Below are 117708 nucleotides of genomic sequence, written 5' to 3' on the forward strand. Positions count from 1 at the left end.
TGCGTCCCTCTGCCCCGAGCGAGCGGCGGCAGCTCCCCGGCGGGAGGAGGACACCCGTGTCCACCGTCGGCGTTAGTCCCACATCAAGATATGCTTAAAGCATCTCCAAGAGCCGTGTCCTGCGCTGGCGGCCGCGGTTCGGCTTCTGGGGCTCAGGGGTTCGTCAGCGCGGCGTCGGCGCCTCTCTTGCCCAGAAGCTGTTTTCGAGACTGGTTAAAAACAAAACCCCCCAAAACCCACCCCAAAAAACCCTGACTTCTGTTACTTCTTCCATTCAACCTCTTTCTGTGCCAGAACTGAAGCTTTCGCGCGAGGTTTGAGGATTGCCTCCCGCAAACCGGGGCGGTTCCGTTTGTAAAAGCGAGCGGAGCGACGGAGGCTCCCAAACATCGGGAATCGGGGAGGTGTGATCCTCGCCGCGGCGCTGAGCGCGCGGTTGTAAATTCGCAGTTTCTGCCTTTTCCTCCCGTATTTGCGCGCGAGCGATACAGCAGCTGGCGGGTGCGGTGCCAAGCAGAAACGGGGGGAAGAGTTTTTAGAAGCAGCGCCCGGTACGGCAGCGGGAGGGTCGGTCAGGTGTGAAACTGTATTTTAGTATAGGTTTGGGTTTTGGGGGTTTTTTTGAGGGGAAAAAAAAAAAAAAAGCTTTTCTCGTGGGACGGTCGCCTCCATCGTTAGCCGCTGCTGGTGGCTGCCTCCTTCCTTCCGCCCCTCGTCGAGGCCCGCGCTCCGCAGGTATGCCAGCGTGTCGGGGCACGGCAGCCACACGGGGTGAAGTACTTCAGCGATGAACTCAGTCATCCTTTCTGGACAGCACAATAAAAAAAAACAAAAAACAAACAAACAAAAAACAAACCAACCACCCCAAACCCCGGTGAATCACCCTGAAATCTTTTGTCGGCAGTTCTGCGAAACACCTCCGGGTCCGGCGGGGCACCGAGGCTGCTCCCTCCCGAAATCCCCACGCGGGGCCGGCGGCTCGGGAGCCCTTCCTCCTCTCTGCTCCCCGTTCCTGTGGATTTCGGCAACACCCTGTGGCTTTTACGTCTTTAGGAACGTCTCAAGGGGGAGAGTAATTCGTTAATAACCCTTTTTAGCTCTGTTTTGCGCCTGCGTTATTTAAGCCCCACACAGCCAGAAGGGCGTTACGCCTTGAGTTCCCGTGTTTGTTCGTTAAAAATAAAAAAACGAGGGGAGAGGAGCAGTTAAAACTCAATTAACGCACTGAATTAACGCACTGAGTGTGGAGCTGTGATGGACTAATTCTGTCGGATTGAAATCCGGACTGATGTAGGAGCTCGTCCGCCCGGAGGAGCGGGATGCTCTCACTGCGCGCGAGTTGGGGTGGAAGTTGAGTTTTTGGTAAGTTTTACCCGGGCTCTGCGGGAAAGGGCTTTGCCGTGGTGCCGGAGGCGGTTATTCCTACAGATCTCCCCGGAGAGCCGTCGCTGTGAGCGCTCCCTTTGGGTGACGCCGGCCGTGGGTGTTTAAATCACGGTAATCAGCCGCCCCAGTCGCTCTCCCTGCGACCGGTGGAGGGTGACTTCTTGCAGAGGCGCCGGGAGCTGATTTTTTTTTTAGGGCAGAAGGAGCGCCCGTAGCGCTGCGGCCGGCGGGAACGCCCGGGGTGTGCGCCGAGCCGTTCCTGCCCTATAAACTCTGAAGAAACGACGACGGGCAGCGGTAAATCCGCACCTCTCCGCCTGACCCGATCCGGTCGTAAATCGCTTCGATAAGCTTTGATGGCAGGTGAAGGTTTAGAGTACTGGCTGGGATCTTCGCCTCTGACCACGAGGCGATCCCGCTGGCTGTTCTTCCTGGTTTTGTTTTTTTTTTTTTTTCCCCAGGATGATCCATGAAGCAGCCGGCGATGCCCCGGTGGGGAGGTGGGAACTCATCCCGGGCTCGTGGTTTTGCTGCCCGACCCCCGTCGCTCTCCTGCCTCCGCCAGTCCTTCCAGTGCCTCGTAGGGGCGAGGCTTAATTAAGCTTTTTATAGCGTTTTACAAGCATTAGCTAAGTCAGTGTTGTGACGTCCCTATGGGGTAGGTGGTTTGTCGCTTAGCCGAGTAAAGCCCTTTCTTCGGAGAATGGCATCGGGAGGGAGGTGCTTCTGCCATGAGGTTCCCGGAGTTGAGGACAACCCCAGCCCGACGTTCCTAAAAACGTGTGGTTCTTCCAGCGGCTTGAGGCTGCCGACGCTATCCCCTGCCTGCGTGACGCCTCCGGCGCAGACAGGAGCCCATGTCATGAAGAGGTGGCCCTAAAACTGAGCGGCTTTTGGGGAGGGCGGAGGTCGGAGCTGTGCTGAAGGTGCTGCTGGTGGCCCTGTCTGGAGCTCGCGTTTAAAATGTGCGCGTGCCCGAAGGAAAAGGAGAAGAAAACGGGGTGAACGGAGCTTCTGCGTGAGCCGCGCTGAGTTTTTCCCCCAATTTCTTATCTTTATGGTGCTCGGCGAGAGATTGCGGGTGTCTGAAAGGGGCACGGGTCCGAAACACTGATTTTTTTTATGGTAACATGGCAAATTGTGGGGGAACCACGTAATGCCGAGAGATGAAAGGTGCCGGTGTTGGCCTGGAACGGAGGGATGGGATTTTTTTTTTTAACCAGGAGGCACCAGAAGCGAGCGGGACGTGTCCCTGGTGTGTCACCCGCATAGCTGAGCGCTTGCGTCACGGCCGAAGTGGCGTTGGGCTCGGAGCATTCCCGACAGCCGAGGACGTTGTGGTTCCTCAACCGAGGAGTCACGCACGGTTCAAAGGGAATATTGACACCGTCGTCGGCTCTGGGGATTTCTCCGTACGGACCCGGTGGAACTCTGCTGCCGCCGACACTGGGAGAAGGTGTGTTTTGTCTTGAGTTTTCCTCTTCGGACTCTTCCACCTTCCCAAGCTGCGGGTGCAACGCATGTTCCTTCCACCGCCTTTTGCTTTGGTTTGGTGTTTATTCCACTGAGGGTTTTGCCGTTTTTTTTTTCACCCGAACGCGCTGAAGCGCCGGGAGAGGCGCGTGCTCTGGCAGCACCCGGCCATCAGCAGAAGGACCACAACTCTTACGGTTTCAAAAATATTTGGTCAAAAGCGGTGGGGATGAGTGTCTGCCGTGAACTTAGCGCACTGCGGTCTCTAGTGGAGGGGCTTCTCCGGGTGGGCTGCGATTCCCAAGGGCGTTTTGGCGGTTCTGGGTGCTTCCCTCCCGTAGCCAGGCAGCGCACGGGGAAGCGTTCTAATTAAAGTCACTGCAAATTAAGGCAGTTTGGTTTTGGCACCTCGCTAGCGGGACGAGGGAGATTTGGACGCCATTCTTCCTGTGTGAGGGCGATGGGGCTCAGAATTCGGCGGTTACTGTGTGCTCAACCTTAACCAGCAAAACCTTCGGCTGTGCGGAGTGTTACCTTTGAGGGGTTTTTTCCCCCCGCGGAATGGCTTAAAATGTAAATATTCAGAAAGCGGCATCTCCTTGGTCAGTACCGATTACGAAGTATTTATCGGATACCATAAACGAGTGGACTGTCTGCTAATGGACAAACCCCGTGACGTGGGGTGCGGTCGATGGCTTTCTTCAGTATTTCAGCTTTATAACAACGCTGTGTCATAAAAATCCCATAAACCACTTTGTTAAACAGGCAAATCCATCCCAAAAATCTAAAATACGGATTGCATTGGGGATGCTCCCACCAATATTTTCAGGCAACTTGCTTTCTTAGTCCTGTGGCCCTTTTTATTGCCCGTTCCGATTAAATATCGCAGCAAAACTGGTACCCGGAGGGGTTTGTTGGGCGAAGGTCACGCCGCGGCGACGCTGGCCACCGCCGGGCTTTGGAGAGGAGAGGCCGGATTGTTCGGGGAGGTTAAATCAGGGCTACTCACCGTTTAATTTGCTTAATTCCGGCTGGTGCGTCCTGCAAAGCACTGTCGGTATTGCGGAGATCGTAGAAACAACATTTTTTTTTTTTTAGCCTTAAACGCATTTTTTTTTAGCGTCTTTCTAGTTGCAGCGTAAGGGGAAGGCTGATTTTCGGATTATATGCAGCGTCGGGAGCGGGTGCGGTAGCACCGTACCTGCCTCTGTGTGTGTGTGTATATATTTATTTCTCTTCACGGGGGTGTCTGGGTGCGCTCGCCGCCCGTAGCCCCGCTTGGATGTGGGCGATGTATTTTTGCGGCCGCGGATCGCTCTGGGCTCCGATTCCCCTCCTCTCGCGGAGGGATGGAAGAGGAGAGCGCGTTTCCCCTCGCGCGGGAAAGAAAGTAATAAACGAGAACTCAGCCCCGAGGGAGAGGAGGCTCCGTCGCGTGAACCCCGGCGATAAACCCCGTCCCGCCCCGCGCCGTGTCGCCTCGTGTCCTGGGACCCGGAGTTTCCCATCTGTGTTTTGCCTCACATTTTTCAGCGCGCGGGAGTTCGCTCGGTAGCCGCAAATGCCACCACTTAGCGGGTGTGGGCTGCGCGGCTGCTCTTTTCCTCCCCCAAAAAGCCGCGCTTTGCTGCGTACGCTCATTTTTTTATTATTATTATATTTAAAAAAAAAAAAAATGCTGAACCCCCCAGAAGGAAGTTATCTTTTACTGCGGTGAGTTTGTAATTTAGAAACTGTTTGCTGTTCCTATAGCCGGCGGTTAGAGGACACAAACGTCTAATTCGGGATGCTCCCTGCATCGGTGCTGGGGCAAGAGCGAGAATCGCCTGCCAAATTTTCCCCGTCGTCGCAATACCCTTCGTTTTAGGATTGCCTTCAGCCACCCATAGCCCCGAGATTACTCCGGCGATAAAAGAATATTAAGTAGTTTTTTTCTGTGTTCGTGTGGAGTTAATAAGTGTGTGATTAGCGAGTGTGGAAGATAATAAGAAGGGTATTTAACCACCAAAGCCAGGAAATTCCAGATTAAAGCGTGGATGTTCCACTGGGTTTGGGAGTTGTGTCCCGTTGTTTTGCCCATCTTTAGGAATAATCCTGGAAACAGACGGTTTGAAGGCTCCGGGGAGTTTCGCCCATCTTTAGGAATAACCCTGAAAAGAGATTTTTTTTTTTTTTTTTTTTTTTTTTTTTTAAAGCACCAGAAAACCAAACAGGTTTGTTCCTCTTCCACCTAACGCTGAAATGTCCTCTCAAACCCACCACCTCCCTCAATCAGCCTTACGAATTTTTTCTCCCTCTTCTTCACGTGCCGAATTTTCTGTCTCGGGATGAATCTCCTTCCAGCAGTTTCTCTTCCTCGACAGCAGGATTTTTATCATAACCCTTTCACTGCAAAAAAAAACAAAACAACAAAAAAAAAAAAAACCAAAAACAACAACAAAAAAAAACCACCCCAAAACCAAAAAATCCCCAAACCCGCAGAGCTTTTTGCCGGGTGGGAGCTCCGGCGGCGGCTGTGCGCTGCTGCTCTCCCTTTCTGCCTCCAGGAATGCAGAAAATCAGGATTTTGGAATGCGGAGCGAGAGCACGCACCTTTCGGAATCTTAGGACCTGGGGGGTGGGGGGGGCAGTTCAGATTTCGGTAATTCACCTCCGGCCGGGCTGGTTTTGCTCCTTCTGGGAAGGAGACCTGAACTGGTGCATGGATTTTTTTTTTTATTATTATTTTTTTTTCCCCCCTGCAAGAAGAGGAATTGGCTGTTATATATGGGGTTTTTTTGTTTGTTTTCACTTAGAAAGTGGCTTTTTGTTTTGTTTTGCTGAGGCGACGTCTCCTAATTATGGCATTTTGACCTGGTTTTTATTTCCCGGGTGCGCCGGCGGGGTGCTCGGAGGAGGGCAGGGATGCCGAGCTTTCTGCGAATACATAGGAGAAACTTCCTGCTTTCGTGCCGCTACCAAATAAACTCATTTATTCTCCGCGATTTTGGAAAGAAAAGCTCCGCCACCTTTGAAATAAAAATTTGCCGAGCCCTTGGCGTGCCCGTCGTTAGCGGAGTCGTCACAGCCCGTTCCCGCGCGGGGAGAAAGCGGCAAAATTGGTGTTTTATTTTATTTTTCTCCCGATTATCAATTAATTAAACACAAACACAATTAATTTTAGAGGGGGGGGGGAGGTGTTTTTCCCCCACTCGGCACCTGCCATCGGATAGTTCCCGGCCGGCTGGGAGGCAGCCTGGCCCAGGTTAATTATTTTATCCCCAGTAACGCGAGCCGCCCGCGCTGCTCTTCTCTCCTTCCTAGATTGATGCCGAGGTGCTGATCCGCGCGCCGCCGACCCCAACAGCCGGGAGGCATCCGGGACCGCCACCGCCTCGGCTATGGACATCGTCCTCTCCGATTTCGTTCGCTCAACGGGGGCAGAGCCGGGACTGGCCAGAGACCTGCTGGAAGGTGAGTCAAATTAGGGGAAAAAAGCAGGGAAAAAGGCATGTGGTGGCTGTTGGTGGGGGGGGAGGGGGGGAAAGGGGTTGGAAGAGGGGTGCGGAGCTGCCGGCCAGAGCCCGGGGCTGGTGGTTGGCACACGCGATGCCGGAGATACCTTAAAATGGTGCCCTGGGCGGTGCGGCCGGCGGAATTCCGCCTCGGTTTCTTGTTACGTGGCCGGCAGAGAATGAATTTCCAACGGCGGCAAGGAGATCGCGTCAACCGGCAGCGCCGTGTCCGTGTCCTTCGCCCTTTCCCTTCGCGTCCCGTGTTGGCCACGAGCAGCAAAACCTCGAGGATTTATTATTTTTGTTTCCTTTCTAGCAGCGATGCCTTCAAAAGGGCTGAAGGGGCAGCGCTAGGGAAGGCTGCCGGCGGCCTCGAAGCAGTATAGGGGTAATTATATAGGCAAAACGCTGCTGTTACTGCTCCGTCTCGTTCCGCTTGTGCCGGCGGTTTGATTACGCCGATAGGAACGGCTGTTCTCTCGGTGCCGGTGGCCTCCAAGCAGAGCGTCCGCGCCGAGCCCTGTCTATCCCCGGTTCCGACCGAACAGTGTCCCTCGCTTTAAGGGGACGGAGGTGCTTAGGGTGCTCGGGAGCGGAACTCGAGCATCGCCTGCATTCGGTTTGCTTTTAATGGGACAGGCCAGCCCCCCGGAGCACGCCACGCCGCGCCAGCGCTCCACCTCGGGGGGTTTTTAAGTGTATATGTTCACCCTCAAATACGGCGTAATATTGGCTTTGGCAAAAGTTCCCTAAGGTGGAGAAGTTGCCCCCCGGCCATGGCGATTAGCCGAAGGCTGCGGGTAATACTTTTTATTACTCTCTATTTTTATATATGTATATTGTATATATTTTAGTATTTTTTATTACCCTCTATTTTATTACTCTCTATTTTTTTATTACCCTCTACTCGCAGCCGCGGGACGGGGCAGAGGAGAGAGGAGAGCAGGTCTTCATTTTGGGGCCGGGAACTTGTCGCCTTTGGGCTAACGCCGCAAAAGGGCGGTGAGTAAATACTGTCCTGTGCCGCAACACTGGAGGACGGAGCCATCGCGTGAGAAGCGGGGCGGTTTGTGCGTAATTAACCAATCTGTAATTAGAATGGAAGACCATACCGGCTGTGTTTCTTCCTTTTTCTCCCATAATACAGGTCGGTTTTTGCAGCCGCTTCAACCCGGCACCGGCCGATGCTCCTACAGCATCCCCGTGCCGGCTCCCGCCTGCTGCCGCTCCGGATGCTCTGGCAGCGACAAATTCAAAGCCCAAAAATTATTGCTATAATCTGTGTCTTTAGGCAATTTCCTCCACCTCCTCAGCGCTCGCGGCAGCGATTCGTAGCCTTTCCCCTCCCCCCTTCAAAACTCCCGTTTCGCTGTGTTCGAGGCTCCCGCCCTTAATTTCGGCAGCCGAGCGTCGTCTCGGCGGAAGTCTGGCGAGTTGTGGGTTTTGCGGTGTGTTTATGTTCCGGTTTCTGGGTTTGGGTTGCTTTGTTTCGCGGCAGGATTTCTAACGTCGTCTTGCGGAGGAAATACTCAGGCTCGCGATAGAAAAAGGCTTCAGGCAGATACTCCGTCGAACCCTCCGTCTCCCGCCCGGCGCACGGGTTGATTTATTTTGACACCGATGGTTTTAGCTCATTTCCGTGACGTGCCGCTGAGTCGCTGCTGTCTCTCCTGCAGCCTCGGTGGAGTTGACAACTCCCGGGGTGGAAACGAGGGAAAACACAGAGATTTTTCTATTTTTTTTGGGTGGGTACGAGTGAAAGCAGTCGGGTAAAAATAGATGTATAAAGCGAATTACTCAGACCATAGAATTGTTGAGGTTGGAAGGGACCTGTAAGATCATCAGGTCCAACCAGATGTGAAGTTTGAGGGCGATACGAGCGATTTAAGTCACTCTTTCTCGCTGCGCTTTCGAGTTTCGTGCGCGTGTCAAGCGAAGTCGCTGCCCGGTGGCAGTGGCAGGTCCTCTGGGTGATGGTCTTCTCCATCATTCTTCTCCGCGGCGCCCTCGGACGCCCCTCGCCTCGCCAGCGAAGGATTGTGGCATACCGGTGCACGCAAAACTAACGACCCGGGGCAGGAGATGTGTTAATTAGGAAAATTATTTAGGTCCTGCTCTTTGAAACGGTTCCGTGTCCTGGCAAGGAGGAGCTCGCTGAGTCCGTCACACCCGCCCTGGTTTGCTGCTCGCCGGTCACTGGGAGCTCTGAACACAGACATTTCTGGGTCCGTTCAGCTGCCATCGTTTCGTGTAGAGTTGCCAAAATTTAGGATGGTTTTTTTTTCCTCCAAAGTTTAGCTTTTTTTGCAGTTTCTGAAGCGGCTGCCGGGGAAGCTGGCTGGCAACGGCAGTGGGTCGGCGGCGCGGGGGTCTCCTGACCTCTTGAAGCAAATCGCAAATGTAATTTTAATCTGATGGGTCACTCTCATTCTTTGACACTGATTCGTTATTTCATTAAAGAAAAAAGGAAAAAACAAACAAAACCCCCCCCCCCAAAAAAAACAACCCACCCCCTCGACTCAAAAGGTAAACCTCAGAATAACTTTCCCTTTGGAGTCGGTGGTTAAACGCTGCAAATTACATCTCTTGAAAGAATGTCAGTGCTTGAGAAGCGTATTTCCTTTAGGGCATCAGACGTAACGACTTCTTTTGTTGTCCGTGAGCTGTCACAGAGGCCAATTGGCGGTTTATATATCTTTCCTGTAGCGGAGTTACTATATATAAGTTGGCTTGCTTTCTACAGAGGCGGCTAACGTGCTAATTTAAGAGCCTGGATTAACAGTGTTCATAAAAAAAAGAAAAATAATCACAGTTTTCCCAAATGTAAGCCGTATGGTTGGCTTGTATTTTATTTTTTTTGCTATATATTTTTGCCTTGGGAAGACAGTGGCTCCTAAAAGGTCGATTTATTGCGCACTGAAAGACTTCAGCCTATTGAGAGAGAGAGAGAGAGACATATAACGTCCTTGCGGCTTGCTGGGTAGTGTTAAAAGGAAGTGGAACCGCTTTAAGGATTCACTCCACGAGGTTCAAGCTGTTTTGCCGAGTAGTTTTTTGGGCCAGCAATGCCATGAGCTTGCCGAGAAGTTCTGGGCACCTCCTCTCCCGGCGGGCACCTCCCTCGCACCGTTATTTTGGGCGGCCGTTGCACCAACCGCACGCAGAGGTTTAAAGAGCCGTATGACGACGGAACAGCTTTGGAATTTGGGGCGATTTCGCTCGAGCGTCGTCCCACGATGGGGGTGGGGGTAGGGAGAGGCCGGTGACTCGCTCAGCAGAGCGGCGGCCTCTGCGGTGGGATGGGATTATCTTCACGCAGTTGGGGAGTTATAAAACGAAGCGCTCGGTGTGACCTGGAGCGACGGGCCGCGGAGTTTGTGTGGACACTGGTGGACGTGGCGCAGCCCGACATCCCCCTCCCGTTCCCGAGGGCAAAAGTGTGTTTATTTTATTTCAGCTCTGCGCTCAGTGGGGGCTGTCGTGACCATGCCCTTCCTCATCCTGCAGCCAAGAGCCTTGTTCTGGCAAAATTATGTCTTGGACTAGATCTGAGGAAGAAATATTTCATTCTGAGGGCGCTGAGCCCCTGGCGCAGGGTGCCCCGAGAAGCTGTGGCTGCCCCATCCCTGGAGGGGTTCAAGGCCGGGTTGGACGGGGCTGGGGGCAACCTGGGCTGGGGGGAGGTGGCCCTGCCCGGGGCAGGGGGTTGGACTCGATGGCCTTTGAAGGTCCCTTCAACCCAAACCGTTCTGTGATTGTATGGAAATTTGAGGTCTTTAGACCATCGTTTAGGTTTTGCAGTTGTCCATCATCCAAGAGCAGTGGCTCCCTCTAAGCTCTGGCTGCGTCTCCGCACGCACAAACCACACATATAACCTGTGGCAGTAGAGCCAACGTTTTCTGGGCGCTCTCTGGAGATGCTTCCATCTCCTCCAGAGTTGCAAATCCCGGCCAGATGCGCAGCGACCGGCCGGAGGAGTGGTGCTGCGCCCTGCTTTCCCCCTTGTTTCTGCTAGACGGCCTTCGTGCTTCGTGATAAACTCCATAATTATTATTTTCTAGCGTGGATCTTTTAGGAACCGACTTGATTTCTCTCCCGTCTGATGGTGACCTCTACCGCTGCCTTCCCCTCCAGGCAAGAACTGGGATCTGAGCGCAGCCCTGAGTGACTTTGAACAGCTCAGGCAGGTGCACGCCGGCAACCTGCCCCACTCCTTCAACGAGGGACGCGGCTATAAACCCCCCGAAAAAGAGGCGCCTCGTCCCGGGCGACCGCCGCTCCAGCGGCAGGATGACATCGTGCAAGGTCAGTGTCACCGAAACGATGGGAATCAATTCAGTCTTCCTGCGGGTGCCTCTGGGTCTGGGGCACACGTCCCGTGAGGAGCGGCTGAGGGCCCTGGGGGGGTTCAGCCTGGAGAAGAGGAGGCTGAGGGGAGACCTTCTCGCTCTCTACAGCGCCCTGACAGGAGGGGGCAGCGAGGGGGGGTCGGTGTCTTCTCCCAAGGAACAGGCGATGGGACAAGAGGAAACGGCCTCGAGTTGCGCCAGGGGAGGTTTAGGATGGATATTAGGAGACATTTCTTCCCTGAAAGGGTTGTCCAGCACTGGCACAGGCTGCCCGGGGACGTGGTGCAGTCGCCATCCCTGGAGGGGTTTAAAAGACGGAGAGATGTGGTGCTGAGGGACGGGGGTTAGTGGTGGCTTTGGCGGCGTTAGGCTGATGGTTGGACTCCATCATCTTAACGGTCCCTTCCAACCAAAACAATTCTGTGATTCAATGAAAAACTTGCACGCTGGAGCGATCCAGCCGCTCGCAACCCCAAAAATACCACTGAAGGCAGCGGTGCGGTAATTGCTCTGCAAGCTTTGCTGCTTCTGCGCTGTTCAGGAGGGGGGTTGTCTTTTTATTTTATTTTATTTTTTTCCTCCTCTTTTTCTCAGAAAAACGCCTGTCGCGAGGCATTTCCCACGCCAGCTCCACCATCGTCTCCCTGGCCCGCTCCCACGTCTCCAGCAACGGCAGCAGCGAACATCTGCTGGAGATGCCCATCTGCACCTTCCAGCTGCCCGACCTCACCGTCTACACCGAGGACTTCCGCAGCTTCATTGAGCGAGACCTCATCGAGCAGTCCATGCTGGTGGCGCTGGAACAGGCTGGTGAGTGCCTTTTTTGGGGCGTTCAACGCTAATTTTTTCATGCTAATCCGGCGGTTTTTTGCAGCGGGAGCGAGCCCGGGGTGGCGGCGAAGCGAGCCCGTTGCGCGGGCGCGTACCTGATGGGTGTTATTTCGTCACTTTTTTTATCGCGTGGGGCAAGAGTTGAGTAAGACGCTGCTTCGCTTCGCCTGCGGACACCCAGTGTAAATAAATCATGGGTGTCGTCATCTCTCATGCGGCTGAAACGCTCAAAACACTCAAAAAAAAGTTGCGTTTTCTCACTCCCCTCTGCCCCGCACCATCCGTCCCGAGAGAGGAGGGGGGGGGAGAAATTCCTGCATAACACAAACAGTAGCTCATCGCCTCTGACGGATATTAGAAGGGATTACAAACGTTTTAGGTGGATGATGCGTTTTACGTGCGGCTCCGACACAGGGAAAAACTGGTCTGCCGGCTTTCCGTTTGCCGGCGGAGGAACCGCCTCGGCAGCGCGGATGGGGGTTTGTTTCCCGACGTGCTTTTTTTTTTTTTTTTTTTTTTTTTCCTCCCGAGTAGTTTCTGGGTGTTGTGTAAATAAGATTTAGCTGGTGAACGAACGGGACCTCCACGCTGGCGGGGAAAACCTCATGCGTGGAAGGACAGCTTCCGTGGGGCCAGGGGGGAGGGCAGGAGGACACCCGGTGAGATTTCGGGAGCTTTTCCACCTCTCCTGTTCCCGTCACTGACGCACACACCTAGAAAACTATTCCTGCAGACAGAACGGATATTCCTAACGTCAAATTTTCAGCCCTCTCCGGCTCAGGTGTCGCCGTAATGAATATTCTCGCGGGTTGGAAATGAGCACTCGATCCCAGCGATCTCGTTACGGCGGCGGCGGCGCCGTTGGGCGGCAGTGAAGCTGTCGCCTCTGATGCAAACAAAAGCTACGGATGGTCACGGCAGCGGCGTCGGGGGGTGGTGGGGAGCGGTGCTGCGGCGCGGGGCGAGGGAACTGGACGTGGCTGCGCTTTTTCAAACCCCTGTGCCGGGGCTGTTTCCTGGCAGGCTGAAGCGACGTCAGCGTTAATTAATTGATTTTTAGCCGGTGCCTTTCGAAGGCTGAAGCGCGCCTGCGTTGTGCACGTGGGTTTGTTATAAAGGGGTGTTTATCTTTATTAAAGAGCACGTAGAAAATATTCCAAGCTTAATTCGAAGTAGGGGTTGGAGCCCGGCGCTGCCATCCACGGCACCTCCCGTTATTAATTTAGTACGCGCTGTCCTCGGGGGATTAAGCAAATATTTTATAGACCAATAAACATTCAGATGCTCTTCTCCTTCTATCCAGAGGTCCCTTTACACCACCGCAGCACAGTAAGCGCACTTTAAAGCGGCTATAAATTGTAATGACATCCTCTCGGAAAGCTTTTAGCGCGCTCGGAGTTGGACGAAAAGGTTTTGGTGGAGCTGAAAATGTGGCACTTGCCACAACCTTAGCGTTCTTTGTCACGGACCCCAATGGATTAAGCTTTGCCCTATATTTTGAAGGCGCAGAGGGCTTTTTTGTGTCGCACGCGTGAAGGAGCAGTCGGCGGTGCCTCGCCCGGGGCTGTTAAAAATCCCAAAAATAATAATCAGGAAGAACTGAAAGAAACCCCTGGGTTTGATGGCTTTGCCTTGGCTCCGAGGTCCGGCTTTCTCCCCGGGGTGGGGGACACGGTGCCAAGCCTTCCCGTGTCCCCCAGGCCAGAAACCTCCCGCTTCGCGCTTCACACTGCTATTTAATAAACACCCGTGGGCAGACTGTTAAAAACTGCTGAGCTGAGAGATGAGCGCGCTCGCTCTGCTGGTGGGAACGGCGTCGGAGGAACGGCAAACGAGTTCCTCGTTCTTGGGGCGTAAATGTCCCGCGTCTCGGAGCGGGGCGATCAAAGAGCTGGGTGCCGGGGCGATGCCTCACCCGGGTGTTGAGAAGCGTTTCAGCCCGGGTTTTGCCCGTGCGTGAGCAGCGGCGCGTGTGTGCGCGTCCCCCGCTCTGTCTTACCTCCCTGGCATCCAAATTGCGAGTATTTTTGCCTGTAAGTCATCAGTTCCCTCAGCAGGAGGGGCAAGGTCACGTCTGGGTCCACCTTCCTCCAAAAGGCAGGTGAAACCTTCTCGGAAGTTGCTCCACCGGACGCCGGTGGCAGCATAGGATCACTGCCGCGATGCCTTCGGCCCCTCCGCTGTCATCCTCAGTTCTCGTCAGAGATGAGCTCCTGATTAGATAAGGAGGCGACAACTGAATTATCTCATTTTAGGGAGACGAAATACGCTTGCTGCGGCATCGATGCCACTTTTTTCTGGCTGCTCGCCTTTTTTTGGTGTCTCTCTCTTTAGCCCACTTCTCGGGGGTGATCCTGCTCCTTCACTGCCACCGGTGATGCAGCAGAGGGGGGAAAAACCCCCGTGGTCTGCAGTCACTGGGGAAAGGGACCTGGGAGTCCTGGTGGCCAACAGGATGCCCGTGAGCCAGCGATGTGCCCTGGTGGCCAAGAAGGCCAATGGGGGGCATCAAGAAGAACATGGCCAGCAGGTGGAGGGAGGTCATCCTCCCCCTCTGCTCTGCCCTGGTGAGGCCACATCTGGAGTACTGTGTCCAGTTCTGGGCTCCCCGGGTCAAGAAGGTGCGGGCGGCAGAGCGCTGGCACAGCTGCCCAGAGAGGTGGGGGAGTCTTCCCCTCTGGAGCCATTCCAAACCCGCCTGGACGTGTCCTGTGCCACTGCTGGAGGTGCCCCTGCTCTGGTGGGGGGTGGGACTGGGGAAGCTCCAGAGGGCCCTTCCAACCCTGACCAGTCTGGGATTCTGTGATCTGTCACGTCAGCCCAAGGAGCGCGAGGGCCGAGTCACCCCCAGGAACATTCCCTTCCTCACGCAGAGTGGACGATGGCCTTGTAATCACAGTGGTGCTGGATTCCCCGGTAGCCTTAGGGAGGCCGTTTGGTTTTTCAATGAGTCAGTCCTCATCTCCGGGCTGGGAGGAGCGCCGTCTTTGTTCCCTCCTATTGCTCTGACCTATTTAGATGGTTCCTGTTAGAAGAAATGATGATGGGATTTTACCAACCGTACACAGGTTGTGTGCAGGTTCCTGATCTCTGCTGGGACAAAAAGATGTTCTGGAGCAAAACCAGCTGCGGGGCAGGACTGGACCCCATGAGAGTCACGGTGCTGGATGCAGAAGAAGCCTCTTGATGGTCTTCAGACGTGTGGAAGAGCTGTCTCCAACTGTGCCGCTCAAGCAGCAGTTGGAAGAATCATAGAATGGTTTAGGTTGGAAAGGACCTTGAAGATCATCAAGTTCCAACCCCCCCTGCCCTGGGCAGGGACACCTCCCACCAGCCCAGGTTGCCCAAGCCCCGTCCAGCCTGGCCTTGAACACCTCCAGGGATGGGGCCTCAACAGCCTCTCTGGGCAGCCTGTGCCAGTGCCGCACCACCCTCAGAGGGAAAAACTTCTTCCAAATGTTCAATCTGAACCTGCCCTCTTCCAGTTTAAAGCTGTTCCCCCTCATCCTATCGCTACATGTCCCAGTAAAAAGTCCTTCCCCAGCTCTCCTGTAGGCCCCCTTTAGGGACTGGAAGGCCGCAATGAGATCTCCCCAGAGCCTTCTCTTCTCCAGGCTGAACAGCCCCAACTCTTTCAGCCTCTCCTCATAGGAGAGGTGCTCCAGCCCTTGGATCATCCTCGTGGCTCTCCTCTGGGCACGTTCCACCAGGTCCGTGTCCTTCTTATGTTGGGGACTCCCGAGCTGGAGGCAGCACTGCAGGTGGGGTCTCACGAGAGTGGAGTAGAGGGGCACAATCCCCCCCTCGCCCTGCTGGCCACACTTCTGATGCAGCCCAGGGTACGGTCGGCCTTCTGGGCTGTGATCACGAGTTGCCGGCTCATGCTGAGCTTCTCGTCAATCAGCACCCCCAGGGCCTTCTCCTCAGGGCTGCTCTCCATACACTCTCCGCACAGCCTGGAGTTGTGCTTGGGGTTGCCCCGACCCAGATGTAGGACCTTGCCCTTGGCCTTGTTGGACTGCATGAGGTTGGCTTGGGCCCACCTCTGCAGCCTGTCCAGGTCCCTCTGGATGGCATCCCTCCCCTCCAGCGTGTCTGCCTCGCCAAACAGCTTGGTATCATCGGCAAACTTGCTGAGGGTGCACTCGACCCCACTGTCCGTGTCGCTGACAAAGATGTTGAACAGTACAGGCCCCAGTACTGACCCCTCGTGCTCTTGAACGTGGTTTTCTTCCTCGTGGAGCTCTCAGGGTTTGCTCCTAATAACTGCGGGCGGAGAAATATGTTGTTTTAAATACTTCTGAGGGGCCCCTTTGGCCTTTCCGCCGCCTTGATAGGAGCAAAACATGTGGAGAAGGGTTTGGGGAATGTGGTTTCTTTGGAGATGGCTTCTCTTGCGCAACTGGCAGCGGGTACAAATGGCTTCTGCCCGCCTCCCCGGGGCCCAGCGCCACACGGCGGGACCGCCCCGCGCAAATAGAGAATACCTCCCCGAGGTGTGTCCCCCTCCGAATCGGACCCGCCTGGGCTGGAGGAGAGCTCGCCCAACCTCCGAAGCACCGACCGGAGACGCCCGCACCCCTGACCCTCACCCCGGCCCTCAAAAAGAGCAGCCAATTCTTCAAGAAATGGATAAAAGTAGTAATAATAATTAAAAAGGCAGCTCGGTACTTTTTTTTTTCTCCACAGTAGCGCCGGATTTGGGTTAGCTTTTGCGAGCCGCTCGCTTCGCTCCGCTGGCCCTGTGCCACTTGGCGCCGGTTTGTGCCGTGGCCGTGCCAGGAGCTGTATCGAGTGGACATAGGCGGCTTTTCCGAGCGCAGCTATTGTCCCCCAGGCTGTCGACTAAACGCTTTTCAACTCCCGACGACGATGACGGGTTCCTTTCCCCAACGCCGAGAAAAAAAAAAAATAAAAAATTACCAGCCCGGCGTTGCACTTCACGCTGCGTTTTTGCATTTTCCCGGTGTTTATCGGTGTTTAAAAACAAGTTTTATGTATTTTGCTCTCATACGGCCGTTGTCACCGTGGTCGGGCAAACAATTTTAAGGAATGCTGTGTTCGGGAGCGGGGGGGGGTCGCTGGCAGGGACGGCGCTCGGGAGAAGGGAGAAGTTCGTTAAAAATGCTGGGAGAGGGCTGGGTGGTTTGGTTTTTTTCTGCAAGAGCAATTTAAAGGCAACTCCTTGGAAGCCTGAACAGCGTCTGCCGGCCGAAACCACCGCCGGTGGCACGGGATCCGCTGCGGAAAAGCTACCGGGGAAAAAATCCCGGCCAAGGGAGGCAGCGCCTGTTTGTAGGGCACAGCGGAGCGAGAGGCAGACCGGGCTGTGAGTTCAAAGTCCTTAATTCAGCCCAACTCCGTTTCCTTGATAAATGTTTCACCTCCAGTTGCGCTCTGCCTGACTGTGGCGCATACGTTAATTTTTTCCCCGGCTTCTATTTTTAGATGCTCTTGACTTGAATTACTACAAGTGCCTTATATTACCGAAAAGCTGCTATTTTTAAACGGCGTAAAGCGCTGTCAGTTTGTGTTTGCGTTGGTAAAGCTGCTGGGAGCAGCAAAAGCTCCCGAGTATTGTCCCGAAACCGCGGGAGCCGGGGGGGGGGGGAACAACCAAGGGGAGACGGTTTAAATAGGAGCGATCTGGTTACAAGAAGAAAAGCGATTGTGAAGTGGAAAAGTTGTTGGGCACCGTTTGCGACGGGCACTCGAGGAGGTGTTTTCAGCCTGCTGGGCTTGAAACAAGGGTTGGAAATAATGAGGGTTGGAAACAGGGGTTAGAAATAGGGGTTTGAATAATACGGGTTTGAAATAATATGGGTTTGAAATACGGGTTAGAAATAGGAGTTAGAAATAAGGGTTAGAAATAAGGGTTTGAAATACAGGTGAGAAATACGGGTTCAACCCCCTCTATGGGTTTTGAAGTAGGGTGGGGGGAGAAAGGACAGGAGGAGAACGCTGCTCTGGGTTAAAGTCTTGGCTTGCCTGGCTCCTCTTTCTAAGTCATTCTAATTTCTGTGCCCTTAAGTTCATCCTGGCTGTTTCCCTCCATCCCCCTGAAGGTTTGCAACTGCAGCCTCCCCTTTTTGTTGCTTTTTTTACCGTTTTGCCCCCTTTATTCTTCCAGCCGCGGGCCGGCTCCATAACTGCTCCTCTCTTTGGGTTGTCCCCCGGCAAATTAAGCAGGTTTCCGTCCTCGGTGGGGGTTTTTACGGGGAGGAACGCCCCAGTCCTACACTGCATATACGGGGCCCCCTTGTTCACGCTCTCAAAATATTCCCGCAGGTCGTCTGAACTGGTGGGCGAACGTGGATCCCAGTTGCCAGCGGCTGCTTCCCCTGGCCACCACCGGCGATGGCAACTGCCTGCTCCACGCCGCCTCCCTGGGTAAGGGGCTCGACTTAAATCACCGCGGGCGAAATAAGAACGAACCGCTCCACTTCAGACCCCGCGACCGCCCTTCGGGAACCGTTTCCCATCCCTTCCCGCGGGGAAACCGCCGTGCCGCCGCTCATCCCGGCCGTGGCGGCAGTAGGTGTGCCAGCAGTCGCCGCGCTCGGGCTCCGCGGGAGAGGAAGGGGTTGAAGGAAACGGGCTGCCGGCAGCTCCTGCGCTTCTCAAGTACCTCTCCCCTTCCATGTGGCACGTTTCCCCCGTATTTCTGAAGGAAACCTGAAATAACGGAGCCGCCCCTTCCCTCCTTTTGCACGTTGAGGTTTTCTGGGGTCCGCGTTTGATTTCATCTCGTCGAGTGTGACCGTAGTAAATTTTCGGAGGTTTCCAGACTTCTAAATCGGCGGAGTTGTGCGTTTCCTTCATGTTAGTGTTTCAGACACCAGTGAAACCACAGTCTCGTTTAACCCGGCTTCGTTTTCCCATCGGCTGTTGATGCAAAGGAGCCGCGGGATGTTTGCGAACAAATATTTTGCTGCATCCGTGAGATGCTTTAGAGTCAAAAGCGGCGGCAGAGGCTCTGTTTAGCCGCACGAAAACTCACTGCAGGTGGAAAACGCCGGCTTTGAACCGGGAATTTTATCGTTTAGCGTGAGAAACTGGTGTTTCTCTGCCTCTCTTCCCCGATTTACCCACTTCCCCCGGCTCGTGGCAGGCGGCGGGACCTCAGCAGACGGACAGGGCGATACCAGCAGCTGCTAATCCTCTCCTGCTGTTTCTTTCCCCGTGCAGGGATGTGGGGCTTCCACGATCGGGATCTCATGCTTCGCAAATCCCTTTACACCTTGATGGATAAAGGCGTGGAGAGGGAAGCGCTGAAGCGGCGGTGGCGGTGGCAGCAGACGCAGCAGAACAAGGAGGTAGGAACCGGGGCGAACCGCGGTCCTCTCGAGCCGACGGATGAATCGCGATAAAACATCCCCTGCGAGTAGGAGATGCTCCCTGTCAGGATAAAGTCCGCCTTGAATTTTGGGCAACTCCCCGGTTTGTGATAGTCGGCTGTCCCACCGCGAGGCGTCTCCTTCCATCTAAACTGTGGGAAAATTCTCTTTATTACGAGGTAGGGAAAGTCTTTATTAGGACCGTGTTATGCCCAATATTGATGGAAATAGGGAAAGGGATGGGATTTGCGATCCCGCGGGATGCGATGGCGGTGCTGGGCTTTCAGGAGAAAAGCCACCGCTGTGGCTCTTCAAAGCTGTGACACGGGGCTCCCCCAAAAGCAGGGAGACGACCTGGTCGAGGTGGAACGTTCCCAGCTGGTGCGAGACAGCCCCTCTCCGTCGAGGTGTTTTTGCCCGGGGGGTAAACTTTTGTTTCCACCTGACACTGAAGGATGTTGTTTACTCTCCAACTTCCTTTTTATTTTTGGAAGGGCACAAAGATTCCTATCTTAAGAGTCTGGAAAAAAAAAATGTATTTCCCTGTTTGAAGCGGAGTAGTTAATAAATAATCGGAGTTTTATTGCTATTAAAAGCAGCCTTTTATGCATGCCTTTAAACCGCCCGCTCCAGAATCAGCCGCCAGCAACGTACCGTGACTGGCAGGTCTTAAAAGGACTCGAAAATGCTCCGGGTATGGGATGCGGTGGCGTCACTCGCCAGTCGCAGTCCCCGGCGCAAGCCGAAGGGTCTGGGCGGTAGATGTGGGACGTGGGCGGTGCGGCACTCTGGGGATTGCAGGTGCCGCTGGAAGGGGAGGACTATGAGCTCCTCCTTCGCCAACGAGCTCGGGAAGCAGCAGCCCAGGGGGATGGATGCTGCTCTGAATTTCACAACCCGCTCTGGCTGCAATATTCTCCTCCCGCGCTTTGCTCCGCAAGCTTTAGATGGGCGAGGAGAGAATTACGTCTTGACGACATAACCAGGAGCGGAGAAACTTAATTAATGCCTTAGAGAACAAAGCGGAGAGCTGAGTGCGCCATCGGTTGCTTCTGGTGCACGGCTTGAAGGTTTTCTTGGCAGCTTTGAGGACTTAGGATGGGGTGTTTGGATGCCGGAGCTCCGGTTACGGAGACGAGGGAAGGAGGAGGAGGGTGAGGCTGCCCACCCTTCCCGTTGCATTCCTCAGCGGATCACCTTAAGTGCAGCGGACCTGAGCTCAGCTTGGAGCATGGTCTTGTGTTTTAAGGTATTTCTCCCCTTCCTTGGGATGAATACGGCTTCTGATCATAGAATGGTTCAGGTTGGAAGGGACCTTGAAGCTCGTCCAGTGCCCCCCCCTGCCCTGGGCAGGGCCACCTCCCCCCAGCCCAGGGTGCTCCCAGCCCCGTCCAACCCGGCCTTGAACCCCTCCAGGGATGGGGCAGCCACAGCTCCTCGGGGCACCCTGCGCCAGGGGCTCACCGCCCCCACAGCCAACAATTTCTTCCCAATATCTCATCTCACTCTCCCCTCTCTCAGTGTCAAACCGCTCCCCCTCGTCCCACGGCTGCCCTCCCTGACCCAGAGTCCCTCCCCAGCTCTCCCGGAGCCGGAAGGATTTAGCGCAATAGTAAAGGTTTCCTCACGTTCTGTGGGCTGAAATGTTGACTTCCCCCCTCCCCTTTTGGGAAAAGGCAAACTTCCATTTCCGGCAGATTGTCTCCCCCGCCGGCTTGAGGGCACAGGGTTGGAAACGTGAATCTGTTTTGCATGCTGCGGTGATCATTTTTGCATAAATCCGTAGAGAGGTGGCGGCTGCGCGTCTAAAACTGTGCTGCGGAGATTGGAAAATATTTACTTTGAAGTATTTGGGGGGGTTTGTTTGCTGTTTTGCAGTCCGGTCTCGTTTACACGGAAGAGGAGTGGCAGAAGGAGTGGAACGAGCTGATCAAGCTGGCGTCCAGCGAGCCGCGCGTGCACTACGGCACCAACGGCGGCGGCTGCGGAGGGTACGTGGAGGGGCACCGCGTTAAAAAATAACGCTTCGGGATGTAAAACGCAGCGAATATCTTCCTTCGGTACACAGCCCGGGATAAGTCCCGAGGGCAGGTGGAGGGACAAGGCCGGGGACAGCCGCCTCCGTCCGGCCTGTAGGGTGGTGAGGGGGAGGGTGAAGGTCCGTAAAGCGTCACGGGAAATGATTGAAATGCCGCCCCACCGCTTTCTGTGGGGTAACGCACACGCTGAACAGAAAGGTAATCGTGTCTCGTGTTGCGTCGTGTTGATGGCTGTAGAATGAGAGTAATAAAGAAAAGCTGAGTGCTCCCCCCCGGCAGTGCTGCCTCCAGCTCGGGGGGTCCCGACGGAGGAGAGACACGGAGCTGTTGGAGCGGGGCCAGAGGGGGCCCCGGAGATGCTGGGAGGGCTGGAGCCCCTCTGCTGGGAGGACAGGCTGGGAGAGGTGGGGGGGTCAGCCTGGAGAAGAGAAGGCTCCGGGGAGACCTGAGAGCCCCTTCCAGTGCCTAAAGGGGCTCCAGGAGAGCTGGGGGGGGACTCTGGGTCAGGGAGGGGAGCCGTGGGACGAGGGGGAGCAGTTTGACACCAAGAGAAGGGAGAGTGAGATGAGATATTGGGAAGGAATTGTTGGCTGTGGGGGCGGTGAGCCCCTGGCGCAGGGTGCCCCGAGAAGCTGTGGCTGCCCCATCCCTGGAGGGGTTCAAGGCCGGGTTGGACGGGGCTGGGAGCACCCTGGGCTGGGGGGAGGGGGCCCTGCACATGGCAGCGGGGTTGGAACTGGGGGGGCTTTGAAGGTCCCTTCCAATCCAAAGCATTCCATGATTCCCTGATTTCTGCCGTGCACAAGGTGCGTTTCAAGGGCACGTTATCGCCGCAGCCATCCCAAACAAACACTCTTTGGAGGCTCTGGAGATAAGAGACTCCCAGAAGCACCACGCAGCGGTGTGGTATTTCCTGGAGATGAGCCTCGTCGTAGAGTAGGACAATTTTGGGGATCTACTTCTAAAATCTCAAATCAGAGCTGAGATAAAACTTAATGCTGTTAACATGATCCTCCTCCACGTCGCTGCCTATAAAGACCTCATCCTGCTTTGAAAAGCAACTCCAGGGGTGAAAACTCCTTCCTTTCTTACTTCCCCAAGGGTTGAAAGCTCCGAAGAGCCGGTGTACGAGAGCCTGGAGGAGTTCCACGTTTTTGTCCTGGCCCACGTGTTGAAGAGACCCATAGTGGTGGTGGCAGACACGATGCTGCGCGACTCGGGGGGAGAAGGTGAGAACCGCACTCTCTTTGACAAGCCGTGACGCGTTGCGCCGGCTCGCGCCATCCCTTTCCTCTCCGCCGCACGTTTTCACGGGGTCTTTTTGCTCCGGTGACACCAGATCTCGACCGGGAGAGCCGAGCGCGGGGTGCGCGGAGCTGCCGCAGGGCGCCGGGGGCGATTCCCTCGAAGGGCGCGTGATGCACTGCGCTCAGCGTCGCGGTTTGATCTTTTGCTGTTTTTAAGAGCGTCCGCGTGATGGGGTTTTTTTCTGCCTCTTTTGCCCCCGCACGTGTGTGTAGAGATGGGAAATTCCCTTCCCCGCGTGTCGTATTTTCCACTAGCAGCCTTAATTTCCTGTCAGAAAAGATTAATCAATTACCGCCATTCTGTGTGCAGATTTTAAGTCGTCTTGCGGAGGAGTGAAGAAGGGTGTTGTGGGTTTTTTAATAGAAAATACAGGTTTATTTTGCAACTCTGTTCCTCCTGATATAAAATAGATGTCTATTTTGGGCTGTGGTTTTTTCTTTAGCGTCCCTCGAGCTGACGGATAATTGCAGGTGAAACCTTGAATGGAGCAAACAGCTCGGTCTGGAGCAGTTTCAGTACAAACAACTCTTAACTCTTTAACCTCTTACGAAAACTAACCGTCCTGATGTCTTTCCAGCCTTTGCCCCTATTCCCTTCGGAGGGATCTATCTTCCCCTGGAAGTCCCAGCCAACAAGTGCCATCGTTCTCCGTTGGTACTGGCCTACGACCAAGCCCATTTTTCTGCCCTGGTGTCCATGGAGCAGAAGGAACCCACAAAAGATCAAGGTAGGTGAGAAACAAGATTTATGGCAATACAGCGTTGAGAGCAGCCCCGAGGAGAGGGACTTGGGGGTGTTGGGGGGTGAGAAGCTCACCATGGGCACAGGAGAGACATGGAGCTGGTGGAGCGGGGCCAGAAGAGACCCCGGAGATGCTGGGAGGGCTGGAGCCCCTCTGCTGGGAGGACAGGCTGGGAGAGGTGGGGGGGTCAGCCTGGAGAAGAGAAGGCTGCGGGGAGACCTCAGAGCCCCTTCCAGTGCCTAAAGGGGCTCCAGGAGAGCTGGGGGGGGACTCTGGGTCAGGGAGGGGAGCCGTGGGACGAGGGGGAACGGTTTGACACTGAGAGAGGGGAGGTTGAGATGAGATATTGGGAAGAAATTGTTGGCTGTGGGGGCGGTGAGCCCCTGGCGCAGGGTGCCCCGAGAAGCTGTGGCTGCCCCATCCCTGGGGGTGTTCAAGGCCGGGTTGGACGGGGCTGGGAGCAACCTGGGCTGGGGGGAGGGGTCCCTGCCCCGGGCAGGGGGTAGGACTGGATGGCCTTCGAAGGTCCCTTCCAACCCAACCCATTCTCTGATGATTTAACAGTTAAAAGTGGGTTTTCTTCTGCCTCCTGCAGCTGTGATCCCCCTGACGGACTCCGAGCACAAGCTGCTGCCCGTGCACTTTGCCGTGGATCCCGGGAAGGAATGGCAGTGGGGGAAAGACGACAGTGACAACGTCAAGCTGGCCAGGTTGGTCACCCGCAGACCGGAGCCGTCGCAGCTGGAGGGTTGGTGGCTCTGTCCCCAGTTGTCTTGTGTCCGGGTGAAGGTTCTGCTCGGGGTGTCAATCTCTTTGGTGGGGATGGAGCAGCTTTTTCTCTTCTGATGCTCTGATTTCGGTAGGTTTTGGGTAGAGTTGTGACAGCTCCTCAGCTTCATTCCCACGAGGTAACGAGACGATTGCTCCAGATCTGAGAGCTCCGGGTCAGGCGCAGCTCAGAAATGAGAAGCGGCGGAGGGTGAGCTGTCATAGCCCGGCAAAAAAAAAAAAAAAAAAAGTATTCAAAGTATTCAAATCCAGCGCAGGTTTTACCCATACAGTATCGCATTTTGAGGGGTTTGGAGCCAGCGGAAAAGACTCCGTTCCCTGCGGGTTTTTTTTTAGTGGAAAGAATTCATTATTCTTGTTTTTTTGACAAGTGGAAATTTTTGAGAAAACATCTTTGCTCTTTTCTGAAGTTGTTTTTGTAGAGAGGAGAATCATTCTGAAACCTGCTCTGTTTGGATCTCCGACATCTGCTTTTTTTTGGTTCTTTGTGTCCGAGTAAGATCCTTCGTGGAGTTAGTTTTATCGCGTGGCAAGCTTGGGCTCCGGCATTCGGGAATCTTCTTATTTGTTCCGTTGGGGGTTTGATCGGAAGGTTTGTGAGGCCGCAGAAACGTTACCCTTTGTGTTGCCGCTGTCGCGATGCGATTTTACCCGTTGTGGTAAAATGTGCGTTTTCCTCATTTCAAGAGGACGGGCGAATAACTGTAAATACGGAGGAGGGAACCTCAGTTGCTAACGTGAAACTTGACTCCAACCTTTGGGGTTTTTTCCCTCCTTGTCTTAAATTTTAGCGTGACGCTGTCGCTGGAAGCCAAGCTGCACTTGCTGCACAGCTACATGAACGTGAAGTGGATCACGTTGCCTTGCGACATGCAGGTAAAGGGACGAGGGGTATTTTCTTCCCTCCTTAATTATTTAAACCTCCCTTCTGCGGGGCGGCGGACGCGCCGGCGCCGGCCGGCGTTGCTCTCCTTCGCGGCCGGTGCTCGGCGCCCCCCGAAATCGCAGCCGATACTGCTCTGAGCAGAGAAACGCCTTTGGGGGGAGGGTTTGGCTGTGCATTTTTTTTTTTAATTTTTTTTTTTCCCCCTGGAGCTTTTCATGACTGTTTTGGGGGCAAACTGGAGGCGCAGCCCCGGTGCACCCCGCGGGGCACGGGGCCGGCTGGCAGCGAAAGCGGTGCCGTTTGCGCCAAGACAAACAGGAGCTCGCGGTTTATATGCCTGGAGACACACGGGTTCGACCGTCCTTTTCCCGGCACCTTTCCTTGGCAGCAAAACTCCCGTCCGCTTTCCAAATCCAAATCTCCGGGGCGGTGCGTGGCCGGACGGCGCTTCGGGATTTTCCCCCCCAGCCCCCACCCCCTCTCCTTTTAAGGAGAAAACTCCCCAAATTTAAATACAGGAACGGGTTTGGTCTGTCTGCAGCTGTGGAGGTGTCACCTCTGTGGTGCAGCTCCAACGGTGACGTTTTCGGCTGTCGCCTCCGTAAGGGAGTGCGCACTCTGAGACGCTTCGCTCGGAAATACCCTCCCCCCGGCGCCGGCTCAGCGTCGCCCGCGGATGGACCCGTTGGCGCGAAGGGACGGCGGACGCCCTGGCGGCGGGGCAAGGGGCGCCAGCCGTGCCCACCACGCGTCTGGGTGACCAGAGAGGGGGATTTGGTGGCCCCCTCCGCCCCAGCAGCACCTCCTTCTCCCTCTCTAGCTTTGCCCCCGAAACCTTCGGCGGGTTAAGACGTTTCGGGCTGTGCGGGACGGCTGCCGGGGACGTGTCGGAGCGCGTTTGAGTGCTGTCGCCGCGATTCTCCCAGCAAGTCGCCGCCTCGGTTTTGCCCTCAGCCTCAAAAATCCTCCCCGAGGAAGGTGCCGGGCTTTATATATGTGGTTTTTTTCCTCCCTTAGGCGCCTTTGGCCCAGCCGGAATCCCCCACAGCCTCGGCGGGCGACGATGCTCGCTCAGCCGCGGAGTCGGGAGAGTCGGACAAGGAGTCGGTCTGCAGCAGTTCGGCGAGCAACGGCGGCGGCAGGGGTTGCAGGGACAAAGAGAAACCAAAGAAAGACCGAGAAAAGGATAAGGAGAAAGAGAAAAAACGGGCGGACTCGGTCGCCAACAAGCTGGGCAGCTTCGGCAAGACGCTGGGCAGTAAGCTAAAAAAGAACATGGGCGGTTTGATGCACGGCAAAACTCTCAAGGGAGGCGTGAGCAACGGGCAGGGGGACACCTTGGAGAAGAAGAAGAAGGGATCCCTGAAGGCGAGGAAGGGCAGCAAAGAGGAATCTTCCCAAGGAGACCTGTCGGCTCCCGGGGAGAAAACCTGCCCGGGTAAAGCAGCCCCCGAAAAACCCTCGGACCCCTCCAAATACAGCAACGACGTCAGGCTGAGCCTGAGCATCCTGCGGGCTGCCATGCAGGGAGAGCGCAAGTTCATCTTCGCCGGCCACCTCAAAACCAGCAACCGGCACCAGTACCAGGAGGAGATGATCCAGCGGTACCTTCTGGACGCCGAGGAACGCTTTATGGCTGAGCAGAGACAAAAAGAGGCGGAGAAGAAGGCGCTGGGGAGCGCCGCCCCCGCCAAAAAGCCGGAGCCGGACGCCCACAAGGGCGAGGAGGTGATGCTCAGCCCCGCGTACCCCCAACCTCCCCCCGCCTACACCATCCAGGCGCCGGATTTGGCCGTAAGCGCTAAAATAGCAGCTTTTCCCTCCGGTTATTCGGGCGTTTTCACCTTTCCCAGACCCTCCGCAGTGAACAGCCTGGAAGGGTCGCATCCCCCCGGCTGTCAAGACGGCCGGCGGCAGGTAGCCGGGGGCTCCTGCGGCAACCTTCCCCCCTACGCCACCTTACCCCGGCACTGCGCTCAGGCGCGGGCGAATCCCTACCAACCCAGTCCTTCCCACCTGGGGAGATTCTCCCCCACGGACACGGAGGTCCATCCCGCGTACCCGTCGTCGTCGTCGTCGGAATGCGACGGCTCCGCCTGCCTCCCCCCGCACGGCAACGGCTACCGGGAGCACCTCCAGCAGGACGGCTCGCAGAAAGCAACGCCGGCGGCCGAGAAAAACAAAAGCCGCGTTCTTTATAACGTCCAGCAGACCAAATGCAAGCAGCCGAACTGCGGTTTTTACGGACATCCGGAAACGGGGAATTTCTGCTCCTGCTGTTACAGAGAGGAGATGAAACGCAAAGAGCGGGAGGCGTTAGTGCACAGGTTCTGAGCGCTCCGCCCCGGCGCCGATTTTTGGGACCCACGAAAGATGGGGAAATGCAATAATATATATATATTATTTCCTTTTTTTTTTTTTTTTGGTTTTTTTTTTGTTTGTTTGTTTTTTTGTTTTTTTGTAACACCTCCCCCCCCCTCCCTTCCCGCCACGCTCCTCTCCCCTCCCCGCCTGCGGAAGGAGGGATTTGCCGTTGGATTCGGATTTGGCCGAGAGAAAAATGGGCTTTGGCCGGTGCGGCGGAGGCCACGCGGGAGGGAGAGAGGTCGGGGGGAGAGAAAAACCAGCGGAGGGTGTGCTGTGCTTGGAGCACCGGGAATCGGGGGGGGGGCGGGGAGGGGAGAGGGGGGGTCTTCAAAAACCATTTGATAAACCAAAGCTTTGGGGAGACGGCGAGCGGGGAGCAGCACCCGCCGGGTGGACTCCGACGTCACTGCCCCGAATTGAGCGCACGCGCCCCGCAAATCTCGGCGCGAATGGCGCGAACCTTTTAATTGAGAGAAAAAACCTTTTAATTGAGCGATTTCCTTTTTTTTTTAAAAAAAAAAAACAACAAACCCACTTGTTTTTATTTGCTGTTTCTCGTCGCTGGTACTGAGCGGACCTCGGTTGGAATCGGCTGTCGTCGGTCGGTTTGGGGGGGGGTTTTTTGGGGGGTCGGACTCACCCGAGGGCGGCCCTGAGCATCTCTCACAGGCTCCGCCCTTCTCACAGGCTCCGCTTTTTGGTTTTAAAACGCTGTTTTTAAACTCTTTTCCCGGGGAGGCGGAGGGGGGTGCGATCGCGGCGCTTGAGTGGGTTTGAGTTTTTTGGGGTTGTTCCCCCTCCCCCGCAGAAGTGCGCAAAACCGTTCCGTCAGTGGTGTGGGCGACCCGATTTAGTAAGAATTAAGAGGAAAAAAAAGCCCAAAGTGTGTCCACCCGACTCTTCCCACTCGAGCTCCTGCCGTACTACCTCTGTCCTGCCCAATCCCATCCACTCGGCGCCGTTTCGCGGAGCCGCGTTAACCCCCCTGAGGAATATTCAAAGATATTTTTGATAAGAGGGCTAAAGAGGGAAAAATTAAGAAGGAAAACAAAAAAAAACCCAACCCAAAAAAAAAGAAAACCCAAACAACGAACCCCGTAACTCACTGCCGCACTCGGTGCGATCCGCTGCGTTCCCTTCTCATCCCGTCCCGCTCCCGGCGGCGGCGGAGGGACCGTCCGCTCCCCGGCGCCTCTCGCAGGGTGGCTTTGACTTCAGCACTGCGATCTTTGCACAGATTTTATTTGATTTGATTATTTTATTCGTTTCTTTTTTGTTTTGTAACTGCAGCTCCCAAACCGGACTCGTAGCGCAAAAACTTCAGCGTTCCACCACCTGCAAATAAAACGTGAATTATTCCGATAATTCAAAGCTTTACAACATTCCCTCTTTTTTTTTTTTTTTTAAGTATTATTATTATTTTGTTCCTTTTTTTTTTTTTTTCCAAAAGGCATCAAACTATGCAATCCCTCCTCGCGCCGCCCTTCCCCGGGGGGGAGAAGGGAGGGCAGAACCGCGCGGAGGAGGCGAAAGTGTACTTAACGCCGGAGAATCACCCAAAGCCTTATTCTCCCGGACCCCCCGCGGTTTGGTTCGAGTGTTCCAGTTTGACCAATTTTAATATATATATACCCAAAACCCCACAAATGAAGGCCTTTTCCGGAGGCGGCGGCGGCGTGCAGCGCGGTGCCGACCGTGTGGGTCGAAGCCACCGAAGCCGCTCCGTTGGGGGGTTCGACGTATCCCGGTGATGGTTAACGCCGATTTCGGTTGTTCTCTTTGGTTTTATCCACTGGGGCGGGCGGAGATGGGGCATTTTGGTGGCCCAGGGAGGGGTTTCAGTGGCCCACAGGGGGGGTTCGGTGGCCGCGCTCGCCGGCGGCTCCCGTGCGCATCCCCTTCTCCCACAACCGATGCCGGTGAGCGGATCCATCCCTACGGATTGGGGGTGGGCTTGGGGGGCCAAATACCTGTGTTCTTGCCCCAAATATTAAGCGACCTCTCATGTTTCACCCCAAATATTAAGTTTAAAACCCCCAAAAGCGACTCCTGACCGCGCGGGGGTTATATCCCGGGTTTCTGCCATTTATTTTCCCCATTTATTTTCCCAGTAGGAAAATTTTCCCATTTATTTTCCCGTTTCCCATTTATTTTCCCGGGAGGAGAGCGGCGGTTTTGTTTCCGTTCGGGGGGTGTCCCCCCAACCGGGAGCGCTCGGGACGCTCCGGACCCCCCCCCAGGGCAAAGGCGGTGGGTACAGGAGGTGGGAAAGAAGGCAAAAAGCGAGTTTTGGGGGAAATTTCTCCCCATTTTGGTTAACCCCCCCCTGCTGGAGGTGGTGGGGTGGGCAGTGCCGCCCGGTGCCGATTTTCAGACCCACTCACTGGTGGGGGATCCCCACCCCACCCCCCACTCAACGGGCACCAAAGCGCCGGTGTTAAAACAGGAGCGGTTTTGGGGAGTTTTGCGTCAATCTTGTAAACGTGACGGAGTTGTGCGGAATATCGTCGTACGGAGAGGGGGAATAAACCCGTCTGTGCGTCCCCGTGGGGAAAATCCTCTCCAGTCCCGTTCGCGGAGGGGCTCTCGCTCCTCCTCCTCCCCAGGGTGGGGGGTTTTGGGGGGAAAAAGCAAATTGGGATGGGTGTTTTGTGTTCTTCCCGATGAATTTTGCCTCTCTGGGTGGTCCCCGCCGAAAGCCGGGGGATTCGGGGGGGGGGGATGCGACGCCGTCCCTGTCCCCATCCGCCTGGAAGGGAGAGGAGAAACCAACCCCGGGGTGGGGATAATGGAGAAAAAAGGGCAAAACTCACCCAAAAAGCTGTTCCCCACGTCTCGGGGGGGGACGGGGGGGACGGAATTATTTTTCTTCTTTTTTTTCCCCCCCTATTAAATACAAATTATATTTATTGAGAGATATTATCCCCCATCCACCCCTTCCTCTTCCCACACCAAACCCGGGTGCTCTTTTCGGGGTGTGGGACCGGATATTTTTCTTGCACCTCTTTTTGTACAGCAGAGGGGGATTTGGGGGGGGGGGGGGAGGGGGGGAGCGAGTGCAGCTCATACTTTCCTGCAGGTAAAAAAAAACCAACCCAAACTTGGCCCCGGGAGGGTTTTTCTTAAAATAAGTGCACTTAGCGGTGTGGTTGGAGCAGCGGCGGTGCCGTGGGGCTCCGGGTTATCCTCGTGGGTGCGCGAAACCCCTTTTCCCAAATATTTTATTTTACCCAACGAACATTTCCCCGCGGGGACGTGTGTTCCAGGGGGGGGAGGGGGGGGGGGGAGGCTGCCGGGACCCTTTGGTTATCGCCGATCCTCCCGAGAAGTGACCCGAATTAATTAATTAATTCTGCGATTTGTTTATTGGCAAAAGACTTCTTTTTTTTTTTTTTAATTATTATTATTTTATTTTGAGTTAAATGTTACGTTGGTGGTTATTTTTTATTTCCACTCCTCGGCTGTAGCGAGCACTAGATGGCGCGTGGCGATCGGGCTGTACACCGCGTCCTTCGTTAATGCTACCGTAGATTTCACTGACAATAAACAACGTTCAACTAATTAAGCGCCGGGCAGCGCCTGTGCCTCCTTCCTCCGCCCCCCCCCCCCCTCGGCCCCAAATCCCCCCACTTTGCGGCTGTTCTTCATTCCCCTTCCCCCCCCGGCGCAGCACACCGTCCCCTTTCCATCCTTTTTCCTGAGCGTTGGGGGAAGATTTCCATCTCTTTAGGTACCGAATTCACATTTTTATTAAAAAAAAAAAAAAAAAAAGCGGCCGCTCCATCACCGTTTTTGCCCATTCTGGCTGATTTTTGGAGGGAACTGTTTCCCCCGCTGCGTTAGAACGCAAAAAAATCAGCGCCGCTTGAGACGGTTTAATATTTGAGCAGCGCAGCACGAAGGTGCCATCCGGCCGCGGCGCGGGCGCGGGGGCTTTTTTTATTGGATACTGAGCTTAAAACGGGCTCAGAAAGAGGAAAATTGGCCCTGATGACGTTCGGTGGCGGCAGCTACGGCCCCATCGCGCCAACGCCGGCGCTGCCAACGGGGACGGGCGGCCGCGGCCTTCCCCCCACCCCCCGCTGCGTTTTGGGGGGGGTTTGGGGGAGCGATCGCGGGGAGGTGGGAACCCCCTTTTTGGGCGGCCACGAGCGTTTTCCCACGGGATTTCTTTACTTTGGGGGTTTTTACGGCAGCTCCCGGGGTTTTTCCTCCCTCCCCAGTGCCGGCGCGCGGCCGCGGCGGTGCCCAGTGCCACGTCGGTGCCGTATCTCCCACCACGGCCAATTTTCCTCCGGCTTTCGGGGACGGCCCCGGCTGACCCCGAGCGGCGTTGGGATGAAGCCCTGCAGGAAATTCCGCTTCTCTGCCAAGTGCCGGAGCCAAAGACCTGACCGAGTTCCCGCCGGGATGCTCCGCCGGGTGATTTTTCTGCCACGGGAGGAAAATTGGGGTGCACGAGCTACCGCTCTCCCCACCCCCACCCCCACCCACCCCCCAAAACCCTAAAAATCTGTGGGCAAATACACCTCAAATAAGATTTTTCGCTGGAGCTCGGCCGACGGTGCTGCCTTTCCCGCGGGTTTATCCCACTTCGTGCCGGCACCAGCGTCTCGGCTGAGCCAAAGGGATTTGGGGTTTTGGGGTCCCCATGGCAGTGGGAGGGGGGGACAAATATGACCCCCAGGGCCACTGTCCCCCTGCAGCGGGGTCGGGGTTGGTGGGTGCCGCGGTGGGGATGGGGCGGTGGGAGCTCGGCGGGTTTGGGGCGGTTTTTGCGGGGTTGGGGGGCGAAGGCGGCGCCGTGGGGCTGAGTCACGGAGCAGTGGGATCCTCCCGGCAGAGTCCCGGCCCGGGAGAGGCCGTGGGGCCCCGGGGGGGGGGGGGGGGGGGGGACGGGAACGGGATGGGGGTTTGGGGGTCCCCCCTGCCCTGCTCAGGGGGTCTCGGCTGGCGCAGCATCCCTGGGGGGCTGTACGGACCCCCTCCGGCGCCCCACATCCCTTATGGGGTGTCGGGGGGCTGTGTCCCCCCCCCCTCCAGCACCCCACGTCCCTTTTGGGGGGGGACGCACTGCCCGACCTCCCCCATCCCACCGCGGGGCCCCCGGGGCTCCCCCCACTTTCGGGGGGGTTTGGAGGACCCGGGGGGGGGGGGCGGGATGGGGAGGGGGATGCCGGGGCGGGGGGGCGGGATGGGGACCGGGGGGGGGGGGGGGAATTTGGGGACGGGACGGGGGGCGGAATGGCGGAGGAGGGGGAGGGGGGGGGAATTTGGGGACAGGGGGGTGGGATGGCGGTGCGGGGGGAGCGGGAGGGGCGGATTTGGGGACCGGGGAGGGGGGGGGGGGCGGGATGGCGGTGCGGGGGGGCGGGATGGAGCCGGGGCGGGCGGTGGCGCTCGGTGTTCCCGGGCCGCCCCGTTCGTTCCGTTCCGTTCCGTTCCGTTCCGTTCCGTCCCGCCGCGGTCCCGCCCGAGCAAAGTCCCTCCGCCATGAGCGCCGCGGGCGGGCGGCGGCCGCGCTTCCCCGCGCTCCCCGGTACGGCCGGAGGGGGGGGGGGGGGTCGGGGGAGGGGGGGGAGGGAGGGTCGGGGCACCCACGGACCCCCCCCGGGACTCAGCGCCCCGTCCCCGCAGGGGAGATGGTGCTGGAGGAGGCGGAGGGCGCCCGACGGCGCTGCGGAGGCGGCGGCGGTGGTGGTGGTGGTGACATCGACGGCGACAGCGACAGCGGCGGCTCTGTCCCCGGGACGCTGCTCTGCACCAACCGCCGCGTCGCCTTTCTGCCCGCGCAGGTGGGACCCGACCCCGACCCCCCCCGCACCGGGACACCCCCCGGCCCCCACGGCCGCCCCAGCCTGACCTCGTCCCGGTCCCGTCCCGACCCCGTCCCGGTCCCATCCCAGTTGCACCTGACCCCCATCCCAGCCGTATCCCACCCCCCATCCCACTGCATCCCGACCCCCACCCCAGCCCCGTCCTAACCAGTGGCAGCCCCGTCCCAGTCCCATCCCAACCCCATCCTGACCCCCACCCCAGCCCCGTACTAACCAGTGGCATCCCCACCCCATCCCAGTCCCATCCCAGCTCCATCCCGACCCCCATCCCAGCTGTATCCCAACCCCATCCCACCCCAAACCTATCCCCATCCCGGCCCCATCCCAACTGTACCCTGACCCCATCCCAACCTCATCCTGACCCCATCCCGGCCCCATCCCAACCCCCATCCTGGCCGCATCCTAACCGGTGGCATCCCCACCCCATCCCAGTCCCATCCCACCACATCCCGACCCCCATCCCAGCCCCATCCTAACCAGTCCCATCCCAACTGCACCCGGACCCCATCCCCACCCCAGCCTGACCCCATCCCAGCCACATCCTGGCCCCATCCCAGTGGCATCCCAACCACATCCTGGCTGCACCCCAACTTTCATCCCACTGCATCCACACCCCATCCCGGCCCCATCCTTGACCCATCCCAGTGGCATCCCAGCTCCATCCCGGCCTCGTTCCAGCTCCATCCCAACCACATCCTGGCCCCAATCCTGGTTACATCTACACCCCATCCCAGCCCCATCCCAAGCCCCATCCCAGTGGTGTCCCAGCTCCATCCCGGCCCCATCCCAAACCCCATCCCGGCCCCATCCCAAACCCCATCCCGGCCCCATCCCAGCCCCACACTCGCTCATCAGCCGCAGACCCTCTGACGTCCACCCAGGGAACTCCTCGCTGCGGGACGCGGTGGGGGACGAGGGGCCCAGCCGGGCAGAGGCAGTGGGGTGCCAGATCCTGCCCCACTGCCCGCACCGGGGGTGGACACACACACACACACACACACACACCCCCTCCCACCCCGGGACAACTTCCAGCTCTCCCCCGTCTCCCGCAGGCCCCCGGCTCCCGCGCCTTCCTCCCCAGCGAGTACGACGTGGCGCTGCCGTGCATCCGCAAGCTGGTGGCAGGTAAAGGCGGCAGCCCCCACCCGCCACCCGTGTGATGAGCCGGGCAGGTCTCAGCCGGTGCTGATGGCTGTCCCCATGTCCTCCCCGTGTGTGTGTGTGTGTGTGTGTGTGTGTGTGTCCCACCTCGCCCACCGCAGCCAGCAGCTTCGCCAAACCCAAAGTGCTGACGGCCGCCTCCACCCTCAAATTCATCCCCGAGGAATTGGCCGTTTTCTGCCGGGATTTCCGCCTGCTCCGCTTCTGCTTCCAGGAGAACGGGTTGGCGCTGCAGGCGTTCCGGGTGAGCCAGGGTTGGGGGGCGCTGGTGGTTATGGGTTGGTTTGGTTTTTTTTGGACTTTGGGGGTGCTGCGTGGCTTTCTGGGGGGGGTTTGGGGGGGCCTCACGGCTGGTCCTGGCTCCTCTCCGCAGGTGGCCAACGCCATCGCTCAGGCACGGGAGGCGGCCACGTGGCTGGGGGACACCGGGGGGGGACACGGTGGGTCCTACTCCGCTGAAGTCCACCTGGAGGAGGATGAGGAGGATGAAGAGGAGGAGGAGGAGGAAGGCTCGGCTGCCACGCTGCTCTTCGAGAGCCTGCGCGACTGGGAGAAGGAGCTGCAGCGCCTGGGCGCCGCGGGCTGGAGGGTGAGCGCCGTCAACGAGCGCTTCGATATGGCCCCCAGGTACGGCCCCGGGTGGGCGTCGGGGTCCACTGACCCCCAGCACCACACACTGGGGGGTCTCAGCAGGAACCGCCCCCACCCCAAAGGCACCGGTGATGGGGTTGGGCGGGAAAATCCTCCCGTCTGCCCACGGTTTGGGGAAAAAAAACCCCGTGAGCCACTCGAAATGGCACCCTGGGATTTGGGGGGTGCTGGGGGGAGGGGGGGGGATCAGCCCCATGCACTGCCCCATCTCTCCCCACAGCCTCCCCCGGTACCTGTGGGTGCCCAGCGGGGTCCTGGACCACGACCTCAAACGCACTTTCGCCCACTTCGAGGAGCGCCGAGTGCCCGTGAGTGCCCCGGGGGGGGTGAGGGGGAGGGGAAGGGGATATGGGGGTGACATGGTGGGGGTGGGTGTCACCCCCTCTGTCCCGCAGCGCCTGTGCTGGCACCATCGGGGCGGCGGAGACCTCCTGCGAGCCGCCGGCTTCCACGCAGCCTCCGAGCCGGGCAGCGAGGATGTGAGGTGAGTCACACCGGGGGGTCTCGGGGGGGAGAAAAACGGGGGTCTGGGGGTGCTGCCCCAACCCAGCCCTGCTTGGGGGTCCCTCTGTCCCCCCCACAGGTGCCTGGAGGCTCTGCTGGTGGGGGGCCGGGGGCCCTGCGTGGTGGCCGACGCGGCCGAGCTGCCCACCCTCGCTGACATCCAGCTCGCCCACCTCAAGCTGCGGGCGCTCTGCCTGCCCGGTGAGCGGGGACGGCGATGGGGGGGACGGGGGGGGGGGGAATGGGGACTGCCCCCCCCAGCCATGGCGGGACTCCTTCTCCTCCGCTGACTCCCCCCGTCCTTCGCCCCAGGCGCGGCGGCGGAGGAGAAGTGGCTCTCGGCCCTGGAGGGGACGCGGTGGTTGGACCACGTCCGGTGAGCGGGTGGTGGGGAGGAAGGGGGCGGGAGGGCTTTTTTTGGGGTGCAGAGTGGTGGGGGAGGGGGGGACGAACGGCCCTTACCCTAAAACCACCCCCACTATGGGGGATGACCCCCCCCACCATGGCTTGACCGGGCGATGGCGTTGCAGCGGGTGCGTGGTCACCCCACCGCTGCCGCCGTGAGCATCCCGGGGTGGGCTGGGGGTGGTATTTTGGGGTGTCCTGACCCCCCCCACCCCACCCCCCCCTCTTTTTTTTGTGTGTGTGTGTGTGTGTGTCCCCAGCGCCTGCTTGAGAAAAGCCGCCGTGGTGGCGTCGCTGCTGGTGGGGAGACGCTGCTCCGTCCTCCTGCAAGGTAGGCCGGGGGGGCCGGGGGGAGCGAGGAGAGGGGGGAGGCACCATGGGGACGCCCCATCACGGCGCTGTGTGTGTGTGTGTGTCCCCGTGTCCCCCGGCGGCCCAGAGACGTCGGACCGCGACCTGAACTGCCTGCTGGCCTCGCTGGTGCAGCTCCTGGGGGACCCCCACGCTCGCACCCTCCCCGGTTTCCAGAGCCTGGTGCAGCGGGAGTGGGTGGCAGCCGGACACCCCTTCCCCCACCGACTGGGGCTCCTCCGTCGCGACAGCCCCCGGGAAGAGGTGAGGGCCACCCCGCCTCCCCCGTCACCCCGTCCCCGTCCTCGGCGGGGTGACACCTCTGCGTGTGTGTGTGTCCCCCCCACCCCAGGCCCCCGTTTTCCTGCTCTTCCTGGACTGTACGTGGCAACTGGTGCGGCAGTTCCCGGCGGCTTTCGGCTTCACCGAGGCTTACCTCCTGGCCCTCCACGACAGCAGCTTCGCCCCTTACTTCAGCACCTTCCTCTTCAGCTGCCAGCGGCAGCGGGGCCGTGACACCCCGGTGAGCTCGTGGGGACGACGGCACTCCTGCTCCCTTGCCAGATTTGGGGCCGGAGGTGCAGCCTCCCCCCCCCGTGCAGCACCGTGCCTCAGTTTCCCCATCCCCGTGCCAAATGGGGGGTTGACCCCTCTCTCTTTCCCCCCACCTAAAACCACCCCGTTTCGCTCGCTCTCCTCCCCGCAGCACCGGCGGCGCAGCCAGACCTACACGCCGGTGAATGGGTGGCGGGACCCCCCGGCGGGGGGGCGGCAGCAGCGGCGGGGGGGCGGCGGGGGCAGCGCTGCCGGGGGGCTGCCCTCCGTCTGGGACTGGGGGTTGCGCTACAGCCGGCAGCAGCGGGCCCGCTTCCGCAACCCGGCGGGCGCTGCCGGCACCGCCGGCGCCATGGGACCCCCCGACACCGCCGACCCCCGGACCCCCGGCGGGGTGAGTCGGGGGTTGGCTTCAGTGGGAGCGTGGGGGGGGGGAGGTGGGGGTCTGCATGAGACACCCCCCCCAAACACACACTCTCCCGATGAATTTGGGGCACTCTGCCTGTTAAATCCCTTCCCGCTGCTGCGTGCCCCCCAAAAATATACCCCACTGGCTTTCCCCCCACCACATTTTTCCCTAATCCCTGTTTTTTTTTTTCCCTAATCCCTGTTTTTTTCCCCTAATCCCTGGTTTTTCCCCCCATGTCCCAGCCCGCCGACGCCTGGCCGGGACCAGGAGCCGGGAACGTGTTTGTGCTGACCAAGGGGACGTTGTCACCCCAACCCTTCCCCTGGAGGAGCGGCCGCCCCCCCCCCCGCCTGTCCCGCTGGGCCCCCTCCCTGGAGAGCCTGGGCGAGCGGGGGGGCAATCCGGGGGGCAGCCGGCCCCCCGTGCCCCCCCCGGGGCTGCTGCTGCCCTGCGCCGCGGGACCCTCCGTCCGGCTCTGGCGACGCTGCTACCTGCGGGGTCTGCCCGAGGCGCAGGTAACGCCGGCAGCGGGGCCGGGGGGGTCTCCCTGGTGGGGTCTGTGCGGTGGAGTTGGGGAAACTGAGGCACGACTGGCGCCCGGGTGGGCACAGACCGGGGGCTTCCTGGTTCAGAGGGGGTTTCTTCTTCCCCGGCCGTGTCCTGCTGTTTCGGGACATGGGTTGAGGCTGGTGGGGGGGTCCGTGCGTGGCCGTCCTGACCCTGTGTGTGTCTGTCCTACCTGTGCCCACCCATCCAAACTGATGTCCATCTATCCCGACCCTGTGTCCATCCATCCAACCCCATGTCCACCCATCCTGACCCTGTGTCCATCCGTCCAACCCCATGTCCGTCCATCCTGACCCCATGTCTGTCCATCCGACCCCATGTCCGTCCATCCTGACCCTGTGTCCACCCATCCAACCCCATGTCCGTTCATCCCATCCCCATGTCTACTTATCCAACCCTATGTCCATCCATCCAACCCCATGTCCACCCATCCCGACCCCGTCCACGTGCCCCCCCGACCCCGTGTGCCTCCCCCTGGCCCAACACCACGTCTCCCCGCAGCGCGGGCGCTTCGCCCCGTCTCCGGCCGGCCTCGCCGAGGAGCTGACGCTGCTGCAGGACCGGCTCAGCGCCTGGCAGGCGCAGGGACCCTGCGCCGAGGCGGCCGCCGGCAGCCCCCTCGCTCCCTCGCGGTGAGGGACGCCACCGTGGGGGGACACGGCTGCTGGGGCAACACCCCCGGGGCTCCCTCTGGCTGCGCGGGTTTTGGGGGACCCCCCCAAACCGCTCTGCGCCTTCTGCTGTTGCCTTGAAGTGGTTGCCCGCTGCCTCCCTCCCGGCGAGGGGCTTTTTGGGGCCAGGTCCCTGCCGGTGCCGGGGCTGGGGGAGGCCGAGCCCCGACGGTGCCCCCAACTCGCACGGGGCACAGCAGTTTCCCGTTTTTTGGTGGTTTTTTTTTTTTTTCATTAAATTCTTGCTACCTCCACAGAGGCTTCGAGGAGCTCGGGGCTGGGGGCAGCCACATCCAGCCCGGGTGAGCAGGATGCGGCCCCAGCGCGGGGCATTATTGGGGGGGGGTTTAACCCCGCAGGCTGGGGGGGATCCCCCGGCTCCATTGGGATTTAGGTGCCACGGCCATGACGGTGCTGCGGGTCCCCGAGGAGTGTGGGGACGGCCGGATCGTGGCCCCCGCAGCGCCCTGAGCCCATGTCCCGCTCCCATCCCCTCCGCCACAGGACGGCGTGAGGGACCCACTCCGGCACCCCGAAATCCCTCGGAAGGGAACGGGGACGCTGGGAGAGGCAGGCGGGGTGCTGTGCCCCCCTCCCCCGGGGGGGTCCCACCAGAGCTGTATTTCAGAGCCCATTAAAGCGCAGTTTTGCCAACGGCGGCGCGTGGCTGCGATGGGGGAAATGGGGAGGGGGGCGCGGGATGGGGGATCCCCGGCACGGGAGGCTGAGGGGGGGCCTGCGGCCACGGGGGTGCCCAGCACAGCGCTGGGACCTCCTGGCACTGGGATCCTGCCATACTGGGATCCTGCCATACTGGGATTGCCCCTGCACTGGGATCTCCTGGGACTGGGATCCCTCAGCAATAGGATCCCCCACCACTGGGATCCCCTCCCCAGCACTGGGATGCTCCTGGACTGGGATTCCTGGCACTGGGAACCCTCAGCACGGGGTTTTCCCACCACTGGGATCCCCCCCCATACTGGGATCCTTCCATACTGGGATCCCCCAGCACTGGGATCATTCCCTACTGGGATCTCCTGGCACTGGGATGCTCCCCACTGGCCCCCAGCACGGGGATCTCCCCATACTGGGATCTCCCCCCCGGCAGTGGGGTCCCGCTCCTGGCCGCCAGGGTGATTCGCCGCCTGTCACGGCAGGGGATATCGCGACAAAAGGAGGGCGGGGACAGCGGCGGCGGCGGCACCGGCCCGGTTATACACACTCCCCCTTCCGCCCGCATTCAAGATGGCCGCCGCGCCTTCCCGGCGCTCTACCGTCACTTCCGCCCTCCCAGCGTGAGGGGGCGGGACTCGCGCCTGCGTTTGGCGTCACGGCGGCGCGGCGTTGCGTGACGGCGGCGCCAGCGCGGGCGGGAGCGGGCGGCGGGGCAAGATGGCGGCCGGGCCCATCTCCGAGCGGAACCAGGGTGGGCGGCGGGGCCGGGCCGGGACCCGCCGCGGGGGGCTGCGGGGCGGCCTGGGGGGCGAGCGGGGCCGGGGGGGTATGGGGGAGCTCTGCGGGGGGGAACCCTGATCTCTCTGGGGACGGGGGGGGCTCTGGGGGGAGCGTGGGTTCCCTGGAGATATGGGGGGCTCTGAGGGGGGACTCTGGGCTCCCTGGGGACGTGGGGGGCTCTGGGGGGCGGCATGGGCTCTTCTGGGGATGGAGGGGGGCTCTGGGGGGGTGTCTGGGCTCCCTGCGGCCGTCGGGGGGCTTTGAGGGGGGACTCTGGGCTCCCTGGGGACATGGCGGGGGCTCGGGGGGGACCATGAGCTCACTGGAGAAGTGGGGGTCTTGGGGTCTCTGGGGACATGGGGGTCCCTGGGGACCTCTACGGGTGGATCTTGGGCTCCATGGGGACGTGGGGGCCGCTGGGGGGACCCTGAGCTCCCTTGGGACATGGTGGGATTGGGATCTCTGGGTAGGGGCTCCAGGGGATCTCTGTGGGTGGACCCTGGGCTCCTTGGGGGCGTGAGGGGGCTCTGGAGGGGGACTTTGAGCTCCTTGGGGACATGGGAGCCTCCGGGGGGAACCCCATGGGGACCCCCCTCCCTTGGGACATGGTGGGGTTGGGGTCTCTGGGGACATAGGGGCTCTAGGGCTCCCTGGGGACCTCCACGGGTGGACCCTGGACACCCAGATGCCGTGGCAGAGCTCTTTGGGGGGGTCCCAGGGGTTTGGAGGGGAGCATGGGCTCCCTGGAGACATGGGGTGCTCTGGGGAGGGGCAGGGTGACCCGGAGGCTAAGGGGGCTGTGGAGAGGACCTGGGCTCCTCAGAAATGCGGGGGGGAAATCAGCTGGGGGGTCTTGGCCTCGCTGGGCACAAGGGGGGGGCAGTAGGCTTCCTGGGCACTCAGGAGCTGGAATGGAGGGGGTCTGGTCACCCTAGAGAAAAGAGGGGGAGCACAGGCGCCTCCCTGGTTGAGGGTGTAATTAGGGGGGGATGTGGTTAAAAGTTTAAAGGGGACTCTCTGCCTTGGACTGGAGTGATTTCAGCATCAAACCCTCGAGTTCTCGCACAGCCGAGACTTCCAGCTTCCCGGGCTCGCAGCTCTAACCCAGCTTTTCATTTTCCCTCTGCTCAAGATGCGACGGTGTACGTCGGGGGGTTGGATGAGAAGGTCAGCGAGCCGCTGCTGTGGGAGCTCTTTCTCCAGGCGGGACCGGTGGTCAATACCCACATGCCCAAGGATCGAGTCACGGGCCAGCACCAAGGTGGGATATTTACTGCTCTCTCTCAAAAGCTGCGCACCGAATAAAATGTTTTAGCTGGGATCAGAGAGTGATTACTGCAGGAAGAGAGGGGAGGGGTGGATGATCCCTGGGGGCATCGTCTTCCTTGCCCTAAGGGGAGCCTTGGGGTTGCTGGTTTTAAATCAGGCGGGGTTGGATGAGCTGTGGGAGGTCGGGGCTCTGCCCTTTCCTAAAGCTCCGTCTGGGGACTTGTTGCAGGCTATGGGTTTGTGGAGTTCCTCAGCGAGGAGGACGCGGATTACGCCATTAAGATAATGAACATGATCAAGTTGTATGGGAAGCCTATTCGAGTGAACAAAGCCTCGGCCCACAACAAAAACCTGGACGTGGGTGCCAACATCTTCATCGGCAACCTGGACCCCGAAATCGATGAGAAGCTGTTGTATGACACCTTCAGCGCCTTTGGGGTGATCCTGCAGACGCCCAAGATCATGCGCGACCCCGACACGGGCAACTCGAAGGGTTACGCCTTCATCAACTTCGCCAGCTTCGATGCCTCGGACGCTGCCATCGAGGCCATGAATGGACAGTACCTCTGCAACAGGCCCATCACCGTTTCCTACGCCTTCAAAAAAGATTCCAAAGGCGAGCGGCACGGCTCGGCCGCCGAGCGTCTCCTGGCAGCCCAGAACCCGCTCTCGCAGGCGGATCGGCCCCATCAGCTGTTTGCCGACGCTCCTCCTCCTCCCTCTGTCCCCACTCCTGTTGTCACCTCCCTGGGACCTGGCGTCACCCCTCCAGGTGGGTAAATGACGCTGGCACCCACCTCTGTGCCCCGTTGGTTGACAGGAGGCTGTTGTGCCGGTCCTGGGGGGAAATGTGTTCTGCCGTGCCTTGTGCGGAGCTGCTCCTTGTCGCCTGGGGAGGCTCGGGGCAGTGGCACTGCGCCACGTGGGTGCTCTTTGGTGACAGTCGGCACAAAACCCGCTGCGGAGCTGGCAGGACCTTAGGAATTCCTCTTCCCTCCCCGTGGCAGCTCAGCTTACGCTGTCCCAGGGCTGAGCGGAAGCATCCTGCTTCTGTCTGCTGTTTTTTTTTTTTTTATGGTTCCTGTGGCTCTTTGTCTTTTCACCTCCTTCCTGATTGCCTGGGAGGGTTGTTTGGTTTTTTTTTTTTGCTTTTGGTTTGTTTTTTTTTTATACTTAGTCGGATTCTCGCCGTCTCTCTTCCCAGGCCTCCCGCCTCCGGGATCATTCCCCCCACCGGTGCCACCCCCCGGAGCGATGCCTCCCGGTATGCCTCCTGCCATGCCACCCCCACCCATGCCGCCGGGCGCGGGTGCCCCCGGCCCCCCCTCCGGAGCTGCGCCCACCGGGGGACACCCGCCTCACCCACACCCCTTCCCTCCCGGCGGGATGCATCATCCAGGTAAGCATCGGAGGGGTATTGGGCTCAGGAAACGTCGCTTGTCTTCCTCTTCTGGGGGTGGGCTTGGGTAAGTCGCCCCCTCCTTTTTCTTCCCTGAGGTTCTCCTTCTGTAAAACGGGGAGAAAACTGTTGCTGTCCTCTGTAAGGGACTGAACGCAGCATCTTTCCCCGAGACGTTGCTCTCTGCGGCACAGGGCGGCCCCGTGAAGAACAGGGAGGGACTGTGTAGAAGCGAGTACATCACGTTGGCGGCGCTGTGCCTGGTTTCTGGGTTTCTCTCCTGGGTGTTCTAAAACATGTTAAAAAAACAGCCTGGAGCGGGGCCCAGCGGGATTTACAATGCACTTTGGTAATTTACCAAGTAGTGCCCTCCTGGGAGGCATCCAGTCGGGTCGAGACATTAGTTTCCTCGATCTGTGAAGGTGCGGGACACGGGAAGGCAGGGTCTGTCGCAGCGCGGGCTTTTAAGGTCTCGGGTGCTGTTCTGGCTGGGAGGATGTTAACGAGACTCCAAGCCGTCGTCATTTTTCTCTAAATTAATACGTTAAGTGTGAACCTTCTTAGCACAGTCTGCGGCTCTGCCAGGCAGGAGCTAATTCAAGACGCGAGAACAAAATGTTTCTTTGATTCCCTTCCATTTTTAGCTCTGTAGTACTGGGGAATGAGCAGCGTAGACATCTAGACTCTGGTTTCAAATGCAAAAATTAAGTGAAATTTGCGATTTAATTCTAATATTTTTTTTTTGTTGTTTAATCCTGCCTGCTCTAAAACGACCCCTGCACCGAGACACTGGCTGATTAGGGTGCTTTGTGTGATCGTGGCTCTGGCCGTGTGAGTGACCAGATGGCTGCTGCTTGTGCCCGATTACAAGCTGGCTTTTCGGGCTTTAGAGCAGCCAATTATGCACGGCAAAGGAAAGCCTGACCGAGCGCTTCCGCACCGCGTGCCCTGTGGAGCCGCGCCACGCTCTGAGGTTTCTGAGGAGGAGTAAAGAATCCTTGTGTGTGGTTGTTTGGGTTTTTAAAGAGATAAAATAAGAGAATAATAGAAAAGTAGATGCAGAGGGACACCCAGGGTGCTCCTGCTCAGAGCAGGGCGAGCGTCAAAGCCAGGTTTGCTCAGGGAGCTTGTCCAAAATCTCCAAGGGGGGTGATTTCTCTCTCAGCCCCTCTCCCAGGGCTCTGCGCTCGCTGTCACACCTTTCTCCCACACACGCTTACGTCCAAGCAGCGTTTCCTATGTCGCGTCCTGTTCCTGTTGCCTCTTGTTGGAGAGCTTTGCACTTTTGCCTCTTTAACCCGCCTTTTGGTAGCAGAACTCCCTTTGCAGACCTGATGTTGTAACCGCACAACTGGATTTAGCGCCCCTCTGGGCTTGTGGGTGCCCAGAGCTGCCGTGCCCAACGGTTGCCCTCGCCACCAACGTCCTTTGACTCGTTATTCCCCCAGGAATGCCTCCCATGCAAGTGCACCACGGGCCGCCAGGGATGGGGCAGCATCACCCAGGACCACCGGGCTCCGGAGGGCAGCCTCCCCCACGGCCCCCGCCTGGCATGCCGCACCCTGGACCGCCCCCCATGGGTATGCCACCCCGAGGACCTCATTTCGGGTCGCCCATGGGTAAGTGGGTGCCTGCAAGAGGCGGTATGTGTTCTTTTCTATCGATCGTAACGCGCTCTTCGTCGAGCTCGGCGCTAGCTTCGGCCCCGCGCCCTCCCTCGTTCCCAGCTTCACGGGGACGGGAAGGAGGCGATGCCGCGGCCTCCCTGTGGAAGCGGTGTCGCGCAGGAAGACCTGGCAGGTGCGAGCTGCTCAGCCAGGGCCTCCCGGGGCTTTCCTCGTGTTCGTCATGACGTGGGCGGCTCCACATTCTCCTGTGATTTCCCTCCGTGTCTCGCATTGGGATAGCGACTGGGCTTTGCCAGCCCGGAGGGTTCCCGAGAGCCGTCATGTCCACCAGCCGTGGTTGGGGGGATCATAGGGGAGCTGTTCTCCAGTATGTGATGGTAGAGGGGCGCCAAGGGAGAGCGTTGCCCCAAACCGTGGGCTCCCGCTAGAGCTCGCACCCAAGGGTGGGGTTTTGGGGGGTGGATATCGGCTTTTTCCACTTCTCCCCGCAGAGTTTAACGTCTGTGCTCTGTCCCCACAGGTCACCCGGGCCCTATGCCGCACCACGGGATGCGCGGCCCTCCTCCGCTGATGCCTCCTCACGGCTACAACGGTCCCCCTCGCCCTCCGCCGTATGGCTACCAGAGAGTCCCCCTGCCCCCCCGGCCTGCGCAGAGGCCCCCCGGGGTGCCGCCGCGTGGCCCCTTGAGGGGCCCCCTGCCCTAAATGCGGTACTGGTAAACCCCCCTCCCTGCTGGGGCTCCTTCTCTCTCTGTCCTCAAACCTTCATTTCTCCTCGGACTAACGGACCCGCACCCAAGAGGGGCAGTTGGCTCCAGCCCTGTCGCAGCTCCCCCCTCTTTCTCTCCCTCTCTCCATCTTTTTCCCCATTTCTTTTTATAGTGTTCATTTTGGTTACTTTTCCCCTCCTCCTTCCCTTTATCTCAACCTTGAAGATTTTTCAAGGTACTTTTACCAGGGGTTTGTGTTTTTTTTTTTTCTATGTAAAACAGTGATGGCCCATTTACAAATAAAGCATTTTAAGAACCGGGGGTTGTCCCTCTGAAATCGGGACAGTTCTCTGCCTGTTTGTGATCGAGACGCTGATCGCCTGCTGACTCCTCTCGCCTCGCGCGCCTCCATGGGGAACGCCCGCGATGGAATTCATCGGCCCGCGAAAGCTCTCGGCCTCTGCTGGTAACGGACCCCGTGTATTGTGTCTCGGTGAGGTGCTGAATTTGGGTTGATACGCCCGGTCTCTTGCTTTATCCGGGTTGCTTGTGGATGGCTGACAGGCTCCGTGTAATCCCGTACGCCTGCGGTGAAGAAAATACACGGTCGAGCCTTAAAGCCTGTCGCATCCATGGACGCTGTTGTCCCAGAGAGCACGAGTGAACTGGCAGCGTGTTTGGAGGAGCAATTTGGCAGTGAAACTTGCTCTCCCGAGTCCCTCCCTGGTCCCTCTCCACGTCTTTAGGTTTTTTTAGAAATGCGTTTCGGTTTGATGTTGCTCGCAGCCACAGGAAGCCCTTATCGCTGTGGTTCTGGGGATATTGTCAACCGGGGGGGGAGCAGTAAAATTGAAGCGAAGCGGTCCGGTTGGGGGAAGAGGCAGAGCAGATCTGGGCCGCTTTGTGGGGCTGAGTCGCCAGAACCGTCCTGCCCCTCCTAAGGAATTCGGCGTCTTCACGCCGCCGGGACCGATAATTGGGGAAAGTGTAAAAGCGGAGTCTGTGGATGGAAAGTTTCACGCCTTCCCCGGCAGTTGGGAAGGTGTGAGGAGGGAGGGGGTTTGCCTCTCCGCACAGCTCCTGACGGGAAGGCGGAGGAGCCTGCGATTGGAGACGGGGAGAGAGGTGTTGGCTTTATACGTATGAGGCTTTAAATCCGGGTGATTTAAAGACAAAAAAATGAAAGTGCTTCCAGATATTTGGCCGCCTGGAGTTGTTTTGTGGCTTTATGCGAGAAGCAGGGGATGTGAACGGGGGACTCGTGGTTTTTGGCTGTCGCGACTCCTCTTGGAAGGCTGCTGCGGCTCTTCGGTGCTCCGCAGAGAAGCAGCCGTGCGCACAGCCTCGATTTTACTCTTTGCTGGTTTATTTCTGTTCTATTTTAACGTCCTAGGGCTAAAACTGACCTTTACCTCCCATCTCTGTTCACCCTCGCGGGCCAGAGAGAAAGAGCAGTGCCGTGCTTCCCCTTCCGCCAGCACGAGGTTGTTTGGTGAGTGAGATCCGGAGGAATCCAGAGCCGGATTGCGGATGGTTGGGGAAACGGCACAGCTGATCCACTGAGCTTTATTTCTCCTCTGCTTATGTTGCCTTTGGCACGTGAGCGGCCACTGAAGGATCGGTGAGACGCACTGGAAGAGCTCTGCGCTTGCTTTGGCTGTTCTGTGATTATACTTTGTCAGAGGCGGGAACGAAATTAACGTCTGGGCTGTCCTTAGCTTTTACCACTGATGGAGATTGTCGTGCTGCCCCTTGAACAGACGTCCCTGCTCCAATCCAGCCTTCAGTTCAGGACCGTCGGAGGCAATTTGGGGCTTGCTGTGTTGTGAAGAGTTTCCAGGACCGCTCCTGGAAGGTCAAAGTGGTTTTGGGAGGGCTTATCCTGACCGGGCAGAGCACCCGGTGCCCCCACTGAAATGGGGAGTGGATGTGCTCAGCCGGTATTTAACCCCCGCTGCTGAGCCGTGGGGAACGCTCCCCAGTTTATATAGGGAACGCCGAATTCCAGAGGAGGGGATGTAACTTGCGCAGGGCCCCCCGGCAGAGCTGGAGGCACCGGGGTGCTCAGCGAACCTCGGCGAGTTCCTTAACCCCCGCTGCGGGCCTTGGCTGTCTCTGCCCCGGGCAGAGCGCTCCGCAGCCCGGCGCAATCGCGCGAGTTCAGCCTCCCTCCGAGGAACGCGCCTTGCGATTACCGCTGGGTCGTGTCCAGCCTGACCCCGTTCCCGCTGCTCGGACGGTAAAACCATGGGAAGAGCCGGCCGCAACCACGGTTGCCTGGCCGCGGGCAGACGGGGAAGCGGGACGCGGGTCTCTCCGTGCCGGCGGTGGCTGATGAGCTGAAGTCACAGCACGATTTGGCGCCGGTTCCTCCGCCTGCGCTGGGGGGAGAATGAGAAGTGGCTTCACAGCTGCTGCTTGGAGGAGCGGAGCTGAAGCGGGAGGAGAAAACAGGGCTCAGGTGGAAATTAGCAGTAAATCGTTGGTGGTTAAGAGGCCAGAAGCTGCGAGGAGCTCTGCTGGCTGCTCCGGAGCCGACGGCAGCTGGGCTGTAGGTGTTTTTCTTGAGAGACGCCTGGCGAGCGCGTTTTAAAACATACCTAATGTTTGTGCTGATCTTCCCGTGCATGGGGTTGCAGTTTGCCTTTCGCTGCTGCGGTGGGAGCGTTTGCCTCCGCCTGGATGCAGTTCAAGGCGATAACGCTCTCGCTTTTCATTAGGTGCGGACGAGGTAGAGGTTTAAACGATGAGTAGAGGGGAAGGACTTCCCGCAGCGGAGGAAAGCGCCTCTGAAGCTGAGCAAACCTTAAAGCAGCGGCAGCGCTGTGGGGTTTTAATTGGTGATGGACGGGGAGAGGGCTGCGCGGGGCTCTGGTTTCGGGGGCACCGAGCGGGTGCTTAAACCGTCCCGGTCTTAGTGCTGGAGAGCAGATGATGGAAGATTTTGCTGCCAAGGTTTTGACCGAAGTCAAACAGTCCCCTGGAAAAAAAAAAAAAAAAAAATTCCGCGATAGCTACGGCAACTAAAAGCGTTCCTGGAGAGGAAAAAATCATGCCAAGGCAGAGGGAAATGGCCGTCCATCGATGGGGCTAAACGCGTGCCAGAAGCGAGACGTCTCAGCCTCGTGGCGCTCGCTGCGCCGGAGAGGTGCGTGGCCACCACGTCCCGGCGCGTTGGGTTAAGCCACCGATGAAGGTGCAGATCCACAAACCCCTTCTCCCACCTCGGAGCCTGCGAGCGATCCTGGAGCTGGCGGTGAGCCGCGGGAGTGGGAACGCGCCGCCGCCGCCTCCGTCATCCCAACGCCTTAATCTGCACCGAGGCCGCGCTCAGCACCATCTTCATCCGCATCCCTCATCCCACTGCTCTCCGGATGCTGTTCTCCAAAGGCAAAATGCTCCCGTCACCGCAGGAGCTGCAGCCCCGGGACAGCCGTAGCCCGGAATTCGGTGCCGTTTGCCGTAAAGCTTTGGATTTAATTTCACGGCAGCCTTAACCTGTCGGGTTCCGACTTCCGAAAGCCTCTGCGAGATGTGTGTGCGGGGAGGAAACAGCTATTTTCATAGCAAAAAAGTAAATAGATGCCTCCTCTTCTCCCTCCAGTGGGAGGGTGGGGAATAGCTGTGGTCCGGACCGGTTGGGGAGGGAGCGACAAGAGCAGTAACTCCCTCCCCATCCTTTGCAGTCAAATTTGGGGAGGGAGAGCCCAGTTTGGACTACTGGAATGGGCAGGTTTTGGTACGGGAGGGGCGGGATGCGTGTTTGTGGGGACGGAGGTTATCTGCAGCTTGCGACGGTCAGAGATGCTTCGAGATCTCCGGAGCCCCAGGAGACTGCGTGTAGCCGGCGAGCCCCGGGGTGGCTTTGCTCCGCTCTTCGCTCAGGGAAAGCGCCGGGACCCACCCGGGGCAGCCGATCTCCCTGCCACGGACGGGCCCCCCCGCTTTTGTCCCATTCCCCCAGTTTTTTGCTCTGTCCCCCCCAGTTTTGCCTCATCCCCCCCCCCTGTTTTATCCCGTTCCCCCCAGTTTTGTCCTGTTCCCCCCTGGTTTCGCCCCGTCCCCCCCTTGTTTTGTCCTGTCCCCCCCCCCGCCCCCGGTTTTTACGCCCTGACAAATGTGCTGCGATCCGAAGCCCTCAGGACAGGAAAAAGCCATTCCTCTGTCGCGGCAGCGCCGCGTTTCGCTCCGCTGACACGCGTTAAAGCCTTCGGGCTGAGCGCGAGCACCGCGTGCTCGGACGGGCGGAGGCGGAAGGGGAGAGGGGACGCGGAGATGCGCCAGTGACAGTGTGGCACATGAGTCACAGCTTGACGGCGCTCGGTGGCCTCGAGGGAGACAGCGCTCACCAGTCCGGCCCAGGCCAATAATGGGACTGGGCGCAGGGGCTCGTTGGAGCCCAATTAGCCCCGCGGCACGGATGCGACGCTGGCGCAGTCCCTGGTGGCCCTGGGTGCAGCCACCCGCGCAGCGGGGACACGGACCCCCTCAGCCTCCTGCAGATGGCTTAGAGACCCCAGTGCTCTGCCACCTCCCCCCTTTTGGGGTTATTTCCAATTATTTCTCAGCTCCCACCTTCCTACGTCCTTCCCGGTGTTGGGTACCACTGGCGTGGACTGGTCCTCATCCCAGTTTGCCCAGTCTGAGCTGAGGTCCTGCTGGGCGGGCTCTTAAAGCGTCACTCCAGGCGCTCGTTCCTGCTTTTGCTGTGCTCGTTTCGGCCTCGAGCACACTCTCCTCCTCCTCCTCCTCCTCCTCGTTAAAGGATGCTCTCGTGCTGGGGGTCCGGATCGTGCCCGAGCTGCTGCGAGCCCGGCACGGCCGTGGCGCGGGAAACCTGGCTCTGCCCACGGACCGCGTGGCTTTTGGGGCTGACACCCGGGAAGCTGAGACCGGCTCAACTCATTGCATGTGGGATGCAGGGGGAAGGGGGGCTCAGGGGAAGGTCCTGCTTGGACAGGGGACACCTCACCCCGCCTCCGGCCAGAGCAGCGCGGGTACCGAGGGTGCTCTGTGCCCGGTGTCCCCCGGGAGGGGCAAATTGCGGTCGGTTTGGGTCCCTTCCCCCCCCCCCCAGACATCGCTTTGCCGCCCTGCGATAACTGCGTTCCTCTTTGCATTCCCCCCCTCCAAAAAAAGAAGAAGGAAAAAAAAAAAAAAAAAAAAATGTCGGTGGCGTTGGTGCCCTGTCGCAGCGGAGGGACCGGGTCTGGCAGCCCCGGGCCGGGAGGAACAACGGTTTGATGTAAAGAAATCAAAATTCAGCCCCGAGGAGGCCGTGACTCAGATTTGCCGCGCTGCCTGCGGCTGCGGTGGGCGGCGGGGAGGAGAGGTTGCCGTAAGAGGCTCATGAGCAGCGCCGGCGTCGCCTTCACGAACCCACCGGGGAGGGAAACCGAGGCGGTGGTGGCGGCGGTGGGGTCAGCACCTTGTACAAGCCCCCCCCACCCCCCCCATCATTAGCCACCACCATCGCCTCCGCAGTCACCGGAGCATCTTCCATCCGGCAGCTCCGGCGCGGGAACCCCTCTCCCGCGGGAGCTCCCCGCGAGCGTGGGCAGCCCGGGGGAGGCATCGCCTGCCGTTAATAAGCCAAAGCGAAGGACGAGCCCCCCATCCTCCCGCTGCGGGGGGTGCGTGTGTGTGTGTCCCCCCCTTTTCGCCAGCCCCTTGTTTGCCGTAGCACAGCCCCCCCCGCCCCCCCCGCCACCTCCCTTCCCTGGGCTGTGGCAATGGACTCTCCCAGCGCTCCGTGTGCGCGGCGAAGGCTGCGGCGTTAACGCCGGCTCTGGTACCCCGTGAGCTCTTCTCTCGCCGTATCCCTGCCCGGAGCATCCTTCTGCCACCCGGCGCGGGAGGCAAGTCGCCGAAAGGAGGGCCAGAGCAGAGCGAGAGGGCTGAAACAGGTAAGGAGATGGAATAAATGCCTTTTAAAAGGCAGATTCCCCCCCACCTCCTCCTCCTCATCACCCCGCTGGTTTTAATGAGCATCCTCGGAGCCGCCGGCTGATGGATTGGGGGTTCGGCTTCTCCTTTCCACTTGGTGTGGCCATTTTGTCCTGGAAAAGCTCGCCTCCAGCCTCGCTCCGTGTTTTTCCCTGCGCGTTTAACAGCCTCTTGTCATCCCTCCCCGTCGTCGTCGTCGGTGGTCGTAGGGCCGGGGGTCCCTCTGCCCGGTGGGGGTTTGGGGTTTTGTCGCAGGGACGGCCGTTTCTCCCGGTGGTACCGGCAGGATTTGGGGGGGGGGGGGAGGTGGTGGTGGGGGGGGGGGGTTGCTGAAGGATGACCTTGGGCACAGGCGATTTAAAACTCTTCTCCCCCCCCCCCCCCCCTTGTCGCCATGTTCTTGCCATAATGCAAAAAGGATGGGGGCTGCGGGGGGGGGGACGGACGCGACATGACACGACACGGGCCCAGAGGAGCCCTAATGTGGGATATCCCCCCCCCCCCCCCAACGGTGGGGCGGGTGGGGGTGTGCAGGTCGGAGGCAGGGCAGGAGGAGACGGGTCCAGCGGGCGATAACCTTGGCCGGGGCCGGCGGTGACGCTTCGGGCTCGCGCCAGGATGGGGCCGGTGGGGCAATTTTTGCAACCAGAAGAGCGTTTTTGGGGACACCCCCCCAACCCCCCCTCAAAGTCCAGCTCCTGCGCATAGGGAACCCCTGTGGGATTTCTGCCTTCCTGCTGAACTCAAACCCCTCATCCCAAAAGCAGCCGTGGCTCAGGCGCAGCGTCCGCTCGGGCCGCTCGCGGCATCCGTGTGTCGTCCCCCCCCCCCGGCTCGGCCGGAGCAGCTTCCCCATCCCCGAGCCGCACTGTGACCTTGCTCCCCGGCCTGTCCTCATCCCCAGCGGGGATACGGCCTTTTTCCGCTCCCTTCTTCCTTTCGCCCGGTCTCCTATAACATCACGGTCCGTATAACGGCGTCCCGCGGCGCGGCCGCCGTGGGGGGCACCGTGGGGAGCCCCCAGCCCGGCTGGAGCCAAATGACCTTGGCCGGGAATCGGTTCCGTCCAGCACCCATGGGTGCCGACGGCTTTTAATCCCAGGAGGGGGGGTCCGGGGGAGGGTCCCCGGGATGGGGACAGGGCGGGGGGGCGATGGCAGTGGGGGTATTGGTGATTTTATGCTGCTTATCAGCACCCACTGGGCTTCATTCAGAAATTTGGGGGGGGGGGGGGGCAGGCCGTGCCGTGCCGTGCCGTGCTGCAGCACCGCCACCGCGTTGTCCCCATGTCCCTGCTGGGCTCCCGGGGGGGGGGGCATTGCCCACAGCCCCGGCTATTTGGGAAGGGCTAATTTTAGCGTCCCCCATCGTGGCGTGGCTCGGGGACGGCTGCGTCCCTCTCCCTGCGGCTCAACTCCCGCCTCGCCGTCCGCGCCTGCCCGCGGCCAGACGTAAAAATAGCCCTTTTTTTGGGGGGGTGGGGGTGTCACACCGTCGGCCAAATCCCTTCTGGAAGGCTCTGCCCCGACACAGCACACGTGGTCCCCCGGCGCCCGCTCTGCCACCGCAGCCGGTGACGCCGCCAACGCGTCACCCGGTCACCGTTGGCCAAGCCGGGACCCCTCTGAGGGACCCTCCCACCCCCCCACCCCAAACTGCCTCCTTGAGACCCCCCCCTCCACCACCCCCCCGACCCACAGCACCCACACGCAGCACTGGGGGAGCCTGGGGGGGTTTGGCGGACCGCTGTGTCCTCGGGGTGGTCCCTTCGCTGTCCCCCCATCCCACTTCCCGAGAAAATTTGGGGGGGGAGGGGGCTGTTCCAGGCCTGCTGCTGGCCCAGGTTTTGGTGGTGACTTGCAATCCTGGGTGGGTGGACTGGGGAGCAGCGGGGTCCCCCCCCCGGTGTCCCATGTCCTCTGTCCCCTTGGTGTCCCCCCTTACGGGGGATGGACGCGGGAAGGCCCGATCCGGATTGGACCCCAGCATTGGGGTGCTGTGATTTGTGTGTGTGTGTTCCCTCCCCCAGGGATGAGCAGGGGGTGTCCCCCGTCCCATGCCGTCGCCGGGTCCCCCCCCCACCGTGGGGTCCCCCCGTGTCCTGCTGGGGTCACCTGCGCCACCCCAGTGGGGTCCCCATCACTGTGTCCCCCCTCTGCCCAGCGCTGCGCTGGGGTTGGGGTGGGGGGGAGAGATGCATCTGCGTGGCCACACCCCCTGAAGCTCATTGGCTGAGCGCCTGGGCCACGCCTCCGTGGCCCCATTGATGCCGGTGGGGTGGCCACGCCCCCCGACGCTCATTGGTCCTTGGCCCGGCCGCACCTTCCCGGCCCCATTGAGGGGATGGCGCGGCCCTTTCCTTCAATGGGGCGGGGGGTGGGGGGGGGCATCAGTGGGGACGAGGGGGGCTCCATGGCCGGGGGGGCCCTGTGCGGCCCTGGGGGGGGATGGAGGGGCTGTGGGACCCTCCTGCTCCCTGTGGGGCTCCGTCACTTCTGGGGTCCCCACCGTGGGTCCAAGTTGGGGGACAGAGGTGGGTCCCCCCTCGGGGACAGCGGGGTCCCGGGGTGGGCAGGTGGGGTTGGGCGGCTTTGCAATGGGGTGCCCCAAATCCTCCTGTTTCCATCTGAAATGGAGGGGGGGGAGGGGGCTCAGAGCGGCGCAGAGCCTGGGGTGAGGTGGGACATGGCCATTCCCACCCTAAACCAGTCCCTCTTCCTGTCTGGGGCTCTTCAGGTCCGGGCCGGCGTCTGGGGTGTCCGTCCCCTTCCCGCCGGTGCCACGCGGATGGGTAGCGCCGTCCCCCGTCTCCCCACATCCCACCGCTCTGCCCGGGCGTGAGGGCGCAGCCCCCGACGCAGAGACCCCCCCCTCCCTCTCTCCGTGCCGGTGGCCCGGCCGAGCCCACCGCCGCCATGGACGAGAGCTTCCGAGACCGGACGGCGTTCATCCGGGGCGCCAAGGACATCGCCAAGGAGGTGAAGAAACACGCGGCCAAGAAGGTGAGCAAGGGCATGGACCGCATGCAGGACGAGTACACCAAGCGCTCCTACTCCCGCTTCGAGGAAGAGGAGGATGACGAAGACTACCCGCCCCAGGACGGCTACTACCGGGGGGGCGAGGGGGCCAACGAAGAGGAGGGGGCTTCCAGCGACGCCACCGAGGGGCACGACGAGGAGGACGAGATCTACGAGGGCGAGTACCAGGGCATCCCCCGGCACGACTCGATGAAAAGCGGGGAGCGGCTGGGGGGCGAGGCGGCCGTCGGCGCCTTCGATGACAGCGAGGGACAGCGGCGGAAGGACAAGGAGGAGCTGGCGCAGCAGTACGAGCTCATCCTGCAGGAGTGCGGCCACGGCCGCTTCCAGTGGACCCTCTACTTCGTCCTGGGACTGGCCCTCATGGCCGACGGCGTGGAGGTCTTCGTGGTGGGCTTCGTCCTGCCCAGCGCCGAGAAGGACATGTGCCTCTCCGACTCCAACAAGGGCATGCTGGGTGAGGAGGGGGTGGGGGGACGCGGGGGGGCGCTGGGAGACGGGGGAGGAGGGGAGACATGGGGGGGACAGGAGCAGGTAGAGGGACACGGAGGGACACGGGATTTGGGGGACGTGAGCAGATGGGGAGATGGAGGGACACAGAGGAACATGAGATTTGGGGCACAGGAGCAGATGGGGAGATGGAGGGACACGGAGGGGATGGGGGACATGAGCAGGTAGAGGGACATGGAGGGACACGGGATTTGGGGGGACGGGGGGGACATGGAGCAGCACCGGAAGATGAGGGATGTATGGGGGGACATGAGCAGATGGGGCTATGGAGGGACACAGAGGGTATGGGGGGACGCAGGAGGGACAGAGGGACAAGGGGAGACGTGGGGAGAGAGAAGCGGTTGGGGACGTGGGAGAACATGAGCAGACAGAGGGACGTTGGGGGACGTGGGGGGCCCGGGGGGCTGTGGGGACGTGGAGGGACAGGAGGGGACACGGGGGAGCGTGGGGACACGTGGGGGTCAGAGAGGCACAGGGGGAGGTGGGACCACAGGGAGTGTGGGGTAGATATAAGAAGATATGGGGGGCCGTGAGGATATGGGGGGGGATGGAGCTGCGGAGTGGGATGTGGGGGGCCAGGAGGAGGGACACGGTCCCCCCCAGCCCCGCAGCCCCCCGCCTTATCTCCCCGCTGCAGCTGGGCCCGGGGGGTGGTGGGGGGCCAAGGCAGAGCCCCCCATCCCTCCTGTCGGGGGGTGCTGATAACGCTGCCAGCGGGTTCTGGGGGGGGCTGCGTTGGCCGCGCTGCGGCGCGCTCCCCCCTTCCCTGCGGTGCCCGCTGCAGCCTGAGCCCCCCCCCCGGCCCCTCCGCTGCCCTCCCCCCTCGCTGAGACCTGGCAAACTCAGGGCAGGAGTGTGGGGGGGGGGGATGCAGAGTGGGGGGGACATCTCAGCCCCCCCATCCCGTGGTCCCTGAGCAGGACAGGGGGGACAACCCAGGTGTCCCAATTCAACCCAGGTGCCCCCCCCCCAATTCATACATGGGGTGTCCCCCCCCCATCCCTGCGAGGGGACGCGGGTGTCCTTACCGCGCTCAGCTCGGGGCAGTGGGGGGGTCACCATCACCCCATCACCCCCACCCCAACCCACTGCCCCCATCGCCGTCACCCTCCAGCGGGTGACTCGGGGTGTCCCCGTCCCCCCCCCGGGACTGATGGCACCCTGTGTGTGTGTGTCCCCCCCCCTCCTCAGGGCTCATCGTGTACCTGGGCATGATGGTGGGCGCCTTCCTGTGGGGCGGGCTGGCCGACCGCCTGGGCCGAAGGCAGTGCCTCCTCATCTCCCTCTCCGTCAACAGCGTCTTCGCCTTCTTCTCCTCCTTCGTCCAAGGCTACGGCACCTTCCTCTTCTGCCGCCTCCTCTCGGGCGTGGGGTAAGGGGGGGTCACACACACACACGGCACCGCCGGGGGGTGGGGGGTGGGGGGGTCGAGCAGCCAAACCCCCCCAAAACTGGGGGCGGCGGTGGGGACGGTGACGCCGTTGTGCGGTGACGCCACCGTTCTGCCCCTCCGCCCCCCCCCCAGCATCGGCGGCTCCATCCCCATCGTCTTCTCCTACTTCTCGGAGTTCCTGGCGCAGGAGAAGCGGGGGGAGCACCTGAGTTGGCTCTGCATGTTCTGGATGATCGGGGGCATCTACGCCTCCGCCATGGCGTGGGCCATCATCCCCCACTACGGTAAGAGCCCCCCCCGGTGCCGGATGAGGCGGTGAGTTTGGTGGGTCTCAGCGTCACCGCCGGGTCCCGTCCCCTCTCCGTAGGTTGGAGCTTCCAGATGGGCTCCGCGTACCAGTTCCACAGCTGGAGGGTCTTCGTCCTGGTCTGCGCCTTCCCCTCGGTCTTCGCCATCGGGGCGCTCACCACCATGCCCGAGAGCCCCCGCTTCTTCCTGGAGGTGAGCGGAGCTGGGGGGGGGCGGGGATGGGGGGGCTGTATCCTGCTGGGGGGGTGCGAGCAGGGAGCCTGGGGGGGCGCTGGGGAGGGACCCTGAGCTGGTGGCAGAGATGGGGGACCCGGGCAGGGACCCCCAGGTGGGTGGTGGGACGTCCGTGGGGAGTCCGAGTGGGTGGTGGAGAAGGGGGGACCCAGGCATGGACCCCCAAACTGGGTGGCAGGACCCAGGCAGGGACCCCAAGTGGGTGATGGAGATGGAGAGACCCAAATGGGGACCACCAAGTGGTTGGTGGAGATGGGGGGAACTGGGCAGGGACCCCCAGGTGGGCAGTGGGACCCCAGCAGTGACCCTGAGTGGGTGATGGAGAAGGGGGGACCCACACAGGGACCCCCAAATTGGGTGGCAGGACCCAGTGGGACACCCAATTGGGCGGTGGAGATGGGGGAGACCCAACTGGGACCCCCCAAGTGGGTGGTGGGACCCTGAGGAGTTGATGAAGATGTGGGGGGGGACACCCAGGCAGCGGGTGGCGGGCGGTGGGCCGGGGGCAGGATTGGTGCCGGGGCGAGCCCGGGCTCTGGCGTTGCAGAACGGCAAACACGACGAGGCCTGGATGGTGCTGAAGCAGGTCCACGACACCAACATGAGGGCCAAGGGCCACCCCGAGAGGGTCTTCTCGGTAAGGTGTCCCCCACCCCACCCTGCCCCAGGGCTCCGGGTGCCCAGCAGCCCCGGGGGGAGCACTCCTGGAGGAGCGAATTCCCCCCTCCGGGAAAAGCACTGCGGGGAGGGGGTCAGCCCGGCTTTAGCGGGTGGGGAAACTGAGGCACGAGGTGGGGACGGGTCTCGCCTGGGAGCCGTGGCGGAGCTTGGGCTTCCCGGCGTCCCCAAATTGTCCCCTCCGCCCCCCCCATGCTCCGCAGGTCACCCACATCAAGACCATCAAGCGGGAGGACGAACTCATCGAGATCCAGTCGGACACCGGCACGTGGTACCGGCGTTGGCTCGTGCGATTCCTCAACCTCTCGCAGCAGGTGAGGTCGGACCCCGCTCCGGGGGGGACCCGCTCCCCGCCGTGTCCCCTCGTCACCCCTCGTGTCCCGTGTCCCCCCCCGTAGGTCTGGAGTAACTTCCAGCAGTGCTTCGCGCCCGAATACCGCCGGGTGACGCTGATGATGATGGCCGTGTGGTTCACCATGTCCTTCAGGTGGGACCATGACGGGGACAGCCCGGGGGTGCCGTCACCCCACGGCGTGGCCAGAGCCGGGCAGATCCCCGGGGGGGAGAGGGATGGGACTGGCAGCACTGGGAGGGGACTGGGATGGGACTGGCAGGACTGGGATGGGGATGGGATGGGATGGGATGGGGATGGGGATGGGGATGGGATGGGATGGGGATGGGGATGGGGATGGGGATGGGATGGGATGGGATGGGATGGGGATGGGATGGGATGGGATGGGGTGGGGATGGGGATGGGATGGGATGGGATGGGGATGGGATGGGATGGGATGGGATGGGATGGGATGGGATGGGATGGGATGGGATGGGGTGGGGATGGGGATGGGATGGGATGGGATGGGATGGGATGGGATGGGATGGGATGGGATGGAATGGGATGGGATGGGATGGGATGGGCAGCACTGAGAGGGGACTGGGGTGGGACTGGCAGCACTGGGATGGGACGGGCAGCACCGGGATGGGATGGGATGGGATGGGATGGGCGTCACGGTGCCCGCGCTCAGCCCCGCTGTCCCCGCAGTTACTACGGGCTGACGGTGTGGTTCCCGGACATGATCAAGCACCTGCAGAACATCGAGTACGCCTCCCGCACCAAACTCTTCACCCGCGAGAAGGTGCGGCACTTCACCTTCAACTTCACCCTGGAGAACCAGATCCACCAGGGCGGCGAGTACTTCAACGACAAGTGCGTGCCGGGGGGTGGCGCTGAGGCCGGGCCCACTCAGCGCACGAGCGGATGGTGATGACCTGAGCTCTCCCCCCGGCCCCCCGCCCCACCCCACCCCCCCCAGGTTCATCGGCCTGAAGATGAAGTCGGTGACGTTCGAGGACTCCCTCTTCGAGGAGTGCTACTTCGAGGACATCACCTCCAGCAACACCTTCTTCAAGAACTGCACCTTCATCTCCACCGTCTTCTACAACACGGGTCAGGCCGGTCCCCAAAGTTGCGAGGGGGACACAGAGGAGGGGGGAAGGTGGGGTTGACCCCACCAAATGTCTTCTCCGTCCCGACAGATCTCTTTGAGTACAAGTTCATCAACAGCCGGGTGGTCAACAGCACCTTCCTGCACAACAAGGAGGGCTGCCAGCTGGACTTCAGCGACGACAACAACGCCTACATGATCTACTTCGTCAGCTTCTTGGGCACTTTGGCCGTCCTCCCCGGCAACATCGTCTCCGCTCTCCTCATGGACAAGATCGGCCGCCTCCGGATGCTGGGTGGGCATCGCCCAAGAGATCTGTTACGCTGAGGCTGGGGAGACACCAACCCAGCTTGCCCAGAGGAGACGTTGGTTGCCCCACTGGAGGTGGTCAAGACCACGTTGGATGTGGCTTGGAGCAACCTGGGCTGGTGGGAGGCCTCGGTGGCCTTCAACGGTCCCTTCCAACCCAAACCGCTCTCTGCCTCAGTTTCCCCTCCCCGACGCGGCGGGGGTGGGGGACGCCGGTCCCTGCTCCCCCCGGCCCTGACGTGTCCCCTCCTGTCCCACCGCAGCCGGCTCCAGCGTGATGTCCTGCGTCAGCTGCTTCTTCCTCTCCTTCGGCAACAGCGAGTCGGCCATGATCGCGCTGCTCTGCCTCTTCGGCGGCGTCAGCATCGCCTCCTGGAACGCCCTCGACGTGCTCACCGTGGAGCTCTACCCCTCCGACAAGAGGTGCGGGGGGCGCCGGGTGCTGGTGGGGTGGGGTGAGGTTCGGGGTGCCAGGTCTGAGGGTTTGGGTGCTGGGTCTGATGTTCTGGGTGCTGGGTGTGATGTTCTGGCTACCAGATGTGAGGGTTTGGGTGCCAAATGTGAGGATTTGGGTGCCAGGTGTGAGGTTCTGGGTGCCAGCTGGGAGGTTCTGGCTACCAGATGTGAGGTTCTGGGTGCCAGGTCTGATGTTCGGGGTGCTGGGCATGATGTTCTGGGTACCAGATGTGATGTTTTGGGTGCTGGGGGTGAGGTTTTGGGTACCAGCTGTGAGGTTTTGGGTGCTGGGTGCCAGATCTGGGGTGCCAGGTGCTGGGTACAGGGATTTTGGGGTGCTGGGTACAAGGTTTTGGGGTGCCAGGTGCCATGCGTGGGGTGCCGGGGAGAAGATTTTTGGGGCGCTGGGTGCCGGGTACCATGCGTGGGGTGGCAGGTACAGAGTTTTTTGGGGTGCCAGTGGTGGGGTGCTGGGTAGAAGGTTTTGGGGTGCTGGGTGCCGGGTGACATGCATGGGGTGGTGGGTACAAGATTTTTGGGGGTGCTGTGTGCCAGTTGTGGGGCACTGGGTACAAGGTTTTTGGGGTGCCGGGTGCAAGGCATGGGGTGCTGGGTGCCAGATTTGGGGGTGCTGGGTACAAGGTTCTGGGGTGCCGGGTGCTGGCTAGAAGGTTTTGGGGTGTTGGGTGCCAGGAGCCATGCATGGGGTGGTGGGTACGAGGTTTTGGGGTGCCGGGTGCCGGGTAGAAGGTTTTGGGGTGCCGGGTGCCATGCGTGGGGTGCCAGGTAGGGGGTTTTGGGGTGCTGGCTGGAAGGTTTTCGGGGCACTGCCCGCTGCCGCAGGCGAGTTTGCGGGGTGCCCCCCGGGCGTTGCGGACCAGAACCTCTCCTTTTGGGGCTTGGGGGGGGTCCACCACCCCCGATACCACCCACCCCCTTTGTCGTCCGTCCCCCCCCCCCCCCAAACAACCCCCCGACAGGACGACGGCCTTCGGGTTCCTGAACGCGCTGTGCAAACTGGCGGCCGTGTTGGGCATCAGCATCTTCACCTCCTTCGTGGGCATCACCAAAGCCGTCCCCATCCTCTTGGCCTCCGCCGCTCTGGCCCTCGGCAGCTCCCTCGCCCTCAAACTGCCCGAAACCCGCGGCCAAGTCTTGCAGTGACACCCCCCTCCCCCCCCCAAAAAAAAACCCAACAAAATTCCCACTATCATCTCCCCACACCCCAAAAATCCCCCCCCTCCCCCCTTCCCAGGGGGGGCTTAGTCTCGTTAGACACTGTGAAACGTCTTCTTGGAGCATTTGGGATCTTTTTCATTTGCACTTGCCCCCCCCCCCCCCCAAGAAATCCCCCCCTCCCCCCAAAATTCCCCCCCCCCAAACCCCCCCTTCCCCCATTTCTTTTCTCGGTGTCACCCCCTCTGTGAATAGCTGCTCGTTCCTGGGGGGGCTGTGGGGGGTATCAGCATTGTGGGGGGGTGGGAAAAGCCCTGTGCCCCCCCCCCCCCCAAGCCCCCCCCCCAGCACCCCCATGCTGGGCCGGGGAGGAGGAGGAGGATGAAGGCTCCATCCTCAGCACAGCGGGGGGGGGGGGGGGGCAGCAGTAGCTCCGTGCCTCAGTTTCCCCATCCGTAAGGACAGTGCCCGGCGCTGCGTAGGGTGAATTTGGGGGGGGGTCCCCAGCTGCACCCCGGGAGGATCGGGGGGTGTTAACGGCCTTTTGGGGTGCAGGACCCCCGGGGGGGGGGGGGGGGGGGGCACAGGGCACCCGGGCACGCGCCTCGTCTTGGGGGCGCGTGGCATGTTGGGGTGCGGGGAGTATTGGGGTGCGGGACCCTGGGGGGTGCACAGCCCTTTGGGGCATTTTGGGGTGCACAGCCCTTTGGGGTGCAGAGGCCTTTGGGGTGCACGGCATGTCGGGGTGCTCCACCTTTTGGGGTGCTCAACCCTTCGGGGCGCACAATATGTGGGGGTTCATGGCATATTGGGGTGCTCAGCCCTTTGGGGTGCAGAGCATGTCGGGGTGCACATCCTTTTGGGGTGCTCAGCCCTTTGGGATGCACTCCTCGGGGTGCTCAGCCCTTTGGGGTGCCCCACATTTTGGGGTGCACAACCCTTTGGGGTGCTCAGCCCTTTGGGATGCTCAACTCTTTTGGGGGGTGCACATCATTTTGGGGTGCTCAGCCCTTTGGGGCACACATCCCTTTGGTGTGCGGGGTATTTTGGGGTGCTGAGCCCTCTGGGGTGCGCTCCTCAGGGTGCGCCGCCCTTTTGGGGGTGCAGGGCATGGCGGGGTGCTGCAGAACCCCTCGGGGGGGGGGGGGGAGGGATGTGCGTGTCACAGCATTTTCGGGTGCCACCTACGTAAAGCACAGGACGCCGTGGGGCGCCCGTCACTTTGGGGTGCAGCCGCCCCCCCCGCGCCCCCCGGGGTGCCGCCAGCCCTTCCGCTGATTTTGGGGTGCAGGGGGTGGGGGAAGAAGAGTCCCAAAACTGCCATTTAATTATTTTTTTCTTTCTTAGGGGTGCTGGGGGGGGGGGGGGGTGTCAGGGTGGTCCCCGCACCCCCTTCCCCCCCCTACACCCCCTTCCCCCCCCAGAATCCCCTTACCCACCCCCCACCCCCCCCCAGCCCAGAGCACAAAACCACCAGCGGTTTGCAAAGCACAAAGTGGCACCGGGACACTCCCCCCCCCAAATATAAAGGAAAAACGGGGTACGGGGGGGGTGGGGGGGGTGTCCCAGAGCTGTGTCCCCCCCCGGGTCGGTCCCCAGTATGGAATGGGAAATGTTGGTCTATGCAAAAGCACTTCAGAGGCCCCCGACAGCCCCCCAACATCCCGGGCAGCCCCCCCCCCCAAATATTTAGGGCAGCCCCCCCCTAATATTTAGGGCAGCCCCCCCCAAAATACTTAGGGCAGCCCCCCCCAGCCTCGTGAGCAGCCCCCCCCCCATCTCTAAGCGATCGAGCGGCGTGTGCTTCATCTCCTTCTCCTCCTGTCCCCCCCCCCCCCCGACCCCCCCTTCGGTGTAGCTGGTCCTTTTGGGGGGTGCGCCCCCCCAAGCGCTGTCCGTACGCAGTCGTGCTGTGCTGTAGTTTTTAGATGTTTGTAAATTAATTAAACAAAAACAAAAAAAAAACAACCAAAAAACTCATCAAAACTACCAGAAAAAAGCCAACACCCCCCCCCACCCCCCCAATCACCCAAAACGACCCAAAATTGCCCTTCCCGGCGCAGAAGGAGGATTCAGTTGCCGTTTCCAAGCTGCTCCCGGGGGAGCGTTTATTTTTGGGGGGTGGGGTGGAGGGGGTGGGGGACGTCCCCCAGACGGTGAAGCCATTTAAAAATTAAATTGGGGGGGGAAGATGACGACGGGGACACCCCCAAAATCCTCCCCCCATATTGCCTCCCCCCTGCAAAGTGGGAGCAGGGAGAGGTTGTGGTGGGGGGTGGGACCCATGGGGTGGCTGGGGGCAATGTGGGGGGGGGGGTCACCCCAATATTTTTGCTCCCCCCCCCTCATAATTTGGGGTCCATCGCTGCCGCGGTGGCGCCGTCGAGGGGGGACACACCCAGCGCTGCCATCACTGATCCCCGTGCGAATCGCCGTCCCCGCGGTGTTCGTGTTTGGACCCCCCCAAACACGGGGGTCGGGGGGGGACGCGGGGGTCGCTCTGCCATTGTTGGGGGGTCCTGGCGACGATGGCGAGGGCGTGCAGGGGTCCGGCCAGCTCGGCGCGAAGGGCGGCGTGCACCAGGCGATGCCGCTGCAGCGGGGACAGCCCGGTGAAGCGCCCGCTCACCACCACCACCGCGAAGTGGGTTTCGGCTCCGGGGGGGCCGCCGTGGCGGGGGCTTTCGTCCAGCACCTGGAGGTGGGTGGGCTGCAGGGCCGCGTCCAGCTTGGCGCGGATGGCGCGGGCCAGGGGGCCACCGTCACCCATGGCCCGTAGCCCCCGGCCAGTGGCCGCCAGGAGGGGACCCCGCATGCAGAGAAATGGGGGGGGGCTGCAAAGGAGAGAGAGGGCGATGATTTTAGGGGGGTTCTGGGGGGCTGGGATGTCCGCAGGGTCAGACCCCATTTATGGGGGTGGCAGGAGGAGGGGGGTGAATTTGGGGGGGGGCCTTGAAGGCTCAGACCCTGGAAATGGGGGAGGACTGGGGGGGCTCTGCAGGACCAGACCCCATTTATGGGGGTGGCAGGAGGGGGGGGTTGTTTGTGGGGATCCTGAAGGATCAGACCCTGGAAATGGGGGGATTGGGGGGGGGGGGGGGGCTGGTTAAGGGCGATGATTTGGGGGGGGCTCTGCAGAACCAGACCCCATTTATAGGGGTGGCAGGAGGAAGGGGGGTGAGTTTGGGGGGCCCTGCAGACTCAGACCCTGGAAATGGATTGGGGCGTTCCATGGGGGGGGCTAAGTGTGATGAGTTTGGGGGTCAGGCTCCATTTATGGGGATGACAGGAGGGGGAGGGGTGGATTTGGGGGGGCTCTGCAGGACCACACCCCATAAGCAGGGGTGGCAGGAAGGGGGGGGGGATGCATGGGGGGGGGGGCTGTGCAGACCAGCCCCCAAAACCGGGGGTGACATGAGGTGGGGGACACACACGGGGCAGTGCAAAGCCCAGAGGTGACCTCGGCCTTTGGGGGGGAGCCCCGTCCGGAGCCTCCCCCACCTCACGGGAGAGGGGGCGCAGGGAGAGAAGGGCCTGACCCCCCCCAGCACCCCAACCCCCCCCCACGCCCCCCCGGGTGCGATGGGGACCCCCAAACCTCCCCCCCCCCCGCGTACGATGTTGGGGGACCCCCAAACCCCCACTCCCGCCGCGTGCAATGCCGGGGGACACCCCCAAACCTCTCCCGCCCCCCCCCCGGCCCTCACCCCGGCGCCGCTCCGGCTCCGCTCCGCCGCTGAGCACTCTGGGAGACGGCGTCCCCCCGCCCCTTCCTGTCACGTGACCGCTTCCGGCGGAACTACAGCTCCCAGCAGGCTTTGCGGCCCACCCGCCGTTCCCCCACAGAACTACGACTCCAGAAGGCCTTGCGGCCCACCCGCCCGCTGCCGGTACGTCCCAACCCCCCCCCCGGGTGTTGTCACACACACCCCCCGCCCCGGGGGACACCCGGGACACGGTGGGCACCGGGGGGGCGGCCGGAGCCGTGTTCCCTTCTGGTTCCTTGTCCCCTGTCCCCAACCCTGACCCTGCTGCCCCCTGGGGACAAGGCCCCGGGACCCTGTCCCCATCCCTGTCCCCTTCACTGGGGACATGGCCCTGCGCCCCCTGTCCCTGTCCCCATGCCTGTCCCCGTCACCATCCCTGTCCCCTCTCCCCGGGGGCGTGGCCCTGGAGCCCCTGTCCCCATCCCCGGGGACCCGCCCGGCCCTAACCCCACCCACCACCCAAGCTCCGCCCCCTATCTCTGAAGGCCGCGCCCCCTCTAAGCCTCGCCCTCCCCGCAGCCTGGGCCACGCCCCCCTCCCCGCCTCGCCTCTTTATGATTGGCTGCGACTCTCCGCCCCTCCCTCGGCCTCAAGCCCCGCCCACATATGCCCTTATATAGCGCGGCGGGGCGCAGACGGGCAGGCGTTGGCGGCGGCGCCACGTGACCCGGGTGGGGACACGCGTGGGGACAGAGACGCGGACACACAGAGACGCGGACACGCGTGTGCACGGCGCTGGGCACAGCCGGAGCACGGGGCCCGCTGTACACGCACGGTGCACGCTCGGATCTCTCCACGCGTGTACACACGCACACACACACACGTTGCACACTCGGGTCCCTACACACACCCTCCAACTGCGCCCCCCCCCCCCATTCCACACCCCCCACCCCCCCATTGCACACACACACACCCCCCGTTGCACACTCAGGTCCCTGCACACACCCCCCGTTGCACGGAGACCCCTGGGCGGCCACCAGCCCCCCCCCCATCTCCCCCTCGGGCTGTCCACGGCCCACGGCCCCGCGTCCCCCCCCCCACATCTCGGCCGGTCCCTCCCCGGGGGAGGGTCGGGCCGGTTCCTGGGATTGGGACAGGGACAGCGCCACCCGCCCCGCGCCACCGCGACACACACACCCCGCTTCCCCGGGGAGCCGCCCCCCCTCCCGGTAGCCAACCTCCCCCCCCCCCCCCGCCGCCGCTAGCCCGGCCCCCCCGGAGCCTCCCGCGGCGCCGGGCAGCCCCCTCGGGGAGGAGGAGAATTAACTTTTCTCTTCCTCCTCCTCCTCCTCCTCCTCCTCCTCCTTCACCGCCGCCGCCGCCACTCCGTCCTTCCCCGGTCCTCCGGCCCCGCTGCGCTCCGCCGCCCCGGGGGTCCCCCTTCCCGGGGGGGGGGGGAAGAACTCTTCCCCCAGCCCGGGCGCTCCCTGCTCCAGACCCCCCTTCTCCATCCCGGGGCTCCTTTCCCACCCCGGATTCCCCTTCTCCATTCCCGGACTCCTCCCTCGATCCCGGACCGCCTTCTCCGTCCCCGGTTCCCCCTCTCCATCCCAGGTCACACACACCCCCCTCCATCCCCCGACCCCCTTTTTTCCTTCTGGACTCCCCTCTCTCCATCCCAGACCCCTCTCTCCATCCCCGGACCTTCTTCTCCATCCCGGACCCCTCCCACTCAATCCCGGACCCCCCATTCCATTCCGGACCCCCTTCTTTATCCCAGACACCCCCCCCCCCCTCCATCCCGGATCCCCTTCTTCATCTTAGACCCCCCTCTCTCCATCCCGGACCCCCCTCTCCATCCCAACCCCCCCCTTTCCATCTCGAGTCTCCTTCCCCCCTCCCTCCCCCCCGGGCTCCCCTCTGACTCCCCTTTCCCCTCCATCCCCATCCCTCCCCGCAAGACACCCCCTTCCCCCGGGGGGTGTGTGTGTGTGTCACCCCCCCACCCCCCACTCCCAGCCATGGCCCTGACGGCGGGGCCGTGGCCGGAGCCTCCTCTTCCTCCTCCTCCTCCTCCTCCTCCTCCTCCTCCTGCTGCCGCCGCCGGCCCGGAGGCTGCGGGGAGGGCGGCGGGGGACTGCCTGGTGTGCGGGGACAAGGCCAGCGGGAAACACTACGGGCAGTTCACCTGCGAGGGCTGCAAAAGCTTCTTCAAACGCTCCGTACGCCGCAACCTCTCCTACAGCTGCCGGGGGGGCCGCGACTGCCCCGTGGACCAACACCACCGCAACCAGTGCCAGTACTGCCGGCTCCGCAAGTGCCTCCGCGTGGGGATGCGGCGGGAAGGTGGGGGAGAGGGGCGGGGAGGGGGGGAGAGGGTCGGGGAGGGGGGGAGAGGGTCGGGGAGGGGGGGGGAGAAAGTCAGGAATGAGATCGGAGAGGGTCGGGGAGGAGAGGACGGGGTCGGGGAGGGAGAGGGGAGAAGGTCGGGGAGGAGAGGAGAGGGGAGGGGAGGGGGGGAGAAAGTCAGGAATGCAGATCGGAGAGGGTCGGGGAGGAGAGGAGAGGGTCGGGGAGGAGAGGAGAGAAGGTTGGGAAGGTGAGGAGAGAGTCGGGGATGAGAGCGGAGAAGGTCGGGGAGGTGGGGAGAGTGCCGGAGGGAAGAGGAGAGGGTCGAGGAGAAGAGGGGAGAAGGTTGGGGAGGAGAGGGTGGAAGAGGTAGGGAGAGGGTCGGGAAGGAGAGGGGAGAGGAGAGGGTCGGGGATAAGGGGGGAGAAGGTCGGGAAGAAGGAAGGGATGGGAAGGGGAGAGAAAGTGAAGGGAGGGAAAGTGGGGGGAAGTCGGAGAGGGAGAGGGGATGGGAAAGGAGAGAGGGTGGGAAAGGAGAGAGGGTGGAAAAAAGGGAGAGGGGATGTAAAAGAGGGAGAAGGGATGTAAAAGGCGAGAGGGTGAAAAAGGACAGAGGGCGGGAAAGAAGGAGAGAGGACGGAAAAGAGGGAGAAAGGACGGAAAAGGAGAGGGGATGGGAAAGAAAGTGAGAAGGTGGGAAAGAGGGAGAGGAGATGGGAAGGAAAGGGGTTGGAAAAGAGGAAGAGAAGATGAAAGGGAAAGGGAAAGGGAAAGGGAAGAAGGGGAAAGGGAGGGAAAAAAGAGGAGGGAAAAGTGCAGGAAAAAGAGAAAGTGTGGAAGGAAAGGAGGGAGGGAGGGAGAGAGCCGGAGCGGGAAAGACAACAGAGGAAGAGAGAGGTGAGAAGGGGCGAGAGCGAAGAAGAGACACCAAAAAAAAAAAAAAAAAAGAAAAGAAAAAAGGGAAAGAAAAAAGAACAGGAAAGAGAAAGAAGCGGCCGAAGGGAGAGAAAGTCAAAGGCAGAAAGTGAAAGCGGGCGGGAAAGGGGAAGAAAAAGGGAAAGAGAAAACTCCTCTCCTTCTCCTCTGGCGGTTTCCCTTCGCCCTTTGCCCTCCCGCCGCCCCTCGGCCTTTCGGGGCCAACGGCCCCAAATCGGGGAGGAAATTCCCCCCCCCCCATCCCCCCATCCCGCGGTTTCGGCTCCCCAAATTCCGCGTCACCCCCCGGCAGCGATCGAGGTCTCCTGCGTCTCTCCGGCTTCACCTTCTGGGGGAAAACCCCAATATCGGTATTTTTTTGGGGGGGGGGAAGTGCTTTTCTCTGCTATGAAAACACCGTTTTTTATTCCACTGAATTATGACATCCCATAAATGCCCATTTTCAGCTCAAAATTCCCCTTTTTGGGCTCAGTTTAGGGGTCCGGCGCGCCGCCGCCACGGCGACAATTGACTTTTCTTCTCCGTTCTCCGTAACCCACAGCCCTTAACCCCCCCCTCCCCCGGGGATTAGGGGGCAATAATACGTATATTCTGTAAAAAATGAGAAATTTGGGCTTTTTGGGGTGGATCATCCGGGAGAGCCGAAGGTAATTAGGGGGAATATTTAGTGTGACGGGGATTAAAAACGCATTCGATGTGCCGTATGCCTCTGCCTCCGATCAGCCCCGTCATCCCATTTTGGGCTGATTTTATTATTCCTCCTCCCCAAAAAGCAGCTTTAAAGGAGATTAATTATATTTTTTTAGGGGTTTTCAAGCCCGAAACGGCGCATCGGGGTATCGGCTTTACCGCCGTGCCGAAACCTCGGCGCCGAATCTCCCTGCTGGGATCCTCCCTGCTGGAATAAGGACCTGGGGAAAGAGTGTCATTATTTATATTTAAGGGCTTTATTTATATTTAAGGTTTAAATTTATATTTAAGGTTTTAATTTATAAATTTAGCGTTTATAAATAATTACAGGCGGGGCCCCGGGTCGGGTTCGGCCGCTCGAACGGCCCCTGATTTATTCCGCGGCCCCTCATGTCGGTGCCGACGGGTTTGGTCCTTCGGCGACAGCGATGGAAAGTCGCCTTTTTTAGCATTAAAAAAAAAAAGAATCCCCCAAAATGCAAAAGTGGTCTTTTCTAGCAGGAAAAAAAAACAAAAAACAAACAACTCCGAAATTCCCCTTTTCTAGCATTAAAACCCCAAATAAAATCGCCCAAATTCAGGTGAGGTGGGAAAGGGGCCTCGGTGCCTCGGCACGCGCGGAATGATGTGGGTGAAGCGGGATTGGGGGGAGGAAATACCCCAGCACAGACCTCACCTGCCCTTTTCCCCTTTCTTCCCCCCAAAAAAAGGCCGTCGGATGGCCGGAGGGAGGAGGAAGTGGGGATTTTGGCAGCGAGACGCCTCCTTCCCCCGTAGCCAACGTCCACCGCTGCGTCGGCCGGAGCCGGCGGTTAAATCCCCGGGAATAACCCCATTCCAGGCGGAGTCCCTGCCCGGGAGAACCCGCGCTCGGCCGCGTCCTTTGGGGTCAGATTTGGGCTTTGGGGGGTTGGTTCCTTTTTTCTTTTTCCTCTTTTTTCCTCTTTTTTCCTCTTTTTTCCTCTTTTTTCCTCTTTTTTCCTCTTTTTTTTTCCTCTTTTTTCCTCTTTTTTCCTCTTTTTTCCTTTTTCCTTTTTTCCTTTTTCCCTTTTTCCCTTTTTCCTTTTTTCCTTTTTTCCTTTTTTCCTTTTTTCCTTTTTTCCTTTTTCCTTTTTTCTTTTTTTCCTTTTTTCCTATTTCATTCTTTCTTCTTTCTTCTTTCTTCTTTCTCCTCTTCTCCTCTTCTCCTCTTCTCCTCTTCTCCTCTTCTCCTCTTCTCCTCTTCTCCTCTTCTCCTCTTTTCTTCTTCCTTTTTTCCCTTTTCTTTTTTTTTCCTTTTTTTTTCTTTCCTTTTTTTCATCTTTGTTTCAATTCCCAAATGCCACAATCCGCTGCAGCCGCTTAACACCGGGATCCGCCGCGGTGGATCCCCCCCACAGCATCGTTCCCCCGGCAGCGTCCCCCCCCCCATCCCCTGTCCCTCCCGCACCCCCTCTTCCCTCTGATTTTTGGGGGGGCTCCCGGTGGCCCTGTGACGTGCGTGAAGCCGCCGCGGGATGCGGCACCTCCGGGCGCGGGAAAACGCTGCGGATACCTATGGAAAAGCATTCGGGGGGGGGAAAATGTGTGTTGAAATTTAATTTACTTGAATATTACCAGTTTTGGGGCTAAAAAAGCTCTTTTCCTTCCAGGACACACCCAGTGGTTTGAAGCGATAGTTTTGCCCAAATTAGGGGGGGAGAAAAGGAGGTTGGGGGGTTTTGGGGTGGTGCGAAGGGGGTTGGGGGGATGCGAAGGGGGTTTTGGGGTGATGTGAAGGGGGTTGGGGGTTTTTGGGGTGATGCGAAGGGGGTTGGGGAGATGCAAAAGGGGTTTTGGGGTGATGTGAAGGGGGGCGGGGGATACAAAGGGGGTTTGGGGGTCACGGTGCCACACGGGGGGGGGGGGGGCTGCATGGGCGGCGAGGAGGGGGCTGCACCCCGCAAACACCACTGGGGCGATGCTGCGTGGGGCACACCCCAAGGGCTGGGGCGAGACACCCCCCCCCTCTCTGACACCCCAGTCTGGGGGTCCCCCCATTCCCCTGAGCCCCCCGTTGGTTCCCCTGCGACCCCCGATCCCGACCGGCGGCTGACACCGGGCACTGTCACGCCGCATTAGGCTCAGCGCCTGCCCCGCCGCGGGGGGGCACCGGGGAGGAGGAGGAGGAGGAGGGGGACACCGGACCCCCACCCACCGCACGGTGCCCCCAAGAGATAAGGAAAACAAACCCCACACCCCCAATTTGGGATTTTTTTTTAAGGCCAAAGTGTAAAAAAACTCAAGGGGTGGGACGCAGAGGGGGGAGCTCCTGTCGTGTGTCGTCGTCGTCGTCCCCCCCCCTCGTGGTGGTATTTTGGGGGGGGTGGGGGCACCCCTGGCGTCTCCATGGAGCCCCTCGTTGGCGCCGCCTCCATGCAAGAAGGGGGTCCCCCCCCAAAAGCACGTGGTTCCCCCCAAAATCCCATGTGCCATAATTTATGGGTGAAGAGCCGGGGGGGGGGAGGGGGATGAGCCCTGGGGGGGGGTGTCACAGGGTGGGATTTGTCCCCATCCCGGGCGGCACATCCCCCCCCTTAACTCGGGTGGGGGCACCCACGGGGTTTTTACAGTCTGTGGGGTGGGGGGGACCCCCCGGGTGCCCCCCAGTCCCCGGGGAATGGGGGGGGGAACAACACACACAGGGGGTGATTTGGGGGTGGGGGGGAGCGGGTGCTGACCCCCCGCTCCCCTCCGCAGCGGTGCAGCGGGGCCGCCTGCCCCCCGCCCCCGCCAGCCCCGGCCACTACCCGGTGGTCCCCGGTGACCCCTACGGTGGCCCCGGTGGCTACTTAAGCGGCTTCATCTCCTTACTGCTGCGCGCCGAACCGTACCCGCCGGCGCGCTACGGCGCCCAGTGCCTGCAGCCCGGCGGGGTGGCGGCCATCGAGGGCATCTGCGAGCTGGCCGCCCGCCTCCTCTTCAGCGCCATCGAATGGGCCAAGGGCGTCCCCTTCTTCCCGGACTTGCCGCTGGCGGACCAGGTGGCCCTGCTGCGGGCGGCTTGGAGCGAGCTCTTCGTGCTGAACGCGGCGCAGGCGGCCTTGCCCGTGCACGCCGCCCCCTTGCTGGCCGCCGCCGGCCTCCACGCCGCCCCCATGGCCGCCGAGCGCGTGGTGGCCTTCATGGACCACATCCGCCTCTTCCAGGAGCAGGTGGAGAAGCTGAAGGCGCTGCGCGTCGACGCCGCCGAGTACGCCTGCCTCAAGGCCGTGGCGCTCTTCTCCCCCGGTGAGGGGGGGCGTGGCTTCAGGGGAGGGGGCGTGGTCTCCTGGGAGGGGGCGTGGCCTCCTGGGAGGGGCTTGGTGGGGTGGGGCCGGAGGGGGTGGGGTTTTGAGAGGGTTGCAATGGGGCGGGTGTACAGGGCTTGAAGGGGTTTGGGGGTGTGGTTAAACGGGGGGGTGTGGCTAAACGGGGGGTGTGGCTAAACGGGGTGGGGCTTAAGGAGGTGGGGCTTAACGGGGTGGAGTGCCAAGCGGGTGGGGTCCCACTGGGGTGGGGTTCCAATGAGGTGGGTGTCGATGGGAGCGCAGGGAAGGAATGGGCTGGGCGTGGCTGGGTGTGGCTCAATGGGGTGTGGCTCAATGGGGTGGGACATAATGCGGTGGGGTTCCAAGGGGGCGGGGCTTAATGGGGTGGGGTCGCAGGGGCATGGGCGTCAATGGGTGCATAGGGAATGAACAGGCTGGGGGTGACTGGGCGTGGCTAAATGGGGTGGGTCTTAATGGGGTGGGGCTAAGGGGGCGGGGCTGGGTGTGGAGGGAATGAATGGGCTGGGACAGAATGGGCGGGGCTAAAGGGGGTGGGTGGGGCTGAGTAAGGTGAGAAGAATGATGGGTCGGTCTGGGCGGGGCTTCTGGGGGTGGGGCTAAGTAGGGTGGGAGCAGGGAACGGAGGGGGCGGGGCCAGAGGGGCGGGGGTGGCGGGCCGTGCCTCAGTTTCCCCCCCCCCCCCCCCGCCCCCGCGGCGCGCGCAGACGCGGTGGGGCTGTCGGAGCCGGGGCAGGTGGCCGGCCTGCAGGAGAAGTCGCAGTGCGCGCTGGAGGAGCACGTGCGGCGGCAGCACCCCAGCCAGCCCAGCCGCTTCGGCCGCCTCCTCCTGCGCCTGCCCGCCCTCCGCAGCGTCTCCGCCCCCGGCATCCAGCAGCTCTTCTTCAGCCGCCTGGTGGGCAAGACCCCCATCGAGACCCTCATCCGCGACATGCTGCTGGCCGGAGCCACCCTCAACTGGCCCTACGGTCCCATGCAGTGACACCCCACCCCCCCCCCCGCCCCCCGGGATGGGGACCCCATAGGTGGGGACAGCAAGGCTGGGACCCTAAGGAGGGGACCTCAAAGATGGGGACAGCAAGGATGGAGACACCAAGGACTGAGACCCCACAGATGGGACCCCATGGTTGGGGACACCAAGGATGGAGACACCAAAGATGGGACTCCATGGTTGGGGACATCAAGGATGGAGACTCCAAGGATGGGACCCCATGGTTGGGGAGCCCATGGACGGGATTCCAAAGATGGGGACACCAAGGCTGGGACCCTAAGGAGGGGACCTCAAAGATGGGGACACCAAGGATGGAGATACCAAGGACGGAGGCCCCAAAGATGGGACCCCATGGCTGGGGACATCAAGGATGGAGACTCCAAGGCTGGGACCCTGTGGTTGGGGGCCCCAAAGATGGGGACATCAAGGACTGAGACCCCAGTGATGGGACTCCGTGGTTGGGGACCCCAAGGAGGGGATCCCAAAGATGGGGACCCCAAAGATGGAGACACCAAGGAGGGAGACACCAAGGATGGGACCCCACCTCAAAGACAGGACCCCAAAGATGGGACCTCAAGGATGGTGACCCCAGGGATGAGGGATCCCAAAGATGGGACCCGATGGTTGGATGCCCTGGAGTTGGGGACCCCAAGAATGGGGACACTAACGATGGGACCCCAAGGATGAGCCCCCAGGGCTGGAGACCCCCCAGGGCTGTGGCCCCGGGGAGGGGGTTGCTGCTGGAGGGGGGGGGATTTTTCCCCCTATTTAAGGGAGAAAAGCGGGTTTTGGGGGGGCTGAACGGCGTGTCGGGGGGAGCACCCCCAGCTGGCGCCTGCCCCGCGGGCACAGGGCGGGGGCGATTATTTATTAAAATAAAATAAAATAAAATAAAATAAAATAAAATAAAATAAAATAAAATAAACCAAAAGCCTTTATTGTGTCCCCGGAGCCTCCTGCGGGCGGGGGAAATGTAAACTATTATTATTTTTATTTTCCCATGGTTTTCTCCCGTATCAGCCGCGTGTCCCCCCCCGCGCGGGGGATGGGATTCTTCCTTATTTTTAGTTTTTCTCGTATATATAAAAAAATCGAATTAGACAAATTCAACACCTTTTTTTAATCCTTTTTTTTTTTGGCCGGGATCGGGGCTGGAAGGCAAAGTACCATCCAGTATGGGCACTGGTGCTCCCAGGGTCATCCCAGTTAAGCCCCATCCACGCCCAGTGTGGTCCAGGGGATGGTCCCAGTGTGGTCCCTGTGCACACCAGTATGGGCCCCTTCTGCTCCCAGTGTGGTCCCCCAGTAAGGCCCCAGTGCAGCCCCAGTCAGATCCCAGTATGGACCCCAGGTTTATCCCAGTATGCAGCCCCAGTCTCATCCCAGTATGCTGTCCCAGTCTCACCCCAGTGTGGTCCCAGTCTCACCCCAGGTGCCCCATAGTATGCCCCCAGTCTCATCCCAGCATGTTCCCAGTTTCACTCCAGTAAGCCCCCAGTATGCCCCCCAGTCTCATCCCAGTATATTCCCAGTCTCACCCCAGCAAGCCCCCCCTAGTCTCATCCCAGTATGGCCCCCCAGGATCTCCCAGTCCGGGGGTGGGGGGAGGCAGCGCCGCTGGGAGTGGTTTATTACAGATTTTTTAACAGCCCATTAGAGAAAAGTCAGAAATGGCCTTTTCAAAGCGGCGGCACCGGCCCGGCCCCGTCTCACCCCCGTAAATAACCGGCGCCCGGAATATTTTAAATAAACACGGAGTGGGACTGGGGGGGAGGGGGGGGGGGCTAATTCAAGGACAAACTGGAAAAGGCCACGGGGAAAAGTTATAATCCCGGGGGCGAGCGCCGGGACCCCCGCGGGGGGGCTCAACTCCCCCCCCCTCCCCTCCCGGATGGACGCAGAATCCTTATAAAAATCCCCGTTTATCGCTAAAACGCGCGGGAGCCGCGGATGCAGCAGCGAGTGCCGTCGCCAGCGATGGGCAGAGCTGTCAATCACCGTCAATCAGCGCCGAGGAGCCAAACTGGGGGGGGGGGGGGGGGGGGAGGAGGGGGATGGATGGATGGATTAAAAATAATAACAAAGAAAAAAAAAATTAAAAAAAAAGCCCTTTTTAAACCTGCGAGTGGTGTGGGAGCGGCGCGGGGGGTTGGCGCAGCTCTGCTTTTTTATTTTATTCCTTCTTTTTTTTTCCTTAATAGTGGAGAAGGAGACCGGGGAAAAGATAAAATCGCTGCCTCGTGTTCCCCCGTTTTAATTCCTTTTTTCCCGGTCGAGTTTTAGCCGAAAGCAGCGACTCCGACCCCTCCGTGTCCGCCCCGGGGAACTTTGTGTCCCGGACCATCACCTTTGGGGGTGACCCGGAGGGTATAAAATTAAAATAGACCATTTCCAGCTCTTACAGAGACCTGATTTGATTTGAAGGGGCAAATAAATGAGGGGAAAAGGGACATCAGCTTCCGCCACGGGAGCTCCCAGGGTGTCCCCATGGTGCCACCACTGCTTCTGGTCCATCCAGCCCCATCCCTGGTGCATCTGATGCTGCTTCTGGTCCATTGAACCCCATCCCTGGTGCCTCCAGCCCCATTCATCCCCACCCCTGGTCCATCCATCCCCATCCCCATCCCTGGTGCCTCCATCTGCATCCCTGGTGCCCTCAACCCCATCCCTGGTGCCCTCAACCCCATCCTTGGTGCCTCCATCCCCATCCCTGCTCCATCCATCCCCATCCCTGGTGCCTCTGACGCCGTCCCATCCCTCCGGCATCCCAGTGCACACACCCAACGTTGAGGCGCACCCTCCAGCCCCGATCCCACCCCCCCGACACTGCGCTCCTCAACGCCCCTTGCACAGACACCCGCACCCCCCCCTCCTTCTCGCCGCGCTCCCCCCTCCCAGCGCAGCCAGAGCCGCTTTCTCTAACGACTTCTAATTTTAGCGACCTGGAGGCGATCCAGCAGCGATGGTGGCGGGGGGGGGGGGGGGGGCAGATAAATGTCTCGATCGATCGATTAAGTAGCTGTTTGGCTGCCGTGAGCGCGGCGCCCGGCCGTTGGGCGAGCGATGGCCAAACGTCCTGTCCCTGGGATGAGGTGGTGGTGGTGGTGGGGGGATCCCATGCGCGTGCGCTCATGAATGCGCATGTGTGTGTGTACATGTGTGCAACACGCGTGTGGCGGCGCTGGGATCGATAATTGGGAGGTAAGTTTGCGGTCAGTAGGTAGCTGCTATGTGAAGGCGCTGCCCCGGCTCCTTAACCCCTTCCAAGCCGGAGGTGGGTCAGGGCAGAGACCCCCAACCGGGAGGATCAGACTGTGGCCGTGACCCTTCCCGGGCCGTGGGCCCCGGGAGAAGATGTTCTCCGGGGTTATCAGTCTCCTCCGGTCTCCATCTCTTTGGGATCCCAAAGGATGCTCAGGAGCTGCTGGGGTCAGGGCTTTTTTGGGGACCTGAGGGTTGGTGACGGCCGCACCGTCTCCCAGAGTTGTCACTCCTAAGGCGGACACCGAGGTGACAATCCCCAGGGAGTGTGGGGGACTGCAGTGGTGATGGGGGCACGGGCAGGACCCGGGGCCGCAGCGTCCCGCAGGTTCAGAGCACAATAACCTCTGCTGGCACAGCAGCATCCCTCCCTGCACTGGGGAAACTGAGGCACGGCGGGGGACATGGCACCCACATGTCTCCTCTCCCCCCAAGTCTCCGCTCCCTTCCTCCGGCGCTAAACCCTGCGGAGAACTCGTCAAGGTCGCCTCGGTGCTGGCAGCTAATTTACAATCCTGACATTAAAGCACCAGACAAAATCTGGCAACCCGGCGCTGGGGTGGCGTATATACGGCGGGAGGATTTATCGGGCAGCAGCGCTCGCCTGGGCCGGCAGCACCCGCCCGAGCATCGCCCGGGCACCCGCACCGCTCAACGGTGTCCCTCGGACTGTCCCCCGCCCCGCTCTGCACTCTGAGGCGGGGCCCGATCCAGCTCCGGTCTCCCTCCGGCCCCGCCGGGCTTTGGGAGAGGGTCCGTCCCCTCTGGGCTCTCGTCGTGCCCTGGACACCCTCTCGCCCAAGGAAGGGCTGCAGTGGCCCCGCACGGCTCCCCGTGGCCAGTCCTGCAGCCGCAGGAGCCAGGCAGGCTGCTCCCATCCCCATCCCCATCCCATCCCCATCCCCGTCCCCGTCCCCATCCCATCCCCATCCTCATCCTCAGCACTTCTCCATTCCCATCTTCATCCTCATCCCCACCCTGTCTCCTTCAGCCCTGTTCTCAACCCCATCCCCATCCTCAGCTCCATCCCTGTCCCTATTCCCATCCCAATCCTATCGCTATCGCCATCTCCATCCCCATCCCATCTCCGCTTTCATCCCTGTCCCCAAACCTGTCCCCACCCCCATTTTTGACTCCATCTCTGCCCCTGTCCCCATCCCCATCCCCATCCCAATCCTATCTCCACTCCCGAGCCTTTTCCCATCCCCATCCTCATCTTTACCCCTTCCCCAAACTCATCCTCCTCCCCATCCCTAATCCTCGTCCTTATCCTCAGCACTTCCCCATCCCCATCCCTGTCCCTTTTCCTATCCCCATCTCCATCCTCCTCTCCATCCTCCTCCCCATCCCTGTCCCCGTCCCCATCCCTGTCCCCTCTCCCAGCCCCACCGGCCCCTCGGGGTGCAAGAGAGGGGGACCCCATCCTGCCCCACTGGGGAAACTGAGGCACGGGCCGCACTGAGCTCCGGTAAATCACCGACAGCTCCGAAGGCGACGGCTACAAATTAACCATATGGGGTTTTTCATGCGGGGCTCCGGCGCTGGCGGAGGATCTGGTGGGTGTAATTGCCTGAGGGGAGACGCCCTCCGCAAAATATGAAGACTTTGGGAAAAAAATCTACTTGACAAAAGAATAATAAGGGTTCGACGCCAACCTGCGAGCGAGGGAGAAGCAGACTTGAGGGAAGTCTCCGGCGAGGGAGACGCCGGCACAAAGGGAACACTCCCGTGCCAGGGGTGTGCCGGCAAGGCTCGGCCGACAGCGGTGGAGGCGCGAGGGCCGCAGTGGGGGTCAGCGGGGAGGGGGGACGGTGGTGGATTTGGGACACGCCGCAGCGGGGGGGACTCAACCCTTATATTAGACACTAGAGAATCCAGCCGGACACAACCCCATCGCCACCAATTCCCCCTCCCCGGGGGTGATAATCCCCCCAGTGGGGGTGAATAACCCCCCCGGCAGCTCCTGCCCCGGGGTCTCGCCCCCCGCAGACCCCGTCAGACCCCGCGCGGTTTCTAACGAGCTTAATTCCCTGTTGAGTCAACAGCACGGTCCAGCACCCCCGGCCCCGCCGCCCCGACCCCCCTCTGCCGCCAAGGAGTCCCCCTCCCACCCCCCCGCCCGGCCGCCTCCCTGCCTCAGTTTCCCCCCAGCGCTGCCCAGGAGGAGGAGAGGGATACAGCGGGGCGGGAGCGAAAATGAGAGATCCCACAGCATTGTCCGCTCCCTCATTAGCTGGGTGCTTCGTTAGGCTCAATGCCCCCCCACCCCCCCCCAGCCCGCTCCCGGCACAGGACAGGACGTCCCCCCGGCACCGGGATGCTCCGGAGGTAATCCATCTTCTGGAAAAGCGCAGCGCTAACTCCGGCAGTCGGCCCTTCCCGTAAACGCTCGTTAATTAACGCCAAATCGCCGCGCGATTACAGGACGTGGAAATCAAATGACTTCATTGTGATTAAGGTTTATTGCCGCCGGGGAGCGACAGGACGAAGAATCATTTGCCGCTTATTGGAAAGGGCCGTGGGGAGCATTTGCCGGTGCCGTGCCGGTGTGCCGGAGGGATGGAGCCACCCGTGCCGGCACCGGGGGATCCACCAGGCGTCCGTCCCCTTCGTCCCGAGGCCACTGTCCCCCCCCAGGGAGACATGGGGGACACCGGTGCTGGAGATGGGACAGCGATGTCGGTGCGGTGGATGGGATGTGGATGTTGGTGCTGGGGATGGGATGGTGACGCCGGTTGTGCCAGAAACGTCCCCGTGGGAGAAGGTGGTCTCCGTCCCCAGGGGACGTAGGGACACGGAGCACCCCCACCACACCGACACGCCCGTGTTTTGTGGCTGTGAGGGACCTCAGGCACGTCCCTGTGACCTCCACGGCATTGATGATGGTGGTTTTCTGTGGCAATCACCAAAAATCGCTCTCTGCAACTCAGTGCCGCCCAGGGGGGACGCACCAGGCAGGGACCGGGGTGGGTTTTGCCCCAGCGGTGGGTGACATCGGGGGGGGATCCCCCGTCCCCAGCGCAGGGATGGGAAACGGCCAACCCCGTCCCCGCTCATTAAACCCCGCTTTGATCCCGCAGTCGGGGTCAGCGCAGGCGACCGCGGCACCCAGGACCGGCACCGGTGGAAGAAGGGGGGGACCCTTTCCTGAAACCGGTGGCCCCCCCAACCCTCTCAGCTCGACGAATCCCGCCTGAAAAGCCGGGACCTGGTCAGGTTCGGGGAGGAAAAAGGATACCGGGCTTTACAGTAACGCGCACTATAGAGCCACTGTTTCGGCAGTGACCCCCCGGGTCAGAGGTGAAGGGTTTCCCAGGAGTGTCTTTGAAGAGAGCCATCTTTGATGAGAAAAGAGCCTCTATACAGATGTCTCATAATTACCATGAGAATGTGGAGCACATGGCGGCCGCGCCGGCCCCAAAGGGAGCTTTAATGGAATGTCATTAAAACGCCCCGTTCGGGAGGTTTCTCTCCCCCCCCTCTCGCCGCTTTGCCCCACTTTAACCTCTTTCAGGCTCAAATCCCCCCTCCTGACGTGCCTCGTCGCACCGATGCCGGGCATCCCGGCACCCGCCCGAGCCCCTGCGGGGTTGGGTACACCCCGGTGCCGTGCGGGGTTGGAAGGTGTCGGTTTGGGTCCAAGGAGGCGAATTCCTCCAGTCTGGGGGAGATTTCGCATGGGACGGGGAGGGATGTGCCCGGCCAGGACCCGACCCACAGCTCCGTCCCCTGCAGAAGCCACCCGAGTGCCTCCTAAATGGGATTTATTTTTTGACTGGAATCTCTCTGACCCAGCCCGGCGTGGTGCAGAGGGGCAGCCCAACCCACGGCGAGGCCGAAGGTTTCCCCTCTCCCTCACCGTGGGCATCACCCATCAGCACCACAGATCTCGGGGAGACGGGCTGTACCGGGGCCAGGCAGCAAATGCTGACCCCAGTCCAGGTCCCATCCCAAAAATTCACCTCTCTGGCGATGCTCCGGGTCCCCGGAGGGTGGTCGGACTCCTCCGTCCCCTGCCCTTGGTCGTCCCCCCCTCCACATGACAAACCGCCGCTAATAAAACCAGTCGCGGCGCTAATATATCTGTAATCCGCCTTTGATACACGGGGGACCCGGTGTCGAGGGCAGCGGCGGCCCCAGCGCAGCGCGCGAGGTTAATCTCCGTGAAATCGTCCCTTCAGCCCGGCTTTTATCCGCATGTCAACACGTCGGGACAGGGAGGGTGAACGGGGCCGGGGGCACGGCGCAGCACGGCCGGGGCGGCACACACCGAGACATCCATCCCCGACCCCGTCCCCGGAGGATTTCAGTCCCTTTTACCCTTAACTCTGTCTGTCAGCGCATCTCTCCGGTGTCTCTCCAGGCCGCGGTGAGCCAGTGACGTCCTTCCCGGCCGGGAAAACTTCAGACATGATGAGACCAACACACACATCTGAAACAGAACCCAAAAACTCAAAGCTGTGTAAAGAGTCCCGATGGGTAAATCCGGGCTGAGCAGTGAAACCTCAGCCTGGAGGTGGTGAGGATCTGCATTTCAATGGTTGTGGGGTTTACTTAGAGCAAGCAGAGGAGGAAAAAGGTGTTTTCAGGCAGAAAACGGCACATTTTATCCTTTCAAGTACCTCCATCATGGCTTGGCTGGGAGACAAGGGGCTGCTCCCCTCCGCAGCACAAAGGTGAGATGGGAATGAGCAGTGAAAGAGATGGAGGAGAAGAGAGAGGGACGGAGAGAGGGATGGATGGATCTGGGGAAGGAGGGACGCACAGCCAATACGGCGTCTCTGGAAAATCAGGACATTTCAGGCTTGAGGGCACCTGTGCAGCCTCCCAGGACCCCGCTCAGCTTGGCTACAGGTGACATTTCCCACTGGAAACGTATTTCACGTCCTCCCCAGATAAAAACCATAACACCCACTTGCTTCGGCTCCCCCAGTCCCGGCCACCACAGGCTCAGGCACCGGCTGCCTCCAGGGCTGCGGTCGCACCGACACAGCCCCAGCTGATGGAGGCCGGAGAGGCAACGCGCGGCGGGGGCAAGACCCCGGGGTGGGGGCACACGCAGCGTCCTGCATCTTGGGTACGCGGGGCCGGCCGGGAAACCATTGCTAAAGGGAAAAAAAAAAAAAAGAGAGTGATATTAAAAAAGTGGTGTCTTGGCTGAAGAAACATCCCCATTAGACACCCTGCCGCAGCGTGGCTCCCGGCCCCCTTCCATTGTCAGAGAAAGGTCAGCCCCTGACTAGTTAGTTATCATTAGCTAAGGCCAATTTAATCATGGCGATTGTGTATAAATCACTGCGGACAGACAGGGCACTTTCCTCCCTCCCCGCCTCCCCGGCTCAAAGGTTGACAAATCTCCTGGCCGTCTCCCCCCCCCTCACCCAGCTCCGTCGGCTGCCCGGGGCTTTCGGCCGCTTTGCCAAATATTAAAGGACGTCGTAAATCACCGGGGCGCTGCCCATCCATCAGCCTGTCAGCCTGAAGATCAGGGTCACGGGTACGAAAGAGCAAGGGCCGAGCGGGAATGGCAGCGGGGCAGGAGCAGGATGGACGGGCAGCGTCAGAGGCCGGGAAGTGTCGCGGACCCGGGGGGGTTGGTGCGGGGATGAGCCAGGAAGGATGGAGAGGCCCAAAAACAGCCCCGTTGCACCCAGGTCCGGCTCACGGTGGCTTTTTCCACCTCCCTCGTGTACTGGCAACCTGATGTGGCCCGTGGGAATCAAAGCCGGGGTTAGAAAGTGGTGTCTGGGTGGGAAGAGAGAGCTCCTGTCTGTCCTGGGGCTGCCTGGACTGTGCCGGCAGGGTGCTCGGGGCTCGAGGGATGCTCGGGGCTTGAGGGATGCTCGGGCCTTGAGAGATGCTCGGGGCTCAAAGGTTAGTCGGGGCTCGAAGGTTAGTCAGGGCTCAAAGGATACTCAGGGCTCAAGGGATGCTTAGGGCTCGAGGGATGCTCGGGGCTCGAGGGATGCTCGGGGCTCGAGGGTCTGGTTTCATCCGCAACGCCCCTAACGACATCTCTCACCCTGCTGCAGCAGTTGGTTTTGGTACCCCGCCGAGTCAGGGACCACAGCCGGCCGCCCCTGCCGAGGGAAACCGAGGCACGGAGAAAACCTGCCCACCCCGGCAGCAGCCACACAAAGGGGGACGGAGCCAGCGCCCCCCCTCCTCGGGGACCAGCATCAGGCCCAGAAGGATGGAGCCAGACAAGGCATCCAACTTTTTCTCGCCTCCCTCCCTCCGCACCTTCCTTTTCTTCCCTTTCTATTCCCCCCCTCCTTTTCTTGCCTTTTTTTTTTTTTTTTATTTCAATGTAATTGAAGGGGGGGGGGTGGTGGTGGTGGAAGATAAGAGCTGCCAGGGCTAATTACACCTCATTATTCCAAAGGATCTCTCACGCCTCACTTCTCCTCAAACACCAGCAAAAGCGAGGGGGAGGGGGCTGGCTATTAAGGGAAAAAGCCTTGGTGGAAAACAAAGTTGGTTAATTCACACGGCGCGGCCCCGCGGCGGCTGCGTGGGGGCTCCCCTCCGCCTCCCGGGGCGCCACGACCCGCTTGTCCCAACCGTGGGGCTGAAGGGGACTTGGGGGGGCCCTGGGGTGGATTGGAGACCACCCTGTGGGTATGGGGCTGGTGTGGGGAGCTCTGGAGGCGTCAAGGCCACGGCTTTGAGTATCCCCATGACCTCGGGTGTCCCCACGTCCCTACATCCTGTGTCCCCAGCTGGAGGCGGTCTGCTCTGGCAGATGGGTTTTGCAGCGGGTGGTGCAAAATGTCACCGCCTCGCTCCCCGCCTCAGTTTCCCCAGCTCGGTGCATGAGCAAAATTCCCCGTCACTCCTCAAAGACCCCGCAGAAAGATCACCCGCAGCCCCAGGAGCCGGGATACCCGCTAGGGCTGCAGCGTTCCCGCAATTCGGAGGGTGAAGTTTAACCCCCACATTTTTTTCAGGGACCTGTTAGAGCAGGATGGAGAGAGGGGCTGATATTTTTTAAGTATTCCCCTCTCCAGGCAGAAATTTCCCTGCCTGTTTTCCAGCTTTTAACTTGCTTCCCCGGAGCACTTTAGGGAGAAATCCCACCTCCGCTGCAAGCCCTTGCATCCCCCCAAAAAAAAAGAGCTTGGGAAGCTTCGGACCCCGGCAGAGACGGGGATGGGAGAGCCCTCCCCGCTGCCGAGAGAGCATCTTGACTCCGACCTTTCCCACTTGTATCAGGAAAAGTTACGGCAGCGACTTATTTTCCACGGACACCCGCCGCGGGTCTGCACCGGCGTAGCTGCAGCCCCTTCTGCAAACCCCGTTTGCTTTCCCTGCACCATAAAATACAACCTTTACTACCTTTAAGATACGTTTCCTCCGCAAAACCGTGTGCCACAAATTCTCTGTTCTCCAGTGCGGTTACTTATTTATATTAAAAAGGAGGGATTTGATCATAAACCAAGAAATTTCCCATTTCGCTTTGCCAGTAAAGGCTCCAGCCCTGCCTGCGCGGAGCAAACGGCAAATCTTTCCACGAGGATGAGGAAAATCTTAAGAAGTTTTTGCATGCAGGATAATTAACGGCGGTGATGCTGAAGGATGAGGCTGAGGGTGGGTAGATTCAATACGGATGGGGAGAAATAGAGATTTTAAGAGGCGCTTTGGGAATACTGTCCCTCAACAGCTCCCAGCTGCGTCCGCAGCACGGGCATTTCGGCAGGGAGAGGTTGAGACCTTCCTCTGCCCAGACGCAGGGCCGGATCCAGGAGATGGGGAGATAACTCCATCCCTGAGTGCCTGTGGGGTACCACATTCCCGGAGCGAAGTTAAAACAGCCATTGATAACATCCCCATTTTCCATCACTAAATCCTTACCCCATTTCTCCCATCGGTTGGGATTTCTCTCCCCTCCCCGTGCTATTTTGGTGGTCTCCGCTCAGCCTTTCTAGCCGGGTATCTTGTCCTGTGGGAGACATAAGGATAATTCAGATAATTCAGGTAATTTAGATAATTGCGGCTGCAAACCCGCCTTCTCGTTCTCCCGTTTTGTGCCCCCAAAGTCCTGACACCTTTTATTTAAATCCAGGAGGGCTAAATCCATCTCTTCCTTCTGTTTAAAAATCAAAAAGTAACCTTTAGCAAAAGCCAGAGAAGTTGATTATAGGAAATCTATAAAATTTCTATAAAATAAGGACAGGAATACGTCACTTCTTTGGGCTTGGGGGGATGGACTCTGAATTTACACAGAGGAGCGGCAGCTTAGAGCGGGTTGTTAGAGGATGCCACTGGCTTTAAGTCGTGGCTCTTCCTAGATATTTTGAGATAACAGATGAAAAAAAAAATATATATTTATCTGGAGCTTGCACATCCCTGTGAACAGCCACTGAGCAACAGGACTGCCGGTTCACCCTTATTTTTCTAAGTGCGGAGAAGGGGAAAAAGGTATTAAACCCAATAAACTCCCCCAGCAATGGGAACGAGTCCTTTTTTCCCCCCCTGGAAAAGCCCCCAGATGAGCAGCTCCTTTCTCTGCTCTCCCTGTGAGAGCCCACCAGTGCCAACGCATTTTTTTCCCAGCGAAATGATGTATTCGTAAGAAATTATTTCAAACCCACCTTGCTGGACCGTAACCTTTCCCCTTTGAGGCGGCGCAGAGCGAGGAGCCCTTGTCAGCCCCTGCAAGCACTGAGCAGGAAAACGAATGAACAAGTAAGCAAATGAAAAAGGAAAGACTACCATCAATATTGCGTCGCCCTCGAGTTCATTAATTTGGGGTTTAAAAGGCTCAGAGGCGCGTTAAACAAATCTCATCTGTGCCGTGTTGCCGACACCTTTGTGCTTCTAACAGCGGCAGCGGAGCGCTGCTTTTATCCCGAGGAATTTATTTTTCCTCTGCGTTGCTCCGGCACAAGCCGAAAGCAAACGGTGATTAAGCAAACGTGGTGATGCCTGTTTTTTTAAAAAGTAAATAAATTAAATCAGCCCTCCTCGCTTTTAGCTTCTAAACTTATTTCTAAAAAAATAAACAGAGGGTTGGCTTGGACTTTTTTTGTTAGTTTTTCCCCCCAAATGCAGGGCATGGGATGGGGTAGTGCTAACCAAGCCAGGGTTTACAGCTTTATAGCTCGCTGTGTCTAGCGGCAGCTGAAGTTTTTCAGGCTGCATGTTCCCTGCTCACTCCCAGCTTTTAACTTTTCCCTCTGCAACAGGCAACAGCATTTTCTGCACATATTGAGGCAGTTTCGTCAGTTCCTCAAAGGAAAAAAGCAGCGAGTTCTCCAGCCCGGCGTGCCTGCGCCGCTGCCTCGGAAAAGAGCAGAAAAGATACTTGCAGATTAATACTATTAAGTAGGATTTAAAAAAAAAAGAAAAAAATAAAAGCAATTGAGGTTGGATAATGCCCTCCAGAACAAACCGGCTCTATTCTGCAGCGCCTGGCAGGTCCTTGTGTGCCCAGGGGTATTTAGCATGTCTTTAACGAAGCTGAAAGCTTCGTATTGAAATGGCACTTTAGGACTATCCACGCTGTGTGCACTCACTGCCACCTGAGGAACAAGCGGCGGTGTAAAACCCACCGCAATTGGCTCCGTCGGCGATGCGAACGGCCACACAGGGTGCAAAGCGGCGCAGCACAAGGGTAAAACCCTTCAAAAAGAGCCTTCAGCCAGCGCAGAACGGGCACGGGTTTCAGGAGAGCTCCTCCGCGGTGCTCGGGGTCTCTCACCCCGCTCAAATCCGGCATAAATTCACCCGCCACGACTTGCTCCCGGATCTCCTCCACCTGCAGGGATAGGGGGGATAGGGGGATAGAAAGGGGACGGAGGCGGATTTAGTGGATCCAATACGCTCGCCGAGCAGACAAGGTGATTTTCCCAACAGAAACACGCTTATAAAATTTTCAAGTCTCTTTAAAAATGCATCTATTTTCCCTCCAGTAAAAAGCTGAGGCTTTTATAATTTGTTGGAAAAGGTTTTATATTTTTCTATAAAAGCTGAGGCTTTTATAATCACTGCTTAAACTTCCCCGGACCCTACGCAAGCCATGGATCAGTATTGCTGCAAATAAATTCAGTTAAAAAAGCAGAAAGCTTCTGCATATAATCAGTGTAAAGGGAATTTCAAGTCAGTATCTTGTGCTAATATATCCCTGAAATAAGGATCTTCTGTGCCTACAGCGTTTGCATCACCCTTACGAGTGATTCTGTAGCCGTTGAACATTCAATCCCACCGCCCTGTTTGCTAAACACAGGATTTAATTCCAGTCCCTGAGAAGGCGAGGCAAAAAGGGCTTTTTTTTAAAAAAAAAAAAATTTGAAGCTGAGGGAGGATCTTTTTGGGGTGTAAAATAGCTCCTGGGAGCGGCAAGATGCTACCGGAGAGAAATTGCTGTCCCCAGAGAGAGCGAGGACCTGCTGAGGAGGTGACAGAGGGAGGCGAAGGAACAGGATTCCCCAGGAAAAAATGGGTCCTCTCCTGGGAAAAACAGCCAAGAGACCAAAAGCAGAGGAATTTAAAATGCACCCGGCAGCATCAGAGGATGGTGAACATATTTTGCAATACATTTTGGGGAGGAATGAAGATATATTCATACGTCGTGTGTCCGTGTCCCGTCCCCCCCCCCCCCCCCAAAAAATCAATTCAATAAAACCCCTTTGAATCTCTTCCCAGTGATTTGGGAGTCAATTATTTGTTAGAAGGGGACTTCCCAAATATTTTCAGTGGTAAAACCTCCAGCCAGCAAAGTCAGCCCAAATCCAAACTTTTTAAGGGTTTGGGGAACTTTTCCTCTGCCCCCGAGCAGTCCTAAGGAAGGTTCGCTTCGTTTAGTCTGCGAGAACAATGCTGGTTTTGATGCCAGCCCAATATTCCCTTCCAAAATCCCATTTTTCAAGCCTTCATTCCATTTTCCTGACAGCATTTGTTTCGTGGTCACCAGACAATATATTTACCGCGCTTTGTTATCGGCCATTTTCTGGAAGAACCTGACCGCGTTAAAAATCTCTCACAAAGATGAAACCCAAAGAGATGATTAATTCGAATCCAACGCAACCTGTTTGAGGGCGTCTCTTTTACGAGGTACCTTGGCTCAGAGCAAAGCCGGTTGAAACGCAGCCGGAAAGCCTTCAGCACAGCTAAGGATACTATATAGCTCTATAAAATTTAATTTTATTAATTTATTCCCCACTCCGTAGAAACACAAAAGCCAACAGGGTCTAACCTCAAGGTTGGCAATAGGGGGGAAATGGGAAAATAAGTGGTGTTGCCACAGGAGGATGATTTCCAAATTGATTTTCCCAACGTGCCGCGGCAAACGCCGGGTGCAGTGGTGAGGCACTGTGCTGGCGGGCACGGGGCTGTCCTCACTCTTTGCATTTTACCACGTTATTCTCAATTTTAAATGGCAGAGGGATAACACTAGCCAAAAAGCTTAGTTGAACGGCGTCAATCTGGGGTGGCTCCTTCGACGCGGGTGCGTTTGCCCTGGCTTTGGTGCAGCCACGCGGCCGCGGAGCCCTGGGGATGTGCCGAGGCCGCGATCCCGGCAGAGGATGAACCCCCCCAGGACTCAGAGGGTCCCGTCTCCCTGCACCGCTGCAGGATCACCTTTGGGATTCACCTAGAGTGTCTCGGAGGCAAAAAATAAACCATCCCACAGACAGCTCCCAAGGCCTTTCCCACCGTACCAGCTTCGGCATGCTTTTGTTTAATATTTTTAATTCCCCCTCCACACTAGCAAAGACCCAGGTGAAGGGATGCCCCGTGCCAGGCGCAGAGGAGGTTTTATAGGGTTGCCCTACAGGCATCCCGCGCTGCCCAGCACCCTGTGCCACTCCGACGCCTCGGCCCCGGGTCTCGCATCCCCGGCAGCGCGGCAGCAGCGACAGGGGTGAGCCGGGACGCTGCTGCCCCAGCCCTGCCACGTCCCCAGCTCCGGCTGGCGGCGTCCCAGCACATCTCCCCTTCCCCAGCCCGTTGCTTTTGCGTCCCCGGCTCTCTTTTCGAGACCCTTCTTTCCGAGACCTCCCGTCCTCATCGGTGCCTGTTTCTATCCCAGCGCTCGCAGCCTCTGGGACCCATTTTAATTCTTTTCACAAAGAGCCACATGGCTTTTTTTTTTTCTTTTTCTCTCTTTCACTTGTTTTCCTTTGTGGGGGGATCAACACAGCCTCCTCCAGCCTCTCAAGAGCTGACTTAAACATCCCTTGAACCACTATTTCTTCCCCCCCCCCCCCCCCCCCCCGATTAGGAAAAGCCACACAAAATACAAGGCACGGGAAAGGCGACCAACAGATGCAAACAGAGGCGTTGTTGTGCTCTCCTCACCTCTTCCTCACTTCCACTTTTCCCTGCCAGTGATATCATTATTATTATTATTATTAGGAATTTCTGGGATGAGGTGCATTTTTGCTGCCTTGCCAGCTGACGCTCCAGCCTCGGCCACGGCGAGAGGCGGTGGGCTGGCGGGCCGGCGAGCGGGCGCTGATTGACAACTCTATTAAATTAAAAATAACCAACCAGCCCAAGGTCCATCAGGGTGGATCCTGAACTTTTCCATGTTAACCCCTCACCGTCCCGCCTTAGGGAAGTACAAAGGAAACACGTCCTCGTGCGGGGATGCTCTGCTCCACCCCTGCGCCCGGAAAACCGGCAAGGACGCTTTCACCAAAACAATAAATTGCCGTAATTTCCCTCCTCTTGATTTTTAAACGGAAAAAAAAAAAAGAGAAACCAGACAACTGCGGGTGAGGATTTCCACCGAGGGAATGGATTAAAAGTTTGCGAGGCAGCTGGGAAGTGGCGGTGAGCACAAAGATGCTACAGCCGCTTCCCCACTGCTGCGCCGGCGTCGCTGCCAGCCGGGACAGCAATTTGCCACCGGCACTGAATTTGCTGCTGGAGGTGGGATAGCTCCCGGTGGGATGCTGTTAGGATTTCTCCCGTGAAAGTAAAGCAGCCGTGCTCTGCCTCTCGCACCGGAGCTGCGTGGTTCTGCCTGCCAGCTAACGCAGTTGGCATTTGAAGCTTTTCATTCCCACGCGGCTGGACACACTCGCTCCCCTCCCCAGGCTAAATATCAGCTGGAGATTAACGACTTTCTCATTGGAAATATAAAAAGAAATATTCCCCCCCCCCCCAACACTGTTTAAAAATAAATAATTCCCAACCACAAAAAAACAAGGTGAGCAAACCCAAGACTATTACACCGACAAACTCTTAGTTAATCACAGAAATCAATTAACCATCCCTCCCTCATTTTCCCTCGCTTAAAATAGCCCCGCGAGCCCCCAGCGGTGTCTTACCCTGGGAGCTGCAGCTCACCCGAGTCCTAACGCTGCCTGCAAAAGCACTGGCCGATTTGCATAGCCGCGCTGGAGAGCTGGACTGGGTCGAGGGGACAGGGACAGCCTTTCCAGGCCCTGAATGGCATTGTGGAAAGAAAAAAAAAGCCCAAAACCCAACCCTCTAATCTCCAGGGATTCACGCCTTGCAGTGCTACAGGCCAGATTTGGAGTGCCGTTTGCTGCCGGCGAGCTCCGGTGTCGCGAGGAAGCCGCCCAGGCTGCCCTGCCTGATTTTAGGGCAAATTACAAACCCCTACAAGGGTACAACAGGTTCAACCCTGAGAGAGATTTTCCCTTTAGATGCGTCTGCAAGAGAGCCAGGGGTTTTAATCCAACTAAGGTGAAAACCTTGAGGAGTTTGGTTTGGACAACGCTCCTCGCACAACGGCTGGGTGAGGGATGCCGCAAGGTGGGTGGGTGATGGAGAGCAGCACCGGCGCCGCGGCCGTGCGGTTAAACCCGTGTGCCGAGGGGTTGGCAGGAGCGAGGCCCATGCCACGGGCACCTGCGAAGCCCACACGTGGCCTCCCACCTCCACGCAGCCACACGCAGCAGGCATCGCCACGCGGCACCTCTCCGTACACGCCTGCCTTGGCACAAACCCACACGAACACGCTACGCTCACGCTTACACACGCCATGCCCACGCTTACACACGCCGGGTGCTTCGCACATTGCTCGCGCTGGGGTGTTTCTAAAACAGCGATTCTTTTGTACAGATATTTACGCGTAACATCACGCCGGCAGCAGCACGGTGAGGCGAGGTCATGCCACACGCACCACACACGTGTGTGGGGCCATGTTTTTCCTCCCCATGGGCTTTGCTCTGGTCCCCACGTTACCCGGGAGGGGAGAGGAGGAGGCGAAGGCTGTGGGAGCATCCCCTGGAGAAGCAGCAATGCCAGATCGCTCCCACTGGTGAGCCCGGCCGAGGGTTTTGGTCGCCTTGGCAGGAACCTGGTCTGCAAAGTGAACAACAGGTCAGTGGGGGCACCCGGAACTCCCCGATTTCTTTTTCCCTTCCCAGCCAAACCCTCCTTGCACCTCCCCGGAGAGGAAAACCCCCGAACCCTGTGTCACAGCCACACAACTACACCAAATTTGAAAAGCCTCTGGCTGATTTACTGCGTTTTCCAATCCCCCACGTGTTGGGGGGATATATTTCTCTATTTCCCTTCCTAAACAAGCCCATAAATTGAAGATTGTCTTTTTTCCCTTTCGAACCCAACCATTTCCAGGTATTCTCAGGCTGAGTTGGCACCGGCGGGAGCTCAGCCGGGAGTTAATTTCCTTCTCCTGCCCAGGAAGGAGGAAAAACCATTCCCTGAGGGTCCCCCACCTCCAGCCCACCTTCCCTTCTCTCCAGATCTCTGCTAACGGCCACAAAAAGGTCATTTAAGATCCCTCTCTGGAACATTTTGGAGGCCCGGCGATGGGCGGGGTGGCTCCTGGGAAACAACATTATTCCCGTTTATGGGAGCAAATCCACAGAAGCGATTCTCTGGCTCTTTGCTTATCCATTCGTACCAAGCCAAAGCCTCTCCACCAGCCACCAGCCCATGGCTCTGAGGGCAGAGGAAGCCCAAATTTGCCACCAGCTTGGAGCCGGTGATGGAGCTCGGGGGAGCCCAGAGGCAACATGGGCATCCCACGGTTTGGGGACAGGGGGACAGTCTCCGTGGAGGCCTGGGGTTGGCTTTTCCAAGTCCCCCACTCTCGTTTACCCGTTAGCTGGGCCACGGTGTGATGGAGCGAGCTTGGCATCGAGGACCCCGCGGGTGATGTGAAGGCAGGAGTGGAGAAACTGAGGCACAGAGTGGAAACCGAGGGTCCTTTGACGTCCTTTTGGACACTGAACCCGCCGGTCCCCGGACCGCTGTGATGCTGTGCCGGCACCTCTCCCTCCTGCCACCCCCGGGGTACCTTTCCTCCCCTCCTCGCAGGCAGGTGGGCAGCAGAGCAGGCAGGGGAAGGGGGCCGGGGTGGCAGACACCCCCCCCTGCATCCCGCAAACCCCCTCTGCCACTCGCAAAGTGCTGCTGCCACCTCGTGGTGCCGTGTCCCCGCTCGCCTGCTGTCCCCAGAGCCACCTCCAGGCACCCGGTCGCATCCTGCACCCGGCAGGGTTTGGGGGTGCAGGGGGCTGGCAGCGGTGTCCGGAGGGTCCGTACGCACCCGGTGACATCCCCGCACCGAAGCCACGCAGAGCGCTGACCTTCCTCTCCCACCACGCTTATGTGGACACCAGGACGCCGCATTTTAACCGATGGGGAAACCGAGGCACGGGGAGGCTGCCTGAGCTCGCTGGTGGTGCTCAGCATCCCGGCTGTGTGCGCTTGGGCACCGCTGCCATCACGCGTGGGGTCAGTGTTCGGTAGAGAGACCCAATGGGGCAGGAGACACCTCCTGGTCCCTTTGCAAAGCCATGGCTGCATTCGGCCCCATCTGCTCCCATCTTTTTTTAGCCCCGCTGCGGTCCCTGGCGCTTCCCTGCCCCGCAGCTGCCCAGCCCTGGAGCAGGTGCTGGGGGCCGGTGATTTATCTGCACGTCAGCATCTCCGGAGGGTCTCCGAGAGAGGCCCGGGATGGATGGTTTTCCCTCCGGAGGCAGCTGAGGGATGTCAGCCTGCCACGGATGTGCCATCTCATGGCTGGAGAGAAGGTGGGACGCGGGTTGCACCTTCAAACAGGGCGGCTGAAGGATGCAGCTCTCTGATTTTGCCCCGACCTTCTTGAGATCTTCCCTCTCCAGGTGTAGCACTGAGATTCCTGGTCCTCCCAGCATCTGCTCTTCCCTGGGACCTCCTGAGCTGCTCAAGCAGGCGAAAAGGAAAGTTCTGGGCTGGAGAATCCTGGAGGAAGAGTTTAACTTGACTCCAGACTTGCATCTTCATTGGTTTTCTCACCTCCCTCCTTGAGAGCCAGGAGAAGAGCAGTTGCCTGCAGGCACAGGCCCTTCTCCCACAGGAGAAGTTGCCCAGGCCGGGTGCTCCTGTGCTCGAGGGGGCAGGTGCTGCTGAAGAGAAGCCTGCCTTGAATTTCCAGCAGTGCTTTGCATTCCCAACCTGCTCATTTTTCCCCCAGAGCCTGAAGAAACCCCCGAGATCAGCAGGTCCGAGTGGTCCGGCTGGGACCCCGTGTCCATCTCGCGCACGGTTTGCTCTGCCCACAGATTTGAAGCGCACAGTTGGGAAGCCTTCGGCTCTCCCTCCCTTTTCCCTTCCCCTCCCCACTGGAATCCGGCTTTCAGGATCAAAAATACTACCAGCTATTTTTAAAGCGTCGACTTAGCCCCCTCTCCTCCAGCTCACGGTGACGGATCGGGCTGTCGTAAAGTTCAGCTGTTTTCTGCTCCCTCCACACCAAGCCCGGGGCGTTAACAGCCGTGATTCCCTCCTCGCTTCTACCCGGAGCCAAAGCCACGCCGGGGACCAGGATTCACATCCAGAGGGTCTGGGGGCATTTGGTGCTGGTCCTCTGGCTGATCGGAGCGGCGTTTGCTGGGGTAAGTGGAGCACTGGGATCCTCGGCAGAAGTTTGGGGAGGGAGGGATGGGGGTTTTATGCCAAACACGGTGCAGGAAGAAGTGTGGATGCTTCGGGTTTGTGCAGGCATTGTGCAAACAGACCGTGCGCCGCTGTGCCTGTACCTGGAGAGAAGCAAAAATCCTTTCTTCCAGCTCTCCAGCAAATCCTGCCTTCCCCAGGCCCTTCTTCCAACTCCGCTCCCAACCCGGCAGCTCCCGGGGATGCCGGCTGCCGTGCCCATGGGAGCACGGGGATGACACTCACGGCTTGGCTCATCCCCTGCCTCCAACCTCCTGCTCGCCCAGTGATGCTCGGGAAAGGCTGGCGGAGCTCTCCCCGACAGGAGCTGAACTGAGCTGCCTTCAGGAGCGATGCTGGCGAGCAGCAGGAGGGTTTGCTCGTGTCCACAGCTCTGATGGAGGCAGATGAGCTCCTTGGAGACCTGACGCTTCTTTAGATGTGTTTGGCTGAGTTTCCCCATCCACACGGGCCATTTTTGGGTGCGAAGCCACCTGGGTTCAGACCAGGGCTCCTGGCAGCAGTGGGTTCGCAGACAGGGCTGATGCCAGCTCAGAGGCAAGGCAGGGCTGGTCTCCCTGAGCAGATTAAATCTCCAGAAATCTCACTTTTAAACCAAACCCTCGGCAAACTCACTGTGTTAGTGATTGGGCTAGACGAGCGCTAGAACCAAGCTGTGAGCACGCTGTCTCAACCTTTGGAGGGATGACATTGCTCCAGATGACAATCCACGTGGGTGATGCTCACAGGCAGAGCTGCACATTACCTTCTTTGCACCAAAAATTACTCAGCTGCCACAAAGAGGGTCGCTCCCCCCTCCGGGGGCGCTGCAGTGCTTGGGAAAGCCTCCTCTTTTGGGGCAGGAGGGTCTGGGTGAGGCCAGCTGCTCCGCAGCCCCCTCGGTGGCAGGATTTTGTGACCCAGCTGGCAGGATCCGGTGCTTTGTGCCTCCTAAACCTCCAGCTGATTTTGCTGGTGGGAAGAGGACGCGGGGACGGGGGGGGGAGTTGGCTTTCGGAAGCAGTTTGATCACAGATGCTTTTGTCTTGGTACTGTGACACTCTGCCAGCTCGGGAGAAATTCCCAGCCTCCTCAGCCCAACATACGCCCGCAGCCCCCCAGCTCGGAGACGCACTGACGGCATTAAAGCTATCGATGGCTCCGTTTCAGGATCCGGCACGTCGCCGGGGAGGTGCACCCATAACGCTGAGTCTCTGGGCTGCAAGGAGGGCTCCGCAGCCTGGCTTCTGGGCTGCAGCAAACCTGGCTATCCCCGTTCAGTTTCTCCATTCGAAGTTTCTTTTCCCCTCCTTCGTCCAACCGAAGCAGGTGGGTGGGATGCCGAGAGGCCTCCGCTCTCGCTGAGCCCAGATGGTACCGTCTGCTGTCGCAGAAGAATTCCCACCTGCCCACCCCTGCTCCCGCCCCGCGTGTAACCGATTCCCTCGGTGGGTGTCTGCGCCTCCCCGTGCCGGGGGCTCGCTGCGGGGAAGGCTACGGCAGCAGATGGGGAAGATACCAGGCACCCGAGGCACGGCCAGGGCAGACCTCGGGAGGCTACAGTAGAATATGGGTCTTATTTTTTTAAACAACATTTTTTCCACTCCCTGGTTATCCCTTGTTACCAGGTAACAGACACCCAGAGCATAAATACTGGGCAGGGAAAAGAGCTGCAAAGCCTCCATGCACCCCAGGAGCAAAAAAAAACAACCCAACCCACAACCTGGGCATCTAAAACCTTCCTCCTCTGGTGGCTGCTGATATAAATCCCAGCTGGGATTTGAACCCAAGCTGGTATTTATTCTTTGTTTTCTTTTCCTCTATCCATTGCCCCCAAGGAAGACGTACTGTTACACTTAAAACAAGAGTCTGGCTGTGGATTTAAGCTTGCTCTGCAATAAGCAGCCGCGATCCCTCCCTTTCTCCCCAATTCTTGGGGTGAAGAGCAGTTCAGCGGCTGCCATGACCCACCCCAGGGCTGGCTGCTTGGTTCACGCAGCGAAGAGCTTGTGCTGGGGGCAGAATAGGAGAGCGGAGGATCGGAGGGGGAAACCCTTTACCCCCCCCTCCCCTAAACAACCCATACTGGTCTCAAAATGCACTGCAGAAGTCGGGAGCGATTCCCCTGGGAGGGGCATGGCAGTACCTGGGGGAATTTGGTTAAGCCCCGCTGCTCCAACTGCTCTCCTGGGCTCAGGTTGGCACGAGGCTCTTGGTGCGAAGGCGTCGAGGGCACTGTGGGTCTGCACGGCTTCGCTCCCTGCTGTGAAGAGCAAGACCTGGAAACCAGCAGGAATTTGGTTTAGGAGGTGGAAGGTTTTTCTGAACGGGTTCCCAAAGGGGTTTGTGGGTGCTGGGGGCACCGAGGGACCTACTTTTCCTCCTCCAGGGATCCTAAACGGACAGGGCACCCCTGGAAAAAACCTGACGTGGACATTTCCCCACCGTTTCTCCTTCCTGCAGGAACAGGGCTTTGTGCAGCCACTTTCTGCACCCAGGCCCATGCAGGTGGGCTTTCGGGAGCCCAGCTGGCACGGCCCCACATTCATTGGCCCCTGGGGACACCGGCCACCTTTGGCCCGTGCCGTGTTTGTGTTGAGGACTCGGCTGCGCCCCAGGAGGGAAAACTATGAGAGACATGGCTGAAAAAGTATTCCCCGTGGGATACAATCCACGGGGAAAAGCACAGTGCTTTTCCACAGGGACTCACTCCATAGGGGTGCAGGCAGTGGGGTTGTAATACCTCCCAAGGAAGGAAAACCAGGTAACTCCAAGGAACTCAGCTCCTGCAGCCCATCCTATACCCCACGAGTGACATGACCCCACGCAATGAGTAGCATCACCTAGCCGGGGGTGGTGGTCTGGGGGCTCCCACCTCTTCCTCGGGCTCCTCTGCCTCCCCCCTTGCTGCCACACCATCTCCCTCTGCCCCCTCCGCTTGTTGTTCTTGGCCGGATTTTAGCCTGTCTAAATTTAGGCGGACCTATTTCAACACCCATCCCCTGCCCTGCGGGGGGAAGAGGACGGAGCAAAGGTAGCTGGGGAGGAAGAGCAGGGACCGCGGTGCCCTGTGGTGGGGTCTGCTCCCCACGCCCCCAACCGGGCTTTCCCCACCAGCACCCTGGATTTTATCCGGCTGCGAAGCCATGGAGGTGTCGAGGACTGAGGTTGGCATTTTCCCGGCTGTCATCCCACGGATCTCTCCGGCTGTCACTTGGGGTAGAGCTGGGTGACAAGGACAAGCAGCCTGTGTGTCCACCGGGGAAGGAGCTCCCTGCACTGGGAGCCAGCTCGTCTCCAGAAAAGACCGATGCAGGTGAGCGGGGCTGCAGCAAAGCAAGGGCAGGGACAAGGGTCCGAGGAGAGAGACATCAGCGCTGGCACCCAGGGGTGCTCCAGGGTCCGGTCCCATGTGCAGGTGTCCCCAAACAGGGAGGACTGGGGTGCCTGAGCCTTCCTCGTTGCCCTGCCTGGCACAGCTAGAAACCATCCATCTCCTCTCGCAGGTGGCATCACTTTGGGCTTGCAGAGCACCTCTAACTGCTGCCGCTGCCTTTCTCCTAGCGCCATCGGCGTCAGAACGTCCCAAAGAAAGTCCTGCTGCCTGCAGGACCCGTGGCAGGGCCTCTCCTTTCCCTGGCCAGGGCCACGCTTCTCTGCTACTCATTAACCAGCTGTTTAGCTGCTAAGCCTTGCGCCACCACGTCACCACCTCCGGGGGATTTCGGGGGGGTAGCGCTGAGGGGTCACTAGCTCCTGAGAGCACCAAGAAAGATGCTCAGCATGGTCAAACAGGGTCAAGCCAGGTAGGGCAAGACATGAAGATGTCCCTGATCATCGCAGGGGGGATGGATTGGATGACCTTTAAAGGTCCTTTTCAACCCAAACTGTTCTATGATTCCATGACAGAGCAATTCCCGGGCATTGGAGGAGGATCAGAGCACACAGTCTGTACCTCACTTACCAGTACACACCAAATACCGGCCTAGTTCCCAGTTCTGGGTCTCGTGCCCCCTGTGCGCCAGGGCTGCAGAGATCACTTTCTCCCCCCTCTACTGCAGCCGGTTCAGCTTGTCCTTGCTGCCAAGAGCAGTTGGCAGCCAGAGCATCGCCAGCAGGTCTGAAGCATGTTTTCGCTCCAGACATCTGCCCCGTTAGCCATTAATCCAGCTGGCAGAGGGACACGGGGGGCCGCCTGCACTCAGCTACGTCACCGTGCCAGCCAGTACAACTAACGGCAGTTGTTTGATGGCTGCAGCCACAGCAAAAGGAGCTGAGAGGTGCCAGACGGAGCTGGTAGGGCTGTGATTTCTCCCTTTTTGAGAGCAAGATGAGAATTAGGTCTCTTCCCCGTCCAGTTGCAGCTTACACTTACTAGCAGTCACAGTGTCATCGACCCCTCGGGCTGCCCGGGGGGTACCAGGCACAGACACATTACCGTGAGCATCAGCCTCTGGCAACCGGCGCCTCGCACGAGCTAAAGGGGAGAAAAAACAATACCGATTTCACATACAGCAGTTTCAGAAGGACCTTTGTGAAAGGTGGTTTGACTAACAAGTGACTAATAACCGCCTGTTAAAATAAGCCACCAAGGACTCAGATCCCCAGCCCTGAGGAAGCACAAGGGGTGTTATTTTTTTTCCGTGGCTGCACCTCCTCCTGCCGCAGCCGCTGTCTGGATGTGTGCAGCTTCTTGCGCTCCCCTTCCAGCCAGCTGGAGCCCCCCAGCACCCAGGGAGCAGCCAAAGCAGTGAGGGGGGAAAGGTGGAACGTGGCTGAGAGCACGTTTCCCAGCTTTGAGGGAACCTGGATGTAGGTTTTCGGTGGAGCAGGAGGTGCTGGTATCACCCGGTGGTGCTGGCTGTGGACGTCATGGCAATCACACTTAACAATTTGGCTTTTCAACTCTTATCCCCATGGATGCCGTGCTCCAAACCTTCATTTTGGCAGGGACAGCAGCAGGCCAGAGGCAGCCTGCACTGCACCCAACGTGTAGGACAGATTGCGTCCTCTCCGCACTCATCGCCTGCTCGCATGCCCACCATGAAGTGTCTCAAGCCCCCGGAGCTCACTGATCCTCTCCAGGGGCAACCAGAAGCTTTAAGTGTTTGACACACCGAACTACACAGGGCAGCTGCCTGGGGGTGGAAGATGAGAGCTGCGGTAGTTGAAAGCAGTTAAAAACCAAATCCTCTGGGATTTTACTCAAAAGTTTGCCTCCCCCCTGAGAGGCAGCAGCGCAGCCGAGCCCTGCAGGGCCGCATTTGGCAGCTGGATGCTGGCACCTCTCAGATCCCCCCTCCACTTTGCTTCTAGGTGAGCTGCTGAATGAAGCCCAGACGAGCCAGCGGGTGAGCAACCCCCCAGGCTCTGCATGGATTGGAATGGGGAAACCTGCCCGCAGTAAGAGCCCAGGGCAGCTGGAAAACCCCGGCTTCTTCCTCCGAGCTCTCCTCCTCCTCCTCTTCTGCAGGCATGGTAAGGAACCGCATGGGCAGAGCCATAAACCCGGCGTGGGAGCTGCAGCCCCAGGGCGCAGGGAGGGTACAACCATGGGAGGCGACTGGAGCAAGCAGAAGACCCTCTCATGGCAGCCGTAAGGCTCAGGCAGTATCAGAGAGCCCTTGGCCCACCGCAGCCCCAGGGGAGGGCAGGCAGCAGTCCCCACCAGCATCACCAGCCCCTTCCAGGGCAGCCTCGGCGAGGAGAGCATCCCCCTGCTCTCCTGCAGCAGGCGCTTTCCCTGGGAAAGCCCTTAAAAGCTCTGTTATCTCCCAAGATAAGACAGGGACAGCAGGACACAGGGGCCGGCCAAAGTCAAGGTCTTCTAGTGAAAGGCACCAGCTACATCCATCACTCGCTTTCCCTCCTGCAGCCCACACGCTCTACCAGGAGAGCTGAGACCTGCAAAACCTTAACTCACCTCCCACCACCTTCCCCTGCCCCACTTACACACGTCTACTGCAAGGGCAGCCGTCCCTTATAACCCCGCTGTTTAATGAGGTAAACGATCCCCGCTGGGGCGAGTTCGTTAGTTCTCCTGGCGCCATGGCACACGGCAGCGCGGAGAAATCCAGTTTGAGGGGCACAATGCCCTTGGTGCAGCCAAGCCTAGCGTGAAAGAGCGATTGCACGGCCCGGCCAAGGTTGAAATGGGAAGAAGGGGTTTCCCAGAAATTCCTGTTTGTCCCCTGGCAAGCCCCGGGGGCAAAGAATCTCCGTCTGAGCCACGTCCCAGGGCCACAGTCACAACTGCCACCCCGGCTCTTGGCAGCGCTTGTGCCTCAGGTACAGTCTCGCACCCCAGTTGCTTCAGGACACCCCTTCGGCCCCGTGACTGCCCTCTGCGCCAGGCTCCAGCCTGTTCCTGCAGCAGGCAACCCTGGATTCATTCCCCACAGGCACGTAAGAAGCAGGTCATTTAAACTGGCTGCTGCAGTCATTAATACAGGGGGATAAGCACTTCCAGAAAGCGTCTCCACCATGAGATCTGGAGTGGGCCAGATGGTGGGAGGTGGTGGGAGGAGAAGGGGCTGCCCTTCCCCACTCCTACAGCTCTACTGGGATGCCCCGGGCCACCCCGTCTCTCCCAGTTTCTTCCCAGTGCAAGATCCTGCGCTGCAATTCAGAGTACGTGGCTGCCACCCTCAACCTGCGCGGCTCCAACAGGAACGCGGCGTACTGCAACGCCCTCCGCTCTTACTCCCACTGCACCCGCAAGACGGCTCGCACGTGCCGGGGCGACCTGGCCTACCACTCCGCCGTCCACGGCATCGAGGACCTCATGATCCAGAACAACTGCTCCAAGGAAGGTCCCACATCGCCGCCCCGACCCCGGCCCCCAGCCCCCAACCATCAGGGCTTCGAGTCCCTCGATATCTGCAACTATGAGAAGAGTTTTCTCTACAAGCACGGCCAGCCCCCCAGCTACCAGCACTGCGCCGCTTTTGGGGACCCCCATATCCGCACTTTCCACGACGACTTCCACACTTGCCGGGTGGAGGGTTCCTGGCCTCTCTTGGACAACGACTACTTGTTCGTGCAAGCAACCAGCTCTCCGGTGGCGAAGGGGTCCAACGCTACGGTCACTAGCAAGGTAACACTCGTGGATAGGGCTCGGCAGCAAACCCGTGCGTCTCCAGGATGCAGCAACGGCTTAGGGCACTCCCTAAAATGGCTGGGGAGGGCAGCAATAGCTTCAGCTAAACCCACTTGGGATCAGGAATGAATATCTGCAGGAACAAGTGGGATGAAGGTCCTCAGGGGAAGCAGAGAGACCTGCAAACCAACCCGTTGCTGCCTGGGGATGGGTTAGCGCCTGGTCCGGCTGCATGCAGTCTATCCGGGCTTGGCTCCGTCTCAGTTCTCAGTTGCTTAAATGGTATTAAAGAAAGAAGGAAACAAAGGAAGGAAAGAAGGAAACATTGCCGCTTTCCCGAAAGGACTGCAGCAATGTGGGAAAGATGGTTTGGGGCAGAGTGGGATGCATCGGTGGGGCAGATGTGCGCAGTCTGCTGATACTGCTGATACAGACGTAGCTGATACCTGGGGTGGGGACACAGCCACCACGCTCGCACCCAGCGAGTCAGATCAAACCCCCTCTGATCCACTCTCTGCAGCTTACCATCATCTTCAAGAACATGAAGGAATGCATCGACCAGAAGGTCTACCAGGCTGAGATAGACAACCTCCCAGCAGCCTTTGAGGATGGCTCGGTGAACGGGGGCGAGAGGCCCGGTGGGAGCAGCTTGGCCATCCGGGAGCGCAGCCCCGGGCAGCACGTGGAGATCCGCGCGGAGTACATCGGCACCACCATCGCCGTCCGGCAGGCCGGCCGCCAGCTCTCCTTCTCCATCCGGGCAGCCGAGGAGGTGGCGCGTGCCTTCACGGAGGAGCAAGACCTGCAGCTCTGTGTGGGCGGCTGCCCTCGCAGCCAGCGCATCTCCCGCAGCGAGTGCTGCCGTGGCCGCGCGGCAGCTGAGACGGCCCGGGCGCTCTGCAAGGAGATGCTGCCCGTGGAGGATGTCTACTTCCAGTCCTGTGTCTTCGATGTGGTGACCTCGGGGGATGCCAACTTCACCATGGCGGCTCACGGGGCCCTGGAGGATGCCAGGGTCTTCCTTCCCAACGCTGAGAAACTGCACATCTTCCAGGCTGGGGCAGGCTGCCCACGTGTCTCTTCTTCCTTCCTCCTCCTCCTCCTCATCACCTCTGGTCTTTGGGCTGTTTTGTTGCACTTTTAACTCTCACTGGTGTTGCATACAGCACAGGGGATGCATCCAGCTGGTCCAGAGGGGTAACCCAAGAGAGCTGCTGACTCAAGGCCCATGCCATGCAGATCACAACGGATGTCTGAGCTCGGATCACGTATCTCTGCAGCAATAAAGCATCGGAGACCCAGGCCTTTGGCGAGGGGAGCGCTGGAGACGAAAGACTGTGAGACACTGGTTTGCGTCCACTGTTCTTGCACACGTACGGCACCGGTTGAACCTGGTTCCTCTCCCGAAGGCAGATCACAATTTTTCTGTCAGATTCTGATGCATTTCCTTTTTCTAAAGATGAGTACGTTGCAGCAGTATCAAAGAAAAAAGAAATACACAGGGTGAAGACATGTTTAGAAAACCACTCTGCCCCTCAAAACCTTTCCATGAACTTGCTTTACACCTTCCTTCCAGTGTCACTACAGCAGACTTCCACTCAGGAACCTTACAGATTCAGAAATAACAGACACAAAGCCCAGATCCCAATTTTTAGCGGACAAAAAATGTTTTTTGGTGTATTCAGGGTCCCTTGCCCCAGCTGCTAGCAAAGCAGCGTGAGAGTGAAGGAAGACAGCAAGTTGTTTATCAGCGTGTTGTGACCAAGGTTTGGGATTTTCGACCTAGAAATCAACCACGTCACACTGTATTCTCCTCTCTCGGGATCGGTAATGTGCTGATTTCCAGCGGCGGGAGCTGCAGAGCATCAGGTCTCTGACATTTCAGGCTACCGTTGCTATTTTCCCGTGTTGTCTTGGCACCTGTCGACTCGATAGAGCCAATTCTGGACTTGAGTTTCAGTGAGGAAAAAGACCCCTTGGTATCCCTCTCCCTTGGGCCCAGCGTTCTACGTCACTGCCACAACCTTGTTCAAATCCAACCCAGACTGTGGGTTTCACTTGCAAAAGAGAATTACTAACGAAGACACGGAGCTGGGAAAAAAGCCATATGACTGTATGGATGGGCAGGGGAACTATTAGCAGATGTACATAAATATAGAGGTGAGGCAAAATTAGATGTTTAATATATTCAAGAGGTTTTAAGCAAAGCAGATAGAGTATATGATAAGAAATATTTTCCATATGCAAAGACTTTTTTTTTTTTTTTTTTTTTTAATAAAGAGGGCTCACATTAAAATCTTCGCCATTCCTGTCCCGTGGAGCAGCAAGAAGAGCCTGGCAAAGCCTTGTGGAGGCCAAGAAGTGAGCTGGCAGACACGGGCAGGATTTGGGCGTGCAGCTCGGGGAAAGAGAATTGCAGATCATCCAGGTACGGAGGATCTGTCAAGCTGTAAAGGAGGTTTTAGAATTCCTGTTTCAGTGTATCTGCAGTTCCTTTGGTCAGTTTTTTTTTTCCCTCTGGCTCTTCTGTGGAGGGCACAGAGTAAATGCGGAAATGTTTCTTAGACATCTCAGCATATTTCCTCCTCCGACGCGCACTCAAAGCGCATGGTGACTAGCATGAGAGTTCCTCTGTTTCTTGTATGGTGCTCTCGCTAATCCCTGAACGTTTTGACATTAAAGGTGTCTATTTTTGAAGTCCTCATTTCCTGTCATCTGTCTCTTTATTTCTTTGGTTGGCAGCAGCAGGTGAAGATAATAATATCTCCCCTTCCACCCACTGCTCCTTTTACTCCGGAGCATTTTGTGGTCTATATATGCGCACACTGAATGAGGAGAGGAAGCCAGCCCGCCCTGCTGCAACGCTCCACCACTTTGCAGGAAACTGCAGGTCCCCGTGGGAGCAACATTGCCCGCAGGGATCAAATCCTCAGGAGCCCTGAAGAGGCTGCGGGGTTGATAGTGCTGGAGCTCCTTAGAGAAACAGGATTGACTTGATCCAGAATTAAAAGGTAGTCACTTCCAGGGTGTGAAACAGCAGCTCTTTAACAGCACAGAGCGATGCCACGCAACTGCCAGAAACAGCACCGCAGTCAGATTTTACGATGCAGAATATAATATCCTTTAGATTTTGGCCAACAGAGCTGTCAACAAGAATGCCTAACGGAGAGATGAGGATCTCGCTGGCTGGTGACCCTTGCAGGTGAGCAGGGCCACACTTGCCCCCCAGACACAGCCTCTCGGTACCTCCACATTCATAACACGGGGACAGAAGTGCCCCCAGGACCTGCCAGCGACGTGAAGGTGGTGGAGGTGACCCTGTGCGAGCCCTGGGCACGTGGGCATGGCAGGGAAGTGGTGCAGCAGAGCCTGGCCCACCATGTGCCTCGTAGCATCATGCTAGCTCTGTCCCCACCGAGGAGCGTGGCAAGTGCTAAACCTGCTTTGCAGGAGAGCTGTTATTCGCTCACTCTTCCCAACCTGCTCACAAACGTCCCACCTGGGAAGGAGACAACAAATTGGGTTGCAAGGGCTCTGTTCCCTTTGAAAAGAAAATCAGACTTTCCCTGGGTTTACCTGTGAAAGTTGGATCCAAGACCCCTCCCACACCACGCACCTGACAAACCCCAAAGCCCGTGAGAATCAGAGAATCAGAGAACACCTCAAGTTGGAAGGGACCCATAAGGACCACTGAGTCCAACTCCCCGCTCCTTGCAGGACTACCTAAAACTAAACCATATGACTAACAGCGTCATCCAGATGCTCCTCGAAGAGAGGACTTTGGCCAGCGTGCTTTGCAAGAGGTGAGCTGGACCATCCCGAGCAGCTCATGGAGATCTGAAGCTCTGATTCTGGTTGGGGCAGGTATTGGGGAGTCACAGCACGTCACAGCCAAGGCCACCACCTCCCTTACCCGCGACGCAGATGCTTTAAACCCGAGCTGCAGCCTGGCTAGGGTCCAGCAACGTGGACGGAACGTGCACAGCGTTGAATGGGTTTGCGCCTGTTCTCCAAATCGCTCTGTACTCTGCATCCTCGACTCGCTGATTGCAGAGGAAGCAAGACCTTTCAAAGACATGCTAAAGTCTGTAAGTAGAAGAGAGACCTTTCCACTCCTGACAGATTGCAGTCTGAAATAAAGAAGTGGAACGTAGGCGTGGATCCAAGCCCCACTGATGTCAACAAGAGTATTTCCATTGACGTCAGTAGACTTTGGATCGAGCCCTCAAGTTTCCTAGCATATGTCACCTGCTAAAAAAGACACTGGCTAGTATTTTCAACAGCGAGCCCAGTTTGGGCCATTCTGCATCCAGATGCCCAAACTGAGCTGTTGGAGCAAGGGAATTCCCAGTCTGGACCAGACCTGGGGTTTGCCTGCCCTGGTAGGCGGTTGTCAACAGCAGCCAGCACCGGGTCTCGTAGGAAGGTGTGAGACATCCGGGACAATCTGTTCCTCTTACACCCCATCTCACTCTGATTTCTAGTAGCCAGAGAAATGCCAAGGCCTTGGGGCATGAGGTGTAGTAGCCAAACCTGAATCTTCATTAGCAGCTGCTTCTACGTGTCATAAAGCAGCCTGATCGTCAGAGGTGGCGATGTCTGCCGGCTCATGGTGTGGCAGCGAGGACACACCGCTGTGGAAGTTGGAGCTGCCAAGCCTCTGAGCTGCAAACCAGAGCTCTCCAGGTCAGAAGCAGGTCTTCAAAACGGCAGCACTGGTTTGAAAGCCGCCAGAACGTGCAGCTTTCCTCAGCCTGTTTCCTGCCAAACTCCAGCACATTTTGTTAGTGAGATGTTAAGGCCAAGGCGAGAACTTCCTCCACAAAGTTCAGGGTTAGATTCAGCTTCCTCATGTTCATAATGGCCAACGCCTTGAGCAGCGTCACCAGCAAAGAATGGGAACGGGGACAGTGGCTGAAATGAGCACGTCTTGCTGTGGAACGCTTCCTCACATTCCTCCTCATTTGGCAGGAAAAATAATCTCAAATCATAGAAAAAAAAAAAAGAAAAAGAAAAAGAAATAAGCCGCCAGTGGCATTTGGGCAGCAGACGCAGAGAAGGCAGATCTCTGGAGCTCCAACCTCCCGTTGTCCTCACAAAGTGGCAAAAGCTGTCAGCCTCTTACAGCCGTTCCTTCTCCTCCTTGTAAAGCCACAAAGGAAAGATTAACGCTCACTCTCACTTTTACAGACACCCAAGCAGTGTGCTCAAAACACGAGGAATTGGCTCGCAGCAACCAAATTTCAAGGCGGCTTCGCTTGCCTCCTCTTAAACTCTGTCCTTCTGCCCGGGCGGGTGAATACGCGGATATCGCTGGTGTGTGTAACCCAACCAACCAGCCTCCAGCGGCGGATGGAGGAAAACCACTCCTGTGTCGTTCCCGGCAAGGCCTCTAGATGTCCGCACAACCCAAAGGATGAGGACTTTGGAGGACCCTCCAGAGCGCTCCGCGGCCGAGGGGAATGTCCATCCTCAGCCCAACCGCCAGCCAATGCTCCCATAAAGGTTTCATCGTCTGGCCTCGTTGCCTGCGAGATCAGCGAGGGTGAAGGAGGTGTAGGAGGGGATTGTGCCCTCTAATTTTTAGCTAAATTCTCTAAATTAAGAAGATTGATGTTTGGGGTGAGGATCCCCTTGCCCCCAGGCACGCACACACTGGCAGCCTCAGAGTAGCTCTGGCTGCTGAAAAGTAAGAATTTTTCCTTATATCTTTGCTCTCTCCAGCATCTGCGGCCCCAGGGGACAACGGGATGGAGCAGGGATGGCAGCTCAGGAAATCTTTTGCTTTATACTACTTTTTCCTTCCTTCCTAACAACGTATTTTAAACCCAACCAACACCAAAGGCAAAGAAGGCCTAGTGGATTGGTTTGGCCGAGAGATGAGCTGGATTTGTTCTGAGGGAAGAGGAAGGCTTGGCCAACGGAGCCGAGAGCAGCGGGTTCAGCCGGCCCTGCCGTGCGCCGGGAGCCCGGGAGAGGTCATGCTCTCCCAGCCCGAGACAAGAGCTGATGCAACGGAGTCTTCCTGCCTGGAGCAGATGATAGACACGGGACTTTCCAAACCCTGAATTCAGATTCCTCCTTGTTTGTGGACGACTGAGTTCAGTGTCCTGTCACAGGCTGTTGACGCTCAGCTCCGGCTTTCCTCTTCCCCTGTTGCAAAAAACACAATCTGGCCAGAAAAGAAGTGAAGCAATCCCACCACGGCAAAGAACTATCTGTCAGGGAGAGCTTTCGCATCGCATTCCTTGGCAGGAGCTGGAAACTTGGGGCTCGGGGGGAAAAGTCCTCCTGCCCAAGCCCTGAGAGGACTTCTCCCTGTTCAGCAGGGATGGGGAAGGGGAAGAGGGGATCCCAATCGGTGCCACAAAGCATTTCAAAACACTACGCAGCCCGCACAACACGACAAAGCACAGGCAGCGGTGACACAAGGCATCGCTGTGGATGAAAGCGGCAAAAAAAGCTGGTTTTGGAAACACCTAACAGGGATCTGCCCTGAGAGCTTTCCAACCCCTTTCAGGTAAATCCCTGGAAACACCTCTGCGTTCCAGCGACCCAGCGGTGCTCTGCACCCGCCCCGACTCAAGCCAGGCACCGCAAACCTTAATGACCTCCACAAAACTGCTGGGTTTATTTAGAAACTGAAACGGAGACGCTCCCCCTGCTTCAGTGCCCGCTTTCAAACCTAGAAATCTCAAGCGGCCCGTGGCCACGGCGAAATGTGAGTGGTGAGAAGCCGAGCGTGGGACAAGCGGTGGCTTTCCAGGAGCCACCCATGTCCCACAGTCCCTCGTTTTCCAGCTGTAGCGACGCGCACTCGATGTAATCAGCGTGGGATTTATTTAATTATGTTCCCTGTACATAAACAACCTCGCCAAAGGAAATGCCTTTTCCGCCCTGGCTCCCGCTCTCGACCGTACAACAGGCACACTCTGTCCCTTCGCTCGGGCCATTGTGAATCCCTTCACGTCCCTCTCTTCCCCCCCTCCCGGCCTCGAATTTGCTGGAAGCAACCATATATGGTGAAAAAAATGGAGAAAACAGCACGGAGAAGCTCCAGGGCTGCAGCCTCCGGCAGGCACCCACCAAATCTCTTCAGGGGTGGCAGCCAGTCATCTGATAGAGAGGGCGCAGGACAGCCTGCCACGAGAGGAGTGTGGCTTCTCCAGGCAACGATGGGTAGCAGCTCCCGATAACCTAGACCAGGGAAAAAAAAAAAAAAAGGCTTTTATCAGCATTGGGTTGTTATTAAAAGATGGATGGTGGGAACATGGGCAGTCTCCAGCAAGGCACGATGCGGCCGGCATAGAGCACGGCGCCGAAAGCTGCCCAGTTTCTGCCTTACCTAATTCCTTCTCCATGACCCACACAGCAGCCCTGGCTTTCAGTGAGTCACCTCAGGGCCTGGTTTCTCACTGAGCCCAACCCTGCTTCCTCTGAACCGGGTTATCCCCAAGCATGTAATTAGTCATGCAGCTCTCCTTGCCATCCCTTGCCCCCGGCCAGGCACACTGGCAGAGGACAAGGCTGTGGCCACTCTCCCCCGCCACCCTCAGCAGCAGCTTTGCTCTCTATTAAGGGTGGGGGGATCCGCCAAGCACTGCGATCCCCGCGGGGAATAAGCTGAGAAGGGGGTGAACGCCTTAAAATAATTGCTTAGTGGGAGCAAGGAAGCCCCCAAGAGCTGGTCTCTGCCCACAAATCCAACCAGCTTCTCTCCCGATGCCCTTGTTTTTTGAAGGAGACGTGACATTTCAAAGCTTTTGTTTTTACAAGCTACGATTCCTAAGCATTTCCAAACCCCTTGCTTAATCCGGGGTGCTGCTTGCGTGGGAAACCTTGCAAACCAAGTCTCGGCCCCGAGGAAATTACAGCTGCTCCTTCTTCTGCAGAAGGAGCGGGGAGGCATTGCCAGCCGGATAGGGGTCAGGGGAACAAAGGGCAAAAGCTGATTGACAGATAAAGAGAAATTTGGAGAGGATTGGGGCTGCGGAACGTGCCTCGGACTGTACCTTTGGCAAGCTCTTTGGCTCAGGGCTCGATCGTCCTTTGACATTGCTGGAATGCGGTTTACTGTCCGAGAGCGAGCTGCCGCGGGCCGCGAGGGCCAGGCTGGGTACATCTTCCTTGGAAAGACGGGCACCGGAGGAAACCGGAGAGGGAGAGCGTAAACACGGCTCCCAAGGGAACGCCGGGCACAGCTCCAAGCCGGGGTCTTTGGGATCAAATATCCCCCAGCTGGCAAAGGCTGGAAAGAGAGCTCTCCTCGTTTTGCCAAATTAGAACAAACCCACGATTCTTCGTTAATCCAGCGCTTTCCCCCCCCACACCCCCCCAGTGTGCCCCGAGAGACAATGGGGCAAGCTCGCCGGGACCAGAGGCGGCAGGAAAAAAGGTGCAGTTCCTCCATTACGCACCTAATTGTGAAATAATTCTCTCACAGCAAGGAAATTTGTCCTGCAGTTTTGGCAGGCGAACAGTTTATGCCCTACAGTTTATCTGGCCGGTTTATCGGTTTATACTAACAGGTGTGAATTAACTCCGGGGAAGGAGAGGATGGCAGAGAAAGAAAAGCAGGGTGCGTGCCAGAAACACACAGACAAACAAGCTCCAAAGGACACGGGAGACAACTCCTAACACAAACACATCCCTTTTCCTCGTGCGGGGTGGGGAGGTCTTGGGAGCCCCATTTTTCCGTTCCTGCCTCATTGGGCGGCTCCAAAAAAATATTGTTCTCTCGTTTCCTCCACTCCCCGCGTTTTCCTGAGCCGTAAAAGCATTAAGGGCTCTTAAAAACCAAGGGCAAAACAGCCCCCGCCTGCCAGGGAGGGAATGTCTGCTCAGCAAAAATGATCGAGGAAGGAAAATTCGAGGGTTTCTCCGAGTCAAAAGGCTCCTACGGGGGACAACATAACTTCCCCACCTCCCGGTCCCCAAATCCCGGCTGGAAAACAGGGATGAGGGTTCTGCCCCGGGGTAGTTTGTAGGAAGGATGTGGTTGTTTTAGATCATGGTAGACTTGTTGAAAAAAAAAAAAAAATCTCCCGTTTCCTACGTCGAACAGTGAGAAACATCTAGACCTTGCCATCTTAAAAATAAACATTTGCCTCACATTTTCTCACCGGTTATTTTCTGTTGTCGTTATCGTGTGGTGTCCCCCCCCCCGAGATGCATCTCGAAGGGTCCCGAAGCGCGGGGGAGCCGGAGGGGTGTCACAGGGCTCAGCCATACCAGAGGGGTCCTCAATTCTGGGAAAGGGTCCCCAAAACACAGCGGGGGCTGCGGGGAGGGGCAGAGGTGGGGGAGATACCCCCCAACCATGACACCCCACAAGGACGCAGAGAGGCCCCCAGGGTCAGGCTTCTATGCCCTACCCCAAATCTGACCTTTTTTACCTTAGATCTGTCATTTTTTACCTCAACTCCATCCTTTTTACCTCAACTCCGTCCTTTTTTACCTCAAATTTGTCCTTTTTTTACCTCAACGCAGGGGGGGGAGCTGAGGGAATGCCTCAGGTCCGGGCTGAGGGGAGGCCGGGAGGGGGGGGGGGGGGGGGGGGTGTGGCTGTGGAAATGCTCCTGGGCTGCCCTGGTTGGGGGGACTGAGAAAGGGGGCAGAAAGCCCCCAGAGGAGCGAGGGGAGGCCCTACCGGGCCGCTCCCAGTTAGCCCAGTACAGCCGGGCCCGGCACAACACCTCCCAAACTGGGGACTGCGCCCACCCTGAGGGGACGGGACCCTCCCCTCACGGCTGAGAACATTACATCCTGTTTTCCGCTCGCCATTGGCCGCCGCCGCCGCCCGTCCCGGCTCCCCATTGGCCTGCCGCGCTGTCACTCCGCTCCCTCTAACAGCCCCCTCCGCCCTCCGCCCTCCCCTGCCTTGAACACGCTCGCCTCTCCTTCACACACTGTCCACGCTCCCCGGGCGGCGCGCTGATTGGCCGGCGGGGCTGTAAACAAGGCAGCGGCAGCCAATGGGGGCGCTGATCACGCGAGCAGCACGCCTGGCCACGCGCCCTCGGCGTGGCGCTGCTGGCATCAACAAGCGCGGGCGGGGGCGGGGCGGGGCGGCGGAGGCTATAAAAGGCGGCGGCCGGCGGGGGCCGCGCTCAAAGCGTTGAGGGCGGCGAGTGGTGCGGCCGGACTGTAGCTCTGCCTTAACCCCTTCAACTCTAAACAGCGGAGGACGAAAATCCCCTTTTCTGACTGAAATCAGCCCCTTTCGGGTCTTTTTTTTCCTCTTCAGAGGGGAAAAAAACCCAGCAGTTCTTGCCCTGTGCGGCCCCCTCGCTGTTTTCTCGAAAGCGCTGCCCCCCATTTACCTCAGCCATGGTGATGTTCAAGAAGGTGAAGACCTTCCTGATGTCCTTCAGCGAGCCTGAGAAGGTCTACTGCAGTGGGGAGAAGGTGGCCGGCCGCGTGTTGGTGGAGGTGGCCGAGGTGACGCGCGTCAGTGCCGTCAAGGTGCTGGCCTGCGGGGTGGCCAAAGTCAACTGGGCCAAGGGCCCCCAGCAGTGCAGGCAGGAGATGGAGTACCTGCGCTTTGAGGACGTCCTCACCCTGGAAGAGCAGCCCACTGGTGAGGATTTGGGGCTGGGAGAAGGGAGATGTGGGGGTGAAAGGGCTTGAAGGTGGTCGGTTGGGTGGCAGGTGGTCCTGCTGCTTGGTCTCTGGCGAGGCTTGAATCTCTAGTTGTGTCCTCTTGGTCTACGCGTTGACTGGGGTAGTGGTGTACTGAGGAGTTGCGGTGTTCCGCTGGTGTCGGGGCTCAGCACTGGGAAAGAAGTGGGGTCGGGTGGTGGCTGAGTCTTGGGAGAAACGAGTGAACGCATTGCGAGGTGTGAACAGGACAGCAGGGTTTGGCGAAGTCGGGCTCAATAGTTTGGAAGCCGAGGGCTGAAACGAAAGCCGGCCGAGCCGCCTGCCGGAGCGGCCGAGAGGTGTCGGTGCAGCTGGCAGAGCAGCGTCACCGCGTGCCCGCGGGGAGCGAGTACCTGGGGTTGGCCTGGGCTGGGTGTCGCGGTGGCGCAGGGCATGGGGCGGGTGGTGGTCAGGGAGTGGCAAACACAGATCACGCCCGAGACAAGGAGTCTCCTCTCCTGGGCACGGAGAGAGCTCCCTTCGGCTCCGGGGGAGGCAAGAGATAGGGAGTTGGCAGAGTGTCTCAGGAGATAAGCGGGGTGACGTGAAGTCTGGGAGATAAAAGAGATAGAAGGAGAGAGAAGTGGGTGCTCGAGAGTCCCGCGAAGTGGAAGAAGGGTGTGGTGAGGAGAGGGAACGGGGGCCGGAGCGCATCGGGACGCCGTGTTCTCTGGTGGGGGACGTTGAAAGAAGAAGTGAGATGAAACGAGCGGTGCTTTTCCTGCGCCGAGAAGCCGTGGGGTTCCGGGGCTGTTCCTGGGGCACAGGTGTAGGCGGCTCTTAGCGAAGAGCTCACGCAGCTCGAGCCCCTGCGGTGCTCCACTCCGGTACTGCCTGTGTAAGCAGAACGGAGGATCACGCTTAAGAACAAACCCGCGGAGCTTCAGCTGACGCTTCCCCCCCTTCTCTTTTCCCAGACGGGGACGGCTCTGTCATCCTGAGACCCGGGAACAAATACGAGTACAAATTTGGATTTGAACTTCCCCAGGGGTGAGTATGAGACGGCGCTGCCTCTTAAAAGACGACTGAGTGGGATCGCTACGGGAAACTCTCCTGTTGCCTCAGGTGGGTCTAACAAGTGTCTCTTTCCACAGGCCTCTGGGTACCACCTTCAAGGGAAAGTACGGCTGTGTGGATTATTGGGTGAAGGCCTTCCTGGAGCGCCCCTCCTTTCCCACTCAGGAGATAAAGAAGCGCTTCGAGGTTATGGATCCTGTTGACGTGAACACTCCGGAATTGCTGGTGAGCACCGCTTTACTCCGGGGGTTTGGGTGTCGCAGGCGGTGGGAGAGAGAAAAGCCCTTCGGTGGGGTCACTGCGACCTCTGGCATTAAGGCTCCCTTAATAGGCTTTATTGCTCAGCAGGAATTAAGGACTTAGTTCTTAAGAAGTCCTAGTTACTTCTAGAAATCTACACCGAGACAGAGAGAGCGAGGCGCTTGTTCTGCTTTCGCTGGGCTGCAAGGCGCTCGCGCCCCATGGGGAACTGGAGGCTTCTGTTGCAAAACCGGCGGGAGGAAGGAAGGAGGAGCGGGATGGGAACGGTGGGCTGGTTTCACCCCGGTAACGCTCTCATTTCTCTCCAGTCCCCGGTCGCTGCCAAGAAGGAGAAGAAGGTGTCCTGTATGTTCATTCCTGACGGACGCGTGTCGGTCAGCGCGCAAATCGACAGGAAAGGCTTCTGTGAAGGTAAGAGGCTGCGCTGTGCCCTGGGGGAGGGCCGGGGCTGGTGGGACAAGCGGCGGCTGTGTGGAGCCGAAGAGCGTTGGGGACGACCTTCCTAAATTGCCGGTGCTCGTTCCCTGCCCAGGTGACGAGATCTGCATCAACGCCGACTTCGAGAACACTTGTTCCCGCATCGTGGTGCCCAAGGCGGCCATCGTGGCCAAGCACACCTACCTGGCCAACGGACAGACCAAGGTCTTCACCCAGAAACTCTCCTGCGTCCGAGGCAACCACATCATCTCGGGCATGTCCGAGTCCTGGCGGGGCAAAACCATCCGCGTCAAGAAGCTCAAACCCTCCATCTTGGGCTGCAACATCCTGCGCGTGGAGTATTTCCTGCAGGTGAGCCACACACGTTGTCGTTGAGCCTTCCTCGCTTCGTTAGCGGGTAAATTTCATCCCCTCCTGGTTCCTAATGTCCCTTATGACTCCGGTTGTTCCCCTCGCAGATCTACGTCAGTGTCCCGGGCTCCAAGAAGATCATCTTGGAGCTGCCCCTGGTCATCGGCAGCCGCTCGGGCATCGGCAGCCGCAGCTCCAGCATGGCCAGTCAGACCAGTTCCGAAATGAGCTGGGTGGACTTGAACCTCCCCGATGCTCCAGAAGGTGAGTGGAGTGTGTGGTGGTGGTGAGGAGCAGGCACCGCTGCCGCCCCCCACGAGTTCGGGGAGGGGGAGAACAGGGGAGATGGGAGAGCTCACGGCTCCCTCCCTCCCTTGCAGCCCCCCCGTGCTACCTGGACATCGTTCCCGAGGACCACCGCCTGGAGAGCCCCACCACTCCCCTCCTGGACGACCCCGACAGCTTTGACAGCCCCATCTTCATGTACGCTCCCGAATTTAAGTTCATGCCGCCGCCCACCTACACGGAGGTGAGACGCGGTGCCGGGGTGGGGGAACCGGCGCTGGTGGAGGGGGGTGGTGGTGGGACAAGGTGGGGTTTGGTGTCGGGGTTCGATTTGGAAGGGTCTGATGGACTTGTGGGCTTCCTCCCTCAGGTGGACCCCTGCATCGCCAACAACAACGTGCAGTGAGCGCCCGGGGGCCAGCGGTGCTCTCCTGCTTTTACCGGACACCTCCGCCGTGACGGACACCTTGGCAGCAGCGCGGGCCGCGGGCGAGAGCCCTGCCGCAGGAGGGGCAGCGGCCACAGGGGCTGGCAACTCCCGCCGAGGTTCCGCTGGCCCAGCGCGTGGCGGAGGTGGTGAAGTGTTTTGAGTCTTTGTGTTCCCTCGTGTGCTGGCAGTGCTGGGAAAAAAAAACAAAAAAAACCAAAAAAAAACAAAACCCGGGGTGGGCTCCGGGCGGGGTCCGGACCTTCCGTACAGCCAAAGTCTTCCGAAAAACCCCAAAAACTACCAAGGTGCTTACGTGGACAGTGGCAGGAGGAGGAGGAGCAGGGGAGGTGTGAAGGCCTCGGACACCTCCCTCACAAACCCTGAGCAGAGGCGGATTCCAGCCCGAAAAAAAAAAAAAAACAACAACAAACCAACAAAAAAGACTTTTTAAAAAAACAGAAAAAAAAACCCAAAACCTGTGTCAGCAATCGCCGTGGCGATGCCTTTGAGCCGGTACGGCCGTCTTCGGGGACGGGCGCGTGTCCAGGAGCGCACCGGAACATACGCACAGAGATTGTCACCCCGTTCCTCCCGCGCTGCGCTTGTGGCTCCTTTTCACTCCCTCTCCCCGTGTCGCCGAGGGGCGATGCGGTGCGCGGCAGTGCCATTGCAGCCGCTGGGAGAATTCCCGTGGGAAGCCGGATCCGCGCCGCAGCCGGTTCCTGCGTTGACCTCGGTGTGTTATTTTCCCCAACGCGACGCTCCGGGGGGGGGATGGGAGGAATCACTCCCGTCGGTAAAACCGCACCGGCTGCGGCGGGAGCGCCGATGCCGCTGGGATCCCGCGGGACATGGGGGCGAGCGCTCCTGTCCCCGCAGAACCGGGCTCATCCCGGTGGAGCCCAATCCCGCCATGGCACCAGCGTTGGGGGAGGCCGCGGGGGTGGTGACAAAACGCCTTTTGTACCGTTTTGTATTGTTGTTTTGGGGGAGGGAGGGGGGAAATTGGGGTTTTTTTTGTACTGCGCCCCTGTGGGGTGAGTTTATTAATAAAGAGATGGGTGAGATGGCACCGGCGCCTCTTGGAGTTGACTTTGGGGAAGGGGGAGGGGGGACAGTCCCTGCGCGCGGTGGGGCGCAGCGAAGGAGTCGCAGTGCCGAAATGTGCCGTGAGGTCACCTTGGGGCAAAACCCCCTCCACAGTCGCAGCAATTACCCCTTAGAAAAGGGATTTTTTTCCCCAATTTTTTGCATGTGGCATTGCCCAACGTTGTTCGCGGCACAGGCGGTGGGAGCAGTGCCCTCCCCCAGCGCACCTCCTCCACAACACAAAATTGGGTGGAAAACCGGCGTTTTGGTGCTGCCGGCGGGGAGGGGAAACTGAGGCAGGCTGAGCCGCGGGGGCTCCCTGAGGTGTGACATTCCCGCCAGCGGCCAAACCACGCGCACCGCGTCGGCACCTTCATCGGTCTCCCATCATCACCGGAGCCTGTTGGAGCAATGCCCCCCACTCACCACCGCCACTCTCCGGCCCTTTTTTGGGGGATCTGGGTGAAAGTTAACGGAAAAAGGGCCGCGGCGCTGACGCTCCCCCGCACCCACCTCGAGGAACGGGGCAGAAAACAGCCCTCACCCCTCCCCGACTCGGCACCGGGCCGCGGCACCCGGGGGGCTGCGGTGAGCGCCGACGTCACAGCACGGGGACACAGTGCCCCTGAGGTGCCAACGGCGCTCCCGGTCCTCTCCGGTGCCTCAGTTTCCCCCTCCAACCTCACCAGGAGCCCCGTTCCCCCCCGCCATGGCCCTTATCTCCCCGCTGCCGGCACCGGCGCGGCACAGCAGGGTCTTATCAGCAGGAAGCCGGCAGCTGCGGCCGTGCCGGTTTGTCCGTCCGTACACCCCAACCCGCACATTTGGCCCCGCGGGGTGAGCGGAGTCCCCACATCGCCCACCGGTGACACCGGTGACACCGGTGACGGGACACCGCGGTGCGTTTATTCCCACTCTCACCCACCGCGTTTCCCGTAATCCCAACTCCATCCCGGGAGCGTCACCGCGTCCCCAACCCCGCTGTGCCTCAGTTTCCTTTTCGGGGTAGGGGCACGCGCCGCGGTGGGGGGGGGCACCGAGCCGGCGTCCCCGTGCCGCGCTGGCACCGTCCCCGGGGGTGCCGGGGCTACCGGCCAAGCGGGCCAAAGGTCAGCCGCGCTCCGGGCCAAGTATGGGCAGAAAGCGCTGCGCCAGGGGGGACACACGCGCAGCTCGGGGGGGGCCGCGGCTGCGGGACCCTACAGTAACACACACCCCACCCCCCCCCAAAAAATGGGGTGTTCTATCCTGGGGAGGGGACAGCACCGCCCTCCCCCCACGTCCGCCCCTCCAGGGGGCATTTTTGCCCGTTTTCCCCTCTTTTTGCCTCTTTTTGCTCCTTGTCCCTACCCAGGGCGGGGGGTGGGGGTGGGGGGGGGGTATTTTCCAGTGAGGTTCGGGGGGGGCAGTGGCTGCAGTGAAATTGGGGCAAAACCGGTGGTTTTCTGGAAAGCAGATGCCCCCCCAGGGGTGTGGGGGCCCCCCGGGGCAGAGCTGGCCCCGAGCCCATGGCCCGTGGCCCGGGCTGGCAACTGGCCCCGAGCGCCGAGCCCAAGTGGGCCAAAGGTCCCGCAGGAACTGTGACACCACTGGGAACGGGATGGGGATGGGATGGGGATGGGATGGGATGGGATGGGATGGGGATGGGATGGGGATGGGATGGGATGGGATGGGATGGGATGGGATGGGATGGGATGGGATGGGATGGGGATGGGGATGGGGATGGGATGGGATGGGATGGGATGGGGATGGGATGGGATGGGATGGGATGGGATGGGGATGGGGATGGGGATGGGGATGGGGATGGGATGGGATGGGATGGGATGGGATGGGATGGGATGGGATGGGATGGGATGGGATGGGATGGGATGGGATGGGATGGGATGGGATGGGATGGGATGGGATGGGATGGGATGGGATGGGATGGGATGGGATGGGATGGGATGGGATGGGATGGGATGGGATGGGATGGGATGGGATGGGATGGGATGGGATGGGATGGGATGGGATAGGGATGGGATGGGATGGGATGGGATGGGATGGGATGGGATGGGAATGGGGATGGGGTGGGGATGGGGACGGGATGGGGACAGGGACAGGGACGGGGATGGGATGGGGACGGGATGGGATACCCTCAGCTTTTGGCACAACTTGGTCCTCCCCATCCCCATGAAGGCAGCGCCGAGCCCTGCCCACACTCCTGCCTGCCCTCCTGCCCACACTCCTGCCCACACTCCTGCCCCAGCGGGTGCCATCCCGCGGCCCCACTGCCTCAGTGGGGCGTCTCGGGGGGTTTCCAGCCCCACGTTCGCTCCCACTTCCCCAAATCCTCCGACCGCTTCACCATTAATATCCCCTTCTCTCGGGGTGGGGGGTGGGTGTGCAGCCCCCCCCCCCCTCCCCAAACCCCCCAAAATCTCCCTCCCCCGCACCCCCAACACCGCTTCCCCCCTCCCCCCCCCACCGGCCCCACACGAGGCCTCCGCGCTCCGGCGTTGGGCATAAAAATAGCGGTGGTGGCTGCAAGGGGGGGGGGGGGTGGAGCATGAGGAGGCCCACGCGCCGCCCGCGTGAACCGCAGCGACGGGACACCGAGGCACGAACCCGCCCCGGGGGCTCTTCCCAACCCCCCCCCAGGAGATTTTCCAGCCGGGGGGGTGTGTGTGTGTGTGTGTGTGTGTGTGTGTCGCACTGCTGCCCACCCTCTGGCCCATGCGGGGTTATTGCGGTGCCCCACAGGAGCACCAGGGGCTGCAGCTGGGAAATCACCACCTCCTGGAGTCCCGTGATGGCCTGGTCACCTTTGGGGACACCTCTGGTTTTGGGGGGGGGGGGGGGGGAAGGAGAGGGGGGGACACACGGCAGCTGGAAGGGTTTGCTGAGCTGCTGCTTTTGTTTGGGTTTGGTGGTTTGGTTTTGTTTTTTTTTTTTATTACCCAGGGATTAAAAACCAGTCATAAACAGGAACTCTGCCCGGGGCGGGGGCGGCGCTTCCCCATCACATGAGGTTCACATGAGCGGCCCCCGCCCCACTCTGCCCCGTCCCCTCCGGCGCCACAAAACACCTTCCCCCCCCCCAAAAAAAACACCTTTCCCCCAAAAAAAACCCTAACCCCCCCCCGCCCCGCAGCAGTTTTCTCACCACCGGGCTGTGCGATGAGTTTGGGAGGGCTCAGCACAGCACCCCCAGAGTGGGTGGGGTTGGGGGACCCACAAGAAGTCCAGGGCTTGGGAGTGGGGGGGTGTTCAACCCCGCTACCCCCCACCTCTGCCCCACGGAGGGGGGGGGGGGGGGGGGGGGCACAAACCTCCCCCCGTGGGGCCCTGACTCTGCACCCAGTGCGTTGCTGGAGCCCAGTGCCAAGGGGCTCATCCAGACTGGGGAAACGCAGGGGGGGGGACTGGGAAACACCGGGGGGGGCTGGGGGTCCCCCCAAACCTGTTTGCCCCCCCCCACCCCCAGGTGGCCACGGCACCACCACAATGGGGGCACAGAGGCACGGTGCCTCTGCATCCCCTGACTCCAGGAGCTGGGGATTCGCACCCCCCCCACACCCAGCGGGTGCAACGTGCGCGCCCCACACATGGCCGGTGCCGGGGTGGGGGGGGGGGGGGGTACCCGAGCGTGAGCCCATGGGGGTACCGGGGCGGAAAAGCGGGCGCCGTCGGGCACCCGCCCCACCCGGGTGATGCCACGAGTCGGCCCCACACGTGTGGGGAGAAAAAGAGGAGGGGGGGGGCGACACACAGACGGACGGACCCACCCCCACCCCCCCCCACGGCAACCCTACAATAACACGGGATTGTCCAAAACCCAACTTTCATTTTGGGTGGATTAGTTTAAAAAAAAAAAAAAAAAAAATTCCCAAAAAGTTAAAAAGCTGCTGAAAAAAAAAAAAGGGGGGGGGGGGGGAGGGGAGAGAGGGGAGGTTGGGGGGCAGTTTC

The 117708-nt window shown here is 59.5% G+C and overlaps 8 protein-coding genes and 1 long non-coding RNA gene across 9 annotated transcripts; 7 read left to right on the forward strand and 2 right to left on the reverse strand.

The window, feature by feature from the left end:
• Positions 1–6235: 6235 nt before the first annotated feature.
• OTUD7B (OTU deubiquitinase 7B) lies at positions 6236–27580 on the forward strand. The gene is made up of 11 exons (XM_082496246.1): positions 6236–6312; positions 10489–10659; positions 11298–11513; positions 17823–17924; positions 18723–18850; positions 20750–20862; positions 22012–22139; positions 22796–22945; positions 23556–23670; positions 24541–24625; positions 25653–27580. Exons 1-11 carry the CDS (start codon positions 6240–6242, stop codon positions 26967–26969), a joined length of 2598 nt encoding a protein of 865 aa, XP_082352372.1. The 5' UTR covers positions 6236–6239; the 3' UTR covers positions 26970–27580.
• Positions 27581–32481: 4901 nt separating this feature from the next.
• MTMR11 (myotubularin related protein 11) lies at positions 32482–38769 on the forward strand. Its single transcript, XM_082496070.1, has 14 exons — positions 32482–32541; positions 32640–32797; positions 33892–33964; positions 34102–34244; positions 34374–34627; positions 34872–34959; positions 35047–35135; positions 35235–35356; positions 35468–35531; positions 35821–36175; positions 36264–36434; positions 36618–36860; positions 37118–37390; positions 37944–38769. Exons 1-14 carry the CDS (start codon positions 32496–32498, stop codon positions 38076–38078), a joined length of 2214 nt encoding a protein of 737 aa, XP_082352196.1. The 5' UTR covers positions 32482–32495; the 3' UTR covers positions 38079–38769.
• A 729-nt stretch (positions 38770–39498) lies between these two features.
• On the forward strand, positions 39499–44911 carry SF3B4 (splicing factor 3b subunit 4). The gene is made up of 6 exons (XM_082496140.1): positions 39499–39539; positions 40701–40829; positions 41067–41609; positions 42042–42236; positions 43685–43855; positions 44385–44911. Exons 1-6 carry the CDS (start codon positions 39506–39508, stop codon positions 44567–44569), a joined length of 1257 nt encoding a protein of 418 aa, XP_082352266.1. The 5' UTR covers positions 39499–39505; the 3' UTR covers positions 44570–44911.
• An 8524-nt stretch (positions 44912–53435) lies between these two features.
• SV2A (synaptic vesicle glycoprotein 2A) lies at positions 53436–60053 on the forward strand (the record flags this gene model as incomplete). Its single annotated transcript, XM_082496230.1, has 12 exons — positions 53436–54015; positions 55260–55440; positions 55594–55745; positions 55829–55962; positions 56552–56641; positions 56886–56996; positions 57081–57169; positions 57722–57886; positions 57993–58126; positions 58216–58419; positions 58697–58856; positions 59870–60053. 12 exons carry the CDS (start codon positions 53436–53438, stop codon positions 60051–60053), a joined length of 2184 nt encoding a protein of 727 aa, XP_082352356.1.
• Positions 60054–62150: 2097 nt separating this feature from the next.
• BOLA1 (bolA family member 1) lies at positions 62151–63800 on the reverse strand. The gene is made up of 2 exons (XM_082495981.1): positions 63773–63800; positions 62151–62899 (listed from the first exon to the last, which is right to left on the reverse strand). The coding sequence occupies exon 2, from the start codon at positions 62878–62880 to the stop codon at positions 62476–62478; it is 405 nt and encodes a 134-aa protein (XP_082352107.1). The 5' UTR covers positions 62881–62899; positions 63773–63800; the 3' UTR covers positions 62151–62475.
• A 1993-nt stretch (positions 63801–65793) lies between these two features.
• Positions 65794–72043, forward strand: LOC309681941 (nuclear receptor subfamily 2 group F member 5-like; the record flags this gene model as incomplete). Its single annotated transcript, XM_082495923.1, has 3 exons — positions 65794–66118; positions 70466–70996; positions 71742–72043. 3 exons carry the CDS (start codon positions 65794–65796, stop codon positions 72014–72016), a joined length of 1131 nt encoding a protein of 376 aa, XP_082352049.1. The 3' UTR covers positions 72017–72043.
• A 7222-nt stretch (positions 72044–79265) lies between these two features.
• Positions 79266–83295, reverse strand: LOC309682029. Its single transcript, XR_014270091.1, has 3 exons — positions 83141–83295; positions 80202–80391; positions 79266–79718 (listed from the first exon to the last, which is right to left on the reverse strand). It is a non-coding gene; the product is annotated as an uncharacterized lncRNA (long non-coding RNA).
• A 15441-nt stretch (positions 83296–98736) lies between these two features.
• HJV (hemojuvelin BMP co-receptor) lies at positions 98737–101519 on the forward strand. Its single transcript, XM_082496044.1, has 2 exons — positions 98737–99248; positions 99772–101519. The coding sequence occupies exons 1-2, from the start codon at positions 98937–98939 to the stop codon at positions 100393–100395; spliced, it is 936 nt and encodes a 311-aa protein (XP_082352170.1). The 5' UTR covers positions 98737–98936; the 3' UTR covers positions 100396–101519.
• A 7858-nt stretch (positions 101520–109377) lies between these two features.
• On the forward strand, positions 109378–113746 carry TXNIP (thioredoxin interacting protein). Its single transcript, XM_082495965.1, has 8 exons — positions 109378–109830; positions 110810–110882; positions 110987–111134; positions 111479–111581; positions 111703–111959; positions 112067–112223; positions 112340–112488; positions 112615–113746. Exons 1-8 carry the CDS (start codon positions 109581–109583, stop codon positions 112648–112650), a joined length of 1173 nt encoding a protein of 390 aa, XP_082352091.1. The 5' UTR covers positions 109378–109580; the 3' UTR covers positions 112651–113746.
• Positions 113747–117708: the final 3962 nt, after the last annotated feature.

This window comes from Vanellus vanellus (assembly GCF_965231255.1).
Source record: "Vanellus vanellus genome assembly, chromosome: 27".
Taxonomy (NCBI): domain Eukaryota; kingdom Metazoa; phylum Chordata; class Aves; order Charadriiformes; family Charadriidae; genus Vanellus; species Vanellus vanellus.

Excerpts from the sequence above, each read along its gene's own strand:
- OTUD7B (XM_082496246.1), top strand. The coding sequence starts at position 6,240 with ATGGACATCGTCCTCTCCGATTTCGTTCGCTCAACGGGGGCAGAGCCG. Across the intron at positions 11,514-17,822 it reads GGTGGCGCTGGAACAGGCTG|GTCGTCTGAACTGGTGGGCG; the intron begins GTGAGTGCCTTT and ends ATATTCCCGCAG. Across the intron at positions 22,946-23,555 it reads GGAACCCACAAAAGATCAAG|CTGTGATCCCCCTGACGGAC; the intron begins GTAGGTGAGAAA and ends TGCCTCCTGCAG.
- MTMR11 (XM_082496070.1), top strand. The coding sequence starts at position 32,496 with ATGAGCGCCGCGGGCGGGCGGCGGCCGCGCTTCCCCGCGCTCCCCG. Across the intron at positions 32,542-32,639 it reads GCGCTTCCCCGCGCTCCCCG|GGGAGATGGTGCTGGAGGAG; the intron begins GTACGGCCGGAG and ends CCGTCCCCGCAG. Across the intron at positions 34,628-34,871 it reads CGCTTCGATATGGCCCCCAG|CCTCCCCCGGTACCTGTGGG; the intron begins GTACGGCCCCGG and ends CTCTCCCCACAG.
- SF3B4 (XM_082496140.1), top strand. The coding sequence starts at position 39,506 with ATGGCGGCCGGGCCCATCTCCGAGCGGAACCAGG. Across the intron at positions 39,540-40,700 it reads CATCTCCGAGCGGAACCAGG|ATGCGACGGTGTACGTCGGG; the intron begins GTGGGCGGCGGG and ends CCTCTGCTCAAG. Across the intron at positions 43,856-44,384 it reads TCATTTCGGGTCGCCCATGG|GTCACCCGGGCCCTATGCCG; the intron begins GTAAGTGGGTGC and ends CTGTCCCCACAG.
- BOLA1 (XM_082495981.1), bottom strand. The coding sequence starts at position 62,880 with ATGCGGGGTCCCCTCCTGGCGGCCACTGGCCGGGGGCTACGGGCCATG.
- HJV (XM_082496044.1), top strand. The coding sequence starts at position 98,937 with ATGATCCAGAACAACTGCTCCAAGGAAGGTCCCACATCGCCGCCCCGA. Across the intron at positions 99,249-99,771 it reads ACGCTACGGTCACTAGCAAG|CTTACCATCATCTTCAAGAA; the intron begins GTAACACTCGTG and ends CACTCTCTGCAG.
- TXNIP (XM_082495965.1), top strand. The coding sequence starts at position 109,581 with ATGGTGATGTTCAAGAAGGTGAAGACCTTCCTGATGTCCTTCAGCGAG. Across the intron at positions 111,582-111,702 it reads CAGGAAAGGCTTCTGTGAAG|GTGACGAGATCTGCATCAAC; the intron begins GTAAGAGGCTGC and ends TTCCCTGCCCAG. Across the intron at positions 112,489-112,614 it reads CGCCGCCCACCTACACGGAG|GTGGACCCCTGCATCGCCAA; the intron begins GTGAGACGCGGT and ends TTCCTCCCTCAG.